Source organism: Aythya marila (genome assembly GCF_965140915.1).
Source record: "Aythya marila genome assembly, chromosome: 2".
NCBI lineage: Eukaryota > Metazoa > Chordata > Aves > Anseriformes > Anatidae > Aythya > Aythya marila.
Genome location: NC_139043.1, coordinates 16,822,825 through 16,944,720, shown reverse-complemented (window position 1 = coordinate 16,944,720; position 121,896 = coordinate 16,822,825). Strand labels below are relative to the sequence as shown.

Genomic DNA, 121,896 nt, shown 5'->3' with positions numbered 1-121,896 from the left:
GGTTTTCAGCCCCCACCAGCCCTTCCCCAGCAAGGTGCAGAGCATGACACCACAATCTGCCACTGGAAGACACATCCCATCTCTTCCCATCCACCCCTGCCATTTCCATGGGGGTCACGCTCATCATCCAAATTGTGGCTGAGAAGTCAGCCACATCCTCAAAATACCCAACTTCTCCTTTGTTAGAAAGGGAAATGAAATACCAGTGGAATTTACCCTTTTTGTAAAGAAAACAAGGGCACAAAGCAGGAGCTAAGTGGGACTTAGCTAACACGTGGCCCCTATGCAGACTGTGAAGTGTAATTACACGTAATACATTTCGCTCCTGGTGCGATGCACGGTTGCAAGCTGAGCACACCGCTGAATAAAATGTGCTGGGCAGCTTTTGGTAGCAAGGAATCTGGTTCTCATGCTTAGAAACAGAAAGAAGTATTTCCCTTTCCTAAGTACCGTCATGGTTTTTCCTGACATAGGGAACCAAGAGAAAACAAGCTGTTATGTAAAAGTTACGAGCAAACATCTACCACTTCCTCTCCGAATTCCTGTTGTCATTTTTCCCAGCTGCTGCTTTCCTTTTCTCATGGCTGCTCCTGATGGCATACGTCCTCACCTTAACCAGCAGGCAAATAGCAGAGAAGAAATTGCCTACCTTAGGGTTCACTTCTATACCAACAGCGTATTTATTCAGATTTCTTCCGAGATGAGACACAGAGAGGTCTGGCACCGCAGGAGATGACGTCTTGCAAGGCAGGATGTGTGTGGATGCCTGCTGAGCAGCTCACCCTATTGCCTGAGACATCAGATGTTGATCAGCATGTCAGAAGACCTCCAAGAGCAAGGGAGATACAGCAGAAGTGGACACTTGTGGCTTTGTTGCAGAAGTCTGTAATGGGAGAGGTTCACTTGCATGGGATAAAAGCGGACAGGTCTGTGACAATAGGACGAGGGTGTAGTACTGCCTTCCAGATACCTCGTGAAGAAGATTTGAGTCTGAATGTACAACTGTGGGAAACATGAAATATTTTATCAGTGGGCTACTGAGGATGATGCTAAGTTAGCTGAGTCGGTCTTTTTATTTGTTCCCTGGGAGAAATAACAGATTTCTCTGCAGACAAAACAGGAAAAGCCAATATATAATGGTTAGAAAAATCTTAAATGCAAAAAAAAAAAATGTTGGACCCGTGGAAAAAGACTGCCATCAGGCTGTCTGTAGATGTAAGACCTGATTTGAATCCTGCTTCTGCATTGTCATCAGCCAGCTGGAGGAATACAGCAGCCACTGGCCTAAGCAGGGACCAGACTGTGAAAGGATTTTAGGTGCCTTAGCATGCAGGTAGGCATCCATCAGGGCTTTTACGTCCCCGGGAATTAGGGACCAATTTTGCCAAGCTGCAGAACACCTTTAGGATCGGGGCCATGAGCCAAAAGGCAGATGTAGCACTACAGGAACTGGGGTGTAAAAGGTGAACATTTAAAATGTGTTTGCTCTGATCCCAGGAACAGCAAGGAAAGTGCCAAATCAGAAAGGGCAGAAGAATCCCAGGCAGCAAAGGAATCTGCAGGGCATCAGAGGGACGAGCTGCTGCCCCTGCCAGGAGCAAGCAGGCCGCACAGATCCCCATTCTGCCCTGCCAGTTACCTCAGGGTTACCACTTGCTTCTTATAAACATAGCTAAATCAAATGTGTAATTTGGGAGAGCAGAGCTTGGCCTACTGTGAGCAAGAATTTCAGTTTGTTGCTTGAGACCTCTCTGGATTTGTGGATTACCTCCTGGTTCACTTGTAGGATTTCGCAGTCTCACCAATCACAATTCTGCCCCAGGGTTATTTATCTCACTTCTTAACAGGTGCTCACAGGCAAGGTACATCTATAAGGCATCCTGTGTGCCTTTTAACATAATAAATAAGAGTAGTGATCTTTACAGTTTTCAGTTTGAGTCTAATACCACAATTACAGATATATTAAAAATGTACTGTTATTGTACTGCTCCCAAAACTAAATACTTCTTTTTTTTTTTTTTTTTTTTTTTTCCTTTATTTATTTATTTATTTATTTATTTATTTATTTATTTTAATTTCTTAATGGAGTTATTTGCATGTGGTTTTTTTTAGGTAGTTGTGTGTGCTGAATCACTCTGGAGCTGCCAAACCTATCCATAAACTCTAGAGGGAAGCAAAGACAAGCTGGCTTCGAAGTCAGACCTCTCTTAGATGCCTATAATTAGGTGGGATGAATGCCTTCCTATAAGCTGTATGCTTCATTTACCCTTGCTGTTTAAAGGACACAGCAATTCAGCCCTCCCTGGAGTGCTCTTAATTAATTTTTGTGCAGCATAACGAGGGATGAAAGTTCCAAAAATGTTTACAACACTCATGAACATAAGCATAAAAGAAGGCCAATATGAAATGCTGCATTTGCTTGTTCATAGATACGTTAAATCTTTAAAAAGGATCGATCCCTTTATATCTTTAGTGCTTCTTGAGAGTAAACCCTCGAGGGTTTGTTCAGCCCCAAGCAGAGCAGGCTGAGGGGAGGCCTCATGGCGGCCTGCAGCTCCCTCAGGAGGGGAGCAGAGGGGCAGGTGCTGAGCTCTGCTCTCTGGGGACAGCAACAGGACCCGAGGGGACGGCATGGAGCTGGGACAGGGGAGGGTCAGGATGGGGGTTAGGGAAAGGTTCTGCACTGGGACAGGCTGCCCAGGGCAGTGGTCACAGCACTGAGATGCTGGAGGTCAAGAAGCGTTTGGATAATGCTCTCAGACACAGGGTTTGGTTTTGGGGTGTCCCTGTGTGGAGCCAGGAGCTGGGCTCGATGATCCCTGTTGGTCCCTTCCAGCTTGGGATATTCTAGGACTCAATAACTCTATCCTTCATCTATCTGAAACTGTAAATCCCAAACAATGAAAACAACCACCACATTAAAAAAAAAAATAAGAAATACAGAAGGAGGCGCCAGCCCCCGCTGCCCTCAGCCCGGCCGCGGCTCCCCCGCGCCCCCTGCTGGAGCCGCCCTGCTCGGGCCGGGGGCCGGGGCTGGGCGGGCTCGGGCTGCCCTGAGGTAAAAAATGAGGCCGGAGGACTTGGGACAAGCACAGGGTTGAGGCTGGGTCTCTGGGGACAAGTGTGTCACTGGTGCTGGCTGTGTCACGCCACGAATCCGCGTTTTTCCCCACCAAAATGTGCTGAACGTCGAGCCTTTCCTTGCAGATTACACAGGGCTCGCGCTCGCTGTTACAGATGTACGTTGTGTAAATTACATGCTGGAGGCAGCAGAAACATATTGCAAGTGACAAGATGAATTGTTTAATCTCCTTGCTTGATTGCAGATAAACTATAAATCAGATTTTATCTCTTCTTAGTGAAGGAGAAATGTTGGGGATGAGCGAGCTCCTAAAAATAACAGAATAGCTGAAATCGCTGCTTTCTTTAGAGCAAATGTAGCCCTTTGGGAAAGTGCAAGAAATCCCATCTGTGTTTCCGAAACTGAAGTAAATTTATTGCAGACATCTCTGTATTTACTGTAAATGGCCATATTTTGTGTTGCAAAACAACATGTTGCAGGGAGGAGAGATTTCTCTCATTCAGCTGACTCCACGAGGTTTTCTACCTGGAAAAGCTCTGTTTAAAAGATGAGTTTCCTTCACATCAGACACCAAACCCGAGTGCCTGTTTGTTTCAGTTCCCCCCACACACTGACAGCTGCTGACAGAGGGAGCTGAGGCAGGAGGCTGTGAAGGAGCTGTGGCTTTTATGAGACAAGGCAACTTTTCTGGTTATCAGACAAGCCGAGGGTTTTACAAATAGCTGCTGCACTGGTGACAGGTTTCTTCATGACAGCCATCTCTCTGGGCTTTCCTGACACACTTTTCACTGTACCTGCTAAGCGCTGTCACATCTTTCAGTCCCTGTTAGACGAAAGGTAGAATTACAGAAAATAAGCTTTCTAATCAAAGTGTTTAATCGGAACTGAAAAAGAATCCAGAATGTAATTCTGAGGTGGTAACAATGAATGTTTGGCTTAATATAGCGCACCCCATGGGAAGGCAGGGAGCTCAGTGCTTGGATTCAGCTGACAGCACCAAAGTATCTTTGATTTACACCGTGGCTGGAGGTGAGCCATGAAATATAGATGAACGTGGATCCAAATTTCCCCTGAAGTTCAGCGTGCCACATGTGTCCACTACAAAGATAAGTCTGGAGCTAGATTTTAATCTGAATTTTTCTGAGGGGTGGAGAGACTTCAGCCAAAAGTTACCCTGTAAAAAGGAGAAAAGGAGGCAGCGCGCACAGGGCTGAGGCACTGCGACACTGTCGTTTTACATTAGACTGCAGAGATATAATATGTCTGGTTTTTCTTGTAATGCTTGGCCCTGTAATTGAATGACTGCGAGCTTATCCAGACATCAACTGCTCTTGTGGCAGCACAAATCCCCTTGCAGAGTTGTTATCTCCGATTGCTCCCAAATCCAGACAACAACTGGCTTATGAGAATGCCAAAAATGCAGAGGCATTCAGGCAATTGCTGCGAAAACAAAGCAGCGAGCCACGGACGGCGAAGAGGGGACGACGAAGCAGGGCACTGTCGCTGCTGTGAGGAGTTCAGCACAGAAAAATGTTCCTGGACTGGGTCTGCGATCAGTCCCCCGGCGCGTGGCCCGGCAGCTGGGATCAATACCGCTGCAGCCAGGGTTCCCAGCGAGCTGAAGCACAACAAAACACGCACTCACGGGGGCACTGCCTCTCGAGAGCACGCATTTCCCAGTTAAAATGAAGGTCAGTCGTAAATTACATCTCTGATTCCCTCGGGATTTCTCCCTCTCGCTCTGTTTTGGCAGTTTAAGGCCTCTTTGATATTTGAGCAAGGCCTTTCCCTTAGCACATCTGATCTTGATTACGGTTTATGGCAATGGTAATTCTGTACCTCCCCAAGGCAGCAATTTTGAGAGGAGAGAGGGAAAGCAAGTACAGTATGATTGTTTGGGAGAAGGGCACGCTGTGGAGTATTTTAACCATTTCTCCATTTTGTAGCTGTGGCTCTTCCACACCGATCAACAGCATTAATACTGAGCCCTTCCTATGGCAGTGCCTCACGTCCACCAGCGAAATCACTGTGTCTGGAGGCAGAAAAGACCAGGCTGTGAATTTATGCGTCTAAACACCAAGCTCTGAACAATGAAGCTGTGGCTTGGGTGTATTTTTTGATGCTTTGTTTCCTGGTGAATACAGAATGGGATGGGTGAAACCCAGCCCAGCTCTGCCTCTCCGTAGGTGTGGAAGGCAGAGGGAGATGCTCCATCCGGGGACACGGCGCTGGGAGCATTTGAGGCAACGTGGAGGTGGCAGAAACGTTGGTGCCGATTTGTTTTTGTGATGTGTTAGGGCCACGGGTGGTACACGGCGTTTTGGCACACAGCTGCAATTGCAGTGAGGGTTTTCGAGCCGGTTTGTACCATGTGCTTCATTCCCTTACTGCTTTCACTTCTCTGCCTTGGTTACACCGTAACCTCTCCGAGTTCACTGAGGCTTTTCAGAGGGCTTGCAGTGGCTTTTACAATGTGGAGGGCTCTTGAATTTGAATAACTACTCTTGAAACTCTGGCACCACCGGCCTGCCCCCAAACAAAATATATTCTTGCAGACTAGAAGTGCGATTCACAAAATGGTTCAACTGCCCTTCAGGCACTACAAATGCCATCCAGTTAGCAAAAGCATGTGATGGGTATGGTTTCTTTTGAATAGGTGACCATAAACATCTCCCTGGGAAGTGCAGGCAGCCGGGACTGCCAGGCTGGTCGCTGTTTGATTGGGGTGCCTGCAGAAACACAGCGCTAGAATTGCCAGTCATCTTTTTTTTTTTTTTTTTTTTTTTTGAGTGTTTTGGGTGGGAGTGGTGTTGTGTTGTTGTTTTTTGTTTGTTTGAAGTTTGCCTGTATAAAACTTTTTTGTAACATGCTGTAGTGAACCTGCTCAAGGAGGCTTTTACAAGCCAAAATTTCCACTCTGTTAATGCTAAGGAAGGGCCCAACAGATTTTTCCTTTCCCTTTAGTATTTAAGTTAGATCCTCAGTATTACCTTGGGTTGAACAACTTGTGAGGAACGCCACATGAAGGAAAAAAGGCTTTCTGCTGTACCTCTCTTGCATTATAACTGTGAGGAACGAAGCAGAGGTTTGAGAGCCCAGGCAGGCAGCGGGGAGCGGGAACCCAGGCTCAAGTGGGAAACGGTGGAGCCAAAGAGCCTCGCTGCGTCTTGCTCTCATAAATCAGCCCAATTATTCTAATGAGGAGAGCTGGGTCCCTCTGCTTCAAGCCCTGCTGGTTTACAGAGAGAGGGAAGTAAATAAAAGAGAACAATGGTGGCTTCTGCTGCAGGAGGGACAAAAGGATAGAGGACAATAGGACGATGCTCCTTGCCACTACTGCATCAGGAGGGAAACAGGGTGGCTTTGCACAAGCCCGAGGAGTTATTCCACGTCGGAACCAAAGTGAGAATCTGGCCTCAGCAGCATCTCCTGAAGGAAAAAGCAAGTAAAATAGGGAGCAAAGGCACGTTGCTTTCAAGGCTCTAAAAAGTTGTCCTACGGGCAGAAAAAGATGGGGACACAAGACTTTGCAATATCTGTTTAAAAAAGACACTTTAAATACAACCCTGACTGGAGCTGTAATGGCAGGACCAAGTTTTAGCTCCCTGCCTTTGGGTTCTTACAGTAAAAGATATATTTTTTGGTTCTGAGTTAAAACTCTTGCAAACTTGTCTCTTCAAAGATGTATTTTGGTTCCTTTTCTTGCTCTGTAGTGTTCTTGCAATTGTGAAAATTAGAAACTTGTTTTTCTGTGATGGCAACTCAGGTTCTTATTTACTAAATGAATCTGGGAGCCGAAGCTCTAAGCAAACCACAAACTACCATGAGATTTATTAATAAAATATGAGAGCCAAAATTATGTACAGCCTTATTGTTTTCTATATTTTCATCTTGTTCCCTCTTATTGTCCCCTCTCTGCGATGACTGAAACAAATCATTCAGGTCTAGATCTCTGATTATGACACCCACAAAGCCTCCTTGCTATTGTTTTGGCCAAATTAAAAACATTTGTCAAGAGTAATTGTGGAATGGCATAAAAATTCATCTTTAGGATGAGGACTTAATCACTTCTATTGTGATAAATGATTCTTTATGTTAGGTAATAAGTTTATATATATATATTTAATAAAGAAATGTTTAAAGATTGACAGTTTTGGTGGTCTTTGTGACATTCTCCTCTCACGAAAATTTTTCCTGATCTCCCGGGATGTTCTCAGAAGCTTATTCTCTCTTTTCCCATGTCAGTTTTCCTAAAATGTCTTAATCCTGCACTTTACTTGGCACAAGCATGGCACACTTACTTCTATCTTTAGCTGCAGTCTGATAAATTATTCCATTTCTCAGGCCCATCTCCAGTCTCCAGCTAGGTGCTGTGGTCATATTTTTGGCCTTTCAGACTCCAAAGCAAGCTCTGTAACTATCAGAAAAACCTCCTCTTCAGTCATCATTTACGTTCCCTGGATTGATTTTGGTGAGCTAAACATATTGTGATGTTTGGAGATGCCCTAGACCCTCCCCTTCAGCCCCAAAATGTGGGCTCCTCCAGTGCTCCTGAGGTGAAACCTTGCTTCTTTTGTGATGGGAACATAACACGGGGGAATTTTTGGTAGGACTTTTGAGCATGACCAGCAGGCAGCGTTCAAAACAACACACACGAGGCCAAACACCAAGTGTGAGATGGTCTTTAAGTCATTAAAAAGATCCAGAATGATTCATACCTGCCTTTTATTCCCGAGCCTTTCATATTTACTTGCTTTTGCATTTTCCACCTTTCCTTTACCAGGAGGAGAAATGGAACTTCAAAGGGGGGAGGAGGAACAAAGAAAATGCCAGGATTTCAGGAGCTGGGCCTCTCAGACATGCACCGAGAATCCTGAATCATAAAGTCCAGAGATACAGCAGAGCACAAGACCCATGAACTTTCGGTAAGCCTTGTGGTGTAAAAAAGCTTTGGTAAATGATTAAATTCTTAGTGTTATCTTCAAACTCATCTCTGAATTTTAAAATTATCTTCGTTACCCTCTTTGCACTGTAATTGTTTCAGTACTGCTGCCGTACAGGAAACAGCACCAGAATCAGAAGTTACAGATGGGGAAACTCAGCCCTTTGAAAATCAGTAGCACTGCACAGCTACTTTGCTCTGCTGGCTCTGAGTGCTTTTGTAAGTGAGCCTATTTTAACTACAGATTAAATCAGAGCTTCCTGATGCAGCAGAATCTAACGGCACAGGCAGCATCACATAGCTCAGGCAGCACACATGGCCACTTCTATTTGCACTTCACACAGAGCAGAAGCAGAGCAGAGACCCCCAGCTCCTCGTGCCTGGCTGGGGGCTTCGTGGGGCTCTGCTGCCTCCCCTCATAGCAGCTCATCCCGCTGTCCCTGCAGAGCTGCTGGCTGCCTGGTAGGAATAAAGGGTCTGGGAAATGGAGGCTGTGCTGTGCTGAGAGCTCCTGGCTCAGAACAAACACCATGCTTAAAGCAGCTTCTGGCAGGTGAATCCAGATAGAACTTGGAAAAATGCGAGAAACGGTGGTGTGTTGTTGGTTTTTTTTTTGTGTCCAAATGCAGCGATCCGTTCGTGGCCTGTGCAGCCCTGGCTGCCTCAGAGCTCCCCTCAGAATGATAAAACTGAGGAGAAGATAACAAGCAGTCATCTGCTGCTGTACTTATTTCCAAATATTTTTTCTCTTAAAGCTTTCCTTTCAGATCTGGGGCCAAACCATGGGCATGGGCCGTGCTGATGCCAGGAGAAGCTTGGAGTGACCGGAGCTGGAGGAGGCAGGAACCAGAAGCGCTTTATGCAGGACGTACGTCAGCCAAAACCAATGGTCTCTGAGACCTCTTTAAAATATTTCCCAGCAAATACCCAAATGTAGAAGTTGTTTAAGGCAAAAATGTTCATGCGAGGCAATAAGGGAAGATTTAATTTAAGTCCACAGAAGCCAAGTCACACCTCATTGTGTTTGCTTGCTGACGACTTCACTAACAGATGAAACTATAAAATACGCACTGGTAAAATCTAAGTTAAAATGTTCAGCTTAATGATCAGAGCTGAGCTTCATTCTAGCTACTGCAGCGTAGTAACACATGGTTTATGAACAGTTATAAATTAATTTCATATCCATATAAGCACCAATAATTGTACTGTATTATCCAGCTCATCTAAAATAATAATTAAAAAAAATAGATTTGAAAATAAACAGGCCCAAGACCAAAAATCCACATTTTGGACGGGCAATACTTGTCACCAAGAAGCTGCACACACAAAGGCAGCTATTGGAAGAATAATTGGCCCACAATTACATGCAAACGCAGCATTTTGTTGTTTCCCCTTCCCCTGCAATGGCTGCTGGCTTTTAGCATTTGCATGATGACTTTTTTTTTTTTTTCTGAAGGAAAAAATAGAGCTCCCATGGGGGAGCTTTACCTGCCTCCCATGTGGAATTGGCTTTTTGTGGAGCAGATTATCCCATTTATTATTATTCATACCTTTAAAGAGAAAGAAAATTCTTTCCCTGCTCAGCCCAATAATGATGTAGTAGGGAGGGAATTTAAAAAAAAAAAAAAAAAGAATAAAAAGAAAGAAGCAAACCTCTCACTTGCTACTTCTGCCAGCAAGCCTGCTCAATTCACATCGAGGCCAGCAATTCTGTCCTTTTGTGCTTCTCCTCGTTTGTTGGAGGCCAGCACCAGACACTGCTCTGGCCCGGATTCTTTCACCGCATTATCAGAAGGCTGCCCTTCCCTTGTGAGAGCTGAGATGATGCATGCCAATAAAAGAAAAGCAAATTTTCTCTGGTCTGGAGGAGCCAGTTTGTCACTAAGACTTCGCTATTAGTTAATAAAAGTACAAACTATGTGCAAACGTACAGGATTTCAGTTAGCGTGACAATTCTTGAGCTACCATCCTCTTTCTGTCTGCATTCCATCACCCCATACAGCAGGAAAAACAATTGTTCCTTAAAACATTAAAAGATTATATGCAAAAATGCTGGTACCCAGCGATTTCACAGCACGCAGACCGTTAATTGCCTCTCCTTCCACCCAGCAGTGAAGGCATCTGGAGCATTTATCTCTAGTGCAGCGTACTGGGGGATGTATTAGTTTGTAAAATAGAGCAGGGCTACAAAGAAAAGTGCTGAATGCACACGGTGTCGTTTTGTAAGCAGCCTTACTGTGAGCGCACTCCACTCTAGCACAGCACACGTTTGTTATTCTGCAATATAGGTCACAGTCAGAGCTTATGGGTCATATTCAGCGCTGGAAGAACTACACAGCTTTCTCAATGAGATCACTGATCTGCAAGCTCTCCCATCATAATCCTTTTTCCTCTTTTTATTTTCAAATTATGGCCTTTTCTCAAACACAGTGCAATCATTTCTGGAGCAAATTCAAGTCACCCTGCATACGGCAGTACTATTGACTAAATTACAGCATCCCGTATTTATTTCTGTATTTGCTGATGACCTTAAATAAAGTCTGAATTTGTTAGCACAAGGACATTCTCATTGACATACAGATAATAAACTTTTCTTTAATCTCCACAGCACATCAGGAAGATGGAGTGTAATGCTCCATCCACCCATCACTTCAGCCTAAAAGTCAGCCTTGTTAGGATGTAGTTTTTCATAGGATGCAAATCCTTTCAGATCAGGTGTCTGTTATTTCTCTACAGTACAAAGTTCTTACCCTGTCCAGCCATAACTTCTGTAACACTACCAAACTGAGTGAAATCTGTTTATCTTTGCAAACTTTTTTTAAACAAGTGTGCCAGAACATGTCTGGACACTATGAAGATAATGAAAGCATCTCTGGCCCACCATGTGGCAGAAGAACAGTGCGTTTCTTGTTGGCAGCTTGGGAAAACTACAAACATGGCCATCAAGGGGCTAGGAAATAGGATAACTGCAGGCTACAAAGTGAGTTTGTAACAAGGGTGTGAGGGTTATTGGAAGCAGAGGATAAACAACCTAATGCATGTCTCTAATGACCTAAGTTGTCTTTTTTAGTAGCACAGTATTGAAGTGTCAGATAGGTACAGAATGCTCTCAGCAGAAACCTACTAAATATTTTGCACATTTTAATATAGTTTCAAGAATATTTATATTTATTGCAATGCGTGAAATAAGAGAATACTGCTGTCAGGTGTCACCTATCTTACATTAAAGAGGTTTAGAACCGGCTTCTTTTCCTTGTCAGAGAGCCCTGTCCATCCACATCACTAGCTCTTTACTTGCCAGGCTACTTCACTTCTATTAATCCAAAGTAAGAGCCACGATGGAAAAAGGTTGGCGTACCTTTGTCTACACCTGCAGAAGCCTGTTGCTTTTACATCACAGATTTATAGAATGGTTTGGGTTGGAAAGGACCTGAAAGCCCACCCAGTCCCAACCCCCTGCCATGGGCAAGGACACCTCCCACCAGCCCAGGCTGCCCAAAGCCCCATCCAGCCTGGCCTTGAACGCCTCCAGGGATGGGGCAGCCACAGCTTCTCTGAGCAAACGTATGGTCAGAATGCTGTTGTAAGGACTATATATGGGATAGAATTCAGATCCTGAACCTCAATGCCTAGAAATCCCTTAAAGAATGTTGGTAAAAATGCCTGGTGGTCTCAAATAGACTAATATAAGGTAGTAAGTAGCCTGCTGAAAACAGGCAAAATGGAAGGATCTGTGAAGACAAAGTATTGGAACGAGGTTAGACTTGTGAAAGTAATTTATCATCAGCCACCAGCACGGCTCTGTTCCTGTGACCCATCTCCTACAGTCAGCTCCCAAACATCTTTGAGTAAAGGCTTGGAGAAAGCAGGTCTGGAAAGTGGGAGCAGCTGTTCTGGAGCAGGGTTAGTTTGCCATGCTGGGTGTATCCATGGAGAAATGGAAAAATACTTCTACATACCATCATGACACTGCATATGACGTGAAGTATGCATTTATTCAGTTATTTCTCTCCCTGTAACACACAGGTTGAGAACATGTAATCCCGTTATTGCACACCAAACACCAAGCAAGACGTGGGACCCAGGGAAGTGGCAGAGTCAGAGCGTTCAGTTGAGGCTGAAAAAGTGAAGCCTTCGCTTCCAGATCTGTCCCCAGCTTTGGGCAACTTACCAGCAAGTGTCACGGTCTATCAAACAGGATAAAGGTGTTAACAATGTTAACATATACACAGACTCATTTGCATATGTGTATACGCAATTGTGTATATTTATGTATATACACACAAATATTTGGCATTTATGAACACTTTCTAAAATAAAAAAAAACAGAACAGCATGAACTCAAATCTTGTTTCAGTTAAATATACGTATTTTCCTTCTGATGGTCCCAAAGAAAAGCCATATATTCAAATACACAACATGAATGTGGACTGCAGGGTGCCAAAAACAGCACCATGTGAGGCCTCAGCAGAACGCTTCATTAAAAAACAAAAAAGCAAAAGTACACTCCAAATTGAACAAGCAACGCTTGTTGCAAATCGTTTGAAGAACAAAGGGGATCAACAGAATTTGAAACACAACTGAAAAAGGAGACAGCATTTGACCAGGAACTTGGAGTACTAACTGATGAACACCAACCACTTCCAGGCATGCAGGCTTCCGGGGAGCTTGGGCAGCCACCCGGATTTTCCCCTGTAGCCACGGGTTTTTGAACTGCAACAACTTGAAACAAGAACACTCAGGTCTTCAAAGAAAAGCCCCAGAAGGTAATAGGATTTTAAACAAACATCCTTCGCATGGAGCTGTGTGTCACTAGAAGACAGAACTTCCCCAGTGTGAAGGAAAGAAGCAGATTACACTTTTTTTTAGCAAGCCCAATGAATCCTGTGTGCACTCATGAGCCTCCACATCCTTGGTCACTTTTTGGCAGGGTAAATTAACCCTTGCTGCAGGACTGCATCACATGTGCTGCTTCTAATTAGACCTGGGCTTCTACCTTTAGAGCTAAGGACTTTGACTAGGCATCACCAGGTATCCCTTGTGACTGACAGTATGGACTAGATTTTCTTTTTTTCCAGCTTGCTTCAGGAAACCTGCTTTGACTTGTCTCATAACCCTTTACGATGAGCTGGACTAAGAAAGATGCTCCTCTCTTCCCTTAGGTGGCCGTTCTCTGCTGCACAGGCAGCTCCCCTTTTGTCCCATGCCCCGAAGGATGAAGTACCTATTCCCTTCAAGCTAGCACCAATTCTCCATGAGGGACCAACATTTAATGAACAGTACCTTGGGTTTGTCTGCTACAGCAAACAATGCTGCTTAATATTGCACAGGAAGCAGCACAAATCTCTGACAGGATTTCTGTTACTGAACAACTGCATAAACATACAGAGAATTACTGCTGCCTTTCTGTTTTTTAAACACCTTAAAATACAGTTCAGATGTGAGCACTGTATAAAAACACATCATCAGTACCTAACAATCACACTGATTTTCAAGCCAAGGGTTCTTACTGCACAAGAGAAGAGGCTTTAAAAATGCAAAGCTGGCGGAACACAAGAAAGATTTTGTCTCTGGAACTGAGACTGATAATCATGCCTGATCAGTACAGGTGTCTATCAATGTTACATCAACTTGATAATAGAACAACAAAAAGAGAATGATAGAATAATAATTAAATCTAACTCTGAGTATGGATAGGTAGGTTTGAAAGCATTAGGAAATAAATTTGCCTGTTTTTTTTTTTTTTAAAAAAAAAACTACATGTATGTTCAATTGAATCAACTATATGAAGTGGGAAAAAAAATAATACAAGTTGCAGATCCATCATGGACTATGATGGAAATAATTTTTAAGTGTTCCTATATACCAGATATCTATGTTAGGAGAAGGAAATCGTCAGGCTCACTACAAAAGCATTCTCATTTTAAATACAAACAAGCACGGTGCTCTGGAGCATGAGAACCTATGCATATGAAACTCAAATAAAATAACACCCATGATGATTAAAATTTAAAGTGATCTATTTTTTACCATATTTTGAAATAAATGTTTAAAATTAAGTGTTAAAAAATGCTGAGCCTCTTCCTTTGCTTTATAGCCACTAGGTAACACTTCCACCTTTTTGATTTAAGCTGGCCGCTGCAGGAAGCTGTGTGCCTGTCTCTAGAAAGATACAAATGAAAAAACTCAACACTATTGTAAATGCTTCAGAGACAAGTGCAAGTATTCTACAAAACAGGAGTGGAGGTAAGCAGAGGGGAGAAATCATCCCATATAACTTCAGGTGCCTTGGAGTGAGATGTGTGCCAGGGACACCGAAGCTCCCATTCCAGTCAGAGGAACCACGACCGGTCCCACCTCCAGAGGGCGATTGATCCGACTTCTCTCCCAGGCCTCTTCCTGAATGTGATGGATCTGTGCTACAGATGCCCATTTTGCTCAGGACGGAAGAATCCTATTCCAAGCACTTTACTTCCCCCTTTCTGATGTGCAAATCAGGCATACTGACAAATAGTGCTGGCTTTGAACGATGTAGCAAGACAGAGGCTTGCGACAATCACGGTGCAAAGATTTGACACCATCATTTTCAGTCCTACAGCTCAGAAAGACATCCAAGCCTGCACTAAAATTGGCTGTCTGATCTACCGTACTGGCAACTGTGGTGCATCCGTAGCCTCATCTTGCAGAAGTAGACAAAAGATGCAGATTTTATTGCTCTACAAGATCTTGTAAAACTACTTTTCAAACTACTACAAAACAAAACTGCTTTTTACTAGCCTTACCTCTTCTAAAAATCACATTTTCATAAAATTAAACTACAACACTTCACTCCTTTTCACACAAATCCCATAAGCTAAAGCCATGAAATAATATGTAACTCTCCTGCAAGCCTGAACCTCTCTGTAATGTCATATTAATAGCTAACATGCACATAAATTGTGTCACCTACACACATCTGTTGTGTTGTGTTTTTTTTTTTAACGTTGGATATTAAATAAGACTTGGTCTGAAAAACAACTGAGAAATACAACAATCAAGGAAAACACAGGGACAACTGAAATGAAAGGCAGATTTATAAAGTAGCAAGGGACAAAGAGCAAAGTAACAGCAACTCTCAGTTTTAAAAGACGTGTAGAGCACTTACCCGAGAGGCAGATGCAGTGCTGTACCCCTACCCACACAATCACAATGACTGACAAAGCAAGCGGAGCACAAACTGAACCTAAGGCTAATCTGTCCTTCTCCTGATAAGTAAACAGATATAAATATCTGTATTTAAACACACATACATTAAAAAAATCTCAATAAACTCGCTGATTTTAGGAAAGCTTCCACATCCATACACATCCTTAAAAAAGCAACCAAATCAATATTAATGAATTTACTCTCACTCACAACTAAAAAGATGGGGGGGAACCTTGGAAAAGGAATAAACTGTTTTACCTAATTCATACATAACCCGGCAGTCCAGGAACTTCTCAAGCTGAGCGATAACTTCAGCAACTGCTGCAAACTCCAAGTTAAGGATAATTTCAGCACCTGCCATGAGCTACATCTCCTAATTCAAATTTCTCCTAACAAGTAAAACCACCTAAGGAGTATTAGGTACTGGTCTTCTGTTCAGGACTCACCTAGATGGTGAATTAACTGTAGACATTCAATCCTTTTTCTCATTGTCTTTGAGTTTTCTTGTTCCAGAATAAGGGTGTCTTGTTCCAATTACATTTAATCCGTTTGGAATAAATCTCACTCACACCACAAGCTCTAGATGGACCTGAGATACCGAATTCTGGAACTGCATTTTAAGACCCAGTCATCTGGTTAATTATAACTTGCCTCATCGTTTGAATGATCAATTCTTTGGGCATCTGAAATTCTGTCTAGTCTTGGGAAACAAACCTATTGCACTCACAAAGTAAAAAAAAAAAAAAAAAAAAAAAAAAAAGCAACATACATTCCTCAAGATCAATGTGACATCCATTCCAAGGGCATCAAATAAACTGACAGACTCTGGGTTCTTTGTAAAACCCAGCAGTTCACTGATCGCTGTTCCTAAAAGAGCTGCCAGGGTCAGAAGTAAAGGAACGTGTCTGGCATGGGGCTGGCAGAACACTTACCCAAGGAGCTGGAAGCTCAGACGGACAGACTCTCTCACATCTGGGGGATTTGAAGCGTCACCTCGCTCAAGTGGCTGCTGGTTGGATCCTGTGCTATTCTGGAGAGCTCTCTCTGCAGCCTCCCGTTGGAAACGGCCACTGAGTGGCTGAATGTGCCAGTTTGGCCAGAAAGAAGTAAAGAGCCAGAAAGAGGAAGAAAAAGGCAGGTTGCCCTGCTTGTGGTCAACCTCAGTTGATTTCCACGTTTCCATGTATCAGGGAGCAGGAAATGCAGGCTGTAACTCAGTACAAGCACAGTTTGAGCTGAAACAGAAATTAAGAGGTCAGCCTCCATTTCTGTCAGGCACCCTTAACCTTCTGGCTTTGCAAGCACTCCACATCCACATTTCCTCTTTACTTACCACCCCAAAAATTAGCACTCATCCCAGCCCACTCAGCCCTTTTCCTGGTAACGTGGTTAGCAAAAGCTGCGTGTGTGGAGGTACCTGAATAGCGAGCATCCCCGCAGAGCTACGGATTGAGTGACTGCTTGTACCTGGGGCTTCTGCCAGTGGTTTGTGTAACCACCTCCACACAGAGAATTCCTTTCCGCATACCACCCAAAAGCAGTTTCTCTGGTAACCACCAAACACCATCGTAAATAATAAACTCTGTTTACTTGGCAGGAGTCAATACTCAAACGGTTTGAAAAGCCTGTTGATCACTAGAGCTTTACGTGGTGAGTACACACTGCAGCGTGGTTGTAAAAGCTGGGAGTCATCACCTCTCCTCCAGCTAAGTACTGGTATTGGGAAGCCAGCTGGAAGAGCCACTACCTTCATTCAGGAAATGAGCCCAGAGCTCTGCCTGCATTTCACAAGAGCTCTGAATCAAGCACAGATATGAGTTTCATAAACCACATCTCCTCACAAACCAAATAAGCTGCAAGACACCCTGAGCAGCACTTCAGACCCAGCACTACTGTTTGCTAACCTGAACTTTGTCATTAAAGCCCCTAGCTTGCAACAGTCAAGTAACTTATGGAATCTAATCCTGAAGGCCATGCAAAATCAACGTAGAAAAGTAAGTTAGGAACAAATATGATGCTTCAGATTTATAACCAGTCTTACTTCAGGTAGTGTCTTTCACAAGCCAGCCCCACAGAGCTGCTGTGATCTCCAGATTATCATTTCTCTTCTCGAAGTGTCTTAATTCACGTCTTCTGAACAAACTGAAGCTGTTTAAGAAAATCTGTCAAGATTTGTAAGTATACCAGACAATCGATAAAAATACAGAAGACCTACACACCTGAAAAAGGTTTATGACTTCAATAAAAAGATACACTGCATTCCTTTGGGTCAGTACAGAACACAACGGCAGGAGCCATTCTTAAGCACCATTCTGCAGGTGCACTTCACAACGACTGCCTCACTTGGGAGTTATTCCACGATGAACAAGCTCTGGAGATAGGCTATTATTGCTCCCCATTTGTGAATCTGAGTTTAAACAGAAAATTTACAGATTGGGACTACTGAAAGAGATCTAATAACAGCTTAACTTCTTATCTGAAATTTGAGAGGCGCAATGGAAGTAAATATTAGCTAACAGTTATATTCCCCCTTGATTTTGTAACTTTAAAAAAAACACATCTCAAGTTGCAATTGCAGTTGAGCTACGCTTTGTGGTAATAAAGGTTGTGAGGTAGATATCTTTAAAGACTTACAATGCATCCCCCAAAGGTTTTAACATCCTAAATAAAGTAATGAGAGACATTAGTTATAGTACAGGATTACTTGGAAATAAACCAGTAATTACTGAATTACTGTCTGAGATGGATAACACAAGAAATTAACTGTACTGCTTTGTAAACTTTCCCCGGTATAAGCTGTTTTTAAAGTAGACAATTTCAAGCTCCCTTTCAGTTAATGAAGTGAACCCAATTACACGTGCAACTTTAAAAAAAAAAAACAAGTCCTTGCTATTTAGTTAGTACCTTTCAGAGACATCCTATTGCGATGTAATTACTACCATGACCAGACCAAGGGGAAAGAGAATGCCAAGATACATCCAGTCAAATCACCTTTCTGCTACTAAAAGAAAAACATTTTTGCTTTTATGCTTCAGTTCAGTATAAACAAGGGTGCCATGAATAGGGTGGTACTACAACTGTAACAGCACTCCTGAGGTTCTCTCATTTTACCACCTCAGTGTTACTCAGGGGAAGCCAGTGGAAACGCTACACAGTTGTTGATTAGCTCCCTCACGCTAATCCCTGCTGCAAAAGATGGAGCAATCAGAAGGATGTAAAATTTGCTTATAATTATTGGTGAAGAGCCGTTACCGAAACCATTCACATCTGCATACCCTTTATACTCGCACCTGAGAGACACATGGTTATCAAGTAGGGAAACTGCAATTGCACTTGTTTCAATTCAGTGAATTGTTACAGAATGAAGATTTGACTTACAAAGCAGATTAAAGTTGCTGCTAAATGTGAATGAGCAGGACAAAATTCATGCGCTTACACAGAGAGACTTAGTGACTTCTAGATATAAGAAACAGGACTGAGATCTTTGCCAGTTTGGAGTCCTCCTCCCAAGGCTCTGAACTACGTGCCTCATCCATAAGAATGGATAACAGCTGCCCATCTACCTCCAATCTCTTTTTTTCTTTTTAAGTTCCATTTTTATTTATTTCTCTAAATTCCACGTTGTTCACTCTTCTTTACAATCTCTTTTATAGTTGGCCTTAGTATACATGGTGTATCTATAGCTGCTTGTAGTGCTGTGCCTTGCAAGCAGGGAGCATGTACTTGTACCTAAACCTTTCACCAGTGTGACTCCTTTCTATACAAGGTTTTTGAGTATAGCTTCAGAAAATGCACGAACCACGTGGATTCTTACAGTTTAACCTTCCATACCCTGCACTATGCATGTTTTCTTACCTTATCTGAATTCCAGGTAGGAGATGACTGTAAACACTGGCTGTCTTTGTGCATGCAACCGAAAGAAACCTCCGAACCCCTTAAAAGGAGGGAGCTAAGTAGCTGGTTCCTAAGTATCTGGTCCCTAAGTATTCAGAAAGTGAAAAGAAGTATTATCTGATTTACTTGCATCCATTAGTTTTACAATGGTTGTCTCCTAGCTGGGTAATTGGGGAAAGGAAAAAAAGGGCAGGGGAAGGCAGGTGGGGGTAAGAGATCTGTCGAGATTTAAAGTAATATTCAGGCATTCAGTAGCAACCACCTGAAGCTCAACAGTAAATTTTTTTTTTCCTGTATTTCAGAATAGCCTTGAAACATCACCACGTAAAAAACTGACAGCCTCAAATCTGCCTCAACTACGTATTTGCAATAACTTTGCAGTGATTTAAGTGACTATATAGATTTTGTTAATAACAAAACATCAACTTTATTTCATCTATTTAATCTACATTTTTTCCTAACGCATTTAAAAGCCATGGGAATTGTATAGAAAGGTTGAAGGGAAAGTCCCTCTCTATTTGCACTGCTGAGGTAGAGTTCTGTGGCTAGCCACGTCTCACCTAGCAGAATTTTAGTACTTTGGATTCCAAACACTTGACAGTTTCACGTTACATTACTTTTCAGTTCTGGGGTATGCTTTAAGTCTCCCACCTCCTTCTTCAGGACATTAAGCAAAGTTCTAGAACTATCCAAAATCTTCATGTAAGCGGTTTCAGCTTCGTTAAGAATTTTACTAAGATCATTCCGTAAAGCTATCTTCTGGTCCAGGTTTTCACACACATGCTCCAATTGTTCATTCAGGGCTTGAATTTCATGCTGGAGCTTATTTTTTTCCTCTTCTGCTTGCTGGATTTGTTTGTTCAGCTCCTCTTTTTGCATACATAAGTCTTCAATGTATTTTACCAGCTCGTTATTGTAACCCTGAAGAATAGCTCCCGGCTGAGTCATCCTCCACTCCTGTGCCCGAGCTCTGCCACGGCTTCTTCTTGGCAACAGCCTTCTGCACCCTAACAAAGGGAAACAAGGAGAAAATAGAAAGTTCTGTAACAGTTAGTGTGTATAATGTGATGATAAGGCTGAGACAGGGTGAGGATACGCTGTTAAAGGTTTATACACTGGTTTTGAGGTGGGCCATGCTGTGTCCCTTGGTGGAATGGGGGCAAGACAAAAGGCAGAGAGGGCTGAGCAGGGGGGCTGAACAAGCACAGCCAGCAGCACCCACATGTTTTTAAGCAAAATAAGGGGAATAACGGGTCTCCCCTCGCCCACAGAGCCCAAATTTACCACAACCCACCCAATCTGACCCCCCCAGCCCCTCCCAGCCCCACCACCCCCCTCCCAACCACCCCTCCCGAGCCCCCACCGCCCCTCTCCCCACCCCCCTGAAGGGGGAAGCTGAAGCAGCGCAGCCCCCCAGGGACATCTTACAATCACCTCCTCCCCGCCGGCCGCCTCCTGGCCGCGGCCGCGCCGCGCACAAAATGGCTCCTGCCTATACATCAAGTCCCCGGGCGGAAGGGGAGGCGAGCCGGGACCTTCCCTTTCCTACCTCACAGCCGGAGCCGGTCCTTTATGGGCGCCCCATCGCTGCCCCCCGCCGCCTCTTGTGGTCCCCTCAGCGCCGGGCTCGCCCCCTCAGCGCCGCCCCGTCAACGGCCGCGCCGAGCGGGTTGGCGGAAACAGCCGAGCGCTTCCGAAGGGTGTGGGGGGGGTGGAAAATAACACGAGCCCTCGCTCCGGAAACGGCCGATGTTTTCCGAAGACAGGTAGCGCTCGGGAGAGGAGGGCGGGGGGAGGGAGCGGCGGAAAGAGCCGATGGTTGCCGAAGGGCGGGGAGCGGGGGGCGTGGGGCTGGGCGAAGGCAGCCGATGTTTGCCGAAGGCAGAGTCGCCCGAGAGCAAAGGGGACAGCGGGGACGGCGCGCGGCGGAAAGAGCCGAAAAGAGCCGACGTTGCCCGAGCGCGGCGGCGCCCGCGTTTCCCGGATGTAGTTGGAGGAGCGGCGGCGGCGGCGGCGGGCGGCGCAGCGGGGGGAGGAGGCGGCCGCGGCGGCTCCCACAGCGGCGGCCTCGGCGCTCCGGGGGCGTCTGAGCGGGCACGGGGCCGAGCTGCCGGCGTCTGGAGGAGGAGGAGGAGGAGGAGATGGGCCCGTGAGCGCTGCTCGCAGCCCAGCCCAGCCGCTCCCCCCCCCCCCCCCCGCCGTGCTCTGCCTGCCTGCCCCCGGTGAGGCGGAGCGCTGCCTCCCCCTCCTCCTCCTCCCCCCTCGGCGCCCGTGGCCCGGCCGCGGCCGTCGCCTGCTGGTGCCCTCACACTCACGCACACAGGCCGGGCATTGATGGTAATGTATGCGAGGAAACAGCAGAGACTCAGTGATGGGTAAATCCCTTCCTCCTCCTCCTCCTCCTCAGGCCCCCGGCCCCTCCGCCATGTTGTGGGCCCCCCCCCACCCCACCCCCCCCCTTTGCCCCGGGGCCGCCTCCTCCTAACGCCTCTCTGTTTTCTCTCTCTTTTCTCTCTCCGTTTCTCTCTCCAGCTGTCACGACCGCAGGGGGGACTCGCAGCCCTACCAGGTACCTGCAGCGCCGGCCGCTAGGCCCGGGAGGAGGAGCAGGGGAGGGGAAGGAGGGGAAGGGGGGGGGGGGGGAGCTACTCCAGCCCAGGCTTCGGCCGCCGCCGCAGGCCGCGCCGCCCCACGGCAGCCCGGAGGGGGGCCCGGAGGCCTGAGGGGGTGGTGAGGGGCCGGGGGGAGGCAGCCCGAGGAGGGGACGGGGCTGTGGAGCTGCTGCGAGGCCGCCGGGGCCGGGCCGAGGAGGAGAGGCCTAGTGCGGGCCGGGCCGGGCTCGGGCCTAGAGGCGGGGAGGGGCGGGAGAGCGGCTCGGGGTCGGCGGCGGAGGAGCGGAGCCCCCGGGGGGAGGTGAGTGGGGGCCTCCCAAAAACAAAAGGAGGCTTGTTCCACCCCCCCGCCCCCCCTTCTTTAGCCCTTTCTTCGCCCCAAAACTGCGGCTGTGGGTTGAAACCTGAGCAGGGCTCGATTGGAGACCCTGAGTAACTTGAAGGGGGGGGGTGTGTGAGGGTTAATTTCGACGGTTGCCAGCTGCTGGGCTCCTTCGCCGAACATCAGAGCCTTGAGCTGCTGGCAATAACCTGGATTTCCGTCAGGCAGGTGCTGTATTCCTCTGCCTTGGCTATGGGGAAAAAAAAATCGGTTCTCAGGGTGTGAATGTGGGGAATGCTGCGTGTGGTGATATCCCTCTCCTTAGGGCACATAATGGAAGTGTTTTATTACATTTCTGGGTATCTGTGCCACCGTGAAGAGCAATCTGACAGTCCAGGGCAGCTGTCAGTGACAGTTCATGTAAATGTAAACACTTGCCCCTCAGAAGCTCAAGCTGCAAAATCAAGCACGTCAGAGAGAGGCAGAACATGTCATTTTTGGTAAACGTTTTAAAGTTAATTCGTCAAGTTACATGTTCCCCAAATTATCAAGTTACACGCTCCCCAAACTCTAGATTTTTATTACATCTGTTACCAGGTTGCTAGTACTGAAATCTACCTCACAAAAGTTAAAGGTAGAGGTGAAACTGAGCACCCTTGATTACAGTCTGGAGGACATATTCAAAGTTTACACTGATTCAATGCAACTTTCTGTTTATTCTCTTAATATCAGCAGAACTTGTGCTTCTCCCAGAAGTGTCAGAAGTACTGCAGCCTATGTACTGCTGAAAGTATGCAGTCCATCACTGGAAAGATAAAGAAATTAGGTCCATCCTAACGGCAGTTGTTAACTTTGGGTCATGGTGGGAGCAAATGGTTTGAGTTCTAATTACAGAACTTGTTGCTTTAATGTAGGTAATTAAAATTAGAAAGGCTAATGTTGATTAATAAATGGGAAATGAAAAATTAATTACCTTTAAAAGTATTTTTGAAAGAGGTCTGAAATTTAGATCTGATGTTAATTTTTTTCTGTGACTTTCTGTCTAATGGCAATGCCTGCTCTCTCGCCATCTTCTGTTACAGGCTCTTAAGTACTCATCCAAGAGTCACCCCGGTGGTGGTGATCACCGTCATGACAAGATGCGAGACACCACAGATCCTTCACCACCAAATAAAATGTTGCGGCGCTCTGATAGCCCTGAAAACAAATACGGTGACAACACAGGGCACAGTAAAGCAAAAAGTGTGCATACTCACAGAGTTAGAGAGAGGGATGGTGGTGAGTTATCTTTAACCTTTATTTAAGCAATTACTAATCCTCATAAGTATCAAAATTGAGCAGTTACCACTCAGGTGAAGGGAACATTGCAGTAAATGGTATGCCTTGATGCTTGGAAAACTACAGAGAAACCAAAATGCACGTTTCTTTGGAAGCAGTCATTTTGGCAGTATAATACCTATTGATTTTCTTATTTTTACAGGTGTAGGAGTTCCTGTTTGGATCATAAAGCTTATATAAACTTTTCCTTTTTTAAATTAGCAAGTCTGACTTATTTTAGACATGGAGCAACATTCAATAACGTGAAATGGTATTCTAGATTATTTTTCACTAGCGTTGCTGTCTTAGAGACTATAACATTGCTGTTTTAACATAATTTTGTGTATTGTAACGCTCTACTATGGCGTTTATCCTCTGAAACACGTAACTACATAAAAAGGAAGAAAAGCTTCATATTTAGATGCTGTGTAGAATTCTTAACAATCTTAGAATGATAATCAAAGATAGTTCTTAGAATCCCTCTTGGCAGAAGCTTAGAATCAGTCAGCTCACCTGTGTTTTTACAGGGCATGATAGATAGTAATAACATGCACAGATATTTCTTAACTGATACTATTTTCTATCCCTGCCTCCTAGAAACAGGAAAGAATAGGATTTTCCTTTTAATAAAAGATGTAACAGCTATAGTTTAGAAAATTGTGCTTACTGACTGAATTTGGAAGCCTGTTCCCAGTTTTGTAAGTATTCTAACTTGATATGAAGAACAAATATAAAGTATTCCAGTAGAGAACTTGGAACAAAGAAGCATTGATTCAAAGTTCCATATAAAGTTAACAATCTGTGATGTACGGATATATTTATGCTGCAGGATTGTTACTTGTAATAGTTTAAGTAAAATGTCTGGAAGTCCCGTTTAGAATATACTAGTTCACTACCACAAGGATATTTATGGTATCCAAGTGTTCTTCCTAATTTTTCTCCTTTTTTGGATTAATACAGAGGCTCTGTAGACCATTGATAATGTGATACGGTTCTGTAGAAGAATTACAAAAACATACATCTTCTGTTAGTACGCTGGTTTTCATTATATTTGATCATACTTGGAGGCGTAGGAATCTCACAATCAAATGCATGTGTAAAACTGGTAGGCTGCTGTTCTGTGCTACTTTCCACGACACAAATCGGCCTTCTCTTTCCTGTTCACCTGTCTGAAGATATTCGTCCTACATACTCCTGTAATTCTGCTGAGTTTTGCTACAATCAGTAATTTTTTTGTTTCAGTGCAGCTACGTTTAGTGGAGTTACGCATATATGAAAACATCTGGAGGATGAGGCTCTATATGGGGAGCACATTTGCTTATTTGAGTACTGAAACTGTTTTTAAGGATAGGAAAGATATTCTGAAGTTCTCACTGAGTCTGGCTGGATTGAATAGCTGGTAAATGACCTGATGTGTGGGTGTTCACAGTAATGATGGAGGAAAATGAAATATTTGTAGTTCTGTAAGTGTAAGGAACACTTAGAAACTTACTGCCCCTTCTCCTTACTAAGGCTGCAAACACAATTAAAAAAAATCCTGTATTCTGATCTGAAAGTGCTTCTGTCTACATCGTATGTTAGTAGACTAGGAGAAGGAAGTAGTCTTAAACAGTTTGAGGGAAGTTAGTAATTCTGAAACATAAGCATCTGTAATGGAACGGCTAAGTGATTTGTGTGTGTGTGTGCTGTTAATAAGGTTAGTTTGGTGCCAGTTTAAGGGTTTCAGAACATAATCAAAACAACCAAAGTTGTGTTAAGCACAACGCGTTGTATATAGTAAACCAAAGTTGAGCAGGTATGGGCAGGAGGATGTTAACTTTGTCTTCCAGAGTAACTACATACAGGTTTGCACTTGTTGGTTCTTTTTTTCTGTCCCACTATGATTTACTGAATCTTTCTGTCAGTATGAATTGAAGGTAGGTGTTAGAATGTAGGTAAATGTGGACGTTTGCACGTTGTTAATATCCAAAAGACATCATCCAATAATTTACCATGCCCTCTGTCTGCTGAATTGCACTGAGGTACTGTTTGTTGTTGTAATATTCACACAGTTTTGCAGGTGCAGATGTACAAGGGAGAAAAAGGAAAAGTCTGTCTTTGTTTAAATGAGCAGGTAACAAATTTTTAAAAAGCTAAAAATTTTCTTCAAAGTCCTAGTGTGACTTTCTTACATCATCAGTGTAAAATAGGTTTGGTTGTGTTCTTCTTGTAGTTGCCCTGCGTTACTTTAAAATGAGGTGCTTGATTTGTAACTACTAAAAAGATATTATTGCCTTCCTGTTATCTAGCTGAACTTACCAAAACAAATCACATTGAAAAATCTCCAGTATTTATTTCCCCAAACTGCATTAAAGCCCCAAACAAACCATCTGTTTTTCTCTCATCCCTTAGAAAATAAAACAAAAATGTGGAGTGTTACTGCTGAACAGAAAGCTGAATTAACCGAACCTGCTCCCTTTCAAGTTAATCTTTGAGAAGTCATTCCTGTATAACCCTTACTAAGTTTTGCTGTGAAGTGATAAAAAAGATACACCAGTACAGCATGCTGATTGGTATTTCAGACTCATTTAGTCATGACTGGTTCACTTTTTTGTGGTAAATACAGAACTGGCTAAGTGTAATTTAAAGATTTGAGTGGACGCATATAAAATGTAAGAGCTATAATTAAATTGATTTCAAATGAATACCTCAGAAATGGTAGAACCTCCCACTGCAAACAGCTTTGGTGCCTGTGTAAAGGTATTTGTCATCATCCCTTATTTTTGTAGTATTTGTAGCAGCATCTTTTGTGTTCGTAGAACTGTATCCATGGTGAGAAATTTCGCCGCTTACAATTAAAACTTGGGTTGGGGTAGGCCCTCCATACTGATACAGTGCAAACAAAGCATTTTTCAGAGTTGCTTACAGCATGGTTTCTGTGGAAAGAGACTACGTACAGAGACGGGAGGTTCTCTGGAGAGGGACTTCGAAGTGTACCTTGTACTAATCCTAAAACTTGCAAGTTTTTGTCACATCCCTGCTTTCCAAAGAGAACTGGTAAGTCTAGCATGTAAAAGTGCTGGATTAACTTTGGTCTTGCCTTCAGGTCCCCGTGCATGGGGATATTGTCCCTGTGTGCAGGGGTTTGAAACATAATGAACAGCTCCCCCCTTCTCTGTATCTCTTATTTCTAGGTCAGCTGCTATAGGCAAGTGCGGAGTTTGAAGAGATTAGGAGTCCTGTGAGACCAACTCAAGTGTGAAGTTCCTTAACAGTAACAAATAGGGAATTACAGCTGGCATTGTTTACAGGGAATAGAAGTATGAAGGGCCTTGCAGAAGGGGAAGAGTGTTTCCATTAAAAAGAAAAGGGAAATACAAAGATTTTAGCATTCCCGTGCCCAAGGATGGTGGATGATACTTGTAGGCCTTTTCAAAGCTATAAAGGAAGTGATAATATCGGTGTAAAAGTACAGGAAAGAAAGCAAAGAGGTCAGATGTGTAGGGTAGCTTTGGGAATGCTGTGAGGGGGAAGGGTGTGTGTATGTGTGTGTGTATACACATTATTTAGGAGTAAGAATTGCAAGATGTGGCCTTCACGTTGTTGTTTTGTTTTGTTTTGTTTTCCGTCTGAAGTTTCTTCCTACTGAAATATATGTGCCAGAAAGACCAACTAATGATAGAAAAGATACTTAGCAAAACTTCTTGGGGGGGGGGTAGGGGGGAAAAGAGTGCAGTTAAACCAAATATACTCAGTTGTTTATTATAGTGAAGAAAATGCTGAGTATTTTGTTGCGTTTATATTTGAGACGTTGGAAATGTATGTTTACTTCATGTTATGATCATAATAAATTGTTTAACATCAATGGAGAACATTAGTATGCACAGCATGATTTTTTTTAGCTGAATTGTATGCTGTGTATGCTATTTTCATAAAATTTCATTGTAACTTGTGATACTGAAGTTCCAAAATACCACTGAACTTTAGTGAATATTTCTTTTGCATGCTTTTTTTAATTGTCAAGAGCACTCTCAGTAACAACTCCCTCTGCTCTGTGATACAGTCCTAACATTCAAAATGCTACAGCTAGCAGGGCCTGAATGGAATATTTTATGAGTCCCTAGTTTTAAGGAATTGCTGCTGGGAGCTTCTGTCATGAATTGTTTTCGTGCTTTGTTTCCAGTGGTTCCTGAAGGAGTTCAGAATGCTTGTTGCAAAAGGAACACGGAACAGCTGGAAGCAGGAAGCTCAGCTTTCCTTTCCTGTGTGAGCAACGCTCACAGGAGAGGAGGACAAGAAGCTGGCTTTTGAAAAATAAACTATAAATAATAAATAAATGGATAAATTAGCACGATCGTTGACCACCAGTCAGAAATGAACAGGGCATTAGGGCAGGTGCAAGAGTCAAGTGCTACCTGTGCAGCACTTGCTGCAGAGAGGAAATTACAGGACTGCTGGAAGGAGGGAAGTCTGAGAAGAGTGAATCATAGTGGAGGGTTGAGTCACTGTTAACTGCTGTTGAAGTTATTATTCATTACTATGAAAACAGTTCTCTCACAGTAACCGTGAGATAGCTGGGATGAGAGAAGTCTGTGATCCAAATGAGCATGGATCATCCCTGAAACATGCTTTGAAAGCTGCATCCCACCCCAACATAAAAGTGTTTTTTAAAATAAATAACAAAATAAAAAGAAACTCTGCTACTTACTGCTAGTAGTTTGGATGGCTCTGATGGAGGTGGGATTTTTTTCCCTTTTATTATTATTATTTTTAATTAAAATATTTGTTTCCAGAACCCGTTAGTACTTCAGCTTTTCTGTGAATTATAGACAAATGCACACACACAAAGGACAGAAAAAGTCGATTTCTGTGGCTTTCTAGTTTTGGATAAAAGCTTGCTTTCTTCTTTCACTAATATTAGTACCTTCAATTGGTTGCACTTAATTTTAAGAGTTTGTTTCAAAACTTGGAAATTGTAGATAGAGGATAACTTCACTCTGTATGTTTGGCAACATTTCTGATTTTTTTTTCTGTATTTTTTGCTGGATTTGCTGGGTTTTGTTTTTTTTTTTTTCCTTCTTCTGTGAGAATCTCTAATAGAAAAATGGAAAGTGTGATAATGGAGTCACAGTGAGTGATATAACTTCTGTATGCACTTCCTTTAGTTTTGAAGTGCAAAATGTCAATGACAAATTGCTTTTAGTTTTTAATATGTATCATTGATGCATAAAAAGTGTTCCTTTGTGTTGAGTTTACTTACGGTCCTGCTTTCTGAAGGTATGCTCCTAGCCTTAGCCTGTATATTCCACTTCTGCAAACTGTTGCCTGGGCTTTTGAACTTGTACTTTTGGCTTGCTTTTCTGAAAATGAGAAGCAGCAACGAAAACTGGTAGTTTCTGATGAGTTGCCTGCTGCCAGGCAGTAGTAAAGATAGCAATTTACAAATTATGTTTGTTTTTTCTTTAATTTTTTTTTTCTGGAATCGCTCTGTACTGTGCAATGGCCCCTGCTTAAAGTTAGTTCCTGAACTGCTGGTTGTGACAGTGGTGTTTTCTGTGAGAGGAAATAATGTTTATTCACAATTTACGTTTGTTTTTCATGCTCTTTTAGCTAATCCATACAGACTATCAAGTAAGCCAAGTATCATTAAATTATGCAGAACTTGCAGGGAAAGGCCTGTCTGGTTTGGCTGAAAGAAGAGGTGCTTTTCATTGCAGTGTCGTTTGCCCTCTGCAAGGTGTCTTCTAGTTCAACGCGCTGTAATAACTTTCTGGTGGAAAACAGTAGTTTAATGGCACCAAACTTGCAGTGTGAATTACGTTTAAGCTTCATACAGGCACTTCCTAGGAATATCTTTACTCTGGGTGTACAAAGGAATTGTTCTTTACGTAAGTTCTTCAGTAAGGTCAAAAAAAAACGTTCTGGCATTGAAAAACAGTTCTTGACAGTGATGCTGTTAGGCCCTTGCATTGCCAATACATGGTTGTAAAGCAAAAATGAATTTCTGGACTTTAACATCTGAAGAGAGAAGCATTTATACATGTTGAGCAAGACTGATCTCCTGTTAGTGTGTTCTCTTGAATTCTGAAGGGTCCCAGAACATTGTTGTATTTCACCGCAGGTGTTTCTGCTGTAACTTCAGCATTCGATGGTTCTGTTTCTGTTCTTCAAGGACTTGAAAAGATTTCTTAGCTTTTCACAATAAAACTACCCTAGAAAAAGTGCTTAAGTTCACTACCTCACTAGCTGTTCCTTTATCCCAATATTATATTAGACAGCGTTCATAAAAGAGCACTGTTTATCTACTACCAGGCTTATTCTCCTTATTTGTTTCGCACAAGTTTCATTTTTTTTTTCTTTTAGTGAAGTAGTCTTTTTTTTTTTTTTTTTTCCCCTTGGAAAGACTAGCCTAATGATGCAGGGGTTTTTGGAATAAACCTGTATTCCTTTGGTGGTACTAAAAATACTAACCAATAATAATTGTGGCTTAACAGATTTTTGCTGAACGTTGTATTTCTGTCTGCAGTTCTATGCACAGGGAAGAATATTAGAATTTTACCACATGCCAGTTACCAATTTTATTTAAATTTTTGTCCAAGTGTTGCTTTGTGGAACAATACTTTAAAATTCATTCATCTGTAGTGATTGACAAATTTATGGTAATATATAAGGGACAAAATTTTGTCAATTTCTGAGGTGTGAGCTTGTAAAAAATAGTTGATCCTGTAAATTTTAACAGCGTTTTAAATTATTCCAAATACATCTCTTGACCCTGACATTCACTTCAAATATTTTCCTGCTGCAGATAGTTTTTCTCAGGCCTTCAATGAAAACAAAAATAAAACCATTGAATGTTGATTTTCAGTTCAGCTCTTCAGAAAATTTGGCTATCAGCAAAACAGCCTGGAGTTGTCCCGCATAGCTCGGAGAAATACGAGTGTCTCGTGAGAAATTCTGTTGAGGGAGGAGAATATTCTGCAAATCAGAGTTTGGTGGATGAATACTGGCAGACTCCCATCATCTTGCCACAGGTTAATAGGTCTGAAAGAAGGAGATGCTTGTGTATCCAGCCTTTTTCTCTTGGACAGCACTTGATTCTTCTCAGTGCTTTCAAGCTTGTGAGGTCGAGATGCATGTTTTAAGACAAATTATACTTGGTTCTGACTAGAAACTGATGAAAAGGAGCACTACTTGGAGCACTACTCAAAAATAACATTCAGTTGGACATTCTGACTTCCAAGTTATTGGAAAGGGAGATGCATTTTTGAGTGGATGACTGACAAGAGACCTCATTATTCACTTTCTCTTTATGAGAACTCTGCTAAATGTTTGTGGCCTTGACTTGTGACTCTATGTATGCAGCAGCATTACGGTGTGTTTGAAGGGAATGGAAAACAAGATACCTAAATGCCTTTCTTGATTAGACCCCATGCTACTTTGGAATAATTTGCTTCTTGCTGTGCCTGTTACAACGAGAATCGTTGAAAGGGAGTAGTATGTCAAAGTTTGATGCTGTAATTTTTCTGTTTTGCTTTTAAGACACACCTAATTTTGTTTCTACAACAGTGATACGATAAAATAATTTCCTGCTTTTGTCATCACTCAAAAAAGGCATGTAATGCAGTATTGATCCAAGTAGCAAAGGCAAGGTGCTCAAAAATGAACTAGATTCTTCTGTGAGGAAGAAATCTTAGGATTCTTCACAATTTGTCAATAATTTGTCACTGAATGACAAATAATAAAAACTTTTAATTGTACAGAGCTGGCAAAGCTATGTAAAAGTGCAAATGCTAACTTCTCTGCAGGTAAAAAGTGGTCTGCTGTGTGAAATGTTACAGGAAGGAGTGGAAGTATTAAGAGAAGGAAGATGACTGCAGATAGCGATGACTTTTAAAACAGATGTGAAACTCCTGACGCAATTAAGAGCATAAATACTGAGTGCAGTGTTAGCCAGAAAGGCTTTATAATCAGAGGATATCAAGTAGGACCTGAGAGAGGTTACCTCTTAAAGCTAATGGGACAGCTATTGGAATACAGTCTCTGCTTTGATTTTCACAGTTTAGGAAGGATGCAAACACGGAGATTTTCAGAGAAGAGGCAAAAAAAAAAAAGAGGCTGTAACTGATACTTGGGCCTTAGAAGAGACTTGATGAACTCTTGGTTTAGTTGCAATGGAAGCATTAAGGGTTTAATTCAGTTAATAACTACAGTGAAAAGAAATGGCATACTTTAATATTCATTCATATTAAAGAACTGTAATGAGTTCTTCAGCAAACAAAGGTGCAGCAAGATCCAGTTAGCTTAACTGAAGTATTCAGAAAATAGAAATTAGGCACAATTTTTGCTGTTGTCAGTAACAATTGGGGAAGCTTAGTGTGACAACTTCTGCAGAGCTAGATGTTTTCAAACAGAATTACTTAAAGACAGTTCTCAGAGGCATCTTCAGTGCAGAAAGTTGAACTAGCTGTTCAGAGATCCACTGGCAGATAAAACAATAACGTGAATATTTGTTATTCAAATGATCTAGATTAGTGGCCTCTTCAAAATGGAACAGATTAGAAATTGTGAGTTAACTTTGTAAGTAAGACTCCTGTGATAACTTTTTTTTTTTCCTTAGTGGTTGAACTTAGCTCATGGCACATGGAGGTTATCACAGAATAGAATCACAGAGTCATATAGGTTGGAAAAGACCTCTTAAGATCATCAAGTCCAAGAGTTACAAACCTGTGAACATAGTTCGTATTGAACTGTAGGATTTTTGGTCATTGAGAGTATGTTCTTCTGAGTGCTGTTTTGAGGTCAAGTGAAACTATGACAGATCTACTGGCAGCATATATGCTTTGATTTGCTTGACTGGTTGTTATATTTGCCAGATTGGCTTTTAGTATGAGTTGGCCGTAACTACAGAGCTTCATCTATTTGGACAGTATCTGAGTATCATGAAATTGCTTTAGTGTTTCAGGTTTGCAGAATTTGCATATGCCAAAACAAATGTAAAGTTCTTGAGTTTCTTGTTTTCTTTGCCAGGACTTGTTACAGAAAGGTTGACATGCTTGCCTGGGTGGCTTTTTACAGAATTATTTATAAGGCCCTTCTACTTCCCCTCCCCCCAGCATGCATATACATTATTTCAAAATTAAATTCACTGATTTGAAAGAGAGTAATTGATACGCTCTGTAGGTAAAGATTTCTGTTTTGATTAGAGAAGCGTTGTATTCATTAAACTTGTCAATTGTAGATCATGTTTTTGTGGAATAATGTGAATTTAGGGAATAATTTGACTTAAATAATCCTTCAAGCTGGTTTTAGGTTTATCAAACTGTTGTTTTTTTTCCTGATGTTTCCAATCTCATTTTCTTGTTCGTTCCAGTTAATTTTGGTTTAAGTATACTGAAAATTAAAATGTAGAATCTTTTTTTTTTCTGAATTGTGATACAGATGTTTTCACTCAATAGAAAGGATTAGTGTGTCTTGCAGAATTCCTTGAGGAGGCATGGTATAAACTGAAAGAACTTGTAACTCATAAGAACTTGTGAAATCTTTGCTTTAAATGAAATTTCCTTTTCTTATGTATAAGACGATGAAGTCAAGATACATGATCAATTATCCAAATGAAATTGCTGTCAGTTTTTCTCCTCTCCATGCCAGATATGCTGGCTTATCTATTTGGATACTTTTCTTGTAATTCATTGTGACTCTAAAGGAAGCAGGCAAAGTAGTTGGACACAGGAGGGTGACAGCTTGATAGTGACATGTGGCTCCTTGCTATCTATGTTTCTGATTCCCTTCCTCAACTTCAGCTTTGACTGAATGTGAGAAATGGATCTGGGTGTAGAGACTGAGATAGCTACAGGATGAGACGAGAAGCAGGATCAACTAGGTTACTTCTGTTTACATTAAGATCAAATCCGTTTTATTTAAGTATTAAATAAGGCAATATTGAATGGAAACTGCTCACACATCATTTTGTACAGTAATTTCACGAACATTTAAAATAATAAAAGCCTGTGCTTAAGATAGTAAAGCTTCTTATTGAAGAAAAAAAAAAATTAAATCTTCTGTAAAATTACATTTTCCTCTTTTTTGAAGCTATTTGTGATATTTCTTTAAAAACATGCAAAAAAAGTGTGTTATACAGCAGTACAAAGTGACAGTATTTTGATCTGAGGCACATGTGTTTTGCGGCTCAGGAAGTTCTTGCAGTACAATCTGTGTAGGTGTTCTTGTGAGTCCAATTCATGTGATAAAGTGAAATTCCTTCTTAATGTTTTCCTAACTTCAGAGAGTTGGGAGAGCTACCTGAAGTGTAAATAAAAATAGCTCTTCTGTGTCTCCTCATGGGCAGGCGACTAAAACCCAAAATGCTGCCATGTTTAGGAGTAGAAGAATACAGATTCATCTCTCTCCATGTGTGTAGAGTTGAGTTAATAGAAGTGCCTATGTGGTGGATCCTGAACAGACAACGACATGGAATCATTTTGATAAATTAGGAGGAAGGAGGTGTGTTTAGCTGGGATGTGTTTGTATGTGCATTTAAATCCCCAGTATGAGCAATTTGCTTTTATTTTAAAGCCAAAAAGTTTGGCCATTACTGGGGTAAAGTAACATCTTTAATTTGCTGTTTTCTCGTGAAGAGCTGTGCACTCAGAACTGGTGCTGTCATTACCCCGTGCAGTTGTTCTGTCAGAGAAGCTGCCGACCGCAGAAAAGCTTGTGAGAAGGGAAGCTGTGAACATGCTGACTAATTTTGGCCTAAGCAAAAGGCAGTGAGATAATAAATACGTGGAAATTTAAAAAAAAAAATCTTAAAAAATATAAACCATTTCTGGTCTGTTTTTAGTGATGTGAGAGCTTTACATTTTTTCCTGTAACTGTACCAAAGGATTTGAGGTTTCAGTGATTCTGCTCTTGCCACTAGTTATCTTACATTGGCTTATTGCAGGATTCTGAGGATCAGCCTTTTTGTTAAAGGAAAAAAATCATCATTTGAAAAAAGAACCATAGTAATAGGTATGTTAGCATTAGATTTTACTGGTTTCAAACTAAGTAAATATGTTAAATTGCCTTTTTTGGAGCTTTACCACAAAAAAAAAAAAATCTCAATCTAGTTAAGCCTTCCAATAAAAAAAAAAAAAAAAATCTCCCCCACGCACTGCTTTTTCAAACCTGTTACATCTGTTACTAGAAGTAAGTTTCATTATCCCTGGAAAGATGTTTTTTTCTTAAAACTTGTTTCTGTGGAAGAGAATATTACTGTAGAAATCTGATCTGTTGCAGAAAATGTAGGGCATGGCAGTCTTCTGAAACATTTTTAAGCAGCAGTATTTACAGCTCTGTCCCAGTTACACAGATTAGTTGCTTTCCCTTGGTTTCCTGTATTTCTTAAATATCCTGCTGTTTTATGTCCTCCAAAAGCGACAGTCTTCTTCAACACTTCTCTGGGTGCGTTTGTTACTGAGCTTGTCAGAGTAGCTGAGCTGTAAATTATTCATACCTATCGGTAACAAAAACAGGGAAGGAAATCTATGATCTGCCCTACTGTTGCGTTTCAAACATACCTGTTCACCTGAGAATGTAGGGGCAAAAACGTCTTGTGTTTTGTTTGTTTTTTTAAGGCAAATAATTATTGTCCAAAGCCCCATCCAGCCTGGCCTTGAACACCTCCACGATGGGACAGCCTGGGCCAGGGCCTCACCACCTTCTGAGTAGAGAATTTCCTCCTAACCTCTAATCTAAATCTCCCCTCTTTTAGTTTAAAACCATTCCCTTTTGTCCTGTGACTGTCTGCCCACGTAAAAAGTTGCTCTCTCTCTTTCCTAGTAGCCCTCTTTAAGTACTGAAAGGCCGTGATGAGGTCTCCCTGGAGCCTTCTTTTCTCCAGCCTGAACAGCCCCAGCTCTCCGGCTGTGGCCAACCAGCCAATTCCTTATTCACTGAATATTCTACCATTCAAATCCATTTCTTCTGAAGTTGTTGAGTTCCTCAGCCCTCCCAGTGTCTGTTGTTAGCATTTCTCCCTTCTCATTTATTGGAGGAGGAATGCTCTCCTTGGCCTTCCTTTCCTGAGCAGTGGACCTCTAGAATCCTTTCTTATTACTCTTTGCAGCCCTTGCCAAGTTCAGTTCCACCTCTGCTTTGGCTTTCCTGGTCCCGTCCCTACATATCTGAATGGCATCCCTGTACTCTTCCCAGGTCACGTCCCTGCTTCCCCTACCTGTGCATTTCCTTCTTGCACCTCAGTTTGACATGTAGGTCCTTGCTTAGCCGTGCTGTTTTCCTGCCTTGCCTTCTTGATTTCTTACACAGGGGGATGAAGAGATGTTGTGCTGTAAGAAAAGCGTCCTTAAAGATTTGCAGGCTCTGATTCTGTCCCTAAGGACAGTTTCCTAGGGGATCCCATCCACTAATTCTTCAAGGAGCTGCGGGTTTGTTCTTCTGAAGTTCAGGGTCCTGGCTTTGCTCTTTGCCATGTAACGCACGTTTATGTGTAGGTTCCTCTATACAAATTAGGTAATGCACTTAAACACAGGAGGAACAAATGAGGTAATTTCATGTAATTACATTCTTCTGGCTGATGGTGATTTCATGTCAGCTGTCACCCTTGACATCAGCGGGCATTCACGCACCTCCTGCTTAAGTGCTTTGCTTATTCAGACACCTGCAGCTGACAGGTTAACGCAGACTTAATTTTCAAATCTTCTCACTTCTTCTGAAAGAATACTATATTTACCTGATGTAATATGGGGAATAATACGATCATTTTCCAACTCAAGTGATGTCAAGTTCACCTTTCTTACTGGCAAAACGCTGTCTGTGCTAATGATTGCAATCTCTCTCCACTCATTTGAGAGTGTTTACTTAGCTAGGGAAATAAATGAGACACTTCAGCAACCAGGGAATCGTAAAATGTATTTTCAGTGTGTAAACTTCAGCTTTTGTGGAGAGTAAGGATTTCCTGGGATTTCTTCTAGTAAGGAAATTCCAGGAAAGATCAGTTGAATTTTTCTATATATTTTTAAGAATTATTAATTTGGAGGAGGGAATAATTGTCATCTAGTGTGCTTTCCATGTTGGAGAATTGTATTGCACAGCACCTTCGTTAAGCTATGCTGAACGTTGAGCCTGACACTGGCTGGGAATCCATGATGTTAGAAGCCCAGTGCTTTTATTTGTATGTGTAATATCTACATGCATGTGTATACATAAAAATAATCTCTTTAGGTGTATCCTTGCTATAATTGAGTGTTTTTCTGTAACTGTACTGCATGCATACGAAAAAGATCTACTGTAGTATATATTCAACTAGATTTTATGTTGAATGGCACAAGGAGATCCATTTCTGTGTAGTTGCTATTTCTGTGTGCTTGCACTTCTTTGGAGGCAACTTTCTTCATGCGTTTTTAGTCTCAAGAGAGTACTCTGACCACTTAAATGGTCTGGTCATCTCTGAAATTAACATCTGAAGTTTGATACAAAGAAGAATGTAAGTCTTGCAAGAGGCATGTGACCAGAATCTGTGTGCGCCTGTGGGGATGGATAATGCAGTTTTATGATAAGGTAAAATAAAATAAGTCTATATTCTTGCTGATTTTTATAAAAGTTAACTGTCTCTGCTTTTTTCTTTGAGCAGAATGTTAGCAACACGATAAACAGCAGAAATGAAGGTGAACAAATGCTTCTGTTGTTTTTTTTTTTAAGAAACGTTTTCATTAATGACTGTTGCTTAAACTTTAAAGAAAGTTCCCTTTAGGCAAATTGTGACATGGAATGTGCATTTTTTTTTAAAGAAGTTAAGCATGGAAATGTCACCAGTAGTTCACTACACGATCTTCGATCTTTTTTTCTGAGTGAAGGTGTTTTATAGCTTTAACAAGATAACAATGAGCTCGGTATTGAGGCAAGGTTGTTAGTTCCACACAGTATTGATCAAACAGAATTTTTGCCTTTGTGTATTGAGGGTTTAAATACAAAAAAAAATGTGCACTAGCTTCCTTTAAATGCGTTTTTTTTTTTTTTTTCCCCTCTCTTCGCTGTTTTGATCTCTCTTGCTGGTGTTGAATGAATACCGTTGCCTGGCACAGGGAAGCCCATGGTGGAGGTGCTGTTGGATTTCTATCACCAAACTTTATCTCTTTGTGCTGTATTACAGCATTGTCGTGGCAGGGCTGTTCACTAGGGTTTTGTGGCAAGGCCTCAGAAGGGGGAAATTCAGCCTATTGCCCTTACGCTGTGCAGATCCACTTGGAGTTGAGATAACACCATTTTAAGTTTGTGGTAAGAGTTCTGGCTATCAATTTGACTCTCTTGTTTTGCATGTCATAATTGAACCCCGAAATAACAAAAAGGCATTTGCTCGAGGACAAAAAAAGTCTCTTCCTCACTTTCTTGTTCTGTATCAGAGAGATGAGTGTTTTCTGAGCTATAGTCAAGAACTAAAGCATGGTTTTGCTTTACTCTCAACTACATCTAATTACTTCTTAGGGTAATGTTCCACTCTAATGCAGGGGGGATAATGTTAGCAAGTGGTGCAAGACTAAAAAGACCTATAGTCTTTTATATAGTGGGGAGGTTGGTGCTTTGTGTTTTTTTTTCTATTTTTTTAGAGGGTCAGGAATATGACTGTGAGTTGCTGAAGTTCACAGTACCTTTTCACACTTCCCATGGGTAAAATTGTTTAAGCTGTTTTTTCAAGCAGATTGATCTCAAGTAAGATCATAGAATCGTAGAGTGTCCTGAGTTGGAAGGGGACCCACAAGGATCACGGAGTCCAACTCCTATAGGAGTTAGGCAGCTTAGGTATGCTGGGACAGGCATTTTGGGCATGCTAAGCAGTGTTGAGGATGTTGCTAGCAATGTGCTCTATTAGCTGCCCTAATCCAAGGGGAGGAAATAGCAAATGGAAATACGAGGAATTTGGTGTCCACTTACAGTTCTTAATTTCCTTTAAACTCGACGTGTACTTTTCGATTTGTCTAAATGGGTCTGCTTTAGAATCTATATAGTCTTTCTAAGGTGTTCTAACTTTTCCTGGTAAGAAGCTGACTGTCTGCTGCTTTATTTTAGGAGAAACAGGAAATTCATTCAAATAATACTGCTTACTGATCCTCAGAAATGAAATAATACCGATGTAAATTTTTACAGGTGATTTTAAAATCTTCAATCTTTTTTGCCTGTTTTTATTTTGATAGTTGAGATATCAAGAAAGCTGCCAATATGTGTTTTCTGTTTAAAAAAAAAAAATAATAAAATGGTAGGGATTTGTGAGCGGAAGGAGACTTCTGTGGTAGCTTCACATACTATGTTAGAAGTGTTTTACATTTATGTACCTGTGTTTATGTAGACTTACCTACATTACAGTGATGAATTCAGTTGTGATCTAGGGGGATCACAATCTTAGCCAAGGAAGCACCACCTGTGGAAATACGGTATATTTATATATATATATTTATTTTTAATTTATTTTAAGAGGGTAAACCTTTATGCAAAGCACTTGGAATTTTTGAGTTGGTAGAAAGTCATTTTGTGTAGCTTGGTTGAAGTTTCTGTTGTCTAACCAACTCCTTATCTTGAGTTAACATATATATTAACTCAGATAAAGAGAAAAATCTTTGAAATGTGTAACCTACTTGGGAGGAGACTTGGATCTGTTGTTTGCAGTACTCAGCGTAGTGATGTAAAGGTGCGTAAAAAAATCACCTTTGGAAAATGGAAATGATACACATTTGTCTTTGCCAGCTACTCTCTTTCCCTGCTTATTCATGCATCTTATTTCTGTTTCTTTGCTCTGAACTATGAATTCCTGGATAGCCTCGTAATTGTTGTGAAAGGACCCATGGAAGGCAACCTGCACTTGTTTATCCTCTTGTTCTCCATGCCAAGGTAGAGAGGGAGTTCCCTGATTTTTGGTAAAACACCTGAATAAAACTGTTCTGCGTGTGAACCGAGGTGTAATTCAAGAGATAAAAATAGGAAGAGAACAACAACAAAAAAAGCAATAGTGAGATGGCTTGGCTGCCAACTTGTTTGTAGTTGTAGTAGTGCTCCAAATCTTACTCTTTCAGGTACCTGTTTGTATTTTTTCTGGAGTGCAGTGGAAACCTGTTTTTCATCCCCTAGCCTTTTTACAAGGAATGCCTTGGGACATGAAATGTTTCAGCAGCTCACTAGATTCAGTGAACTTTGTTCATTGAACCTGATAGTTTTCAGCAGTGTGTGCAAGTTGAAAAATGATTTCTCACTGTTAACTGGGGATGGGCAGGGGGTTAAGGGAAGGAAGAAAACAGCCCCAAAAATCTTTAATTATTTTGCTGTAGCTATAGCAAGGAAGAAAACGGGTTAGAAGGGGATGATTGGACAAAAATAGGTTTATATCTCTTCTGCCAGTGATATAGTGATATACAGCACCTGAGCTGTTAGGTCCATTCAGACCAAAGTGCAGCAGCTCTAGGAAAACAGCCTGCCTGCTAGCTGCTGGAGTAGTAAATCCCTCAATATTGATATGTGAGAGCTCAGGGTGAATTTAATTTGAGCCATTTTATTATTGCCTTTGCTTTTGTTTTTGATGGGCAGATAACTGCTGTTCTTTCTAGAGGGGTTTGTACTGTTTGGCTCAAAATTAAACTGCACTTTCTGAAATAAAATTGGACGTACCTAATTAAAATAGAGATGTAAACAGAAGATAGCAAACTTGTGTTCTGTAATGTGTAAGAGAAAAATAGAAGCTAATATTTCATTTTAATGATAAGTAGTATCTTGGAGTTCCTTGGCTATTTTATTAGTTAAACAGTGCAAGTCCTTGGCTTTCACTGGTTTATTGCTCCTGCCTTTTCCTTCTGGAGGTGTTCCTTAGCATTTTAGAAAGACAGACCTACTTTTATGTTGTTTTTCTGAAGTAAACATATGCATGTAGTATCCTTTTCATCCCTTATTAGTAACGTGTCCCCCTCCATGTTGTGTATGACTGTTACACTAAGGTCTTGGACTGATTTCCACAGAAGCTTCTGCAAATGCTAACTTGGAGAAAAAGATGAAAAATTCTTTCCAAAGGGAGGATTGTCCTGAAAACCAGCTGTTAGAGAACAGCAGAGGCTTCTCTGTTCCAGATAAGGGACAGGGCATGAGAGGAGGAAGGGCAGGAGAGGAAGTGAGGCTCTGTAAGTTATTTTGCTCACAGTGTAAAACATTTGCTTCTGGGGGCATAACAAGTATTTAATCGGGTAGTAGAGAGATCAGGCTAGTGTTTTCTTTCTTTGGCAGAGCACTCTGCATTCAACTTAGTATGTTATGAATTTCTGGAAAATGTTACTGCACAGTCGGTATATTCTCTGAGGCCATTGCTCTGCTAGAAAAATGCAATTTTTTATGATTTTAGTTGCCTATGGAAGACAGCCATATTTTATTTCAATACAGCAGGCCACATAAAAAAGTACTGAAGAAAATCATGTTTTGTCTTCTTATTTTTACATGTGGCAAATAAAAATGACTGTGATAAGCTGTTCAGTTAGTGCTGAGACTTGGGTATTGTGTTCCCATTAAGTTATTTTATTCCCTCCCCTATGCAGAACTGTAGAAGGTGTTCTGCACAAACATTTTCATGGAATTAACGTTAGCTGAAATACACTTCAGACGTCTTAATTTAAGCACACCAAGGCTGTATCATTTTAACTCTTTAAACAAGTCTTAATTAGTTATCTCCATAAAGTGTCACTACCATAAACTATCGTGCTGTTAAACTTTCTGTTAACAAACAATGTCCGTGCTGTTGAGAAGGGTCACATTCTAGCAGTGTCTCCGGTTGAATAAATTGGATTGTGTGTTAGCCAAGAGATGGAAAGGGGAGTCACAGAACACTATCTGTGGAGTATAAATAAGTTGAATAAACTTCCTTGCTTTTCTGCTGCCCAGTGCTTCTTTCTGTATGCCTGGTTTCTGAGCACAGAAGACTATCCTAAAATCCTTCATAAATCCCTTTTGACGCTGGTGGGAGTGAAGGGGAAGGACAGGCTTTGAGTTACAGCACTGATTATTGCTGGGGGGTGTTTTTTGTGCTCTCTGCCTGGCTGGTGGGCATTTGTAAACTTTGTATTATCTGCACTGGGACTTTTTATTATGGACAAAAGTGAGGATATTGACAAGGTATATATATCTAACAACAACAAAAAAGGGATCATAAGTGCTCTGTGTGTAGATTAGTGTAAAATTAACTAACATACAGTACAGTATTGTTCAATGGTACACTGCTGCAACCACCATAAACTTACTCTTTGTGCTTGGCCAAAATCTTGGATATCAGGGGAGGTGTGTGATCGTATTTACTGCCTAATTTCTCAGTGTTAGTTTTGTGGAAAGGATGTAAACCAGCATTTTCCTATCGTTTGCTGGTGTGAATTATAGATTATCTTTTGAAGATAACTTTAATGTGTCTCAGTGTTCTGATACTGCTGTTTCAGTTGGAGGTTTGTTGATACTGCATGATATGAGACAGAAGTCGTTTTAATTAGGCTGCGACACCTGGATGCCAGAGGAAAGTGTTGACTGCATGGCGGTATGTTTGAGTCTTTTAATCAGGCAGTGAGCAAATTGGTTTAAGGTGGTTACAAATTGATGCTGTAGTTGCTAGTAGAGGTTTGGGAAAGTGTTTCAGCTTGTTAATGAAAGATGGGAAGGAGGGAAAGAAATTAGGTGCTTTATTACTATCTAATGCTTACCTAACTCAGAATTTCAACTTTTCTTAAATGTAAGAACTACTGAAAAAGTTGACTATACTGCAGGATGAGGTATTTTCTTCACCCTATGTTATGTCTGTTTCCAAGTCCATCATAGTGTTGAAGCCTCATTGTGGATCAAAATGTCATTGATTCAGCAGTTTGGATCAGGAGAGTACTTTAAAAAAAAAAAAAAAAAAGTGAAAGTGAGACTTGGCATGGCAGAACCTCCAATGTGTAGTAGGCATAAAGTCACAGCCGGTTTTTTGAATTGGTTCCCAGAACCACGCTTTTTGTACTTCCTGCTGATTTTCATGCATGAGTGAGGAGGATTTTTTTTTTTGTTGTTGTTTGAAAGACTTGAAGATAATTATGATAATTTAACCTTAACCTGTCCTATGACCTGTTCATAACGAGCGATAGTGTTAGTGACGGCTTGCTGTCACCGTTGCACCGCTGCAGTTCTGTACAGCCCTAGTGCTGTGCCATTTTTGGCAACCTGCAGTTAGAAATAGCTCTCCCCAGACTTAATCCTTCCCAAAAAATGATTGAGCTGAGCAAAGTCACGGTGACGGTGCTGTGGACATTTCCATAGGGAGTTCTGGAATTGCTACATCCTAACATAAGCTAATATGTATTTTAAAAACCAGAAGACTTTATCCTTCTAAGAAAGTTAGAGCCTTGCTAGCTTTAACTAGGAGGTTCCAACTGTTGGGAAGAAATAATAGGAAGTGCTATGAGGGAACACCTCCAGGGACAGTGAGCACTGCCTGCCTTACCAGGCCTGTTTCTGGGCCATGGGGTAATCTCAGCGATCCCGTCCTTGTGATCTGCTTCCCGTCAGCAGCTTGCTGTGCGTGCAGCTTGGAAATAAATGCAGAGCTGATTGCAGCAGTCACAGCTGTGTAAAAGGATTTGGGGTTAGGTGTTGTGAAACCAGCATATGAGGGGAACTCCCCCTCTTGGTTAGAGGCAAACCTCCACAGGGGGGTCGCTCTTTGAGTACCTTTCTACCTTGGTGAGCTCCTGAAGATCCTGAGCAGCTTTCCCTGGGGACCTGAGCTGGCAGTGCTTGCAGGGCTGGGTTGTCAGAACTCAGAGAACTAAGATCACAGAGTTCTAGTGTGTGGTTAACTTGGCGATGTGTGTTTTTGCTGTTTACGTCTGATCTGTAAGCCGTTAACCTCGTATGAAGTGCCTAAAGCCCTTGTTCTTCAGAGCCTCGGCTGCTTCTGAGATGGAAGCTTCCTAACAGCAAGCTCCGTGTCGGCAGCTCCCTGCCTGCTCGTTCCCTTGAGATTCTGGGCCTGATCCAAACGTAGAGCGGCATTAACCAGAAAACTAAACAGAGGTTTGTGGGGAAAAGCTGCACCTCTAATTGCACTCTGTAATTGCCCCAGACACCACCAGGTATGTAATTACAAGTGGCCTTTCGAAAAGCCCAAGGAGCTTGGCCTGGCAACCTGAGGCCGTCAGCATTGCAGAGAGGCCACGACGGGTTTTCGTGCAGCTGGGGCCAGCTCAGATCACTGATTTAGGGCAAGTCCAAGTGCGTGCAGCCTGGCGGTCCTGCAAGGAGCACTGCAGCTGGGCTGAGAGGCCTGGGGGGCTCCTTGGGCAGGAACTGCAGCAGAGCAGGCGTTGCCATTATCAGGGCCAGCTGTAGGTGGGTGTGACTGCAGCGCTCTGATACTCGCTCAGAGGTGCTTTGTGACTCAGCCCTGGCTGGAAAAAAGCCCTCGAGGGAACAGTGCCAAGTGGGGGGATGCTGCTGAGCCCTTACACCAAGTGGGGGCTGAAGGGCTCTTCAGTGAGTTTGAGGGATTTGTTTACAGGAGGGATAGAATTGGCATTAAAGGATTGTATTGATTTAATACATACGTTGTTGGCTCATACTCTTGTTTGGAAAACGCTTATTAGATTATTCAGTGTGGCTGTTTATTTAGACCACGATAGGACTTAAAACTCACCAAACACATATTGAGTATGCTGAATATAGCGTAATGGAACTGCATCTATAGTAGAGGATCACAAATAAACTATATTCGTGTTTTCTGAAGTATTAAAGGGACTGATACCAACAATTTGTTTAGACAAACCATCTGATAAATTTCCATTTTTTTTTTTTTTTTCCTTTGAAAATGGGGATGATTTTACCTCATAGTAGAAATTAATGTGTCTGTGGTAAGCAACCTACAGAAATACGTGAAGATATTTAGTAACTGTATCTCAGTAGAGTCTGGAAAGGGTACAGTAAATAGATAAAGACTATTAACAGGATGATTAATACAAAAATAATAAACGTCTATCTCATTCTGTAATCAGTCTATGAAAAAGATCAAGCCTCTGTTGATACGGCTGATGGTGGAGCACAGCCTTGTAATTATAATGTTCTTACATGCATTTAAGGGAATTAGTCTTTCTATAAATGCATAATGAAGTCTAAATTCTGGAATATTCTAACTTACAGTGAACGAGGTGACTTTATATGTTATGCAAGTTCAATTTTTTGTTATTCAGATGTTTGCAATGCACATGAGTATGGCTCTGACAAGATTGACACCCCCCCCCCATCATAAGTGTCATTCCACCTGGCTCTGAGCACACCAGGTAGTGTTGGTGTAGCCCTAATTGCCTTGCTTTAGCTAGGAGACATTTCAGAAGACTTCCTTTTTCCTCTCCCTACCCTCAGTCTTTAAAGTGAATGTCATATATTTGTTAGCCAAAATAGTGCTGGAAAAGGTTTAGAATTACTGATGCTTCGGGTTGCCAGTACCGTGTATGTGCAACTCCATCTTTATCTTTTGTAGGGGACTAAACGTGTTAGTCATGGTGTACCTCTTTTGTGATTGTTTTTCTAACCTGTGTGTGGGGGCACAAGTTTGAAATAGTAATTCTGTCAATGCTTGTATAGTCAGAAATCAGAATTTGTATTATAATCTCTCCTGTGCTGTACGTGGTATATTCCTGGTCATCATCTGTGTGTGTGGCTTTCAGAAGACTTGTAACAACTTCTCGTAATGGCTTCGTTCATTCCTACCTGTTACTCCAGTATTGGTGGGGCTGTTTATTGGTGGATGTTTATTGTAGTTGCTCATAAGATTTAGTTTTTGCTATTTACAAAGCTCTTTGACTTCATATTTAGCTTGCTCTACGGTATGTGAAGCTGCTAATTCCTATTGTAGTATTCCTGGGTATTTAAAAACTCGGTAGAGGAAAAGACAAAAAGAATATAAAATTTTCTTAGTTTGGTGTGATTTATGTGAACACTTACAAATTAGGAAGAATAGAAAAACTGAACAGTTTGTACTTAGAATTTCACTACAGCCTCCTACTCCTTCAAAGAGCAGGATGTTTATAATAAGATCACAAAGGGTAAATGGATGAGATTGTTTAACTGGAAATTAGAACCGTTCAGGTTGAATTGGTGACTTGAGCGTAGGCACAAATGTGGTTGTAAAAAGTGCTTAAAACTGTCTCCCTTCTCATATCCCAGCTATTCCTTTGTGTTCGAGTGCTATCATGGCAGGGAAGAAAACTAGGTTATCTCAAGAAGCAGTTGTTAGAAGGCCAGAAGCGTGCAGCCCTCTGGGAAAGGCTGTTTTTAGTATTCTAGATGTTGGCACCTGTACTGCAGGAAAATTAATCTATATGCATAAATAGAAATAGTTGCAAGGAGTCTCAAAAGGGTTAAGAAAACAGCATTGCTCCAGTGAACTTAAAAACGGTTCTTGTGCATGTAACGCTGCGCTAATGATGAACCCATTTGAACTTTCTAGCTTAACGTTGAGGAGAAAATATTTCTTAATTTTGGAGTTGACACGTTAGCATTTTTTCAGCCTACTGAAAAATAAAAGTCAAATAAACAAGCTACATGTTTTGTAGTGGAGTGAGATTTGAGAGTAAAAACAGTGCAAGGACAACCTATGTTATTGTAACGGGAAAAACAAAGTGAGCTTTACCCTTTATGCAACAGAAAAAATGTGTATGTGTCTCCTGAAATACTTCTGTGTTTGACCTATGTCATGCTCCAGGCTGTGGATGATGTGCCCCCTTCCCACCTCCTTAGAGTGCAGATGTTTAATTTCTTTGCAAACAAACGTGGTAATTGTCTTTCTTTTTTCTTTTAGGGACCAGTTACTCTCCACAAGAAAATTCACATAACCACAGTGCTCTTCATAGTTCAAATTCACATTCTTCTAATCCCAGCAATAATCCGAGCAAAACTTCTGATGCAGTGAGTATTTTTGATTGGTATTTGTCCTTGCATCAATCACCCCATTCAAACAGACTTCAATAGCGTTTTGTCTAAAATGGGGGGAGGGGGGTTGTACATTACTTGTTTTATTGAATTATCCAACATCAGGCTTTATTTTATAAACGCTCTGCATGCACAAGCTGCGATTGTTATATGGTGTAAAACTATTCTAATTGATAATCATTAGAGGTTTGAGGTATATATCTTGAATGTAAAATATGACATGATTAAATGAAGTAGATACAGAAAGAAATATTTCCATGAACTTTGTGGGTAAAATCGTATTGTCTTGTCTAAGTTTAATTATTTATAAGACAAAGTACATGTTATTGTATTTCAATAAGCATAGTATTATATTGGGGGGGGCTGGTGAGAATAAAACAGAAGAAACTACTGTAGAATGCAATAGAAGTATAGTGGTCATGTCTTTAAACTATCAAAAATGAAACAGGCATTTAGAGATGGTCTAAGTAGGAAACAGTGATACGGGTACATGTGAGAACACCACATAGTATTAAATGTGTATGTTAAAACTCTGGGGTAGCCTTTTGTCCAACACTGTTTGTATTTTAAAGGCTTATGATTCTGCGGATGATTGGTCTGAACACATCAGCTCTTCAGGCAAAAAGTACTATTACAACTGCCGAACAGAAGTTTCACAGTGGGAAAAACCAAAAGAATGGCTGGAAAGGTATTTGCGTGTGTCTACTCTCGATCTATAAAGAACATACAACTCCTGTGGTCATGTAGAGAGTGGTTGAGTTTATATAGTAGATTACTGCTATAATAGATTGGGTCCAAGTCTAGTCTTTCTGCACTGTACATGGCCTCTTGCACCTGTTTTCTCCCTTGATGATCCCAGAGGCAGGGGAGGGGAAATGCACATTTTCTTTGCTATCTTAGCAAGCCAAAACAGGGCTTCAACAAGTGCTGGTGTCAGGAAGCAATAGATAGTTTGCCAACCCCATCTGCAGCAGTGACCTATTTGAATGATTTAATTCATCTTTATGTAACTTAACTGGTAGAAAGTATTACTAGGTGATGTAAATTTTGACTTAACTTGTGCTTTCTTTTCTTCAGAGAGCAGAGGCAAAAAGAAGCAAGCAAAATGTCAGTTAACAGTTTCCCAAAAGATAGGGATTACAGAAGAGAGGTGATGCAGGCGACAGCTGCCAGTGGGTTTGCCAGTGGAAGTATGTGGTTGCTTTTTTATTTTGTTTTGTTTTTTTTTTTACAGTAATATATTCTTGTCTTGCTTGCCTTACTGTTTTCTTTTCCAAATTTACAGCATAAAATAATTCCTTTTCCTTAACTGTTTTTCTCTCCTCTTTATATAAAAAAGCCAAATCTGATGGTGCGGACAGCTCTCCCAAATGTTGTTCCTTAAAATAACCCTGAGCATTTATTAGTACAACAGTTGCTTAATGCTTTTCGTGGTACTCCTTTATGCAGCTTTCACTGTGTAACTTAATCTCTCCATGGGTAGTTATAGAAGCTTGCATGGTTTATGGTATAGTTGCAGTGTTGCGATTATTGAGACTTGTCAATTCTGAGCATGAAATTAGAAATAAAGAAGTCTCTCCTAAAACCTTGATTTAACACCTGAAAATAGTAAAAATAACTTGATGGATTATGATATTGGGGTTTTCAGAAGCCTGTACATGTTATTGAAAGGGTATTTGTACTGAGCCCATACAATTAGCAAAGCCTTCCTCAGACTGTGAATTTCTATTTGGAGTTTTCTTTTTCCTCATACCTAGCTTTAATCTTTGCCAAGTTTTTCTAGGAAATGTGTGACCGTTTCCTAGAAACGTGTGAGATTTCTTCTGTATGCAGATTTAGTTTTGTTAACTTCGTAGCATATGTCTCAAGATGGTTTAAAAGGAGAAACCAAAGTTTATTTTTCTAAAGTATCTTGTTTCTTTGTATTGCAAGGGACTTGACAAAGCAGAGGTGTGTAAAGGACTGTTCTTCTGTGTACATTGAAACACATTGCAGTGCTAAAACAAAAAGCATAATTACATATTTCAGTAACAACTTGGTTTGTGACACATGAAAGTCTAGGAATTGAGGGGAAAAAAAGTTCAGGACTCGCATTAGCATGTGACAGATGCAGATTAGTTGCCCACTTCGTGTGTGGTTGTCTTGAACTAATTAAACTAAGAAGTAATTCTTTGTGGTAGTACTGAAGTAACTTGAAATGGAATTCTTTGAAGGCTATGATTTGAAACTATTAAATTATACTTGGTGCTCAGTATTTTTAATGAACAAAAGAAAAATGGCGCAAATTATCTTTTAACACTAAATATAAGATGGATATAATAGATTTTGATTTAGATTCTTTTAGGAGACTTCAAAAGGTAACTTTGACTGTAACGCTCGTTATAAGCAGCCTTTCATCAAAACACAGTGCTTAACCGGAACTCTAAATCAAGGACAGGTCAGAGAAAATGCAATTTGTCAGTGAGTAAAATGAATTTTGCCTTTTTTGATGCTAATCTGCTTGAGATTTTTTAAATCATAACAAGTTCAGTCAGTTCTAGTTATTGATGTGCAACTGTATTAATCGCAGTATAATCTTAGACGAGTTTCTAATATATTTTTTTTCCTTTTTGCAACGTTACTTGGGGAATCCTGAAAAAAAGTGGAAGACAAGCATTCCAGTGACGCCAGTAGTATGCTCCCACAGAATATTTTATCTCAAACAAGCAGGCACAATGACAGAGACTACAGACTGCCAAGAGCAGAGACTCACAGTAGTTCTACTCCAGTACAGCATCCCATCAAACCAGTGGTTCATCCAACTGCTACCCCAAGCACTGTTCCTCCTAGTCCATTTTCTCTACAATCTGATCACCAGCCAAAGAAATCCTTTGATGCTAATGGAGCATCTACTTTATCAAAACTGCCTACATCCACATCTTCCATCCCTTCACAGAAAACAGAGAGAAAAGGTACGTCTAATGCAATTCCTTGTAGTATTTAAAATGATGCAGTGCCTTTGCTTTGCTTTCTTGGTTCAAATATGTTGCTTCTGGAACTGAGATACTTCTGGTGTTGTCTGTCTGTAACCCAGTTAGTATTTTGATGTGTTTACTTAAACCACATTTGCTCTATCTTACACAATTTTAAATTGACACTGTAGTGTTTACTGGCTTATTCTGCAAATTATAATTTCAGATGATCTCTTAGTAATACATTTTAGTTTTTTTTCCTCCCTCATGTTCTTTTGGATCTTTGCCATTTTTTGAGTTCTTAACATAGATGTAACTACACTGTTTGAAAGTCATTTTGGACCATTACATTTTCTGAACTGCTGTTACGGTTTGGAAAGCTAGTGTCAAACTGCAAGTGCCATTTTTACAGAAAGCAACAAAATTTTCTACATATCTTTAATAGCTACTCTTCTGTTATGATCTGTGTTTCATGATGTACTGGATCTTCAGGTCCAAGGTTGCTGAAATTTGTATTTCTTTGTTATTATACCTTAAACATTTAGAATAATCAAACAAAGATCATGACTTCTTTGTGTGTTGTGAACTTTTAAAAATCTACAAATTAATTGGATTTACTTCATTGCTAGGGAAGAAAAGCTAAAGAAGATCGTGGGACTGGAGAAGTGTATTATTAGTGATGTTTGGGTATAGTTGAGTTCCTAGAGAATAACGTTGTCAGATGATGATGTTTTGGGGGAATTGGGAGAGGAAAAAAAAAAATGATAATCTGTTTTTAATACAAAGTGTTACCTAACTAGGATGACACTGGATTAATTTTTGAACAGCCTGTTGCCCTGTTGAAATTTGTGGGTCTGTCTAGGAAGAATGATAAGTCCTAAAAAGCACTCCAAGACGACTCAGGTCTGATATTAGTCTTAGGCTCTGCATTTGCTTTCCTGCCTTCCATTTTTTTAATTAAAAAATTGCAGATTTAAGTGCAGATATAAGTACTTCAGATAATCCAAACTCTATTGTTCATTGGCAAATAACTGCAATGTAAGGAAATTGCACGTGAAGAATTTTGCTGTTTTTCATTAGATTTTGTGCAGTGTTCACAGGACCTGAAACATAATTGACTATAAATGCAGAGGAACAGAGGAAAGCCCTTTCCTATGCAAAGGAAGCAAGGTGTCTGTGTGTGGTTCCTGTACAGAACACCATGAAGTTACCTGCTTCAGCTCAACCTCTGTGCTTTGAGTGCAGTTTGCACTCTTTTAAATGTGACAGTGCAAAATGTCCATGTGATATGTTCTATTCTTAAGCATATCCTCTCTTTTTTTTGTTGCTGTCTTTAAAATATACTGAAAGAAAACACATTTTACTCTGTTTTGGATGTTTGATTCTTGTTTGGTGTGTAATTGGACTTCAAACAGGGTATTCTTTACCTGTTTTCCACATACCTTTCTTACTTGCTTCCAGTTAAACTGAGCAAATGCATTTTATTGCAGCTGAAGGAATTTCCCACTGTGACTACTGCTAGAAATGTTGGCAGATAGTTCTAGTACTTCTTACATGCAGTATTTGTTTGAGAACTGAGCATATACAATTGGGTACATAGTGCAGGTGACCATATGGGGCAGTCTTAACACTATAAATCCTACCTGTCAATCTCTGTTCCCTTGGATGCTTCTGTCTTAATAACCACTTAATTCCTGTATTCCTACATAGAGATTTTTTTTTAAGCTTATATGAGTGAAATGGATATGTTCTGCCATACCGATGACTAGTTGATGTAAATATTTCATGGCACTTAATTATGAGCAAATGCAGCACTTCCTGAGCTTCAGACAGGGTGGATTGCAGTTTTAAAGGTAGTAATTGAAGGGTTAGAATAGGTGAATGTTAGGCTTGACACACTTCTTCATGCATTTCGACATATTGCTTGAATTATCTCTCTTCATTCAGAAGCAGAAAAATTCAGTGCAGATAAAAAAAAAAACATTTAAAAAAGGTGTTCTCAGTAGTTTTGCCTTTTTATTTTTTTGTGATTAAGACTTTCATTTGTTTTTTGGATAAGAAATTTGACCAACATAATATTTGTAGCACCGTGTGTGTTTGAATGAAGGGAGTAAGCAGTGTTGTAAGCAATGTTTTTGTCTAGCTTTCTTCTGTTACTCATTCTCCCAGATTTGGTTGTGAACCTGTAGTATGATAGGTATATCATTTTTCAAGTATTTGTTCATGGTTGCTGTACAAAATGAAGAAAACCTTGTTCTGAGATAGTCAGTTCAAACAGTCTTTTAAAAGTATCTTTGTAGAATAGGAAAACGGTTTGAGAGGTTCATTTTTATGGTAGTCGAGCAAAAAAACAGACTTTGATTTTTATTTTTTTTCTGGTCAATAGCTGTGCCATCCCATCCCTCTCTCTCTCTAAAAAGAGGTAAAGCTGTCTTTTAGCATTGCTTGTAAAAGTAGCTTGGTCCAAATGACTGAATAATATGTGAATTATCTTGCCTAAATGAATTTTTTTATTCCTGTCAATGTGTTGTTGGTGGCGATATGCCACTCTTTTAATAGTTCTGTTGTGTGTATTATTTATTTTTTTTTTGATGCAGTAATAGCTATGAAGGAAAAAGAAACACAAACAAGAACACTTTTTTCAGCTCAATCTCTTTTGCTGCAGGGGTATGTTGTAGTCCCACAAGGAGATTGAATAAAATCCCTGGCTGAACTATAGCTCAGCTCTTAGCAGTAGTCCTCTGCCCTCAATGGCTGGCAGTGGTGGAGAGTTCCTGGGGAACTATTTGACCTCTACCCTTTGATTTGAATGTTCCAGTCAGAATCTGCTGCTTCTGTTTGTGCTCACTGTGAGTGCTTTATGCAGGTAAAGTGTGGGGTTGCTTTTCCTACTTTTTGGCTGCTTTATCTGTAGGGCACACCACATATTTTCCTATTTCTAATTCAGTTACTGTATGAAATATTTTACCGTCTGTATCTTAACAGCCTGTGTGTCTGTAGGATAATTCTCACACCTTTCCAAGTACCGTCCTGTTTCTAGTCCAAGTCCACTTCTGTTTCTAGTGCAGCAATACTCTGAAAAATGTCTGGCAGAATTCAGCAGGATGGCCGCTGCGGTGTTGTGTGGGTGGTGATGTGGATGCTGACAGATCGAAGTGGTTGGTCAGTGACAGCTGAGCTTCTTCCTTATCCTTTTCTCACCCTCTTGCTTTTCATACTTATAACACTTGCTAGTCTTCAACAGTGAGTTGGTAACCTTGCTCCTGCTATTGTTGCATCTTCTTTGGCAGAGTTTTGCAGTTCTAAGTATATTACTCAATTCATACAGTGGTTACAAAAAAATGACATTGGTGAGGTTGTTAGAGGTTTATTCTGCTGTTTCATACATGTTTGCTGAGCATAGCTTTTGCATTTACTCTGGCAATTGGGAAAAATTATAAAAATTATCTTCTGAGACTGAAGTAATCCGACATGAATAGAATACATTTTTTTTATTATTATTTTGGAGAATTAGAGTACGTTTGAGAGAACCCAGTTGCTGTTATTTCCTTAGTTGCATTTGTCCTAAAGTATTTACAAAATGCTTTGCTTCTAAATATTCACATATCTTGGTAGGGCTTAAGGTCCTTAATAGATGGAATTGAGCTGTGCGAAAAAGCTAAATGCGACTCACTGCTCAGAACATGGTACTTCAGCACAAATGAATGTGTTATGATTCTTAGCCATCAGCACTGAATCAGAGCAGTTCAGTGAGCTGTTCTGGGTGGTAGCTGTTCAATTATAGAGCAGAAGGGAGGTGTAGGGGGCAGGAAGCCATTGGCTTTCTGAACATTGTGTAGTGCTGGTTTCCCCCCATGGAGAGCACAGCATGAGAGCACGTGTGTGACTTGTCAATGGCAGAGATACAACTCAAGCTCACAATATATGAATTCAGGGAACTGAGCGCGTTGTGTCTTTTAATGTCATTAAAAGAAGCAAAACAGGAAAACGTGAAGTAGTTAGAGCTACTGGAATGCGGAAGGGGTCATATTGATAATTTGGGAATTACCCAGTCAATTGTGAGTAATTTCCATATCATTATTATATACATATATATATATATTTGTTGGAATAAATCACCTGTCCACATACATGCCAGAATAAGAGCAAGCCATCTACAGCAGTCTCCAGCCACGATGCGCAAGGAGCCCCTCAGCGTGCTGACTGTCAGGAGGAGGCCTGTGAAGGAAGCTGCTGCGTGCGCACACAAATTCCTCATCCCTCTTCACTTCTGTGACACACACACACACATGTGCGCTCTCTCACAAATTCCTCGTCCCCCCTCAGTTCTGTGTCACAAACACACACACACACAAGAATTCCTTGTCCCGCCTCAGTTCTGAGGCCTACCAGCATGCCTGTGCAGCGCAGCATGGGGACGAGAAGGGCAGGCCCGGTGCAGGCCCAGCTGGCACTGTGTGGTGCTGACAGGGCTCTGCTGGAACAGGATGCCTGGGGGGACTTAGTTTTTCACTTCCTGCATTAAATCTAGTCAGAATAACTTTATTTCAGTGGCAACATACTAGGCCAAGAACTTCATTTCACCTGTAGATGCTGGTTTGCTTAGGAGCAAAGTGGTCTTGTCACGAGAGGCAGCGACTGGCGACAGCAAGATTCTCGAGCCTTTTAACTTACTGCCACAAACTTGGAGACTCTAAGCTTTTGTCTTCTCCTATCTAGGCTGTAATCAAAGAACGTTGTGGCACAGCTGTCTAAAATAATCTGTGGTAAATTTTTCTTGAAAGGATTGCTTGGCCCTTTTGATAAAAAATCCATAGTGCTTGGGAACGTTCAGTATTTCAGTTCTGCCTTGAAATGACGTTTCGGGGGCAAGCAGGAGCCTCCAGTTCACTTCTTTCACTTGCCCCTTTGTGAAACCTGCAACCAAGATGCACCTTTGTACATCTCAAATTTCTCATAGTCCAGCAGAATGATTTTAAATAGAAAGCCCTCCTCTAATCATTGTGGTCTTCAGAAATGCTTTGTTCTAATGTAAAACCACTTACGAGTTCTTCATACTACTGTAAATTAATCTCCACGCCTGTTTTGTGTTTGCCATCTGGTTGCTTTCTTTTCCTACTTTTTTGGATGGCTTCAGTTCTTGCTTCTCTCCCATGATAACAGATACTGGTCCAGAAATGTGTTTTGGTCTTAAAATATATATAGCCTGCATCTAATTAGTTTGTTTATATGTTTGGGTTTTTTGCTTGCTCTTTTTGATTCGGAACAGTGATCTTAAGAGCTAAAACATAAATATCAGTTAATGAAGTTTCCAACAGGTCAAAAGATCACAGTGGATTATGTTCTGCTCTTAGTTTTAATTGTTCTTTTTTTTCTTTTTTTTTTTTTAAGAGTTTTATTTGGTACTTTTATGATAGTAGCTGAAATTTTATGTGAGATTAGAGTCGTTTGTGTAGAAGTTGGTGTTGATGTGAAGGAACTTGAGAATTACCTTGTCCAATAGCAGGCAACTTTAACTCACTGTCATCTTAGACGTTTTTATGACCCTTTACAATATGGTTTCTTTCCTTTAAGAATGCTTATTCTAAAACACACACACAATTTGCATTTTCTTTTTGTAAAATTTCATAGTTTCAGAATTAATCCATGATAGATGTATTAATGCGTAAAATCAGATTTATGAATGACTGCCATGTAATCAAAAGCCTTATTTTGCAATAATACTGTACGTGGCTTATGAACGTGAAGTTGAATTGACTCAGGAGTACAGAACAGCATGTCAGAGCTGTGTAACTGAGAGATTTGTAGAGAAATGCAACTTTTCTCAGTATGCAATTTTCACCTAACATGTTCCACAATGGTTGTGACTTCAAATTCAGAATTAAACAGTCCTGTAACTCTTAACGCTTTATTTATTGATTAAATGTTTTAGGAACTAGGAAATAATAATTTAAATGCTGAAAAAACAAACCGAAGTGTGTGGCAACTCATACAGTGAAACAGTCTGAACTTAAAGCAGATCAGAGAAGGGCTATTAGGGAGGAGGAGAAGGGTGAGAAGTTTCTGCTTCTACTTGTAGGAAAAGCAGGAGAAATGCTGCAGTGAGTGGTAACGTGAGGATTTTTGTAGAACTGACACTCCCATCTTGAGGAGTTTTGACTGGTTATGTTAACTCGAGAGGTGAAAGTTGCAACTTCTGGTATCATAAATGAAACAAATTTCAAATCTTTGTTAAGTATACAAAAACAGTTATATAATTATTTAGAAGTTTTTTCTTAATTGGCTGTCATTTGTATTTCCTTCTGTCTGTGAAATAGCGTGTCTAGTCTGCAAGCGATGGAGTGAAGTAGTTTGGTTTAAAATAAGTAATGAAAAATGTGATTTTACAGAAATAGTCTGTATTCTGTATTTTTAGCATATTTGCTTCCATCACAAAGGAGTTTCCCATTATTGAGAAGAAAATGGCCGTTCAGGCTACTTAAAAATGACAAATACTTCCACAAAAATACTTTTCAGACTTTTGATTTGGCAGAAACACTTTTGTACCCTTTATATCACTAAGTACGTATAGATAGTCGTGATCATAGGGATACATTCATCTGTTACATCTGGACTGTTATTTTCATAATGTTAGCAGTCTCAAAAAATGGAAGTGTTAGTCTTAGCTGTTAGTCTTAGCCATGAATCTTTTCACGTCATTTTCTCTAGGTGTTTAATGGGGATGGAAATAAGCAAAACAAAACATACCTTTCATAGGTGTATTTTAACATGTACTTAAAATGTCTGTAATAGTGCAGTTACAGAATAGCGAGGAGTGTTTTTATATTGTCTAAAAGAATTAATTGGATTGTGTTGGTTGTTTTGGTACAATACACTTTGTATTTTTGTAGCAGAGAAGCTCACTCGAACTTAAGTACTTCTAAAGACCTCTGGCATTCAGTGGTTTTGTAGGGCAGACTTTGAATCTGCCCTACAGCAGACATTGAGTCCTGCTGTACAAGAAACGAGAAACACCCAGCACTGATCTTGAGGTCTGCCTTCAGTGTGTTGCTCGCTCAAGTTTGCCTTTGATTCAGTTTCTTTTTTTGTGTACAAAGCTGCAGCATGGGTGAAAAATACTTTAAGCTGTTTGGTGTAGTGGAGTGATTTGAAGCTCAGGTGTTGCTTATGTGAATTCATAATACAGTAGTGAGTGCTTTCTTGACTTGGAGTAGATAATTTCTTCTTTTTACCACTGGTCATAGGAACATGATTGGACTGATGTAACACCACTAAAATAACACAATCTAACTGTGAAGACATGCCTAACTACATTAAATATGTCTTGAAACTAGTCCTAGTAGTTGCTTAGGTTTTGTGTTTGTTTGTTTGTTTGTTTTCCATTTATTTATTTCTGTTCTGTTCATTTTTATTTTTTTTTTAATTAGGGTGGTCCACCCTGCAAGGGTCTCAAAACTGTGGTAAAAAACTTACAAGTACTAGCATGCCCCCCTCTGCTTTATCTCCTTGCTTTTGTCTGCCAATATATCTTGTTTTCCTTATGTGCGCTATGGCAGATACAGGTTTAGTTCAAACTTTACATGTTTTTTAGTGTGATAAGGTTCTTGTTTACTTGATGTAACTTGGCTTGCGGTAGTTTGGATACATTTACCTAGAACAACATCGTATTGTGAGATTTTGTATGTAATACTTCTATAACACAGACTTTTATCAGTGTCTTAACTGTATTAAGGGTGAGGGCTTATACGTAGTCAATTGTCCTAGTCCTGTTAAGGAAAAAAATGTATAAAAAATTGGTAACATCATCATTTTCCTTTTCAGTTTGTAATGCTGTTCCTTTGTGTTACTGGAAGTTCTATGTTCTCGTGAACATTCCTGCCAAATAACCAGGTCCCTTTACAAATACAGTAAAAAAAATAAAAAATAGATCTATTATCCCAAGGCTTTTTGTAACTAGATAGGGCCACCTCCTTTTTTAGAAGACTTCATGAACCACTGGAATACGTCTGTGTGCCCTGGCTGTTGCATCCTTACAAGCAGTCAAAATAGGGTTCTTCAGCATTTTTTCTGCTTTACATTTCTCAGCTAATTGTCAGCAAAAGTTTTTTTGTTGTTGTTGTTGTTGTTGTTGTTGTTTTTTCAGTATCTGTGACCTGTTATGAATTTCCTGCAGAAACCATGTCCCTTCTGTGTTTTGTTGCTCTTAGAGACTTATTATCTCAGTCAGGTTTTTTTTTTTTTTTTTTTTTAACATTCTCCCACTGTGTCAAACTCAAAAATTGCAGTTCAGGCTGTCAGACAACAACAGTTTTTAGAAATTATGTGACATGTTATTCTTAAGTAGTAAAATAAAAAAAGGCCTTTTGATTTTTCTTCTATAGTAAAAGTCAACCTCTTCTTACCTTTACTTTCTCTCCAAAGGAAAAAATAATTAAAAAGTGACAGAGTTTCTAAACCAGTTATTTTAGCTTTCATTTGGATTTTACTTGAAATATGGAATATCCAGGTTGATGTTCTATGTCCAATTTGAGGTGGATTTAAAATCAGGTCTTCAGTATAATGTACAAGCATCCTGGTTGAGATCTTGGATCCACATTCATCTTTTCATTCTTATCCAACCTGTTGGTGCTATAGGAGTGCTCATTTTGATGGAATTTGAGGGTCAAGCTTCATGATGTGGTTTAATGGGGGTGAGAGAAAGGGAAGCTAAAATCAGAGTACAGAGATCCAGGCTTCTTAAAGAAAGGATACTTGAAGTGACTGTGTGCCCGTAGCGTGTGGAAATGTGTCAGTGCAGGAATTTCTCACAGTACTGGAATGGAGGAGAGACTTTCAAATTAACTGAAAGTTATGTTTAAAGTGTATTAAAGAACTCTCATTAATTAGAACCAAATTGCCATATGATATCATCTAAGTACGATGTAATTTAAGAATTTAAGCGCTAAGCATGTATATAGGCAAAAAGTGTTGTTAGCTGCTAAAAAGAGATTAAGCAAATAAAGAATACAGGTCCTGATGCTTCAGGGGAAGTTGACAGCTTTGAAATTAATTACGAGCAGATATATTTTTAGATGGCTTTTCCATTCTGTTGTGAGGATGCCACAGGATGTGAGGAGCTCATGTTTTAAGTTTTCAGAACAGCTTACCATCTTACATTGTAATCCTGAGCAATGTAGGTGAATTGTATATGATGGACTTGGCCTTTATTTTGTAGCATCTTGTAGTCTGGTCTCTGAATAAGGGAAGTATGGCTTCTGTTCTCTGTCAAATTTGACATACTAGTCTGTTCGTAAAGTCTATTAATTTTACAAAAAAGTTTTTCTTCATTACATGTTTTCCAAAGAAGGATTGAAACGATGGGTAAAAACATACAAAATGAGTATATGCACAGCAGACAGAAATTCCTCAGAGATTTTTTCTTTTAAAGTTTGTCCTAATAATTAGGAGTACATTAATGGTAGAAAAAAATCCCATTTGTCATATTGGCAGCTTTCAGTCAAATCCTTGAAGTAAAAGTATTTTTTCTGTGTGTTCCTAATAAATACTAGGTTCAGTTGCCTAAATTATACTAGTTATCAAATATCTTCAGTTTTTATGTGAATATGTAGCTTTTTTTCATATAGTAAAGACTTTGATCTTCTGAATTGAATATGAATGTTACAGTAGTGAGAAGTTGTGAGGCTGTATTGAGGAAATTTAAAATTACTTTTTGTATTCCATTCAGAGTCTACATCCGTGGACAAGTCTGTACCCCATTCTTGCACAACTCCTTCTACATCTTCTGCTTCTGGACTGAATCCAGCTTCTGCACCTGCTTCATCTGCTCCTACAGTTCCTGTCTCACCTGTCCCACAATCACCAATTCCTCCGTTACTTCAGGACCCAAATCTCCTTCGACAGTTGCTGCCTGCTCTGCAAGCCACATTGCAGCTTAATAATTCTAGCGTAGATATATCCAAAATCAATGAAGGTAAGAATTCTTTAAAGTTGATGTAATCTTTTATTTATGCACATTACTGTAATAAAATTAAGTAAAAATTAAGCTAATAAATTCTCATGTACGTGAGCGGTTTCATTGAGACTGGTGACTTAGTCACTGTATCAGCATTCTGTTGCCCAGAATTTCCTGAGTTTTTTTATTTGTTTGTTTCATGTGATACTCCTTGTTTTCCACAGTTTAAGCTCCTATTCTGATAATGGTTTCAAATACCAGAACTTCTAGGGATTATTAAATTTTGTTGCCTGGCAACTTTTTTCTTTAACATAATGTGTTAGCTGCTCTGAATAAAAGATAGCGTATTGATAATTTTCCAACCAGCTAAATTTTACGCATCTATTCTCTGTGTCCCTCAGGTATTTTGTCACATAGACTTTATTGGAAGGTTTAGAACTAGCTGTAGTGCCTCTCAATACAAGAACAGGTAGAGTTGGTGTGTTCTGACTGTAATTTTATCTCATGATGTCTGCGTGTGTCAGGTTACCGGAGGAGATGTTGGGTAGTGGTTTTGTCGTTGGTTTTGTTGTTCAAACGTGTTCTGCACTGATCATCAATTTAAATTGGAAGCAACACGTTTACATGTAGTGCCCAGTGATAATGAACTTTTTGAAAGTGCACACCAGGAAAACCTAAATAGTAGAATTTTACTTAAAACTTAGGATTTTGTACATTACAATCGTTTCTGAGGAAAAACTCAGTTGGCTTCATTTTAATCAGTAAATCTTCATTCACTGCTAGGAGGCAAGTAGGTTATTACTTTTTTTTTTTTTTTTTTCCCCCTGTACTGGGAGAAATTTTTAAAAGTATTATACCAGGTTGGACTGAAAAAGTAGGAATGTTGGAGTTTGTGTTGGAAAAAAAATAGGTCTTGTCAACGCCAGTTGTGTTTTATTGGTAAGTTGCTAGCTTAAATTCCCTGCCTTTTTTATGTGGACACATCTAAGCAGCAACCATGTCTGTCTTGGAATAAAAGTGCTTAGTATTACCTTGATAGCATGAGGGCATGGCTGACAGATTAAAAAAAAATGGGCAGTGTGACTTCAGCCTGCACAGCAGGGCTGCCCTCACTGTGCACAGTGTAGGGTTACTTTGTGTTTGTGCTGGTGGGTCTTTTTTCTTTCAGACTTATTCACGGGTAGTGTATCCTGCAAAGACTCTAGACCTTTTTTGAAAAGCTAGTTCAGAGGCTGGATCTCCTTGGCTCAGACTGTGCAAGATGCTTTAACTGTGTAGTGCAGCTTAAAACCATTTGGTTGAAAATTAATAATTTCTTAATAAGGTGGGAGCAAATGGGACTGAAAGTCAGAACAATTTTATTTTTTTAAAAGAAAAACTAGAGCATTTTAATTTTACCATAATTGGTATTTTAAGGTATTGTTATTTTTTGAATTGGGAATGGTCTTTCCCCCATCCCCTCAAATCTCTTTTTGGGGTGCTAAGTGATACAGCTTTTATTTTTTTATTAGCAGTATTTAATAATTATGGTAGCTTTAAAAAACCTGCTTATTCTGCTTACAGCAGTAACAAATAGAACAAATGTGTTCTTTGTTTGCAAAAATTATAATTGATCCATAAGATCAGAAGTTGAAGAGTTAAACAGTTTCTTAAAGACTTTTTAAAATGTACGTCTTCAACATAAGCTGCTAAATAACAAGGACTTGGTCAGACATGCAAAGCATTCATGTATTGAACTAATGTCATTGCAAAATAGATCAGGTGGTGCTCTGATTTATTGTGGACATGGGGAAAACAGTTGATAAAAACAGCTTCTATATGTTTAGGCAGTTTGAACGGTTTAAACTGTTTACAATTCTCAGTGAAACGTTGTTTGTTTTTAGTTCTAACAGCAGCTGTGACACAAGCCTCTCTGCAGTCTATACTCCATAAAATTCTTACGGCTGGACCATCTGCTTTCAATATCACTTCCCTTATTTCTCAAGCCGCACAACTGTCTACGCAAGGTATTTAAAGTTGTCTTCTCACTCGTGTAAAATGGTGAGGTTGTATTTTATAAAAGCTGATACAACTGAAACTTGCAGAAGCTGTTTCTTGTCGTATCTTTGGCCACATGGTGTAGAGGATCTTGAACACCTTCCTTTCCCAAAAACAGGATAAGAAATCTTTTCTTGGGGATCAAGAAGCTGGCAAACAACTAAGTAAACGTGTTTTTCTGTCTCACCTTTTGGGGTTTTCTTTGTTTGTTAACTTTATACGAGTAATGTGAAACTTGCAAGTTTGTTCTGAACCTTAATGTGACTTACTTAATGTTTAAAAGAAAATGTAACTTCTGTGGTTGAACAACCCTCTTGTAAGGCTGTGTAGCTGTGACTCTGGAGGGAGACCTTCAGTTCTTAAAAGGAGTTCATTGTACCTGGTGTTCTTTATAGTCTTCTGTAGATAATTTTCAGCTTCTAGGCATGGTATTGCTTCAGGTATCTGTAGTACATTGTGGTTTGTAACTTAAAGCTAGAAATTGAAATCAAAGTCATGAATATTGTCATGATATTGAGTAGATAAGCTGTATTACAATTACACTAACTTTTAAGTAATGATGGAAATGTGACTTCGGTTGTTTTGTCTTAGGATGAGTGAATAGGTACAGCGTTCATGTGTTTTATGTTACATTGAACTGAGCACTTGAAAATAAAAATCACAAGTGAAACTAATGTAATCTCTTCATGTGTAAAAGGCATTGAGCAAAGGCCTCTTCCATTCTGCTAAGTTTTAGAAATGAACGTTTTGGGGAAAATACAATTCTTTAGGGTTGTTGTTGAACATTAGATTGTTCCAGTTGTTCACGTCCCCACCCCCGTCCTTTCAAGTTGAATCTGTTTGTGTATTATCTAATATAAAATACTGTGAAATACAAGATCTATTTCAGTTTAAGATTGGATATGGTTTTATAAGAAACAATCTTCTCCTTTACAGCTCAGCCATCGAATCAGTCTCCAATGTCTTTAACATCTGATGCCTCATCACCAAGATCATATGTATCTCCAAGAATAAGCACGCCTCAGACTAACACCGTTCCACTTAAACCTTTGATGACTACACCACCAGTATCATCGCAGCAGAAGGTGGTAAGCTCCTCTTGATTTATGGCATATTGCAGTAAGAAACCATTAAGGGTAATAGTAAGTATTGCTGCTTTATATTTCCAGGTACTAGCTGTTACAAACAGGATGATAAAATAAGTGTGTTATCTTTCCCAAATGGAACAGAAGCAATTGGAAGCAACTACTCAGCTGTGTTTTCCCAGTACAGCTCTAGCATGGTCTTACAGTACGCTTTTTTTGTTCTGCAAGTAAATATTGTGCTCACCTCAGATGCTGTCTTATGCAATAGTAGTGTCTGCAGATAGTAGTAAGAGATCAATATTGTAGCATATTTATATGAGAAGAAAAGCTTGCTATGAAAGCAACAGTTCTTTAGCTTTTAGCCGAAAAAAAAGCTTGTTAGAATGAGGGGGATTCTTACGGGATTTGACTTTTTCTTTGCTGTAGTCTCAGATTTGGTTCTAGGTGTTTACAAGGTCAATAACATCATGTGCCTTTCCCTTCCAACCCCCTCCACCCTCATTCATTCAGAATTTCTTAATCAGATCAATGACAAGGAAATATTAATTGAAGCTAAAAATTAGCTTCTCTTCCCAGAAGCGGATGGATATGCAGAAGAAAACAAAGTTGTGACTTCGTTTTTTCTTTTTGTGATTCCCTCTCATGGGTGACTGTTCAGAGGAAAAGAAGTCTTTTGCAGAATCTGAGCTCAGTATTCCATATCCTACAAAGGCAGTATTGAGAAATAAATAATTTTGGAGCTAAGATAGATTTATTCGTTTATAGAATTTCTCTGTCCAGCAGATCGGAAGCGTAAATGTAATTAGGTAGATGAACTTTCCTTTTTCTCAAGAGTTTTTCTTTCTGCTTTTTAAAACTTGAAAGTCATATTATAGATCAAAGGTGGGAAGAGACCTTGGGCTGTAGGACCTTCTATTAAGGAAGATTTTCTTAGTAGAAGGCAGAGCTATTAATTTCTACCTCATGGTGGAATGTAACATTTTTAAATTCAAGATAGGTTGCTCCTATGCCTTTTAGGCAAATTTTTAAAATAACAAAACAAATCAATGTAATTTTGGCTGTGAATAATGGAAGAAAGTTAAAGAGGAGTTTGACACTTCTTTGGAGGTTTGTTTTTCATGCAGTGGGGACTTGTCATCCTGTCTCTTCATTGTATACAGAGATCTTTAAGATTGAGACCCTCAAATTCTAACCCAGTCTGTCAGGATGTTGCTCACTGTATGCAGTATTTCATCAGTGGAAGAAGATGAACGTAGACTTCGGGATTCTTTTTATTTCCCTCCTAAAATCTGTTTTCCTCCCCTCTTGACTCTTGTGCTTAGCTAAGATGCCTTTCAATTTTCTGCTAGGAGAAGAACCTCTTATAGTTTGATGGCCTTAACAGAATAATTTTATCTCCAGGAGGACAGATTACATTCATCATTTTATTCTAAGCACCTAATTTTCTTACTCTTGAGTTCTTTCATGGATGTAAACAAAACCAAATAATTCCTACAGTTGTTTGTTGTTTTTTTTTTTTTTTGTGATTCACAGTGGTACAAAGATTTGTGAAAGCTAGATGCGTGTACTAATCCTTTTGTTTGTTGTCTTTGTTTCTGTCCATGGAGAGCATCATTAATCTATGTGGTTACGTCCTATAGATACAGGTGATGAGTATTTAAATTATCACATAGTAAGCTTGAAACTAAGAAAGGTGATATCTGGCATTTTCAAATGCTGGGATATGAAAATATATATTATTTTTCCTCTTAAGCTGTTTACCTTCAATCGTCTAAAGTTGATCTTTCTGGTCTCTACAGTCTAGAGATCTGGATCAACTTTATTCAAGTTCTGGTCATCAGCTACTCTGTAAGACTTTCAAAAGTTGTATTCTGTGGCATCTCCTAGATCTACAGTACTCTGAAAGAAAACATGAAGAAATGACACCTCAGCAGGATTTTTTTTTTCTACTTTTATTTGCAAGGCATTTATCCCCGTCTTAGAGCATCTTTAGTACTCGTGCTTTGTACAGGTGTTTTCCTAGGACTATGCAGACCAAGTTGCACCCACTGCCTTTTAACCGGTACAAAGGCCAGCATTAGACCTATAAAATAGGTGGCACAGTAGTTAAGTATGTGCGAAGAGAAAGTGAAGGCGAGCCAAATGTCGTAAGTAAGGCCAACGTGTCTTGGTAGACCAGCTGTATAATTGAATATGCCTTTGGGCACACGAGCCTTCCCTCAGGTTTCCAGGGGAAGCAACAAACTTTAAGGCTAAATGCAGGTTTGAGGAGAGTTGAGCTCTCCTTTTTTTGGGAGGTGGGCTGGGTGGGTAGCAGGGCTATTGATCTTATCACTGAGGTCAATTATGCATCATCCAGATGTGCTGTGGGGCCAGGACACTGTTTCAGGACACAAGCTACCTGGCTTAGGGGGCTTCTCTGCAGCAGGCGCAGACAAAGGAACTCGCACTGTGCAAGCAGAGCGCAGTGCCAGATCTGCAGTTACTTCCAGGCTGGCTCTGGAAACAGCACAGTGCTATTTTTAGGACAGGGCTTGTTTCTTAGGGGCTGCACAGAGGTGCCTGTACTGCTTTTAAACTCAACTGCTACGGCTGCCTGGAGGCGTGCTGTGTGCATGGGACAGCCCCGGTGTGAGTGATGCCAGGATCTGATGCACCACATCTGGCTGTTCTGCTGTGTCTGTGTTGTATGGTAACAAACTTTGGAATTCCTGTAAAATAATCGTGTAAAGCATACTTTAGAAAGACTAGTCAGACTTGGTGAGAATGTCGATTATAGAAATTTGGGAGGGAGAGTGGGATTTAGCCCTTATTCTTTCCTGTTCTAGTAGTCTTGGAATCTTCATAACACTTAGGAGATATGGAATAGTTCAGAGGTTTTGTAGCTTCTTTAAAGCTGCTTATTTTTATCTCAAATCTGCTTTTTTTTTTTTTTTTTTCTTACAAATCCTTTTAAAATTTTATTTACTTATTTACGAGCCAAGGAGCTAGTCAGTATTCCGCTTTGGATCTGCAAGGTGATGGTATTACCTGTGATGGACCTTCCTTCTGAAACGATTCCTTCTGTTAGAACAACCTCAGTAGTTGTTGTCTGCTCACAGGGTGACCAAAATTCAGGCATTGGAGGCATTGATAGCAAAGTTTTTCATGTCACACATTTCATAAAGATACTTTGGTAGTCTTCATAAGTCAATTTACGAATTACTGGTGTTCCATCCTCCTGAACTGTGTACTTCTCTATAGTTCTGTTGACTTCAACTGAAATGGGCACTGAATAATCTACAGTAATGTTGCTTTTTCTTTCTAGAACCAAGATCTTTTCATCTACTAGTCGGATTTTTTTTTTTAGCTTTTAGCGATAATAGGTTTTCCTCTTAGACAAATAAGTAGGTTTAATATTACATAAATATTTCCTGGGTATTTAAATAGACTTGGGAAATAAGTTCATTTATTTCAGCAGAGACTGTCTGTGGCTTGTTTTACCGGCATCTGTTTCTGAAATAGAGCTTTTTTTTTTTTTTGAGGTTCTGATAAAGACTAGCTGCTAATTTACACCAGCTTGATGTCAGCAAACACCAGACAGGCACCCTGATTTTTTGTCTATATGGATCTCTAGAATCTGTTTGGCCTCCTTCCCTATTGCTTAAAATTGTTACTTTTTTTTTTTTTTTTTTTTTTTTTTCTGGGGGCAGGGTGATACAACTTTTGGAGCTGCTGCCTCTGTTGCACTTGTTTAAAAAGGATGGGGTTGTGTGTATGGGGGAGAAAAATCTTGAACTCCAGATGCTGTAACTTGAGTCACTTGAGCATACATTAGTATGTTCCTGCTTGTTTTTTCATCCTGTTGTAGTTCAGGAATTTGAAGGAAAAAGGTCAGTAGCACTTAAAATAATAATCAGCTCTTCTGAGGCTTAAAATGGTCTTGATGCTTAGAAGAGATGACTTAAAATAAACAACAACAAAAAAAACCTGAAAAATACAAAATTTCATCAACATAAGATGTACAAAAAAAAAAATTGGTCTCGTACCTCGTAATTTCCATGTTTTGCTCTGCTATTCAGTGCAGAGGAAACCTAATGAAGTTTTTGAACTTTCCAGGTTGCTACTTCAGGAGTTAAACAAGGACCAGCTTCACAGTCAGCACCGCAGCAGCCGGTAATAGCTGACAAGCAGGCAGGCCATGAACCTGCCTCTCCTCGAAGTCTTCAGCGCTCAAGGTATGTTGAAATATTTCTCTGTACTGGCCTTTGCTTTTGTTCTGAATCTGGGCTATGTGCTATGTGTTGCAATTTGTGGATTCTTCTTGGCTCTGTATGGAACGTATGATTTAACTCTGCTGCTGCTGAGAGGATGCAGCTACATATCTTCATTACAGATCTAATGTGGATTCCTCCTTTTGAGGACCGTTTCTAAGAGTTCAGTTCACAGAAGCAAAATTAAATTCTTATTTCCACCCTGTCTCTCTGGGTTCAATTCTATAAGTGATGCCTTATATTCTGATTCTGAGTTTGGGATTTTTTATTTTCTGTGCAGTTATGGGATTCAGTGCTTTAATTGTGTGGTTGACTTATTGTTAGATGTTGGTGATGTCTTGCTGTAGTGTAACTTGATTTTTAAATTAGGGCTTTTCTCTAACATACAATTTTGCTGCTTGAATGAAAAAAATAATTAATTTTCCCTTGGCCAGCCTTTCTTTTGTGGCAACATTGCAGCCCATTCAGATGTTGCATTTTACCAACATTAGCCTTTGATTTACAGGATGTGTTTAGAATCTGTGTCTTGTCTGAAATTTTTCTTTGGGGAGATGTTTTTTCCATTGTGTATGTAGGATGTTGGGCACTTAATCGTTTTGGCTCCAGAGGCTGTAAGACACTGATGTGGTGCAGTCACGATCTAGAACTATGGCAGGAGGGATACTTGTCTTCAAAACGTGCATCATTCCTGAAACCCTGCAAGCTGTGTTGCGCTTAAAAACTAGATTTTATGGTTGTGGAATAAGGTGTGCAATGTGATGCTTAAAAATCAACCAACCAAAAAATAACCCACCTCTTTTCCATGGCAACATCCTCGAAAGCAGCGGTGCTTTCCATATCATAATATAGTCAGGTCTTTTTGGCTGCCCTTCTGGGACTAATTAAGGAGGACTTTGATCGCGTGTTATCATTGCACTAGCTTCAGTGTCTAGTAATTATGGATGGTGCTGTTTAGATCTTTCTAAATAGTAGTATTAAAAATAAAATGATATTTTCATAAGGAGCGGTTAGGAGTTGGGAGACCTTTTCGGCCTTTGGTCACCTTTTCCCCACGGGAAATCTTGCTGAAGAAGGCATGCGTTTTCTTGGGCACGCTCACCATGGGTTGGAGCCTGCGTGAGGTGATACTGGTTAGCATTTGGTCTGCTGTCCCATTCCCTCACCCTTTTGGGATTTAGGACTTCCTGTGCTGGCGTGACCACTACCCACATCCAGTTCCCTTCAGATACCTACTGGCCCTGTACAAACCAGTGCTCCGCTTGGCATCAGCATCGTGCTGGAGAAGGGAAGCTGGGTTTGACCCAGAAGCTGAACAGCCGAATAGAAGGGTCATGGGGGCAGCATCCTCCTGTGTTCGAGGAGGAGTCACAGGAGACTGTGCACAAGTAGAGCAGAGTATGCAGTCTAGCATCAAAGGTAGCATGTCAGTATCTTTACCTAAAAATTCAGGTATTGTTAAGTGTTATGCGTCTCTCAAATGTTGCATATATGTGATAGCGGTGTGTTGTGCATCACAAGCTTGAGAGTTTCTGCTGCTTGTTGACTGATTTTACTGATATTCACTGATTTCACTGGTGTCCTGTTCAAAAACAAAACAAAAAGAAATGAGGATCAAGTGATTTGGAAAAATCTGTATGATGGGTATTTTATTCTGTTCAGTGCTGTGGAATTGAACAAAAATGGACCAGCCACAATGCAGGTTTACTCATCTGCAGATTTCCTACATCTGTACTTCTGAACTGATAAAGAACGCACTTTTCCTTCGTAAGAGAAAGCAATTGCTTGGATTTTGGACTGCTCTTAGGTCTGGCTTCCTTTTGTCTTTTTATACAAACGAGCAACAGCTTCACAACCTGAACTGTGAATGGGTGGTCCAGAAAGAGGCTGTAACAGTTAAGGATCTGTTTTTCTACATGGCTCCAGTTTCAACACAGATCCGTTGTGCGGAAGTTTTGAATGTTTCCTTGCTGTTAGTTAGGAAATTAATGCAACGTAGGCATACAGTGAGCCTTTCTCTTAAGAGATGATTCCAAAGGCATGCCATGAATTATCACCATTTTAAAAACAAAAAACAAAAATAAATGAGTGTGCCTCTGTAATTAGTTTCATCAGGTTACTGTTCTCTCTTTATTTCTGTAAAGGGCCGGGAATGTTTTTCCCTTTCTTTAGAAAATGCAAAACTGCTGCTGGGAGGTCTTTCCCCCAGTTTTTTTTGTTTTTTGTTTTTTTTTTAACGTGTTGTAAGATTTTTGTATTTTGTAGTAGTGTATTTCACAACCATCCTGTTTTCATGTTCTCATACAGATGCTTTTGCCTGTCTGGAAACATTTCATTACTTGTGGCACAGACAGTCTGTAATTCATTTAGCAGCTAAGGCGGGTATTTGGCATTAGTGAAGCATTAAAAACCAAACCAGTAGCTTCGTATCATTGCTGCATCAGTAGCTCCCCCTGCTGCTAACGTAGCAATGCTAGGATGTTTTATGACAGTGTGTTCTACTCATAATTAAGATAAAACTGTATTTTTGAGAAACCCACAGGCTTAGTATTTCCCTGGAATGTTTGATGTCTTGAGATTTCTACCGGTTAGGTAGGAGTTAGGGAAGTCAGGATAATGAATGAGGGAAACAACTCACAGAGGGACTTTGATCCTATTGCAGCTAAGGTGGAAATAAGCACTGAAGGTCATGCCTCAGTTCTGCTTAGTAAATAAATACAGCCTTTCTCTAAACCAGCAGTATGCTGATGCTGTGTGAATACACAGAATGATTTAGGTTGGAAAAGACTTCCAGTTGTGATCTAGTCCAAGTCCTAACTCAAAATAGGACCAAAGATCAAGTTGTTTTGGTGATTTTTGAATGTCTCTAAGGATAGGAGCTTTGCAGCCTCTCTGAGCATCTCCTTTGAATGTTTGACTACCCTCACAGTGATTTATTTTTTTTCCTTATGTCTAATTAGAATTTCCTTTGTTTCAACTTGCACCTCTGCCTCTTGGCCTGCAACAGTGCATCTCTGAGAAGAGTCTGGCCCTGTCTGCTCTCCCCATATGTAGTTGAAGACAGTAAGAAGATCCTCCATCCCCCTCCCCCCAGTCTTCTGTTTTCCAGACGGAACAAATCCAGTTCTTAGAGCTTCTCTGGCGTGTGCTTCAGCCCCCTAAACAGCTCTGTGGTCCTCTGCTGGATTCCTCTGGTATGGCAACTTCTTTCTTGCCCAGGTTTGGGCTGCACACTGTGCGGTACTCCAGGTAGTGTGGCTCTCACTAGGAGAGAGGAAGAGTTGCTTTCTTCAGCTGTGCTCTTTCTGATACATCCCAACTTGTGCTTGGCCTTCTTTGCCACAGGGATTCATTGCTGACCTGCATTTAATTTGTCTGCTGGAATCCTCAGGTCCTTTTCTGCAGTTTTACCCCCTTAGCAGCAGCCAGCCTGTGCTGTTGTGTGGGGTGGTTCCAGTGTTGTTGCAAAGGGGAATTCCAGCCCAGCTGCAGGACTTTGCCTTTTATTTTCTTTTTTTTTTTTCTTTTTGAAATTGATTCCTGTCTGTCCATTCTGGTCCCTCTGGAGAACAACCCACCCTACAACATACTGACTGTTCCTCCCATCTGCACGCTCACCAGAGGAGCTCTCTGTGGCATCGTGTGTCGTTAATAAAGACCTAATGCAGCATTGGCCCCAATATGGATCAGTGGAGGACAGCATTAGGCTCACTGGTGTGCAGTTGGACTTTGTCCTGCTGACTCAACCCTTTCGGGCTGACAATCCAGTCAGTTTCTGTTCACCTTGCACATGAAACACAATCGTCAGTGAGTGAGGAGTTAAGCTATAAGAAAACTACAGGAGACCATGGCAGAGGCCGTGCTGACGGCTGATAAACAGCATCACTGCTTTCTCCTGTCCTCTAAGCTGATCATCTCATCGTGGAAGTAAATGAGGTTGGTCAGGCAGAATTTGCCCTTGACAGATCCGTGCTGACTCTCTTTATTTTGCCTTTTATTTTTTCGTGTACTTGGAAATGGTTTCCAGGCAGGCTTGCTCCATAATCTTCACAGAGACTGAGGTTAGGTTTACAGGCCTCTAGTTCTCCAGTTCATCCTCCTTGGGTGCTTCCTGAAGATGGCTGCAATGGAACATCTGCCTTTCTCCCGCATCATCAGGCAACCTTCCTGCTCACCTCCATGCTTTGACGTGATGCAGCACCTCAGTTACACCGGCCAGCCAAAAAAAAAATAGCAAAAAAAAAAAAAAAAGACAAAAAAGTCACTGACTATTCTGGCCTCATCCATGTCCTTTGCCAGTAGGTTCGCTTGCCTTACAGAGGGGACAGCCCCACCTGTTCCTCAGCCTTTCTTTGCTGCTGATGTGCAGCCCTTGGTACCCTCACGTTCTTGGATAGGTTCCAGCTTCAGCTTCAGAATCTAAATTGAATTTTTTTCCTTACCAACTGAACATTTCCTATTTCTACCCTTAGCCATTTTTACTTGTAAGTGGTTTTAAAGTGGTTAAACCAATTACTGAAGAGAACATGTAGCATGAAGTAACACTGTTCTTTCCCCTCGTTATGTTTTACATTCCTTTTTACAACTTCTACTGTCTGAAATCAGGGGAGGTTTATGTATACAACTCTGAGCAAGCTGCCTGACAAAGTCTTCGTGCATAAGTGTTTTTAATAAGAGCTTTTACCCAAGTTAGGGGGCACTGAAAAGAGTGAGGTTAAACAAAGTTGTGGAGTGGGACACGAGTCTTTGTTGCTGCAGAGCAGTGTGCCAGGCCTAATTCAGGCTGTTTGTTTGGAAAGCTGGTGTACTCTGCGAGTGTGAGCCATTCGGGTAAATGGCTGGGCACTGGGCTGTGAAGATTGTGGCGTTGTGCTGGGATATTGTGGCAGTCCTCAAGGGGGTGGTTAGGTGGTGAATTGTGATAGCTCCTCTCAGACTTGTTTCTTTACGGTACTTGCAAATAAGTAGTAAGAAAATTTTAAGAAATAGACTGAAATTATGGGCGTGTTGAAAGTTACTACCAGTGCAAGAGGAGATGGATTGCGAACAAGTGCATCTTGTGAATAATGGCTAGGTACTTACTTAAATAGTGCCACCATTTCTCAGCATATTTAGTGCCAAAGAAAATCATAACTGTGAGGTACCTCGCTCTTAGGATACTACATAAAGTGATACTCTCTTTCCTGCTCAAGATTGCTGCTTCCTTTGTCTTCCCTTGTAAGGATGGTGAGGACAGAGGCAGACTGAACTCATCTTGACCTGTCAGTGCCCGGCATGCTTTAACCAGAGCTACTCCTGCCTCTTAGTTAAGTGCAAGAGCAGAGCCTCCCTCTGGGAGTGGAGGGGCCGTGGAAGCAATTGAGAGCACTGGGAAGGGATGTAAGAATATAAAAGCCTTGTTTTGGCAAGGGCCACAGGAGTAAAAAAGGATATGTGCTGAAACTCCACCTGCAGCTCCGGCAGTTGTCAGATGCAGTTGGATCCATATGGTGTGAGCGTGGTGTTTGTGCTGGTGTTGATGCCTAGGCTTCTAGACATGTGGAAATTAAGTGATTTTCATTTATTTGGGGGGAACCTCTGTAGCTTGTTGGGCTTGATGTTAGGTGTTCAGCTTGTATACCACAGCTTTGTTGAGGGAAGTGGTACAAAGGAAACAATAAAAGACTTCTTTAACTTGAGAGCTTACAAACTAAGTGTAAGGTGAAGGGTGGGTACTTGGAAATTGGGACTACAAGGATTAGCCAGTCATAAGAGTTTACCAAAATGTAGCTGAGCAGTACCCACCTCTTTTAGACACTGCAGCAGGAATGGGCTTTTAATAAGATGGGATTCGTAGAAATGAACTTGATATGATCCCTCCTGTACATGTGGAGCATCATGGGGTAGAGAGGAAAAGTGTCTTGTAAAGTGAAGTGAGAGGGCAACTATAAGAGGAATGTGATTTAAAAAGCAATGCTTAAAGCAATAACTAGAATACTTTATAGGTAATGTAATATTGAACTGGGTGGATGGCAAAAGACTGTTACCAAAAGATCAGCATGAGAGGCTTGTTTAGGAAAAATTTGCAGAGTTTTTTGACCAAGAAATACAGATGCAAAATAGAATTGGAACCGCTGTGTGTGGCAGTAGCATTCAGAAAATGTGGAAGTCAGTTTTGCTTGCATGCAGAGATTGAAAGAGGCCAGTGAAAGGCTTTGTTCAGGGTACAGTGGCTTTGATTTGGCTTACAGTGCAAAGTTATTAACTGAACATGTCTTTTGGTCCCACTTATTTTTGCTTCTGTGAACAAATTCTCCAGTTTGTGTGCTAATGTGAATATATTCAAGTAAAGCAGTCGAGTTGGTAGCTATAAATGTGATGCTTCTGGTTTTCTGAACACCTGAAGCGAGGATGTAGTGTATCAGCAGCCCCCTAGGCGTTGGTGTTTTGGCATTGGTAAATGGCTAAACTCCTCAAAGCCCATATGGGTGTATTTTTAGAGCAGGAGATCAGGCTTTGTGCTTAATAACTGTTGTGGCACTTGCTGTTAATCTCTTGAATATGCCTGCCTGGCTCTGATGCGTGGTTACTGAAAATCTTAGGTTTGCAGCTATTTGCATACGTAACAAGAAGGTGAATATGCATGTATATATTCTCTGTGTAACACTAAAATATAGGCACAGCTTACATTTCTTGAACAGCTATCAGAGTTTTAAAGAAAAAAACCTCTGCCATGCTGTAGCACTCAGATGGTTCCCATACAACCACGAGGTTTGTGGAAAAGTGCCACAGGGCTGATCTACCGGCAATATTTATGGTTTAAATGCTTCATGTACTTTGTGGCTGGAAGCACTGAATTGTGATTTTCTCTACACATTTACATATGTTTTTAGATGCTTATTTTTCTTAAATTCTTTCTTCTAGTAGTCAAAGAAGCCCATCACCAGGTCCAAATCATACCTCTAGCACTAGTGCATCGAATTCAACATCTGCACCGCAGAATACATCTGTACGACCCACTTGTTCATTAACACCTACGCTAGCAGCACACTTCAATGAAAACCTTATAAAGCATGTTCAAGGCTGGCCTGCAGACCACGCGGAAAAGCAGGTGAGTACGCTTCTGCTCTGCTCCTTCTGAGGGTGCTAAACGGGTAGCTTTAAAACTCTTTTTGTTACCCAGGTTGCTTTTTCTAGAAATTGGAAGCATCTTTAAAAAAACAGAAACATGCTTGTCCTCAGCCAGAAAGAGGTGGGAGGTTAGGCCAGACCTTGCAGGCTTTACATGTGATTACTGCTTAGCAGTTGGGTATTTTCTTGCTTAATGTACCAGTGCTTTTGAAATTCTCTCCGATGGAAGAACAGTCGTCATAGCTATTTTCTCTTATTGCCAGAGTTCTGTTGAAATTTACAAAGAACATAAATTTCAACATAGTTTTTCAATAACAACAGTATCTTTGATAGATGTCATTAATTAGGTGATATAGTTAAAACTATGTGAGACCAATCCACAGTTTGAGCCCACTGTTATTAACTCTTCGCAGTGAAAAAAAGAGCTGTGCTTTGTTTGTTGTACCTGGTTTTTAAGGTGATGTAGGGGTCTCAGACTAAATTTGGACTTCATATTTTTTTTTGTTTGTTTGTTTCCATAAATGGAAATCCATAGAATCATTATTTCATTATTTCATAAGTAAGTGCACAAAACATACCCTTCTGGTGGTAATATGGGGAAACTGGATGCATGTCAGCTACTTGAAATGTGTTACTGAAAGAAACCATATTGATACTGAGTCCAGTTCAAGGCCTTTCTGTCACAAGCAAACCAGTCTGACACAGTCTGTCAGGTATTAACCTTACTTGGCCCAGCTGACTTTGGTCTTTTGGCTGCATGCTGGCTCAAGGCTACATAGGAAGTTTTTGGCAAGTAACTTGCAGGGTGACTCTTAGAAGTGCAGTCTAGACTCATTCTCTGTGTGGATTCTGCTTTGGGTTCTTGGTTGTTGCCTTGTTTTTTTTTTCCTCCATTAAGTTTGAAATACAATTTTAAGGTATTGAAAAGCTGTGCTGAGTCAAAGCACCATTGCTGGGGAAGGTGTGCTACATAGGGACGTGATGCAGCACAGTCACTTGTCCCCGTGGCCTTGGCCCGGTGCTTGGAGAGTTCAGATTGGTAGTGTTATTTTCACTGTGTACTGAACACCTTTTAATAACAATCTTATATGCAAAAATGATTCTAAGACCTTCTGGGTGAAGTTGCTTTAAGATGGATGGCTGGGCAGCCTTAAAAACTACTTAAAGAGTGGTTATTGCTGGTTTGCTCTAAAAGCTATGGAGCTGTGTATGCAGGACATGAGATGATGACGTCCTGCTGGAGCCCAGGTGTACTCCTGGATGTCAACAAAATCCAGAAAAGAAAACTGAATGGAGGGAATTAGATCACAAAGTTCTTTGACCTGGATAAATTCCAGAAGTTGATGAAGACCTCTGCTAAATACAGTTCTGTTCAGGAAGGGAAAAATGAGGTGTACAAGTACTTCTGCAGATGTTGCGGATTAACCCCGGTAGGCAGTTAGGCAGCACACAGCTACTTGCTCACTGCCCCCGCTGAGCTAGGGGACAGAACTGGAAGTACACAAGTGTGAGAACTCCTGGACTGAGATGAAGGTAGCTTAATAAAGAAAAGGGAGGGGAAACAAACAAAACAAAACAAAAAAAGGCAATGCAAAAGCCATCGCTCACCACCAGCTTACTAACCAACGCGCAACCAGTCCTGAAGCAACAGCAACCCCTGGAAGATTGCACCCACCCTCCCACTGCCCCCCCAGTTTTCTTGCTGAGCATGATGTTACGTGATCTGGGATCTCTCTTTGGTCCTGTTTGGGTCAGCTCTTGCAGCTGTGTCCTCCCCCAGCCTCATACACACCCCCAGCCTGCTTGCTGGGCAGGCAGCATGCGAAACAGAAGGCCTTGACAGCGTGTAAGCAGTGCTCAGCAGTAGTTACAGCACGGGTGTGTTATCAGTACTGCTTCAGGTACAGAGCCAAAACACAGCATCATACAGGCTGCTGTGAAGAAAACTAACTCCATCCTAGCCAGACACAGTGTGGCAGAGACCAACATTGCTAAACAGTAATACTGCAGGGAAGGATCTATTTGAGAAATCAACTTTTTTTTGCATTGTGCTGCTTGCAAGAAGTCCTCTTCCTATATCTTGGTGTGATGCAGAGAACCTCTGAGTAATTGCACTACTGCTCTTGGTGCTGTTGAGTTAGCTGGAGTCAGATATCAAGTTCAGTGACAAGAGGTTAAGAAATCTTCAAACTGGGAAGATGGGTCGTGTCTTCTGAGCATACACATCTGCTCATCTCCACATGGCTAAGTGGAAACACCAAAGTAATGGAGTTTGTCTAGAAGAGAACACCTGCGGAGGGTTAAGTTTTGTTTTCTATATGAAGTAGGTGAAAAGAAGATGGCATTCAACTGCTTTTGTCACTGAAGCTTAATTTAGATGAGAAATTTAAGTTGACCATTGAAAAAGCAGCTGGAGGCTCTTAACTACTTGAACAAATTAATTAGCACATGACAGGGTTCTGAGTTTCCTAACTTTAAGATGATTCAATAAACATTTGTTAGGATCAAGGATATCTGAACCATTCCTGCATCAGTCTGAGTTAACATCATCTGTTGACATCCAGTATAATTTCTGATTCTAAATGGGCTTTTTTAGAGAATTTACTGCTCTTCTGATTTAATTTACAGTGTGTTCAGAAGTCATAGCACTTCAGAAGTTACAGTGCTTTGCTGTTTCAAGACATTCATCCAGCAGTCCTTTGGCTACAGCCAGTTGTTTCCAGTGCTTGGGTCAAAATCCTAACCTTTATATTTAATTGTTGCAGGCATCAAGATTACGTGAGGAAGCCCACAACATGGGAAGTGTTCATATGTCAGAAATTTGTACTGAATTAAAGAATTTAAGATCTTTAGTTCGAGTATGTGAAATTCAAGCAACTTTGCGTGAGCAAAGGTAAGTGGGTTTGTTTTCAAAAGTGTAATTTTCAAGGTGGCATTAGAGTTCCCATTCAGGTATTGTTTTCCATGAGCTGTGTTTTCTGATGGCTTTGTAAGCAAGCTGATTGTTACCAGGGGCGAGAGCTGTCTTCCCTTTGTGCGTTCTGTTTCCCAGGCAGGTAACTCTTGATAGTGCCTAGTGGATAGAGGCAGATATGCAACAGCTGTATATATTTTTGCTTATACAGATGGAAAAGACATCTTTCCAGATACATTAGTGGGTTAAGATTCTCACAGTAGCTCAGAATAATTCTAAAATACCTGTCCATACTTGATGCATAGATTACATAGATACACACCTATGTGGTTTATACTGGTCTTAAACACTACAATTTTCATGAGATGTTTATTGGGTCAAACAAGTCTGACGAGTTCTTGTTGATATCACAAGCTAAGGAAAAATAAATCTGTTATTTGGGTAGGAGGTATCTCAGAAGGTCTTGGGGTTCTTCAGTGAGAAAGAGGTGATTATGGCAAAGTAGACTTCTGCTTCTCAAGTCAGTAATGCAGGGTGTCTTTCTTATTAACAGCATGGTTGTGTATTGTTTCAGAGACTGTTGTGCAACATCGAAAAGTTTAGTCTTACTGCATGTTCTGACACATTTTTCATTGGTAGTCATGATCTTGAGTTAACTTTCATACTAAGTTTCCTTTCTGAATGATGTTATCCTGTATACTGTGACACTGAAGTTTGACTACAGTGATTCTGATTTCCTATTTCATTCAGCCTTAGTAGCGTTGTATGCTTTTTAAACAGCTAGTTCTGTCCCAGAAGCTCTTGCTTTTTGGTAGTTGGTAAAAAAAAAAAAAAAAAAAAAAAAAAAAAAAATCCTTGTAATCAGGAGTAGGCTGTAAAAAAATTTGTACAATTTCCCTAATAAACAAATACAAAATGTTAATTCTTTCATAGCTTCATAGTGTCATTACATAAATTATAGTTTCTGTAGGAACTGCTTGGTTCCTTACAGATGAAGTAAAACCTCTTAAGCTTTCAAAGCTTTCATTTCTGTGTCTGGAGGCACATTTTATCTGACATAACATGTCAAATGTCATTGCCGAGCTCCCTAAATGGCACCTTGTTTCTTGTATGCCATGAATGGATATGGATGATCATGACTTTGAATCTCTGGTAATCTTTCTTTTTGCTGCCATCCCAAAGACAATGAATATGTGGCATAAGTAATAATTTGGGTGGGAGGATAGGGGGGAGGCCTTCACAAAGTATGGGATGATCAAAGCCTATCAACCTGAATGACGATATCATTTCTGTATTTTTGTACTGAATAGAACTATTTAGGTTTGTTGTGAGAAGGAACTTGAGCTTTGTTCAAAGCAAGTGTGTTGTTTGAACCAGAAGTGACAGTTTGTGAAATGACACTCTTCACTCACTGGTGCATTTCATACGCCTATACCTTTTGAGCTTAATGTGTTTTTCAGCGTGTCTGTCCTGATTATTTATCTACTTTTTAGTAGAAAATTGATTTTTACTGAACTGGGGATGTATTTGAAAAGGGTTCTACAGAAGTCTGCTAAAGTGGATGCACTTTCTTTATCTGATTAAAGTTGCTTTGGACTTGCAGAATATTTGTCATGTTTCAACTCTTTCTTAATTTTTTCTTCATTCATATGCTTGCATTACACTTCAGTGTTATGGAAAGTTGTTACAAAATATTTATTAAAAACTTTAGGAAACAGTATCTAAACCACATGTTTGTTAACTGAAATAATTGCTTAGGCCTGTGCAGTAGTAGAGGAAAAGTTCATAAGGGAAGTGTTAGCAACAAAATTGATTTCTAAGTAAGTGTAGTTGCAGCTTTTTTCTTGGATCTTCTAATAAAGGAATTTTCCATAACTAGAGGCAAACCTCAGAATCTATTTTTCCTCTACCAGTCACAGAGCCAAATACTAGAAAAAAAAGGTTTTGCCTAGAAGAAAATTTCCTTGTTTAAAACTTCTTCACTAAATTACTCTGTATGTGGCTGAACCAAACTAAAATACATCGGGCCGTGTTATGGAGATAAGCATTTTAGGGAAGCAAGAGCATGTGTAACTCTCCTGCCTGCACTGTTACCTAAATCTAGTGCAGTATAAAATCCTGCAGAACAATGGGAGGAAATCAGTTAAAAGACGTGAGGGCAGTGGCTTGTGTCTCTAGTGGCACTGTCTCTCCAAGAACAGGCAAGTTCAGGTAGAAAACAAGGCTGCGGGGGAAAAAAAGCTGTAACCTCTGTACCACTGGAGGTACTGAGGTTAGGGTGGGGACAGAGGAGCAGTGTATTTGCTGAAAACTTGAGTGCTTTGGGTTGTTGCACAGTTTGGAAAACTGCATCGCAGACATAATAACATTTTTCAGAATATTGAGCTCATGTACTCTTCTGCTGTGTTTCACTTCTTCTTGAAGTTAAATTCAGCTGAATAGGAGGCTTAAATGTCACCGTGTTTCGGTCATAATGAAACTCAGCAGCTTAGTTTTCTAAATAACGGAATCTAATCCTGCAGGTTTCTGCACCTGCACACGGAGCCTGTAGGTGATTAAATAGATTGGGAATTCATTTTAAAATACTTCCAAGTTTATTAATGGAGCTCAGAAGCTTGGAATCTTTCCAGGAAATTGTAAAGTATTTGTGTAGATACTTGCACTTAATATCTCTGTACGATGAAAATGTTTACGCTAATTCTTTTTTTCTTTTCTCTTGCAGGATACTATTTTTGAGACAACAAATAAAAGAACTTGAAAAGCTAAAGAATCAGAATTCCTTCATGGTGTGAAAAGTTGTAAACAATTGCACATGGTTTTGAGTACAGGAACTATGAAACTGATGCCCAGTCTTAACACTTTTGAGCTGCATTTGAGTAGACTTTGGACCGTTGAGCTGGGCAGAAAAAAAGATGACATGGGGAAGGGGACAGGAGGGAGTCAAATTCAGGGGAAAGATACAAGAATGATTTGTAAAACCCTTGAAATGTAGATTTCTTGTAGATGTATTCTTCACGTTGTAAATATGTTTTGTAGAGTGAAGCCATGGGAAGCCATGTGTATCAGAGCTTAGACATCCAAAACTAATCAATGCTGAGGTGGCTAAATACCTAGCCTTTTACATGTAAACCTGTCTGCAAAAATTAGCTTTCTTTTTTTTTTTTTTTTTTTTTTTTTTTTTAGTTAATTTATCATTCAGAAATCTTGCATTTCCTAAAATTCAATGCAAGCGCCAGGCGATCTGTGTCTAAGGCTGCAACAATTTGGGTAATGTACAAAAATATCATGAAACAACTGTTTCCACACTTGCACCGAATCAAGAGCAGTGCTTCTCCATTTCTGTTTTACAGAGAAATGTTTTTCATTTTCTGTGTTCCATTTCCCCGTGAAATCCTAAATCTGATTTTATCAGTTTTTTAATGCTTCTAATTTTCTCTTTTTCTTAAGGCACTGTTGCTATGGCACTTTTTCTATAATCTTTTCATTCCTGTGTACAGTAGCTTAAAATTGCAGTGATTGAGCATAACCCACTTGTTTGTATAAATTATTGAAACGTATTTCCATTTGCACCCTGTAAGAATGGACTTATAGTACTGCTGGGCATGTGTGCTGAAAGTACATTACTTGCTCAAATATAAAGAAATAGCCCAATGAACATGTTAACATGGTTGTGGGAGGGGAAAGAGGAAAAAAAAAAAAAAGCTAGTCAGATGTGAATTGTATCTGTTGTAATAAACATGTTAAAACAAAGAAACACTGGTTTTCATTTCCTTTGGTCAACACATTAAATTTTGGTCTGTTTGGGGACTCTTTATTAGAACTGTTCTTGTTGAACGTTTTTGTACTTAAATAATTCCTCAAGGGAGGTTTTGTTTAAAACTTGTAAACAGGAAATTGTGTATAAAATATTTAACGAAATATAAAATTCAACAAGAATGATTTAAGACACCTCCCCAACAGTTGTCATATGTTAACTCCTGGTTTACTTGTCTTGATATTATGACATTTCATTTCGAAGGATGTTTGTGTTGTAGCTAACTGTTTAAGTCTGGTGCTGACTGCTGTTCTTAACCATCACAAAACGCTGAATTTGTGTAATTGGAGCAACCCACCGTTTGAAAATGGTGGCAAAGCTCAGCTTTGTATATTGTTTCCTAAAGTATATTAAAAATAAAAAAGAAACTATTGCTACTACAAAATAACGTGACTTTTTCTTTGCTTAAAACAACAAAAATAGCGATGGCACTGCCAGTTTATTTGCAGAGGTTCGTATGTTACAGTAGTTTGTTGAGTGAGTTCACAGTTCATTTTTTTTAATCCGTAACCTTAATGATAAAGGTATTGACATGTGATGCTACATGCTGTGTTCCTAGAAAACCCTGTCTTTCAGCACCAGAAACGCTACTTGATTTTCTTTTGCCTTGTCTCATCCTGAGTGGGCTCAGATCAATTTTATTTATTTTAAGTAGTTTTAATCAGTGGAAGTTGAATGCTCTGTCCTGAGACATTGCAAATGAAGCAAATTAAGATAACTAACAGCAAAAAAAAAATCAGATATAGGACAGAGTAATTTGTTGTTCACTTTAATTTAGTCTGTGCTCTTGTGTTTTCTATCATGCAGATGTTTGGTTTTGCTCAGAAACTGGGAATAGAAACATCTTGAATGCATTATTTTTATCATACATCATTCTGCCCTTTTAGACAGCAAGGCAAAGTGACTCAAGGCTTCCTGAGACTCTTACATTTGCCCAATGTCCTATTGCTTGTGGTGCTTGTGGTCTTGGGGTTGCCCAGGACAGGGAACTGGCAGCGAAACAGATGGAAGTAGAGATGGGCTTTCAGCAGTGGGAGTCCTTAGTTCTGGTATTTTGCACATTGCTTATTAGCTAAGACAGATCGCTTCTCTCTTAATAGATAAGGGGGGCCTATTTTTCATGAGCTTACTTCGTTCCCTTGATTCATAGGGTATCCACTATAACATCCTCTGTCGATGAATTTCACAGGTTAATTTTCTACTAGAAAATTCCTTTGAGTCCATGTTGTGCTTTTTTTTTTTTTTTTTTTTTTAAATAACCCTCTATTTTGAGTGACTTTATTCGTATATGCTTAGCTGCTGCCTGTGCGTCTTTTATCATTCACCATTTTACAGGAAAGTCTCTTCCAGCCTAAAAGGTTGGAGTCATTGTTTTCACAATGAACGTACCCCGGATCATCCTTCTCAGCCCCTGTGCAGCATTAGTAGTGGTCACAGAGAATTTGGAAGGGACAAGGATTAATTTGCTCATTTAACTGCTTAAGAATGCGTGCACGTACATCATGCAGAGACGAGCTCTTCAGGTGATGTCCTCTCTGAACTAATGCAGTAAGGACTGCTCTGTCAGCCTCAGATGACAAACAGAAAGCTTGTTGGCTCCTGGCTCTGCTCGCCACGCAATAGCTTGTTTTCCCCCTTCCAAAACCTGGAGTTGTTGTGAGCTGAAGAGCGACAGCTTGCCAACCTCATCAGGCAATTTGGGGAAGAGCAGGCTCTGCTTTAAAATAGATGCCAACCAAATGGCAGGGACCGAGTTAATGTCCTTCAAAACAGCTTCACTAACATACAAATGCAATTTGGGCTTTTCTGTGTCATCTGGAGTGACACACAGGGCAGGGGGAAGCGATATTTTGCTTTTTCCTATCAAATCTTTCTGAAGCTGGACAACAAAGGAATGGGCAGGTGCACTGAGAACCGATTACCAGCTTATTATTTATTATCTATCCTGAAAATGATGCTATCCTTTCCAGTGTGATTGACATTTTTAAGCGGAAGGGGCTTTATTGGCTCACATTACACCTGCAAGTCAGATTGAGTGAATTTCCTCTGGGGCAAGGCTTGTTTTCTTCCTAGGCAGATGTTCAGAAAGCATTTACTGGAGTTGTGGGATGTGTTTCCTACGTTAATTACTTGATATGGCTGGTCAAGGAATAGTGCTGAAGACCTGATAAAAGAACAGTTGCTGAGTACATTGCTTTTGGTTTCCCTCTTAGGTATTCGCTAAGCAACTATTTAATATAATAAAGAGGAGGTGTTAAGAATTGCTTCACGAGTTTGTCCCAGCAGCGCTGCTTGCAGCTGTACAATCGGTGTTTCACCATCTGGTGGTGTGCTCAGGGAGCCCTGCTGGAAGGACGGGCTTCGCTGTAAAACCACGGGACTGGTCCCGGGAACTCCCATGTTGTTGCTTTGTAACACCACTATTTATTTGTTTTTGTTTGTTTGTTTTATTATTATTATTATTTTTTTTTCCCCTACTCTACAGGCCTTCTGATGTCCTTGAAGATCTGTTCATCTTCCTCACTGGCCTGGATATTAAGATGACATAGCTGTTATCTTCCACTGCTTAGATGGATGTTCTGTTACAGCAACGTTAGTCTCCTTTAGGACTTGTTTTATTAACTGTATTTCCTTTGGTAGGAGGGTCTTTTCTTTTGGTGGACGCCAATGTTGTCTTCACCGTTGCAGTTAAAAACACATTCAGAAGTAGTATATTTTATTTGCTTGACCTTCAAATTGAGGCCAAAGAATTAAAGGCATTTTGCTTTTTTTGTTTGTTTGTTTTTGAGAAGGAAATGGTGTTACACCTGCAGCCTCCAAAGACAGTTAAGAACATAGTAGGTATTTATGTCATGTCTACTAAGTCTGTGGATCAAAGATGACTGTATCTTACAGTCTCACCTTTCTGGTGATGCTCTGCTGAGTCCTTTGCTGCTGTGAGGTTGGCCACGGTGCTCAATGTTGTGTGTTCTGCTGAATGAGAGCAGTGGTGTGCCCTGAGCATCCCATGTCATCGTGCTTTGGGGATATTCACAAGTCATCTGTACGTAAGGGGCGTTCACTTCAACCCTAAATTAATATGTGGTACTGAATATGTAGCAAAATCTCAAGTCTAATATTGGATTAGGAGCTGGAAATTTTTGTGAATGCTTCATCCCTGTTGCTGTTTCTGAAGCAAAAATCTGTCCTCACCAACACACACTCTCTTGTACAAGCATAAGATAATCAGGATAATTTGGGGTGTTATAAAAATAGCGCCTTGACTTGTGAAAGTTACCGAGGAATATCCTGAGCCAAGGTGCCATCTCGTTGATACTAGCACTGCCCTTCAGCTGATAACTACTTAGGAACGGGATGTCGTGTGACATATTTTTAAGAATTGGAGCTTTTGATCCAGGAGGAATTCGTTTCTTTGCCCAGTTCAACTTTTTTTGGCAGTTGTTTGCTTTTGCAGTTGAAATAGTTAAGCAAAAGCTTTCATTTCCAACCAAGATCCACATACATGTCGACTTTGCAGAGAAAACTTTCATCTTTGATAGTTTTGAATTCCTGCTACACGTTGCTCTTGTGAGCTATCTTTTCAAGTTCTTGCATCTCTTCTGTCTCTTACAACAGGCTTTTAGAAAGACTCAGTCTTTCATAGCTGTAGGCACCTCACCCTATTCTAACCTTCCTGAATTCCTGTGTTTTACTAATTTGGCAGGGATGGTTCCTGGAGGATGCTCCTTGCTATGTTTTTCTATGTTTCTTAGCTGTAGCTTTTTGGTTGAAGATCCCATATGGCGGAAAGGACTGACTTAGATTTTCTACCTATCTATTCTATGACTTTCTGGAAAATGAGCTGTCGGGTCTTGTCTCCCAGGGGAACATCCCGGCAGGTCTTGTCATCTCATTGCAGGCAGGCCCTGCCTGGATCCCCTAGGACCTGGGGCATCAGGTACTATATGGCTCCATAGATCTGCATGCAGCTTGACCAACCTTACTTTTCCAGATGGTTATTCAATACACGTGATGCTATTTCGTCACCTGCTGTTAGTCACATGTGCCAGAGAGCACTTTCAGAGGGACACTGTTTACTTCTGTGTGCAGCACTGTGCTGAAATCTCAGGATTTGGTCTGAGTGGTCGGAATGGCCTGTGATGTTCATTTTCTCTTTTTACTGTGCACTGCAAGTTCAATTAATTATGGGTAGTACTGTCACCACCATCTGTACAAGTAGCTAGAATGGTGTGAAGTCTCTTATGTTTAATTCTCTTCCCCTTTTCCTACAAAATGTTTAAGGTTGACATGTAGCTGTCTGTCAGTGTGTTGCCTTTCAGACCTAACAGCTTCCTTCTGCCTGCCCTGGCAGATCTGTTGTCAAAATCTTACATGTTTCTTTGTCCAAAAATCAATTATTAGATTTTTTTTTTTTTTCCCAGTGTAATTGGGATGCTGTCAGAGTTTGCTTGGGGTTCCTGTTCTGCTAGATGCGTCCTCATTAGCAGCAGAGAGCTTGTGTACTGGGAAGAGCTATTTGGCAAAGGGGCTGAAGCCTGTGGCAGACGGTGCTGCAGAAGGTGACCGTGCTGTCAGTAATTCTGGATGGTGTGCTGGTGCCAAGGGGCTCTGACCTCCGCCACTTCCACACAGGTTCATGGAGCTGCTCCTGTGCATGCTCGGAGTAAAGGCTTTTCCTTTCTTCCGTGTTTTGAAAAGCTTAATTGAAAAGTTTAATTATTTTTCTTCCTGTCAGGATTTAATTCCTTAGGGAGTCTTCTTTTTTAAAATGGGAAAGCTGTTAAACCACTGGCAGCGTGTCCCTGTCTTCGCTTGCTGAACAAAACTGCCTTTCTGCTTGCAGTAGCATTGCCAGTAGAAACATGGGTAGGTGAACATCTTGATACTGTTCTTTCTTCTAGAATAAAAATTCTCAAAGTTCATGTTGACCTAGGGTGGTTTCCAGATTTCACTTAATTAAAAATAATAATTTTGTTGTATATTTTGATGTCACATCCCTTGGCATCTCTTCACCAGAGCAATTAGAGATGGAGGGTATGCGTAGGTGAGTGTGGAGTCTGCATGTAACTGCGGTAGGACAGAAGTACTCCTCTTGTTTTTCTTCATGGGCGGTTTCATCCAAAAGAATTGTTGAGGGTGAGGTTGCACACAACAGGAGGGCTTACCTGACATCCTGTTCCCTGCAGTGAGAGCAGACCTTTCCTTATCACTTCCCTGCTCCCCGCCGTGTGCTCCTGTTGTGTCCCTTTTGTCAGCTCTGAAGCTGGTCAGGGAGCAAACCCCAGCAGAAACCTGTGGTACGTGTGCCTGCTGGTTTCACAGGCTGGAGAGGCTCACCAAGGGCTGAGCAAGGGCCCTTGCCCTTCCAATATTGAAGGAGAGGTCAGAACAACCCTTTGGGCGGCAGTGAGCTCAAATGGTAAAGTCTAGCAGCTCTTAAAACTCAGAGGTACATGTGGAAAGAGGGGAGCGTGAGGCGTGGAGATGGCTATATAGTTTTCTGAGGTTTGAATGCAGGTATGCATTCACCTGAAAATGTCACTGAAAATGCCATCCATGTGTGCAAGCAAAAAAAGTCCTGACCCAGCAGCCAAGCTGCTGCATTAACTGTACAATAAATTTTCAAGTAAGCACGAGTAAAGGTAGAATTATCAACCGTGATCTCAGTAAAATATTTAAAACAAAGCACCCATCCCAGAGCAAACAGTGCATCTTGGCAGGTTTGGAATGTGAATGGAGGAGTGTCTCAAAGCAGATGCTAAATTGTTTCTCCCTGTTAGACTGACACCGAGCTGCTGATCATGCCTTGATGGTTTCTTTAGATACCATCTCTCAACAGCAAGAAAAATCATCTCCGCTATCCACATCTGCCACCTGAGGAGTATGAAGCATTTCCTGAACACCTGAGCTGCTCTGGGAAGGTGTCTGCAAGCCCTGGGAGCACACAGGTGTCCCACTGCTGGTCCAGGGGTGGGCTGCCAGGCAGAGGGGCTCCCACAGCTCCCGTGCGAGCTCAGGCTGCTTCATCCTCTACTGCTCAGTTACAGCATCCTTGACCAATGTCAGATTAAGTAGAGTTTGTGTGTTGGGTGTACATTTCTGACTACACCTTTCTGATTTTTACCTGAAATGGCAGCAATTTTTCCAAGTCACTTAGGCTTCCAAGTCTAATTCAGAGAACAGAAGGCAACCATTTGGTAGCTGGTTCACAGGGCTTGCTGTGATGTGCTTTTGCAGATGCGCATGGCTGATCTTCATGGCATAGGTAAAGCATAGCTGTGATCTGTCAAAATGAGTGGATAATAGGATGATAAACATCATCTCTGAATAGTACTTAATAAAGGACTTCACTTGTGCATGCTATAGATAAATTACTCAATATTTTGTAGTCTGAAAACAGTTTTCCATTATCAAGCACTGATGCAAATATCTCGCTATTTTTAGGTAAGCTACTCACAAGAATAACGTGGGCTCACATTCAATGTGCTAAGCCGTGGGTGCTAGATTTTGGATGATCTGCTTTGAAGGCATCAAGATGTAAAGAGACTTAAACCTTAAAACTTCAAGACTGCACAGTTAAACAAATCTAGATGGGGAACACCTAAAAGAAACCTGCCATGAACATTTTATCAAATTCCCATTTACAGTATTCTGCATTTTGAATGGCACTTTACTCTTTCATGTTGTTGAACTTGAGTGGGATTTTGATTATTAGAAGAGTTCTCACAAGGGAAATGTAATTATATGCATTTTTCATCAATGGCTTCCCTAGTTGACAAGTAGAAATGTTAATATAATACCATATCTTCAGCCTCATCATAATAGGGGTTATGCGATTTTCTCTTTGGAGCAGGAGGGATTCATTCACTAACACAGATTTATTCGAGAGAGAGTTTCTATCAGGGAATCTAATGTAGTTGTAAATTATTTTTGTTATGCCTCAATCATTTGTATGCAGTAAGCAAAGCATGCATACACGAGAAAAGCCTTTATACCGTGTATCCTAAAAACATTGAATTCAGGAAAAAACAAACAAACAAACAAACAAACAAACATGAGAATCTATAACTTTCCCAAGGGGAGGAAGAAGTCTAAAAATGAAATCAGACTTGCTTGTTTGTTTTGTTGCACGCTCAAATTCTGCACAGGCTTGACATTTTCAGTGAAGGTGATTAAATTTCAAGACAACATCATCTTTTCTGTGCGCTTTTCCATTTTGTGGAATTTCCTGGAGTGAGTGACAGGACACTCCTGAATAATGGGAAGAAAAATTAACTGAATCCACCTTGCAGTATTAATCTAAAACTCAGATTATGAGTGCATTTGAATCAGTGCAGAAGTAGTCTGCAGTGGCTTTACAGTCTTCACTGAACTGGAAACCACCTCCATCTCTGCTTAGGAACTGTGTGCCTTTTCAGATGGGCAGTAGCCCACACCAGTAGTGTTTTAGTGATATTTCAGACATGCAATTTCTCTTTTTCTAGGTAGGCTTTTATCACCCATTGTAGTAGATGATATCTATCTTCGTGCTTAAGATTTTGACTCTTTTTGTCCTCTGACTAATTTTGTTTCTCTGCCAACAAAGTCCTACTGCCCTTTACCTCCTTTGGTCAGTGTCTTGTAAAAACCAAGCTCCTTCTGCTGTTTTTGATGCAATTCCCTTATTCTACCCTATGGCAAAGTCTCTTTGAATACTCACTGGACAGCATGCATGTTGCTCTTTGGGAAAAACTTGTCTAGTTAATGACTGACAGCCCTTAAACCACTACCTCTCATGGGAAGAAAGCAGTTCTCAGTAGTCTGCATCTGAAACATTTTGGGCAGCCCCAGAAGTACTTGTTAGATAAAAACCAGCCTTGATCTCTGGGCTTGCATGCGCTAGAAATCACCACCTAACTTCTCTCACCCATCATCTGTTCTGCTTTTTCTGCTGGACACACGTATAAGAAATAGAAAAACTCTCCTGAGTTGCATGTGCTCATCAATCAGGCACCGCCACAACAGTACGACCATCCTACTGTGTGGCACAGCCAGGGTGGTGGCTGCCGGGTGTCAGGGCTCTGTGGGGAGCTGTTGGTGCTTCCACAGCTGAGCCCAGCCTTGGCAGGGGGTCCATGCCCTGTCCTTCTTGTCCTGGTGGATCCTATCACCCTGCCCAGTGCCTGCAGCCCCCCCTTCCCTTCACCCCCTGCTGGAGGACAGGCCGTGGCAGGAAGGATCAGGATGTGTGAGGTCAGGGCCTGGGCCTGCTGCTCTCTTTACCCACTGGCGGAGCTTGTTGGGGCCAAGTTTCCTCTCTCCAAGCATTTTCTTCCAAAGCAGCAGCAGAAGGCCTTGTTCCACCTCAGAGCTGACAGTCTCACCCTGTGCCTTTGTTCTGAGGCCATCTGAACTTCTGGAGCTCTTCATCAGGCGTGAACCCCACCACCTCCCGCTGGCAAAGCGCCACCTTCCTCCAGTGCTCATGAACATAACTCCTCCAGTTTCTCATAACCAAAGCCCAAGGGGGTCCAGGCTTTTTCCTGATTAAAGCTGAAGGCTTAAGGCTGGGTGAAAGACTGGACGCACTCTGTTTTGTTTTGTTTTAATGCTACTTACGCTTCTGACTGTTGTCATCTGAGCTACCGCAGTACACTTTCTGCAAAGGATCTTCTGGGGAATGTAGATTTTTAAAGGGTGCTTCTTCAAAAATAATAAAAAAATAAAAAATAAAAAATCAGCAGTACTTCATGCGTGTGAGTGCTGTGGGTATGTCTAGGCCTTAGAATTGCCTCCATGTGTGCGGGCTGCAGCATCTGGCAGGAAGGTGCCTGCTGCTGCCTCACGTTTCCCCCTCACGGTGCTCATCTCAGTCTGTCCCTCAAGACCCCGGCCTCAATGCTGTAAAATATTGCTAAGCAGAAGCCTGCCAGGAGGGAACGGGGCTTTGAATCCTTCTGAATCATCTTGGAAAAGGTGCTGAGCCTTGAGGCCTGCACTTGAACTGGTTTTGCAGGTTTGTGCGCTGCTCCTTTTTCCCTTTGATTTCCTCCTTTCTCAGTTGAAATGAACAGAATCTTAATATGAAATATAATAGAAATATAATAACATGGCTTTTACTAAAAACAATTAAAGGAACCAGGGAACCAGCCATGTAGGCTTTGTTCTTGCTGCCATTAATAGCCAGGAGCAGACCCCACCATTTTACCATGACTGGCGACTTCAGCAGGGTGGCTCTGGTGACATTGCCTCGCCCTCAGTCTGGATGCTTTTTCTTTCACGAATTTGACATGTTTGGGGACACATTAGGGAAATTACTGGGGAAAGCATTGTTTTCATTCCAGTTGTTTTTGCTCGAAGTGCTGACACATGCTGTCTCTCCAAATCTTGGTGATTAAGCGAGGAGGCTTTTGACCCTGGAGATGACAAATAAATTCGCTCGGTTTGCCAAACCAGCAATGGAGTGTCTTGTGACGAGAGGGTGCTGATGAATTTTTTCAGCTCCCCCTGCTCCTGTCCTCTCTCTTCCCATGTTTGTCCTGTTCCTAGCTTTGCTCCGTGGCGGAGCTTCTTTTTTCCCTTGGTCTGTGTCCTTTTCCGTCAGCTTACCGGCAGCTGCCAGAGCACAGCGCTTGGGTTTGCACACCCAACCCCACACCCAGTGGGTTTACAGAGAGATTTTAAGACATCTACCTGGAGAGAGGGTTTGAACTCACTGCTCTTTCCCCTCTAGGTTATCAAAAGCCTCCAGCAGCCATCCCAGATCCTCCTTTGTCTGGCTGTGCTCTGGTGGGAGCAAGGCAGAGAAACCCCACAAGGTGTAGTGCTTGCCCTTCCAAAACCCCAGCGGGTGAGGTAAAAGGACGGGACTCGGTCAACGGGAAGAAATGCAGCTTGCCTTCCAGCTGACCTTCGGGCTTTTACAAGCTTAGAGAGAGAGAGTTACAGAATTGTTAACAGCTATTTTATTACACTTACAGATCGTGTGAGCTGCATTTTATTGGAACGTGGGCTTGGCAGTTTCTGCATCTGGCTGTGAGTGAAGCTGGAGGCTGCGGCTCTGCGGGCGTTAACCCCCTGGTGCCAGGGCTTCCCGCTGTGCTAAGCAAAGCCAAACGCTCGGCACAGCTGCAACCTGTTTCCTTAGAGAGGTGCCATGCTGGAGGATGGTCGCTGCTGGCCAAGAGATAACACGCTGTGGGGTTGGAGGGATATGGGTACAGAGCAATCCTTTCAGATCAGAGCACCATATACTGATGCCATTGTTTAGTTTTGGGAGAGGTGATGCTGCTCAGGACCTTCCAGGGTCCAGCTCCAAAGCTGTTTTTCCCAAACATTTTCCAAACAAGAGCTCTACTCAGAGCAGCACCACCTTAGAAAGAAAACTTCTCTTTTACTTTTCTTCTGTAGGCATCATTTTGCAATCTATTTCTTCCTTTCTTTTCTTTTCTTTCTTTTTTTTTTTTTTTTTTTTTTTTAATTGATGCTTGCAGTGATAATTCACACAATAATGCCTTAAACAGCAGTAAAATGCCCTTGCCAGAGGCATTCTGTGGAGTAAGCACCTGAAATCTCTGTGGGACAGCATGGAGGTGCTCATCTCTTGCCAGGGTGAGGCCCTGGGTCCTGCTCCCACCTGCTGGAGGCACTCCTGTAGTGCGAAGGTACCGAGAAACGGGACATGTGGCTGTGTGGCTCCAGAAAAATGTTCTCACAAGGTGCTACAGTTCAAGCAGGAGAGGAAGACAGTGGGGACTCCTCGTTTTTTAAGAAAAGTTGATATATGCTTTTGAAAATTTATAGGTTTTGGTATGTTTGTTTTGCTTTGCTTTAATAACCGTGCTGGGTAGAAAGTAAGACTCTCCCCATAGACCTTGCCACATAGCTCTGTTTTCTTGGGTGTTTTTTCTTGTTTGGTGCTGCTTGTTGCTCCCTGCCATCAGCTCTACTATGTATTTCTGTCTAAACATCCCTAGCTTCTCATCACGCTTCATAAGGTCATTTTATTTCAGGCCTTGGCAATTTGGGAGGCAGAAAATTTGGATGAGAGGATGGGAATGCTGAGAGTGCCTGTTCCCTTTGCTCTGCTCTCTGGCCTGGTTTCGCATCCATCTGTCTTCACAAAGGAAGAGGCCCTGGCAGCTATCAGAAGAGGTGGGATGTTGTAGGCTGTTTTGCTAGTCCCCATGTATATTGGAAGAAAACCAAAATCCATTGACCAGCCCAGCTTGGCAGCACAACGGGAATGTTGCAATGAGATGATTAAGAAGTTTGATTGATTGATTTTAATACAAGGACCAAGACTTGGCTCCTGTGTGTTTGACTTCCCAAATCTGCTTGGACACAAGCTGGTCTCTGTCAAAATATTTCCTGTGTACCACGCACACCCATGTCTAGCATTAAGAAAACATTTTTGTGGGAGAGCCATGAAAGGGATGTGTCTGCTACCTGTTCATTCGTGGGTCAAATGTGGTCATGCAAGAGCAGCTGGAAAGGTCACAAGGGTCTTCAGTGGCTTTGGGCTATGCCAATAGCTGGTTGATGCTCAGGGTGAGTAAAACCTCACCCAAATTTATGAGCAATTATGGGAATGGACCTCACAAGTTTAGTTCTTTCTGGGATTTGGGGAGTTTCAGACAGTAGGAAATGGCCTTCACTCTGCAGAGCCCAGTACGGTATAAAACAAGTTGCACTGACAGCGACAGATGCACTGCAAAAGGAAGGAAGAAGCTGCTGTGGTAAGCAGGTATCTTAGCTTGATGATTCCATTTGAGCCTGTCCCTGCAGCAGCATAACGTATGAAATGAATTAACTTTTCTGAAATTCCCTCTCTCATTTGCTTGTCTAAGGGAACAGCAGAAGAATTCACTGAGTCATGAATTTTGGCATAGATTTTCTAATCTAAGCATGCTGACCCCTCCTACCCATTTAACTTTACCAAAGTTACCCCTTGGTGACATCTTGCAAGCTCCCTTTGCTTTTCTGTCCCCTTCACCCCAGCAGTCCCCCTCAGCCCACAGACAGAGCTCAGCCCCTCCCAGGTCCCAGCTCCCACAGCAGAGGTGACCGCCCAGCACCGCCAGGGACCATGGAGGAGGGCAGATGCCCATTACTTTGGGACTAGATGATCATAGAGGTCTTTTCCAACCTAAATGATTCTGTGATTACAAAGTATTTTCAGTGGTATGTTCAAGCCAAAAATAATAATAATAATGATTCTGGTGATGTGGAAAAAAATGTGGAGACGTGGCAGAGCCTTCTTACTTAAATGTGTACAATCATTTATTTCAATGTTGAAGTGACATTGAGATAAAAAAAAAAAAAGAATAAATGACTCAGTTTTTGTTTTGTTTGTTTGTTTGTTTGTTTCAATAATTTTAAAGCATCAGCTTTACATTCCCAACACTGATTAGGAATGACCCCTTTTGGTAAGCTTGACACTCAGCCACCTCTCTACTACTGGACAGGTTTTAAGGTATAACCTTAATCTTAACCCCGTCCTCCTGGAACGGGAGAAATTTGGTGACTTCAGGTAGATCAAAACATGAACTGTGAAGAACTGACTGAAAAGAAAATGGGGAGCATAACTACTATTTATTTTGTGATGCCTGACACAGGAAGAACCAACCTCGTCTCTTCAGGGATACTGAAGATAGACAATGTGTGTTCAACTGAATAGCTGAAATAGAGTAACTTGTTGACTCAGACAAAGCCTTTTACCAGCTTCTTTTCGAATGTTAGGGTTTTTATTGTCTAATATACATACTAGCAAACTGATAGTGTGCTTGCCAAGAGTCTATCTATAGAATTGGTGTAGTTAGTCCAATTTCTGTTGTGAGACAAGCTGCTCTGGCAGCTAGAAGCTCTACACTTGCTCAGAAACAGACGGAGGGTTGCAGCTCTGTTGCTCCTCCTCTTCACCTGCTTTGCAACTCTTTCTCATTTAGTCTTTCCAGAGTCTGAGAAAACTGGTCTGACTGACCTGAGTTTTTAAGGAATCCTAGCACAGCCACACAATCCTTCCAGCCAGAGCCATCTGCTGCTGTTCCTCCAAATGTCAGTTTAATTAGAGGTACCATCTCTGCCCTCTTTCTGCGATTTAATAAGAGAGCAGGGTGCTGGGAGAGGGTGTGTGAACCCTCAGCACCAGCAACTGTGAGTGAATAGGGGGCAATGAAGGGGAGTTTCATGGGGATAAAACCTGGGGGGCTGGCTGGATCACAGTCTGCAAGGCAGAAATGATGAAACAATGCTGCAAAAGGTGAGACCTTCCTTGACCTGCAGCCATGAGGCCAGGTCCACGTTGTCACCACAAACACGCATTCTGCTGAGGGTAGGGAGGACATCATCATCCCGAGTGAAGAGAAGTGATGGGGAAGTTTCTTTATAAGCAGCCTGCAAGAGCTGTGTGAGAAAAGGTCAGATGTAGACAGGTCCATCTTCTAAAGACCCTGACAGGGTGAATGTGAAAGCCTCCAAAAGCAAAAGCCAGGACACTGAAGTTTTGCAGCAACATCACTAATGAGAGAGGAAATGGCTGCACTGCAAAGAGAGAGCAGTTGCTGGTTTGGTTATGGTGCCTGTTGCTTAGTAGGGAAGACTAAACAGATCATTGCATGAGCACAAAGACCAAACATCATTGCTGTAGGTGATCCATGCACCTTAACTTCTGCGTGATTCATGGCTATTACACTGAAGAAACTGAAAAGGCTGGGGCTTGGAGTCCTACTGCTGCTTTCACAGGAGTTAGTGGCTCTGCCAATGATGACAAGAGGGAGGACTGCTGTGACTGCATGTGTTCCTGCAGACTGCCAAGCCAGGAAAATGGGTGGACCAGATTGCCTTTCAGCAGCCAGCAGCAGCATCCAAAGCACAGAGCACGATGGTCATGGAGGGCTATAATCATCTACACGCCTGCTGGGAAAGGATGAGCTGGATGCAGAGTGGCAAGAAACTCCAGCTTTTGTTGCCATGAGTTTCATGCATATCTTTGCATATTTATAACTGTATGAATCAGATGGGAAATTATTTTTTCACCTTCTTTATATATGTATAAAGTAATTAAAAAAGAAATTCGAGGTTTGAGTCTAATCAGGAGAGCGAAACAGGTTGACTGCAAAGATAAAATGTAATGTTTGCACTGCTCAGGAACAAAAAGTGAAAGAGCAAACTACAGTCAAAAGGCTGGTGTAAAATCAGGATTAGTAGGTAATTTTAGGGTGGAAAACTAAAGGTAAAAAAAATGTTAAGCAGAACCAGTAATTCCTTTACTTTAAAAATAAATGCTAAGAATACCAATGAAAGTGGTTTCAGCATGGATGAACAACAGAAAAAGCAGTAAGGCAGGATACTGAATAATGCATGATCTCTTCTTTCATAAGGTAGGAGGAATGCTCGGGAAGTGAAAAGTAGTCACCAGTCAGTGCTGGGGTTTCCATCAAACACAGCTGATGCCTTGTGCCACTCTTCCCAGCCTGCCTCTCCAACCAGCGGAGTCTCCTCCTACAAAGACGTTTGGACCACCCGAATTAGACAGCTGCTCTGAAACGTCCTCTGGAGGAGCCTCTGTCTTTGCAACGGGGAGATGAGCTTCTTCATCTGGGGGAGCCTTTCAGGCTATCTCTCAGTGTATTGATGTCACAGAACAGCAGCAGGCTCAGATGTATAACACAACTTCTGGGTTGCAAAACACACAAAATCAGGCAAGGAGGTTGGTCATAGTGACCCTTTAAGGTCTTCCCTAGAACTATTTCACCATTTTCTTATTATTATATATATATATATATATATACATATATTTGTATCAACCATTACTTTATTGCTTTTGTTTTTCCTTGTTTCTGAAGTGATAATGGATGTCAGGATATTTTACTGCTGCCTGCAGCTCTTTTCTTGTCGTTTCCAGATGATTATAAATGAACTTCCAACATCTGTACAATTTGATAGCTTCAATTTTGGATGCTGAACAAGTCTCACACATTATTTTATGTACTGGAACAGGAATCCAACGTGGGGCAGGGCAGCACTTTGTATAATTGAATGTTTTCTGAAGTTGGCTTGGGAAATAGAGTTCATTCCTTTCCTCTTGTGCTTATGGGGTCAAATAAGATGGTATTTGATGACTTCCACAGGGATGTGTTTAATATTTCCTAACACTTTTCTGGTAAGGGCACTGTTCAAGAGCAAGTCAGGAGAACAGAAGGTCTTGTGTATAGAGGTCTGCTGGGCTCCTGTAGTTTCTGTAGTCCAACACTGCTCACAATGTGCTGCTTTCTGCTGGAGGAAAACAATCTGGTGGAGTCAGCGTGACTTTTCTAGCAGTGATAATTTCATGAGTGTTACTGCTGGGCGTGCAAATTCACTGAACCATTCTGGCTGCAGGTGCTGCATGGCTTCTACCGAGGACTCGCTCAGCTTCCCACGTCTGCTACGTTCAGGTCTGGTTTGGAGCTGCCACTCTTTGGTAATGCATAGGATCGCTTCTGTGGCCAGCGGGAGCTTAGCACCACTGAATTCCCTTGGTGAACACCAGTCTTAATTGTTAGGGTTGGAAGAAATGAGAAAGCTTGTGGAGGGGTTTCTGTGCTTTCTGTATCAGCTGTAGGATTGTTGTTGGTAACGGTCCAGTGAAGTTTAATACAAGAGCCATGAGGACTGGTGACAGAACTACGTGTTTTGCAATTTATGGAGAATCAATTGCCATTTATTTCACTTGCTTCAGAGCTGGCATATTTTTCTTCAGGATTGTCACCCACACCACAGCTGAGAAGGCGCAGGTCTTTTAAACAAATACCATGCAAATCGATCATTTGGGCTGTTTTTTTGCACTGCGCTTTGGGGGATCTTCTGGAAGAAACATGCTCTATAAGCAGAGGGCATCTCCTGACACGTTATTTGCTAGTCCCCTTTGGTTGTTGGTGGGAAGTCACTGCATACCACAGTGTTTTTAAGGAATCTGTGCTGAGGGAGTCTGAGGCAGCTGTGCAATTTTAAGGATTAAGGTAGGACCCTGGCACTGTATCCATCTCCAGATTTCTGACAACCCCTTCTTTCAACACAAATGAAGTAAATCCCTGACACAAATGTAGTGTGGAGGGCTGCTCCAGATGTGCCAGCAGAGAGGGGAAAGAACATGCTTTCTGAGAGAGCCACGTCATTTGTGCTTTCTTAATTATGTCAGTGAAATCAGAAAGGAAAAACCTCAGTCATCCATGGTGAGATAGATAATCCTCATCCAAGTGTTGCTGCAGGATGGTCAGGAACGGAGCACGCCATGGGAAGACTTGTTTTTGGGGCAGAGTGAAAACTCCTGAGCTTGGTACGGTAGAAACGATGATCCATTTCTGGAGCTACCAGGTTTGGGGAATGAAAGCACAAGGATGTGGAGGGTCCCTTTCTGCAGAGAGGGGTCCCGACATGCACAGGGGTTGTGCCCCTGCAGAGCGGCTGCCTCCTGCTCCTCAGACTTCAGGTGCATCTTGGCCTCTCTCTCCATGCTCCTTGCAGCCACCCCTTGCTCCCAGCTCCTCCCAGCATCTCTGCAGTCCCAGCTGGACTCACCAGGAGAGGATAGCGAGGACAATTTTTCATGTGTGGATGTTTGGTGATGCCAGTGTCTGTCAGTCAGCATCTCCTTGGCCATTATTACCGCATCTCTTTTTCCTGGCACATCACACCATGTCCACCAGCACAGAGCCAGGGCCAGCTTCACTCACCACGGGGCTTGCATTCAGATCCGCTTACTGCTTTCCACTCTGGTGGCCTGTTTCTTGGGCTTCCTCCCACTGCCTTCTCAGGCTCCTCTCCGTTTGGGCTGTTCTCACTCTGCTTGGTCTCAGTCAGTACATCTTCCCTTTTCTCCTTCCTTGCCTCAGGTGTAAATGCAGGGGGAAGTAGTGTGAGGGAGAGGAGAGGCACAGGTGAGCTTGTGAACTGCCCTCTGTCCTTGGTGGCTGCTTGGTCGTGTATGGCACAAAGTCTTCATGAACTCCAGGCTGGAGCTGATGAGAGAGGGAAAAGGCCATCTCAGTTGTGCAACAAAGGCACTCAGATGTGACCGTTCATAGGAAATACTCCACCACGACATCCTTGGAAAGCTTTCCTGCCACGGGTGATGTTTCTGGTGCAGATACCTGCTTTCATTCTCAGTTCCTCACTGTTTGCCACCACTGCAATACTTCCATCCTTTTCCTTGATCCCTGTGCCCAGGGTTGGAGCACAGCCAAGCCTTGCCCTGAGCAGGAGCCTGGTGCTAAGTGGAGAAGGGCCAGGGAGGGAGGAGGAGAAGGAGGAGGAGGATGAGGAGGCAGGCTCAGGATGTGCACATCCACATCTCCAGCAGGCTCAAGCAGTGCCTCCTGCTACTGGGAATAGAGGCACTTCAGTTGGCGTTTGCATCAAAAATGAGCTGATGTTGTCTTAATCCGAGGGCTTCAGGAAGGGCAAAGGGATCCAGCCAAACAACATGGTCCTGGCTGGCAGTGACAGGCTTGCAGCATGGCCTCGGGCAGCAGCAGAGCCCCGACCCCCTCCCCTCCGCACGCTTTGTTTATGGGAATGCAGTTCAGATGGATGTAAACGGTTTGTTTAGAAATGCAAGGCTCTGGGGCTAACGATGGGAATACTAACTAAGGCAGATTGTTGTGTCTGATTTCTGTCACGATAACAGCCGGTCCGGTCGCTAAATGTCCAGCAGCAGTTTTGTTTGTTTGGCTTCTAATGCCAGCCCTTCTGTTGCTTACATTGCTAGAAAAGGATGAGTTTAAAATCTGTGCCTGGGAGGGAAAAACACATTCTTTGGTATGTTATCAGTCCTCCTGCCAGGCTCCCGGAGCAGAGCTGAGCACCTGACTTCATGTCAGGCTCAGACTGACCGTGCCTTTACAGAGACTTTCGGAGTTTTGTTTTACCAGGGCTCTGACAGTGAAGATGAGAACCAGGCGATGACTGGACTGATTGAAAGAGGAGGCAGCCGCAGCTCTGCCCCTCTGTGCCTGCTCGTCTCTGCCGGAGGTGCTGAAGGCACGGCAGGGCGGTGAGCCAGCCTGCTGTGTGTCTGCTGAGGGCCAGGCCCCAGCCCCACCGCTGCTTGTGGGAGATGGGAGCTCCCAAACTGGCTCCCAGGCTGCGAGCAGGCTGCTCTCACGACCTGCCCTTTATAAGTGCACTGTGTGTGTAAACAAAAAGGAGAAATAATAACTAAAGGCAAACTGGCCCCTCCCGGACGCGTGGCAGCAGCGCAGCGCTGGAGGCAGGCCGGAGTGGCAGCAGGCCTGCGGGGAGGCCCTCGGCTTAACGTCCTCCTCTGCAATATAGACCAGGGCTATTCTCCTGCTCCGTGGCTTTGCTTTTAGTCCTGTGTAACTCTGATGTGGCTTGCACACTTCTCTTCAGCGGTTATGAAAATGCCAAGGCCCAGCTTTTTCCCATTGCAGGACGCCCAGCTCTCTGAACTCGCCTCTCCTGCCCCCTCGCTGCCTCTCGGCCCCGGTCTGTGAGGAATTTGAGTTTCTGTTCCACTTGATGTCTCTTTCCGCCAAGGCTCTGCAGCCCTCTGCTGACCCGTTCCACTGCCTGAGCTGCCTCTGGTCTCACATTGCTCCTGTAGGCATCTTGAGGTGCCTCTGGCAAGAGCTCTGCATCCTTCCCATCCCCATGGGATTATCCTTGCCATCAGAGGGTGGTGGGGACTGAGCCAAACCTTCTCCTCAGGTGCTCATTGCCAGGCTGTGGGTGACAGGGATGGGCTGCCTCCTGCAGCCCCTGCCACAAGGGTGGGTGTCCCTTGTTGGGGCAGGCAGAAAGCCGAGGATGTGACCACCTCAACCCTCCCTGGTTAAGCCCACCAGAGATGGTGAGTTTGGGCCTTCAGACGCTGCCCTGCCTGGCAGCTGGGGCATTCAATGCCACCAGCATGTGCATCTGCCAGAGCTCACTGCAGCTCCATTTGTCCTCTTAACCCCCCTCTTTATGATTTTCTAACTCCCAGTTGCCAGAAATACCCTCTGTCCCTGGCGTAGCTACTGTCCCTGCCCCAGTGTCAGAGCAGGGAAGCCTCTGTGCCCACCCGGAGCACACCACCACTGGTGCTCCACTGGCTGCTGACCCACAGCCTCCTCCAACACACAGTTCCTGGGGTCCCCTTACTCACAAAGCTCATCCCTTCTGCTTGTTGGAGCGAGCAATGAGGTCTTATTCTTACTGCATGTCTGCATTTAGATGCTTTTGCAAGCAGTTGCTTTCTCAGGCAGAATTATTAAGGTCTTCACAGGATATTTATATGTACATTTCTAGCTCTGCCTTTGGCCTTTTTTACAGCGATTGCACATGCCTGTCAGAGCCGGAGTTTGGTGTAAACTGGTAAAGCACTGCCTCCTCCAGCAGCTGGGACTCTGATCTATTATGATGTGTAGAGGCTTTCCCGACTGCCATTGACTGCCTCGTCTCTGGCGTTTGGCTCTGAAATATGCGGCTCAGAAAATAAGAGGTTGAGCAATAAATATTGACTAACAGCAAGTAACATATCACCGGAGAGAGTCTTTATCTGGATCAAAAGCTTTTAGAGCTGTGGTTGTGGAGGGGCTGCTGATGATTTTTACTTGCAAGACCAGAGAAGACCCTTGCACAGCCCCTCGCCCCTGCAGAGCATCCATGGATTTGGCTACTGGGTGTAAGTCCTCCAAGGGACTGTCTCTGCTCAGACTTTGTTAGCTCTCTCTCTTATGTGTAAATATGAGCCTGAGAGGCCTCCTTTAAAAGGCAGTTGCCAATTTTTATTTATTTATTTATTTGTGAGAGGCTGTGGTTTGACCGTCCTCCGTGACTATTTCTCCAGATGTCCTGTCTCCATACTGTACCTTTCTGTAAGCTGTGTTACTTACACTGTACTTTCTGTCCAGTTACAATGATGCTCAATTTTCTTTTTTCTTTTCTTTTTTTTTTTTTTTTTTTTTTTGGACATGTCATGTCTCCAGAGCTAACTCCCCTCTCCTTAGTGCATGCTATCCTGTGCCAGGACATAACTAATAGTTTCTCCCGCTCGAGATCTAAAGAGAATTCCTAATATTTGCCCTGCCTTATCACTAGACACCCGATAACTCAGATCTGCTGGGTGGTGCTTGGCATTTTTGGGTACAGTTTATGGATCCTGACAGGTAACACCTTTACGCGGATGTTTCCCGAGGTGGTGGCTGAACCCTGGCCATTTTCTCCTGCCTGCAGCTCTCGGGCCGGTGCAGGAGCTGCTGCCAGCCGGGGCTGGTCCTGCATCCCAAGCATCCCAAGCATCCCAGCAACAGCAGCAGCGCCGAATTTCCCCTCTCCCGGCCCGATTTCGTGCCTGCCGGGACCCGCTCGGCCAGCAGGGGGCAAGAGGCACCCGCTGTGGGGACGGGGACGGGTTCAGGGCCAGGAACGGGGCCGGGGCGCTGCCTCCTGCCCGGAGCCACCGTTTCAGCCCCGGCAGCGTTAGGAGTCCAAAGGAGGCTTCAATAAAACCGGTGCCGGAGCCTTTCAGAGCCTCCTTTCTACATGAGCTGGGAGAGCATCCCTGCACTCCAGGGGAAGATGCACTTTCTCCCCCTCCCCAGTCTGCAGGAGCCCCTAATGGAAATTTCCCTAATGGAAAAGGGAAAAGAGGAGGTTGTGCCCCCCCAGCTCGGCCCAAGCTCCGATTTTCTCCAAAGCTCGGGAGCTGTCAGCACGGGAGGGACCCCCCCAGGAGCAGGCAGGATGGGGCTGGGCTGCGGCACAGGGCAGGGCTGCGTGAGGGCTGTCGGCACCGAGCAGCTGGGCTCGGGCTGTCTCCTCCCTGCGTGTCTCGGTTTGTATTGAATGATGCTAAGCAGGGCTGGAGCTGGCGCCTCGGCCTCATTACCTTCAATTACAATAATTGTTGCCTCTCTCCAGTGTTTTGCATTTCTCCCTGGGGGGAATCTCGCTGCTGCTTCTTTTCCAGCCTTGCTCCAGCTTCCCCCCTATCGATTGAATCGCTCTTGGCCCCCCGCTCCTCGCAGCGCTGCCTCCAGGAGGATAAATGCAAATCGTCCTATTGATTGGGAGGAGCAGGAGGAGTGCAGCTCGTTTGGGGAGGAGGGGGAAGGATTGGTTTTAAATGAAAAAAAAACCTAAACCGATGAGCATCTCAGCAAACGCTGATATTCATATTCTGGGGCCCCTAAACAGCGTCTCCTTCTCATACCATCTATCTGGGGGATGCAGATGGGCACGGAGAGGTGGATGCTGTGAAACACACACCGGCCTTGCTTTGTGTCTGTTCTACCTGGCCAGGTATCACCGAGCATCTCTGGAAAGCAGCTCCCCTCCTGCAGTCCGCAGGTCACCGAGTTTCACCGGGGACATGCTAATTGCTGCTGAAAGTGAGCAGGCCTCCATCCGCCCCTTTGAACTGCCCCAGTTATGGGGGATAAAGCTGCCTGGGAGTTTTCCACCTGCGGGAACCTGCTTGGCAGCCTGTCTGTCACCGGGGAGCGGCTGGGGAAGGAGCCAAGCTTTGGGCTCTGCGTAGTCTCAGCTCCTGACACGGCTACTTGATTCACTAAACCCATGGCCAGCCCCAGAAGTGGGAAGCCAAAGCCAAGGAGTCATATTATGTTCCCTGCCCCCTGGGCTTTACGTTGAGCATAGCTACGCTAGCTTAAGCCTTAATTATTTTTTAAAGGCAACAATCAGCATAAGTAAAGGCAATTCAGTAGAATTAGCTTGTGTATATCATGTCCCAAATGCTAGCGAAATAACTGGGAAAAGAAAGGTGTTGGTTGGCTAGTGCTGAGTGGTTAACAAAAAACACCACTTTGATTCATGTTGCTCCAAAAATGCTTGAAAGCATCCCAGTGCTTTTTTTCCATTGTATCATTTGCAAACAAGAAATTCTCTGTCGTAATTTCAAGGTGAAAAAAAAAAAAAGAAGAAGAAGAATGGGTATGGTATGTGAACATTGCTTTTGACACCAGCTTGAAAGGGGTGAAACGCAGTAGTGATTTTTCCATGCTGCTGAAAACACTGCTTTACGTGGGCAGTGTTAGCAAAAGTCAGCATGCATGTGCAAATATCCCGGGGTGCAAGTGCTGAGCTCCACAAGGAGCACGAGTTTCCCCAGAACAGGGCTGCTGTGATAATGCCCTGACTGGAGATGAACACAGGGTAGATTTCCAAACTGCACTTGTTATCCATTTCTTTGTTCCTTTTTTTTTTTTTTTTCCTTCTTCTTTTAGGGGGGAGTGGGTTGCTGGAAGTGTTCAAACAAGCAGATACTATTATGTTAATGCAGGTTTTGTTTGATAGAGGCAGGCTGAGTGGTTACATCCAAACATTTGGGGGAAACGGTGGCAAGTTGCCAGCATGCCAGGCAAGTTTATAGAACAGCGAGGAATTTGTGATTACGTTCAAAGCTGCCAGATGAAGGAATTGCTTCTCACTCACTGCAAGCCATGTTTCTAGGGGTGGCTGCTTAAACCAGGAGCACCTGCAAGCTGAGGTTTCAACCCATTTCAGTCACTTTTGCAGGTGTGTTGCTGCTGCCGATAACTGCATGGTATGCAGCATCAGCTGGGACAGGAGTTGATGTTGATTAATGTTAAAAAAAAAAAAAAAAAAAAAGAGAGGAAATGTATGAGAGAAGCGATACAAGGGGTGGAGGTTAATTTTTCTGGAGTCGGTTTCCCAGAGCCAGAGAGGAGTTTTGCTCTTATTCAAATGTGCTCAGAAAGTGCTGCCAGCTCAGCCTCTGTCTTGGCTTGTCTTTGTTTTCCTCCTAGATCTAGGAAAGACCTAATCCCTCATGCCAGTCATGCTCTGGTGCCTGTAGTGGGTCTGTCAAGCACGTGGAGTTTTGGGGTTTTGGAGTTTGGGGTTTCAGTGGGGGGGGTTTCACCAGCTGCCTGGTGGGAGAGGTCTGGGTTTGAAGCAGTTCAGGGCTCACTCAAACTGGTCTTCAAGAAGGACTTATCAGAACCCTCTCAGCAGTCCTCCTAGCAGAAGGCTGGAAACTGATGGCCTACGAAATGAAGTGAGAGAACCAAAACAGCGTTCAAGTCATGTCTTTGGATGGAGCTCTTCTTTTTGGTTGGGAGTTTCATGTTCTTAGAATCAGTGACACAGTCTTGAGCTGACACAGAAGGGAACGTGCTCCTCTGCGACGCTTCCCGAGGCAGTGCCTTTCTCTGAGGTGTCCAGAGGCTGGTTTTGCAACCGGGTCCTTTGTTTGTGACAGTTTCAAAAGGCTTCACTGTACCTGGGGGAGGGTGGAAGAGCACAGCCCCATGCCCCTTGGGCCACACAGTCCCTACAAGTGGAGTCCCGGGTCTGCTGTCCCATGGCTGCCAGAGACATATCCTGCAGCCTCGGGCTCCTGATGCTTTCCTTGCTGGTTCCCTGTCTTTATTATCCCGCATTCCTTCTGGTTGCAGAACATGCTGTTGTTATTGCTTTGTGCTGGGGCTGTCTCCTGTCCTTTCCTTACAGGCCAATCTGGCCCTGTTTGCTCCTGCCTCTGAAATAAAAGCAAATTAGTGCCGCAAAAGCTGAATTATTTTGTTTGCCTTGTGGTCTGCCAGAGGACCCCACGCGATCCTCGCGCAGCTCCTATGCAGAGCCACGGCGGTTCCTATGAGTGAGGGGATGTGGGAAGGCAGTCAGACCCCCTGAAACCTCATTTTGATCAACAGATTCCCCCAAAGGGCATTTAAATTTGTGGCTTTGTCCGGCACAAGGCTGGGGAGCAATCCCTATGGGACCCTCTTCCCTGTGGTGCTTCAAGTCAGCCTCTTACATACAGAATTTACCCATTTTTTACAGTAAATTGTAGATCACAATTCAGGCTTGACAGCTGTCAATGAAATTTGCTGCTGAAAACTGATTTCAAGCACATTGCCTTCTAGTTAGTCTGCCCGCGTTCCCTTGGACAGGATGTTTATAATATTCAGGGAGTCTCTCATGTTACTTAGTGCAGTAATGTGGCTCCACGAATAAAAGCCATTTCCAGTCTGTTGGTATCACATGTAACAAATGAGATCTGCTAAATGCACTTGTCACTAGTGGTAGGAGTAGAAGGAACGATGACTGCAGACTTGCACATGTTGCTGTAATGATTATAAATTATAATGAATGATATTTTCGTATGTTTGCAAATGAGTGTCTGATAGCCAGTGCCAGAGTGGGAGATATGGCTTGGCTGATCTCGCTGTTTTTGTAATTTCTAAACAGAAACAAGAATTAGAAAATTACTTTGTGGTGGAGTGCAAATATGTATAACATAAGTGTAAAGACTGCGGTGCAGCACACGTGTGTCTATCTTATACATATGCAAATGGCAAGACTCGCAGTAAAACCATTATAATGTGTGATGGCATCAGCACTAATTAGCCTGAGATCCAGTCTGCTCCTCTCTGCCAAAGTAAACTGGAGTTATCTCAATCTCAGACTCATATTTCCTCCTTTCTCTTTCAGGGGAGGAATGTCTCTGTCACAAGGTATTATATCCCGGATAGAAAACATCTTGAAAGACTCACAAAACATTTCAAATTAAGATTGTAAAGCAATTTTTGCTATTAATTTATTATCTACGCGCCATCCCACAGCTTTAATACTAGCTGCGGACCCAAATATTTAAAGCATTTTGCCCATAAATGGGAAACAGTTGGTGTGCAAATACTGTAGAAATCAAGGCTTATAAAACATAATGAGAAGAGAAAGTAGAAAACTGAATTAGCAAAGAAATGTTAACTATGGGGCGTATTGTTTTCAGGATTAGTATCTGAAGGAAAGCTGTCCAGGCTGGATGAGACCTCGAGGAGCTCCTTCTGGCTGTGGCAGTGTCCGGTGATGGAGCATCGCCTCCTGCTCCCATTCCCAACAGCAGCTTCCCAAAAGGGAGTGCTGGAAGGAAAAAAAGAGGGTGTACTTTGAGGGGGTATCTGCCCGTGGCTGTCCCGTGGGCCTGTGGTTGTGGCGTGGAGGTGACAGAAGTGGGGTGGCCCCTGGAGCATCTGTGCAGGCTGTGGGAGTTGGGCACAAGTGTGAGTGTTGTTGTATTTTTTTATTCATAACCGTGGAAAATAAGGTTTTAATGGAAATTCTGGCATCCATGATGTTGCAACACTTCTGCATCCTCGCGGAGTGTCGGAGCAGAGAGGCAGGGGCAGGGCGAGCGGCAATCACCTGCTGCAGGCCCTGTGGCAGCGCCATCAGCGCGGGGCAGTGAGCGCAGGTGGGGGCTTCACCCCGCTGCCATTTCACCCAGCCTCTCATCAGCAAGAAACCCTTTGGCCTCGTCATTTATTCATCGAGCACATCTCCGGCAGCCCTGCCAAGGGAGATGTGGGGTGGCTTGGGGGTAGAAGCTCAGGGCTCCTCGCTGCTTTTTGGAGCAGGACCACCATGAGTAACCTGCCCGTGGCACCTCAGCGGGGACCTGGGGCTGGGCTTTTGGGGGCTGAGGGCTGGGGTCTTGGGGGCTGGGGGCTGACTGGGGGCTGACTGGGGACTGACTGAGGGTGACTGGGGGCTGACAGAGGGCGACTGAGGGCGACTGGGGGCTGACGGATGGCGACTGGGGGCTGACGGAGGGCGACTGGGGGCTGACTGGGGGTGACTGGGGGCTGACTGAGGGTGACTGGGGACTGATTGGGGACTGATTGAGGACTGACTGGGTGCTGACTGGGGACTGACTGAGGGCTGAGGGCCCGGCTCTGAGGGCTCCATGCCCGTCCTCCGCCGCCCGGGGGCGCCTCGGGGCGGGCTCCCTCAGCCGGGGCGGCCCCGCGGCACTCCCCGCCCGCCTCACAGCGGCGCCTCCACCGGGGCGGTGCTGGGGGCGGCCCGGCCCGGCCCGGCGCCGCCGCTATTTACGGGGCCGGGAGGCGCCGCCGTGTCAGTGAGCAGCAGCCGCCGCCGCCGCCGGTGCTGCTGCTGCCGCCACTGTGCTCGCAGCCGGGGAAACGGGGCCGCCCCTCGGGCGAGCGAGCGGAGCGGCTCCTCGGCGGAGGGGAGGGGTAAATGGATCGCCATTCCAGCTACATCTTCGTCTGGCTGCAACTGGAGCTGTGCGCCATGGCCGTGCTGCTCACCAGAGGTGAGGGGGGGAGAGACGGAGCCTCGGGAAGGGCTCGCTCCTGGCCCCGGGTCCCCCTCACCCCGCCGGGGGGGAGCCGGGAGGGCTCGGGGAGGCTGTAATTAAGGCGAAATTGCAGCGTGCCGGGGGGGAGCCGCCTGGCCCCATCAAAGCAGGGAGCGCCTGAGTGATGGGAAGTCGCAGATACCGAAACTATGCGCCTGATAATGATATAATGAGGGGACCGCCGGCTGCTGGCCGCCGCCGACTTCAAAAGGCTCCCGGGAGCGGGCTGCAGGCTCTCCTGTAGCCATCTTGCCTAAAAGCAGACATTTTTTTTTTTTTTTTTCTTTAATAGCTGCGTACAGTAACAAGAAAGAGGAGGGAACAGAAGGGCATTGTTCGCGGCTTCAAAAATCCTAAATACCCTGCCCGGCCTTTGGCGGAGCGCAGGAAGGGGCTTTATGCATTGACAGCAGCACGGGCGTACAGAGTCCGGTCTGTTCGGCCAAAAAAACGTGGCTTTAATTAAAAAGCGGCTGCCATAACCTGGTGACGAGCCTGTCAGGTCCTGTTTATAGGACTGTCTCGGGTCGATAAAGCGAAGGGTTTCGAGCAGGGCTGTTTGAGCGTGGAAGCGCATTGTTTGTCTGCCCTCCCGGGCTGTCAGCTCCGGCGGGGTTCCTCGCCTGCCTCTTATTTTTAACTCAAAGTGAGGAAAATGACCCCCAAAAATCACTTTTTTGGAGAGGGCGGGGGGTGTGTGGAGCCGTGCACGAAATGCTCCGGGAAGGGCTGCTGCCAACCGCAAACACAAAGAGGCTTTTCCATAGCGCGCGGGATGGGGAATGTGTGTGAATTGGAGAAAAATTAGGTTACTTGCTCTGCAGAAGCCCGAGGGAATTAGCGCAGACTGGAGACAGTGAGCCACTCCATCATTTGGCTTCCATTAAGCGCAGTTATTAAAGAGCAGCGGGAACTTCAAGGCCTGCAGCCTGCGGTGGCGTTTGGGGGAGGTATTAGGGTGGCCCAGGAGGGCACCCCAAACCTGGCTGGGGGCTTCGCGTCCTGCAGGACGCCTCCTGAAGGGCATCACGAAAAGGGGTGGCACGGGGAAGCCTGTAGATTGATTTCTTCACTCCCCCCCTAAAAAAAATCAGTATGGAAGATGCCCTGTCTTGTAGAAGAAAGCTCTGACAATCCAGCAGACTTTTAAAGCCTTGGTGCCGTTCTGATAGCAATACACGAAATGCACCAGCACATCAGTAGTTTTGAGTCCCATCTTTGTAAGGATAGCCCCAAAAATCCGCCTTCCTCCTAGACCTTGGGTTGACGGCACACTCAAGTAGGTTTGAGTCGCGACTTGCCTAGAAAGAGTAAGTTTTCCCTACAGCGCAGGACGTGTATAATTCGTACCAGAGCGGTTTGGAGAGCACAAAATGAAGAGTTTTATGAAGGGAACTTTTTATCGCTTCCTTCAGAAATTTTTGAGGTTTCCTGAGAGATTTTTCATAGAGCCGGTAGAGGATTTTCAGTCTAAGTGTTTCCCTTTTTGACCGCATGTTGGATTTCATGCGAAATTGCGGGGGGGCTGAGGAGGGTGTCTGACTTTTTGCCTTGTAATTTCACTCCATTTAGGAACTTCACAGTCAGGGTTGAAAGACACAGACTCTGGTGAACTAATTAATTGTAAGCTGCACTGTCTCTTTTTTTAATACTGATTTTTAAAAAGTGCAACTTTGCTTGAATGATTACTTAAAAAAAAAAAAAATAAAAAGAATTTCTCTCTTTCTGGAGAAGTTACAAATAGTTGCTCAGTTTCACACAGTAAAAACCTTCCTGACTGAGAGATTTTTAGATGGTAATGGTTTCTAGCTAATAGCTTTATAAGGTGTTAGTTAAACCTTTTAAATTTTGGCACAGTACTGAGAGGTAATAAACAATTCAGCAGTTCCGACTTTTTTTTTCACACAAATACTTAAACCTAAAGTTTTTGTCGTGTGTTTATGCCTGATGAGAAGAAGCATTCCCTTTATAAAAAGAGAATGCTGTTCCTGTAGTAACAGTTTAAAACATAGATTTGGCTTTCCTGGGGGACTGTAGGTGTTTTTTCTTTTAAAGCTGTGATTTTATTTTAAATGTAGCTTAATGCAACTGCTGACAGTGAGTGGAAGTAGCTATAAAGTGGTCTTGTTAGTTATTTACCTTGGAAAAAATGCCACTTTGACCTTCCCGACCCCCCTCCCCTGGCCCCTGGTTCAGTGAAATGTACTTGCTTTAATTCAAAGGACTACAGCAGTAGTAATTAAAACAAGTGCCCCAAGGCTTTTGCTGGGATTAAGGTTACAAGGAGGTAGGCACTGTACAGTGGTGGAGAGGAAACAACCCCCTGCTCCTCTGGATTTACAGTCTAGAGGAGTACCCCCAGACTGGCACCGAGTCTGGCTGTGTACTACTTGTGGCTGATAGAGTGCCTAGTGAGGTGTTCCTCAAGGACCAAGTTCTTACCTTTATCTTGCACAATTTTTATTTTTTAGGTGAAATCAGATGCTACTGTGATGCTGCACACTGTGTTGCAACTGGCTATATGTGCAAATCTGAGCTTAGCGCCTGCTTTTCCAGACTGCTTGATCCTCAGAATACACATTCCCCACTTACTCACGGCTGCTTGGACTCTATTGCAAGCACAGCTGATATCTGCCAAGCTAAACAGGCACAAAACCACTCTGGCACCACCATGTCCACATTGGAATGCTGCCATGAAGATATGTGCAATTACAGAGGACTACATGATGTTTTGTCTCCTCCCAAGGGTGAGACTTCAGGTAGGGCAAAGAAGCTACTGTGAAATCTCTCTTGTGGCCTTCAGGCTGGTGCTGGTCGAGACCTTGAAGGTCTGCTATTGATTTTGTTGTTAATGTAAGTAGAGCCAGCAGAGGGAGAAGCGGGTGGCTGGGTGCAGGGGAGCATCTCGGCTGAGTAGCTTTTATGCCTGCATTAATATTAGAGGGCCGTCTTGTCTGTCTGCGTCATTCCTTCTTAAATCAGCTCTCAGGGTAAGAAATTCCATGCCATAAACACCCTTGGAAACGTCTTTCAATTTATAGGAGTATTTTCAGTACACGCTTAAGTGTGTAGCTGTGAATGTGTCCACTTGTCAATGTGGACTTTCAGGGAGGGAGTTGTAGCATAAGCGAACTGCTGATACTGAAATAAACCTCATGTCTTTCTCCCTTTGCAGGACAAGGGAGCAGATATCAACATGACAGCAAGAATCTCATCACCAAGGTGCAGGAACTGACCTCTTCAAAAGAATTGTGGTTCAGGGCAGCCGTGATTGCTGTTCCTATAGCTGGTGGGCTGATCTTGGTGCTCCTTATCATGCTGGCCTTGCGGATGCTCAGGAGTGAAAATAAGAGACTGCAAGACCAGCGGCAGCAAATGCTCTCCCGTTTGCACTATAGTTTCCATGGACATCATTCGAAAAAAGGGCAGGTGGCAAAATTGGACTTGGAATGCATGGTGCCTGTAACTGGTCATGAGAACTGCTGCATGACCTGTGATAAAATGAGACATTCAGACCTCAGCAATGATAAGATTCTTTCGCTAGTCCACTGGGGAATGTACAGCGGACATGGGAAGCTGGAATTTGTATGACCAATTATTTTTTAATCTGAGCTAAACTTACTCTCTGAACTCTTGAAGGCCTTTGGGTTCTGCTGGACAGGAGCACTTTATCTTGAAACAAAAACTCACAGATCATCTGAGAAACAAAGGACCTCTGCAAACAGAATCTTGGATATTTCTTCTGAAGGATTCCAAAAGTTGTCTTATTTGCACAGAGTAAAATACACTCAAATGTATTGTTGCTTTAACGTTATGAAAGCAAAAATTAGAAGTTGTAAACACTGTCACCAGGGTTATCTGAACTGTAGGGAGCTGAGAATTGAGTTATAATAAACTGTATGCAAGCTCCTATGTTTCCTGACTTATTGTAAAGATTTTTTAAATATATATATTTTGTCTGAAACTTGCTTGTGACTTCTTGTTTTGGGATGGTTTTTGGGTGGGGGAATGTGTTGTGGAATAAATTGGGGTGCAATGTGTGGTCATGCTGTGCACTTTCAGATTCTGAAAAAGTCTTTTTCTTACTTGCTGAGGGAAATTGGGTAATTATTACTGAACAAGAATCGCAGCTCTTCTTATTCAATAGTATTCAACTTGTGTCCTCAATTCTTGGCTATTGCACTTTGCTCATAATCAAGTGAATTCTGCAGCTACACGATTGCTTTTTCTTCCTCTCTCCATACAAAGCATTAGAAAATGTCTCCTAATTCTTCGTAGCTGGTTTTCTTTGTTTCACAATTCTTGTTTTCTGTAACATTTTTTGTGCCTTCTACTCTTGCCTTGTATTTGGCGGTGAGGAGGAGGTGGGAAGGAACTCAAAAAACCTGAAGCCTACTCCGTAATTTTTTTTTTCCTACTAATAATCCCTCTAGGCACTGTGGAAAACAACATCTGCCTGCTCTTATAGTGTAACTCACTGTCACATGCTGCTAAACTCCTGTGTGGGACTGAAAAATCAACAGTGTGTTCACTTTAATTGCTGTCTCTTTATGCTCTTCTTGCATAGGTATCTCTTCTTCCCAGCCTGTGTTTGTGTGGTTCTTTTTTTTTCTTCTTCCTCCTTCAACAAGTTGGATTCACTTGATTATTTCATTTATTCAGGGCACAGTTGGTACAATCAGACAAAACTTCTGGACCTAAAATTGTTTTTCTTGTTTGATTAAGCCAAAAGTAGACTTGCTTAAAAGGAGTTACTGCATCATGGTGAAAGAAAAGTAAATGCTGCTGGAGACAGGATTTGGGAAGCCTGGTTTTTATCTATGTTTAAATCACTTTAGGAATGCTTCTGCCACCTTCTGCTCTGGCTGTACAGTCAGGCCCGTATTGTTATCACCAATGAGAAGGAGGTGGCACAAACAAGTTTACAAAAACTTTGCAGCAATGCTTGGATCTTGCGCTCTGATTATGATAAACTGCTTTGGGATACGTGGCCTGAAATGCAGAAGGATGTAAGCCAGGGAAACCTGCCCCTGTGTGTCACAAGTTTGTGTTGCTGAAAGTACACTTAAAGTATGTGGTAGCCTTGTTGCAGATAAGTTGGTCACTTGGCTGTGCAAACAGCGGTATTGATATTGCAAATTTGCCCGTAGTTAAACACTTCTATCAGCCAAGCACAACGAGAGCCTTGGGCCTGCCAAGGTCCCACCGAGCCCATGTTTACAATATTACAGTATAACTTGGGAGAGCTCATTTCATCTCTGTATGTCAAGTTATGGACTTATTTCCTCGAAGAGCCTGAGAAATGGCTTTTAAGGCCGTGCATTACGTAATTTTTTTTTTACCTTTTTCAGCTGCTAAAGTCTTAAGTCATGTGGCTGCATCTGCTGTAGGAGGCTAGCCTGTGGTCATCTGTCTGACCTTTCAAAGTGCTGCTTTCCCGTAAGAGCTCTTTGCACTGATACCAGGTTCTGGGGCAGCCGTCTGCTCTTCCGCATATTTTTGGGAATGACTGGCTTGGAGCTGGAAGAGATGAACCTGAAACAGTGCAGCTACAGCAGTAGTTTCGATGGCTAGGTGAGTTATCAGACCTGATGGCTCCATCCTTCGAGTACTTTCTCCCGGAGCCCGGAGGAGCAAGTTGTGCGGTCCTTTAAGCATCCTCTGACCTTCAGCACTCATTTGCTGCTGATTTGAATACAGAAGGGCCTAGTTCTGCTTGCCATTGAAAGGCTAATAAGACCGGGAGCCTCTAATTGGCCCCTCGCTGTGGAGATGTTTTAAAGAAGAGCAGAGATTGTTTGCCTTCCCCTGCAGCCTCAGAGGCTCAGGACAGCGCTGGGGCAGCAGCTGCCTGCTCCCCTCTGTGTAGTTGACATGGGGTGGCTGATGCGGCCTGGAAGCTTTTAGGCCCGGAGTCCTCTAAAGATACAATCTGGATTTTCAATTTATTTTAGAGCCTGTAGTATATTCAGGAAGCTGCGTTATGAGCTCTGGTGTGCGTCTGGCAGCAGCTACGTGGGTTATGGGACGAGCCCCAAATCTTCGTGCTCAGCTCACTGCAGCATCCCCGGGTGTCGGAGCAGGCAGGGGCTGTCGGCATTGCTTCTCCTCTCTGCAGACCTCACCGATGCACGTTTTTCTTAAAAAACAAACAAAAAACCCCACTGTATTCCTGTCATGAGAGCTTTCTGTGATATTCTGCAGGCTTCCCAAAAGCAGCATCGGCCACCGGCTGCGTGCAGGGGACAAACAATGTCAACAGCCGCAGAGGCTGCAGGCCAGAGGGGTGAGACAAAAACTGATGGCTATCCTTTAAAATGCATTTGACTTCATTTGACTTGGGAGCCTGGGTTTGTCGTGGTGCTGCCCTCTCGGATTTCCCCTGCAGACAGTAACAAACACGCCTTGCTGTGAAACTGCTGCAAGCCCCGGAGCAGAGGCAGGACAGCCCTCTCTGTTTCTAACTGCAAGGTCTCTCGGATAGGAATAAATGAAATCAAACATTCCAGATGCAATTTAGCTTTCCCTGTCCTTTTCTATTTCCCTGACTTTTTTTTTTTTTCCTTTTTTTCCTCAAAACAGTAATGATTGTGGCTTTTCTTATGTCTCTGCTTCTCCTGGCCTTGGGAGCCATTGGGCTTGTATGTCTCCTCTTAACTCCTGCTGAACTGCTCCTATTAAAATCCCCTTACTCCACAGGGGGCTTGACCTTTTTCTGAAATACCAAATGTGTCTGCTTTGGAAATCACAAACTTCTCCTCCTCTAAAGAGCTTGTAAATCTGTTTCCAATATTGGGTGATTACAGGCTGCGCGGAGAGCTTGAAAGTAAGCAGCCGCTGCTGGTAGCGGTGCTGGGGCTGGGCTGTCCTCGGGGTTACCCCTGTGTGTGCTCTGAGCACAGCCACTGATGCCGACAGATCCCCCCCCAGATTAGTGGTGGGGTGACCAACCAGCCTCTGGTCCCAGGACAGCTCACCTTTGCTTATCGGGACCTCAGGATCATTTTTTTTTTGTTGGTGTACAACCCCTAGCTCTGTAATAAATCCGGTGGTCTTAGTACAAGTGGGTGCTGCCCTGGAGGGCTTATAGTGCCTGGGGAAGGAGCAGGGTTTTCCGTAGGAACGATGGATACAGCTTCACCTTCCTCTGCAGCTGTCATAGTTGCTAAAAGAAGGGAAAATGTATGGCCAGGCTGCCTGGCGTTGTGCAGGATGCGATGTGCCTGTTAGCCCCTGAGCAGCAGGGGTCCGCAGCCAGTAAATGAAGCAAATTTTGGCTGTCCTATTGAAGGAGGGCTGTGGAGGGGGAAATAAGAAGATTATCTCCTGAGGAGAAAAAAAAAAAAAAAAAAAAAAAAAAAAAAAAGATCCATGACCAAAAAAAACCAAACCTCTATAATAAGGCACAAGATGAGTGAATAAAAAAGGCCTCTGAAGCAGGCAAAGTTGTCTTTATGTCTTTTTTTTTTTTTAGCTGTTTTCCCATGTGAAGATCAATAGAAGCGTGTTTGTTTTGTTCCAGTGGCTGGTCACTTTGCAGGGAAAATGCTCGTTCTTGTTTTGGTTCTTGGAGCTGCTCAGGGAAATGGTATTTGGATCTGTCACTGGTTTATTTCTGGAGAAAGGCTTGTAGAGGGGTGCTGTAAAATTATGGTTATCTTTTGGGAGGAGCCCAGTGTCTCCAGCATTATGAATTCTGGCTCCTTCTAAATAAACAAACATCCTTGTTTTCTTTGTTTCACCTCTAACCCTTGTCTGCAGCCTTTATAATCCCAGTGGGTGAATCCTGAACTAAAACAAACTGCAAGGGAAGGAAGCCAGGAGGGAGCCACAGTGCCTGCAAATTAACAAAGCTTTGTGCTCTCCAGCCAAGCTTGACAAAAGGATTCAATCCTGTGCTGACCTTCAAGGGGAAAAACAAAACAAAAACCACCTTGACTTGAACTTCCAAGGCTGTAAGAATTTAATGCTCAGTTTGATGTCTCCTAAAGGGAGCAGGGAGCCAGAAACGCCAAACACCTGTCTTGGAAACCCAAATCTTAACAAGTTCTCGGGAAGTCTGAGCCCAAATTCAAACGGCTTTGTAAAATGTAGGCTTCACTCAGCACTATTTCCATGTCATTCATTATTTTTAAAACAGCATTAAAAAAATGCCTTTTTTTTTTTTTTTTTTTTCCCTAGTGTGGCTCTCTAGGCATGTTTATACCATCCAGCTATCAGTGATTTCTGCTGAAGTAGCAGAGTTTAGATGCAACTTTTCACTGCCCGTTTCTGCCTGGATCAGGTCCTGTCCCACAGCCCAGCCCCTGCCTTCTTCCCTGACGGCAGGAAAGAAGCAAACAGGGCAGTACTGACCCGGTGAGCAGAGATACTGGCATGAATTCAGGGTGAGAGTTTCATTTTTAAGAAGCTTTTCTTAAAACAGGAATGCTAAAGGATTTTTCCCTCTAGTTTCACGCTTTTTAATATAGTACATCAGTGGCCATGCAGTTGAGAAAAACTAGTGATGTGTGTTATTTCCCTCACCTTGGCTGTTGGCTGCTTTAAAAAACAGTGACTTGAGACAGCTTTTAAAAACGGGGCCTCTGGTTTAATTGCTTTTTCTCAGATGAAGCAGCCTTCCAGGACAGTTTCAGTGAAGCAGCAGGAGGACGAGATGCTGCCTTCCTTTCAGTTACACTTCCATTTTTAAAACAAGGGCAAACAAAAAAGGTAAAATTGTCACAATCATGAGTTTCTAGCATCTCTGTGCGACCGAGGCCCCGGGCCCTGGGGGACCATTAGCAGGGCAGTGCCGGCAGACGCGGCGCGTGAGGCTGGTCCCCGCTGTTAGCTTTTGGGATCGTTTCGCAGGAGCAGCCTGCAGATTGCAGAGGCAAATCCCCTTCCTGTCACTTGGAAGGAAAATATTAGTGCAGTAAATCTCCTGCTGGCACTCGGTTGTGACACCAGGGAGGGGGGAACAAGACAGGCCAGGCGGCTCAGCGCTGCTGCCCGGCGCTGGGATGTTTGTGTTTGTGTGCAAATCAGGGCTGGTGTCAAACAGGTTGCTTTGAAATGCTCAATTTGTTTAGTTCTGGCTGTGAAGTAGCTATTTCATCAGTGGAAGAAGATTTATTAACCAATTTTTTATGGCTATCAACAATGGCTTAGCTCCAGCAGGGTCCCTAGCATTTTTATGGAGTGCCGTGGGTTACAGAGGCAGAGGTGTTTTATATTGTTCTGGTATTTTAACCCAATGAACTAAGGCCTCTATCCTACACATGCTTAAGGAGGTGCATAACTCACTCCGGGTCCCAGGGGTGGTGTTTCACCATGGAAGCTGCTGGGGCTTTTGCTGAGCACCTGCAGCCGTAGAGGGACCTTTGCCTGGCAAAACCCACACCGACTCTGCCCTCTGCCTATGGCACCTCCCTGGCATGTGAGCCCTGTCCAAGCAGTGCCTTTTGGTGGCTGATTTCCAGCTGGTGGGCTAGTGATAATGCACGTCTGTCCCTACAGCCGCCCTGGGCTGTCTCCAATGCCCCCTCTGAGGGGGCCAAAGCAAACTCACCCAAGCAACAGGTACCGCTCCCAGCCTCCTTGCCTGTTATCAGTCTGCAATAACCTTTCCCTTGGTATTTTTTTTTTTCCCAGTGTAACTATAGGTTTGACCAGCGTGCAATGATGTTTCTTCAAACCAAATTCCATCCGTGGGTGGGAAGGAGAGAGCATGGTTCCCTCCCTGGGGCTATGCCAGCCCACTCTGCCAGCCTGCTCTTCCCTCTTGCAGCATCACCATGGCATGGGATGGTCCAAATGCTGGGGACTTCTTAAATAGAGTGGAATTCCAGCTGTCTTGGAAGTGCCTTTTCATGTTCCTATAGCTTTTATAGTGGAAGCTGACTTCACTTCTTTCTGTATTAATAGACAATAGAAATAAATTTTTGTGTGTAAGAAACTCATCAAATCTGGGACCTGTTCAGACTCTCATGCTGTTTTTATTTATAATGACTCCAGTGATACTTACTGAAAGCTTTTTTCTCAAAAATGTCCTGTACCAAAGGATTGCATTTCTATTTGTGTTCAGAGGCTAGCATTAAAACCGGTCTGCAACAGCTCCTTGCTGCAGGATGGATTGGTTGGGAGGTGCCATAATCTCTGTCTTCATTATACGCTGTTATCTGTGGCCTGATTACCGCTGTGCTGCTCTGATGGCAGGACAGCCTTGTCTGTAGAAAGGTTGCTACCCTTTACCTCTTTGAAATGAACTTCGTCCCCTCATATCTGTTGGCAACCATTGACACTCCTTTCTGTCTCCTGCAAGAGAGAGGGGCTCCCTGTGGCCCCTGGGGCTCCCCATGCTCCTGAGCAGCTCGGTCCCTGTCCCCAGTCCCCTCTGTACTGTCCCCATGCAGCCAAACGAACCCTCCCAGGTCCTGCTGGCATCCTGCAGCTCCCCAAAGGGAGGCATTTCGTGGCAAGCACCTTATCGCAGATTATGACCAAACACACACAAGCACTCCCAGTGACCAGTGTAATCCACTCTTTACTGCCATAATTTGACTATATTTTCTATTTGCACAGGGAGGCCTGGGTGGAGCGGTGTGTACGCTATCACAGAAGTGGTCTGCTCCACCTCGGGGCTGCAACCTCGCTGGAGCCAGCGCGCCGGGCATCGCCCCGAGGCGCTCAGCAGCTCTTTGTACTTTGCAGAGCGTCTCCTCGCGTGCGGCAGGCACCAGACTTTCTCCTGCCTTAGCAAGCAGGTTATAATGGCCCAGTCATCGGCGATATGTGGCCAAATCCTCAATGACATTTCCTGTTTTTAAATGGCAATCAGCGGGCGTGACGTAGCAGCCCTGAGTGCAGCAGCAGGTAATTGCCCATCAAACACGGCGAAGCTCTTATCGAAGCAGTGGATCTCTTCTGATAGCGCACTGCATCTGAATATTAATATTTGATAGTTCGTGGACAATTTGCAAATTTGTAATAAGGAAAGAAATACCCTGGGAACTGCTTGCTCGCAAATACTTTCCAGAGTATTTCATTACATATTACGTATTTGTAAGCAAGTCCTTGCCAATATTGGCATTCCCGAGTCATCTACACTTCAGGAAAGCACAGATGCGGGGCAGGCTACTGGTGTCTGCGTGATCACAGCTGGGGATGTTTCAGCGCCAGCACCATCTGACAGAAACCTCCACCACAGCAAGATGGCAGGGATCTGCTTGCTACCTCCATGACTTGGTGAAAATGAATCAGAAATATACAGCTATAGCTTCCAGTCTTTATGCAACTACCTGATGTGCTGATTTCTTCCACAACAAACTATTTTCCTTCTTTCAGTAAAAGTTGTCCACATGCATCCAGAAATGCTAAAACTACATTTTTCTTAATTTTTGTCAACACCTTTCTAAAAAGCTGGCATTGCTGAATAGCAGAAATTGAACAGTAATTGCAATGAAACACAAGATTTCAGACCAGGACAGTGGAGGCCTGCCAGAGAAAGTCACAGGGTGCTTTTGCCTGAGCCAAAGTGGAAGGGTTTGGCACAAAAGGAAGATCAGAGTATATGAAACATAATTTCTTCCCTGAAAATAGCAACAGCAGTTATAGTTGTAAGTGAGCCCCTTTAATATGTAGTGTGTGAAGAGGGTGACGCATTTGTCAGGATTACCAGGATACTCTACAATTTTAATGGAAAAAAAAAAAAAAACAAATGAAGCCATGCCAGCACTGAAATACTGCATGGATGAGTTGGCTTCCATCTTTTACCACCTGCACGGAGGATGAAGGACCAGCTTTGATCACAGCTGGGCAATAGGAGATGGCTGCAGAGCATTAGGACATGCACTTGGTTCAACGTGACCAGCTCTTTTCAAAGACAGCTCTTTGGTGATGTCTGTCTGACATGCAGTGTCTGCTAACCGACCAGGTTTGGTCCTCACTGCGCTTGGTGCTTTGTGGGCATGGAGCAGGCATTGTTCCCCAAGCTCACAGTGGATGTGCAGCTTCTTTGGTAGAAATTCCTCTTCAGCTGGGCCACCTTTCACTGAGTGGGCAGTGGGAGATGCTGGGTGTCCTTGCAGGGATGAGTGCCTCTGGCTTGCAGGTAGCAGCACTGCCAGCAGGCTCTGAGCTGGCCATGGCGAGGAGTTGAAGGCCAGGTTTGCTGGGTGGAGCAAGGCTTGATGGTTTTGTGCCTGTCGCCTCGCTGCAATGTGCTGTTTAACATTTACCAACAGATGCAAAGGTCCTGTGAGTAATGCATGGGGGAAAATCAAGCAGCAAGATTTCAGCTCTCCAAACCGACCAGCTGCTAACCTTGCAGGCAGCATGGAGGTGAGATTAAATGTGGGATTGCATATTTAACTGCAGCTGCACAGGCTGGCAGCCTTTGCTCCGGGCCAGCCTGGGTCAGGTTGCCTTGCTAGGGCAGTGGCACTGTCCCTGTTGTCACTGTTCCCAAACAGTTCTCAGGATTTTGTGTGAGTGAAAGCTTGACCAAAGGTCTCCTGTCTCTCAGGCAGGTGTCTTACCTGCTGAGTTTTGGATTACATGCATTCTAAAAGACATAAAAATACACATTTATAAAATTTATAAATATATTTTAAATCTTCTGAGCCTGAACCTTCTGGCTGAGGCCACAATTATGTGATTTATTTATGTGTAGGCATTGTATAATTCATTTTATATATGTTATATATAATACATATATGTTTTTATATAAGTAATAACACATTCAATGGAACCTGAGTAATCAAGTATCCTGTACAGAGGACTGCATGCTCCTCTGGCTGTTTTCCAGGCAAAAAGTTCACCTCCCAAGGATTTTGCGGACATGAGCTGCAGACTCCCACCAGATATGTGCGATAATACCTGCAGATATACATGTGCATGCAGGTGCCAATATCCTTGCGTGTGTCTGTGTACACACGTATATAAGTGTTTCCCATGGAAAGGCAGGCGGTTTTCCAGAAAAGCCTTTGAGATACTTGAGATGTGCTTCGAAGGGTGCTGTATTTCTGGGACATGCTCTTAAATACTGTCCTCGCTGCTGACGTGCCCGTAGCTGGCAGGGACTTCTCCAGGGCAGCGGGAAGCAATCTCCTGCAGGCTGTGGCTGAGCCTGCTGCCTGCAGCGAACCAGCCCTTTTCTGCAGACAAGCTACAGAAACATTTCCCCAAAGCCTACAGCACATCAGGAATGGCTCCTTGGAGTTTTCTTCCTTCTCTCCCTCTGACCAATAAAATGTTAACTCTATCTCTTAAAAATAAGGGGAAAAAATAACCTTAAAGTTCTGCTCTAAAACTGTGCGTGTGGGGGAAACCCCCTACTTGGTCAGAAGAGGAAACAGTAGAGACATAGCAACAACTACTGCTAAGCCTGTTTATGTTTGTTCTCCCCAAAACACGAAGACTTTAAAAACCCTGTGAGTAAATACAATTAGTCACCAGCGGCTGGTGGCAGCGAGGGGGCCGCTGAGTCACGGCCTGCTCAGCTCTGACCAGGGAAGGCCTGCCCGGCCCGGGCAATGGCAACTCCTTGTCCCCCTGCTTGGGGACAAAGAGTGGCCACAGGATGGGGGCCGAGTGGTGGCCCCACCACCAGGGTGTGTGCTGTGTGGGTCCACGGAGTGCAAGGAGTGGCAATAAAGGAGGAGTCGCTTCCCTTGGAAACACAGCCACCTTTGGGGCACAGGGTCCCGAATCTGCACCCACACCTTGCCGAGGGACGGATTTGAAGGAGTCTTTCCAGCTTTGTATAAAGTGAATTTTTAAGAACACATTTAGGCTGTGGACTGTCATGACTCCCAAGCAGATACACCCTGTCTGAGGCTTTGCTGCCTTTACATTACCGACATTACCAAGGGGTTTCTTTTGAGTCCTCTCTCTCTTTCTCTGCTTGCACCCCTCAAGGCAAACAGATGGAAGCTTAATCCTCTACCCTCAGCATCTCTGCATTGCAAAGCCTTTGTCAAAATGGAGCCTGAGATCTTGAAATCTAATGCTTTATCCTAGGTATCTAGATAATTGCTCTGGGCTGGACACAAGGAGAATAAAGAGGTGAGGCAAAGCAAGAGGGAAGTAAGTAGCAGCAAGTGAGAACTAGATAATGGAAAAAATAATTCAAGATGATTTTCTTCATCTCTCCATGTGCTCATTTGCTACTTGGACAGACAGATGGAAATTAGCTTAATGGATTCTTCTCTGCTCCAAATGTTTCGGATTGGGCAAACTGAATTCCTGCCAAATTAGGGAAAAGTATGGGCATTTCCTCTCCAAAAGCTGAGAGAAAACCAAACAAAAGAAATAAGGAGACTTTGCCTATTTCAGCTTCCTAATTGGGTAAGTGGTAATTTGGGCAGAAGTGGCAAAATTTGGGGTGACTTTTCTGGCTTGCCTCTTACTACAGAGCAGCCTGGGTGTAAGGCACAAAGAGCAACAACATCATTGTGTGGGGCTGGATTGCCCTTGGGGACGTGATGCTGTAGCTGACTTGGCCCGTTGATAGTGGTGGCTTTTTCTGCATGGGATGCTGAACAAGCCAACAGTCCTCCCAGTTATACTCTGAAGGTGCTGAGGTCCTTCTGCAAAGGCTCTTGTGCTGGGGAAAGAGTGTCCCATCATGGTCCTTTGGAAAGCAGAGCCTCTGTCCATGTGTGCTCATGCCAGTGTGGGTCTATAGAAGCTAGAAAAAGAAAACAAATATACAAAAACTGTATGAAGAATTTTACTTTCCAGGCAGATTTGTTGTGCAGATTTTATTATTGTAAATCTATTATTTGTATAGCTCTTGCTATCTGAAAAAAAAAAAAAAAAAAAAAAAAAAAAAGTCTGATTGATTGTAGATGGATGCAGAATGGTGCTTTCTCCAGAACAGGAAGAACAGCTGTCCTGGGGATGCTCGATCAGATATCTGTTGCTGCAAAACAACTTTGTGGCATTGACTTCAGCAAGACAGCACTGATCTCATCTCTGATACTCTACAAGTGGGCATTTCCTTATGCATCATGGCTGCGGTTTTATTTAATCCTCCCTGTACGTAGTCAATAACAGGTAAACTCTTGTGACATTTTTAATTGGCAACAAGAGCTCACATGCTTGCAGAAAATACTCTGTGTGAAACCACTTCTGGAGAGCAGTGCCTGTGTGGAGGGAGAGCGAGGTCCCTTCGTCTCTGGATGCCCAGGCAGGATCTGCGTGCACCCAGCCTTTGCTTTGGTGATAGGGATTTGCCCCAGCAACAGCCTCAGGATTTGGTTGTCTACTCCCATCAAGAAACCATGAGAGAAGTGGGAGCAGCTAATTCAAGTGGTTGGTGATGATATGAGAAAGAGGGCTATTTTTGTCGGATGGAAAACAGATGATTGTCCCTTTTAAATTGGA

The 121,896-nt window shown here is 42.6% G+C and overlaps 3 protein-coding genes across 6 annotated transcripts; 2 read left to right on the top strand and 1 right to left on the bottom strand.

Moving 5' to 3' along the window:
* Positions 1-19,706: 19,706 nt before the first annotated feature.
* Positions 19,707-20,051, bottom strand: LOC309875217 (microtubule nucleation factor SSNA1-like; the record flags this gene model as incomplete). Its single annotated transcript, XM_082754363.1, has 1 exon — positions 19,707-20,051. The coding sequence occupies one exon, from the start codon at positions 20,049-20,051 to the stop codon at positions 19,707-19,709; it is 345 nt and encodes a 114-aa protein (XP_082610489.1).
* A 610-nt stretch (positions 20,052-20,661) lies between these two features.
* WAC (WW domain containing adaptor with coiled-coil) lies at positions 20,662-79,809 on the top strand. 4 transcript variants are annotated; one of them, XM_082753957.1, is made up of 14 exons: positions 20,662-21,478; positions 21,636-21,672; positions 23,120-23,315; positions 46,168-46,274; positions 46,871-46,986; positions 47,376-47,488; positions 48,941-49,249; positions 58,974-59,219; positions 61,085-61,207; positions 62,175-62,323; positions 66,422-66,540; positions 73,477-73,663; positions 76,449-76,576; positions 79,320-79,809. In XM_082753957.1, exons 1-14 carry the CDS (start codon positions 21,438-21,440, stop codon positions 79,387-79,389), a joined length of 1,941 nt encoding a protein of 646 aa, XP_082610083.1. In that variant the 5' UTR covers positions 20,662-21,437; the 3' UTR covers positions 79,390-79,809. The 4 variants fall into 4 exon arrangements, with proteins under 4 accessions (XP_082610083.1, XP_082610084.1, XP_082610085.1 ...); XM_082753958.1 differs by having other exon boundaries at positions 62,175-62,326; positions 73,480-73,663; XM_082753959.1 differs by having other exon boundaries at positions 20,663-21,440; positions 62,175-62,326.
* Positions 79,810-106,302: 26,493 nt separating this feature from the next.
* Positions 106,303-110,483, top strand: BAMBI (BMP and activin membrane bound inhibitor). Its single transcript, XM_082752090.1, has 3 exons — positions 106,303-106,479; positions 108,996-109,283; positions 109,700-110,483. The coding sequence occupies exons 1-3, from the start codon at positions 106,404-106,406 to the stop codon at positions 110,113-110,115; spliced, it is 780 nt and encodes a 259-aa protein (XP_082608216.1). The 5' UTR covers positions 106,303-106,403; the 3' UTR covers positions 110,116-110,483.
* The last annotated feature ends 11,413 nt before the right edge of the window (positions 110,484-121,896 follow it).

What these genes read in the sequence shown, in the direction of transcription:
- WAC (XM_082753956.1), top strand. Translation starts at nt 21,438, where the DNA reads ATGGTAATGTATGCGAGGAAACAGCAGAGACTCAGTGATGG. An exon ending in CAGCAGAGACTCAGTGATGG is followed by an intron (nt 21,479 to 21,635) that starts GTAAATCCCTTC and finishes TTCTCTCTCCAG; the next exon opens with CTGTCACGACCGCAGGGGGG. An exon ending in TATCATCGCAGCAGAAGGTG is followed by an intron (nt 62,327 to 66,421) that starts GTAAGCTCCTCT and finishes TGAACTTTCCAG; the next exon opens with GTTGCTACTTCAGGAGTTAA.
- BAMBI (XM_082752090.1), top strand. Translation starts at nt 106,404, where the DNA reads ATGGATCGCCATTCCAGCTACATCTTCGTCTGGCTGCAACTGGAGCTG. An exon ending in GGCCGTGCTGCTCACCAGAG is followed by an intron (nt 106,480 to 108,995) that starts GTGAGGGGGGGA and finishes TTTATTTTTTAG; the next exon opens with GTGAAATCAGATGCTACTGT. An exon ending in TCCCAAGGGTGAGACTTCAG is followed by an intron (nt 109,284 to 109,699) that starts GTAGGGCAAAGA and finishes CTCCCTTTGCAG; the next exon opens with GACAAGGGAGCAGATATCAA.